This window comes from Eleutherodactylus coqui, chromosome 5 (assembly GCF_035609145.1).
Source record: "Eleutherodactylus coqui strain aEleCoq1 chromosome 5, aEleCoq1.hap1, whole genome shotgun sequence".
Lineage (NCBI taxonomy): Eukaryota > Metazoa > Chordata > Amphibia > Anura > Eleutherodactylidae > Eleutherodactylus > Eleutherodactylus coqui.
Genome location: NC_089841.1, coordinates 97469474 through 97613652, shown reverse-complemented (window position 1 = coordinate 97613652; position 144179 = coordinate 97469474). Strand labels below are relative to the sequence as shown.

At 42.9% G+C, this 144179-nt stretch overlaps 1 protein-coding gene across 2 annotated transcripts; it reads left to right on the top strand.

Annotated features, from left to right (window-relative positions):
* Positions 1 to 51175: 51175 nt before the first annotated feature.
* ANKRD34B (ankyrin repeat domain 34B) lies at positions 51176 to 115387 on the top strand. Of its 2 annotated transcripts, none has more exons than XR_010792716.1 (2): positions 51176 to 51314; positions 72409 to 72689. XR_010792716.1 is itself a non-coding variant. In XM_066601892.1 (2 exons), the coding sequence occupies exon 2, from the start codon at positions 113828 to 113830 to the stop codon at positions 115385 to 115387; it is 1560 nt and encodes a 519-aa protein (XP_066457989.1). In that variant the 5' UTR covers positions 51176 to 51314; positions 113797 to 113827. The 2 variants fall into 2 exon arrangements, 1 of the variants encoding a protein (XP_066457989.1); XM_066601892.1 differs by lacking the exon at positions 72409 to 72689 and adding an exon at positions 113797 to 115387.
* Positions 115388 to 144179: the final 28792 nt, after the last annotated feature.

Genomic DNA, 144179 nt, shown 5'->3' with positions numbered 1-144179 from the left:
GCCAGACCGAATAATCCACCAAGTGTTTCCCAAAGCACACACTCGCGCCATGCCACCCTGCAGAGGCCGAGGTGCTCTAAGGTCTGGCAGTTTTTCACAGAGACGCCTGACGCCGACGAACAGTGGTGTGCAACCTTTGTCGCGCCAAGATCAGCCGGGGAGCCACCACCAACAGCCTCACCACCACCAGCATGCGCAGACATATGATGGCCAAGCACCCCACAAGGTGGGACGAAGGCTGTTCACCGCCTCCGGTTTGCACCGCTGCCTCTCCCCCTGTGCCCCAACCTGCCACTGAGATCCAACCTCCCTCTCAGGACACAGGCACAACCGTCTCATGGCCTGCACCCACACCCTCACCTCCGCTGTCCTCGGCCCCATCCAGCAATGTCTCGCACCGCACAGTCCAGCCGTCGCTAGCGCAAGTGTTGGAGCGCAAGCGCAAGTACGCCGCCACGCACCCGCACGCTCAATCGTTAACCGTCCACATAGCCAAATTTATCAGCCTTGAGATGCTGCCGTATAGGGTTGTGGAAACGGAGTCCTTCAAAGCTATGATGGCGGCGGCGGCCCCGCGCTACTCAGTTCCCATTCGCCACTACTTTTCCCGATGTGCCGTCCCAGCCCTGCACGACCACGTCTCCCGCAACATTGTACGCGCCCTCACCAATGCGGTTAGTGGCAAGGTCCACTTAACTACGGACACGTGGACAAGCACAGGCGGGCAGGGCCACTACATCTCCCTGACGGCACATTGGGTGAATTTAATGGAGGCTGGGACAGAGTCAGAGCCTGGGACCGCTCACGTCCTACCCACCCCCAGAATTGCGGGCCCCAGCTCGGTGGTGGTATCTGCGGCGGTGTATGCCTCGTCCACTAAACCACCCTCCTCCTCCTCCTCCTCCTCCTCAACCTCTGTCTCGCAATCTAGATGTGTCAGCAGCAGCAGGACGTCGCCAGCAGTCGGTGTCGCGCGGCGTGGCAGCACAGCGGTGGGCAAGCGTCAGCAGGCCGTGCTGAAACTACTCAGCTTAGGAGATAGGAGGCACACGGCCCACGAACTGCTGCAGGGTCTGACAGAGCAGACCGACCGTTGGCTTGCGCCGCTGAGCCTCCAACCGGGCATGGTCGTGTGTGACAACGGCCGTAACCTGGTGGCGGCTCTGCAGCTCGGCAGCCTCACGCACGTGCCATGCCTGGCCCACGTCTTTAATTTGGTGGTTCAGCGCTTTCTGAAAAGCTACCCACGCTTGTCAGACCTGCTCGTAAAGGTGCGCCGGCTCTGCGCACATTTCCGCAAGTCCCACACGGACGCTGCCACCCTGCGCACCCTGCAACATCGCTTTAATCTGCCAGTGCACCGACTGCTGTGCGACGTGCCCACACGGTGGAATTCTACGCTCCACATGTTGGCTAGGCTCTATGAGCAGCGTAGAGCTATAGTGGAATACCAACTCCAACATGGGCGGCGCAGTGGGAGTCAGCCTCCTCAATTCTTTTCAGAAGAGTGGGCCTGGTTGGCAGACATCTGCCAGGTCCTTCGAAACTTTGATCAGTCTACCCAGGTGGTGAGCGGCGATGCTGCAATCATTAGCGTCACCATTCCTCTGCTATGCATCTTGAGAAGTTCCCTGCAAACCATAAAGGCAGCCGCTTTGCGCTCGGAAACAGAGCCGGGGGAAGACAGTATGTCGCTGGATAGTCAGAGCACCCTCCTGTCTATATCTCAGCGCGTTCAGGAGGAGGAGGAGGATGAGGAGGAGGGGGAAGAGACAGCTTGGCCCACTGCTGACGGTACCCATGCTGCTTGCCTGTCATCATTTCAGCGTGTATGGCCTGAGGAGGAGGAGGAGGGGGAGGAGGAGGAGGATCCTGAAAGTGATCTTCCTAGTGCGGACAGCCATGTGTTGCGTACAGGTACCCTGGCACACATGGCTGACTTCATGTTAGGATGCCTTTCTCGTGACCCTCGCATTCAACGCATTCTGGCTACTACGGATTACTGGGTGTACACACTGCTCGACCCACGCTATAAGGAGAACCTTCCCAGTCTCATTCCCGAAGAGGAAAGGGGTTCGAGAGTGTTGCTATACCACAGGACCCTGGCGGACAAGCTGATGGTAAAATTCCCATCCGACAGCGCTAGTGGCAGAAGGCGCAGTTCCGAGGGCCAGGTAGCAGGGGAGGTGCGTAGATCGAGCAGCATGTACAGCCCAGACAGTGCAACAGTCTTTAAGGGCCTGGCCAGCTTTATGGCTCCCCAGCAAGACTGTGTCACCGCTCCCCAGTCAAGGCTGAGTCGGCGGGAGCACTGTAAAAGGATGGTGAGGGAGTACGTAGCCGATCGCACGACCATCCTCGGTGACGCCTCTGCCCCCTACAACTACTGGGTGTCGAAGCTGGACACGTGGCCTGAACTAGCGCTGTATGCCCTGGAGGTGCTTGCTTGTCCTGCGGCTAGCGTCTTGTCGGAGAGGGTGTTTAGTGCGGCTGGGGGAATCATCACAGATAAGCGTACCCGCCTGTCAACCGACAGTGCCGACAGGCTAACACTCATCAAGATGAACAAAGCTTGGATTTCCCCAGACTTCTCTTCTCCACCAGCGGACAGCAGCGATACGTAAGCAATACGTAGGCTGCACCCGCGGATGGAAGCTACGTTCTCTCTCACCATCCAAAACGGGGACATTTCTGCTTCATCAATCTGTGTCTAATATTCCTCCTCCTCCTCCTGCTCCTCCTCCTGAAACCTCACGTAATCACGCTGAACGGGCAATTTTTCTTAGGGCCACAAGGCTCACTCATATAATTTTTCGAAACAATTTTTATATGTTTCAATGCTCTTAAAAGCGTTGAAACTTTAACTTGAACCAATTTTTCGTTAAACTGGGCTGCCTCCAGGCCTCGTTACCACTTAAGCCACATTAACCAAAGCGATTAATGGGTTTCACCTGCCATCTTGGTTGGGCATGGCCAATTTTTACTGAGGTACATTAGTACTGTTGGTACACCAATTTTTTGGGGCCCTCACCTACAGTGTAATCATAGCAATTTGTATGTTCTTCGCCTGCACTCATGGTACAGAAGTGTGTGTGGGGTTGGCCTACACTTTAGCTACATAAATGTAACTTGGGCCTTGGCTATACTAAGGCTACTGAAATGGAACTAAGACTGCGCTCCCACTATACTGCTGCTTCAGAATTGTTACTGGGGCCTGTCTTGAGTGCTACTATTGCTGACATGGAACGAAGACTGCGCTCCCGCTATACTGCTGCTTCGGAATTGTTACTGGGGCCTGTCTTGAGTGCTACTATTGCTGACATGGAACGAAGACTGCGCTCCCGCTATACTGCTGCTTCGGAATTGTTACTGGGGCCTGTCTTGAGTGCTACTATTGCTGACATGGAACGAAGACTGCGCTCCCGCTATACTGCTGCTTCGGAATTGTTACTGGGGCCTGTCTTGAGTGCTACTATTGCTGACATGGAACGAAGACTGCGCTCCTCCTATAATGCTGCTAGTGATATGTTAGTGGGGCCTGTCCCTAATACTACCGCTGAAATGTTAATAATTCTGGGCTCTGCCTATACCGCTGCTAATGGTATGTCTCTGGGGTGTGGAAACAGAGGCTTCCCAAAGACATGATGGCGGCGAGGCCATTTCCCACCAACGCGGTTACTGTTAAGGTGCATATAACCACGGACACGTGGAGAGGACACGTAGTGCCTCAAAAACATCCCCCTCCTCCTCCAACAGGGAAAACATTCTTGGCAAATGCCTTTGCATTGGTTCGTCTGGTGGCAGTCCAAGAATTTCACCTTTACTGACACTACAAGAGAGCCCCCCCACCATCCCCCCGCCACGGCCCACTTAATCCTGGCCACATTCCGAAAACCAACAAAATAAAACCGCGCTACTAGGTCCGCAGTCACCACCAGATTACCACCAACGCGGTTACTGTTAAGGTACATATTACCAGTCTGACTGGGGCATGCAGAGACACCTTGACAGAATGAATAGTGTGTGGCACATAGGTTCCCCATTGCTATGCCCACGTGTGCAGCTCCTGATGGCGGTGGCACAGGATTCTATTTCTCATTGCTTCTGTACAGCATTGTGGGCTATCGCCCCACCACTTTTAAAGAGGGTCGCTGCCTAGCCGTGCCAACCCCTCTGCAGTGTGTGCCTGCGGTTCCTCCTCATGGCAGACGCACTTCTAAATAGACATGAGGGTGGTGTGGCATGAGGGCAGATGAAGACTGCGCAGGGACACTTTGGTGTGCGCTGTGGGGGGGAGGGGGGGCGGTTGGTCAGCATGTAACCCAGGAGAAGTGGCAGTGGAGTGTCATGCAGGCAGTGATTGTGCTTTGTTGGAGGTAGTGTGGTGCTTAGCTAAGGTATGCATTGCTAATGAGGGCTTTTCAGAAGTAAAAGTTTTTGGGAGGGGGGGGGGCCCACTCTTGCCGCTATTGTGGCTTAATAGTGGGACCTGTGAACTTGAGATGCAGCCCAACACGTAGCCCCTCGCCTGCCCTATCCGTTGCTGTGTCGTTCCCATCACTTTCTTGAATTGCCCAGATTTTCACACATGAAAACCTTAGCGAGCATCGGCGAAATACAAAAATGCTCGGGTCGCCCATTGACTTCAATGGGGTTCGTTATTCGAAACGAACCCTCGAGCATCGCGAAAAGTTCGTTCCGAGTAATGAGCACCCGAGCATTTTGGTGCTCGCTCATCTCTATTTACAATCCTAAGAATAACATGAGGAAGCAAGCAGCCACATATCGACCCTGTGCTCGGGTCTTTATCAAGCTTGATAAAGACCCGAGCACAGGGTCGATACGTGGCTGCTTGCTTCCTCATGTTATTCCAATAAAGAAGAGGATTTTTAATAAATGCTGCCTGGTTCTTCCCCTTTTTCTGTATTGATGATCAACGGTGGACCCGGGGAGTCAGGACCCTAACTGGGCTATTGCATAGTGCCTTGCACCAGCGGTGTGACTGAACGTTTGGAGTGCTGCTGTAAATTCTTTTTCTTCTTGTGGTTTACAATCACAGGCATATAAATAAAATCCACACGTGGACATTGGCCCTCAGACATAGATACGGGGCGAGGGGGAAATAGGACCTGGGGGGGGGGGGGGGGGGGGGGCAGCTGAACTTTTGCACCCGGGCCCCTGAGCCTTTAGGTATGCCCCTGTTTACAATTATGCCTTGTCAAGAGTTAATTTGTGGAATTTCTTGCTTTCTTAATGTGTTTGAGATCATCAGTTGTGTTGTGCAAAGGTATGGTTGGTACACACTTCCATTCAGTGTTTAACGCTATTCAGCTAATGTTGTAATCCACATTGTGAAAAGAACCACTCAGCTAAGTAAAGAAAAACGACAGTCCATCATCACTTTAAGACATGAAGGTTCAGTCAGTCCAGAAAATTTCATGAACTTTGAGGGTACCATAAGTGCAGTCATGAAAACAATCCTTCGCTATGATGAAACTAGCTCTTATGAGGATCGCCCCAAAAAAGGAAGGTCAAGAGTTACTACTGTTTCAGAGGATAAATTAATCAGAGTTGCCAAACTCAGAAACAGCAAATTTATAGCTCTTCAGCTTAGAGCCCACATAATGGTTGAGGAAGCAAGGATGGCTCCAACCTTGGAAGTGATCATTCTATTGTAGAATTTTGGATAACAAGGGGACAAAGGTCTGAGAAGACTCAAACTTCAAGGTTGGATTTAAGAAAGGCATATATATTTTTTAAATTAAGGTAAGGGGGGGGGGGTTCAATAAAGGTAGAGGTAAAAATCAATGAATAATCACATTGTAAATCATTCAATCCTGTAAACAACAAGGAACAATGACAGCTCTGTTGGGGATACAATAAAAGTATCAGGAAGAAAAAATAGATTCAGAAAGAGGGTAGGAAGGATCCAATGGATGGATGCTTTCAAGAACAGAAATGTCCAAGAAGGATGGGAAATTTTGCGAACTCAGGATCTCGAAGCACAATCTTTAACAATCCCTAAAAAAGAAAGAATGGGAAACATTCGAAGAGACCATAATGGATGAACACAGAACTTGCACACATGTTAAAAAGGAGGAAAGAAATTTTTATCAAATGGGAAGGAAGGGAGGGGGGGGGGTACCTAAAAAAGAATATAATGTAGTCTGCAGAAACTGGATTTGTATGTACCTTGCAATAATACGTAAATGTTTTTCAAAACACGATTAATGTTTATTATATGTAAACTGAAATTCAGAAATAAAGAATTTTAAAAAATGGTGAATTGGTTAAAAATGCTGTTGAGAAGGACAAACTTTTAAATTCCTATTTTGTATCTGTTTTCTCTCAGAAAGTAGATATAACATCAAATAATCTTCCCTCTGATATTGGGGGCATAAAATTACATCCTAGGGTTCTGAAGGAAGCAGAAGAGCTAATTGCTGAACCACTTGAAATAATATTTGAAAATTCCTTGGGAACAGGAGATGTCCCAGAGGATTGGAGAAGGGCAAATGTTATCCCTATCTTCAAAAAAGGGAAGAAGGTGGATCCAGGAAAATACAGGTCTGTGAGCCTGACTTCTACACCTGGAAAGATCTTTGAACAAATTAATAACCACTTATTGACAGCCCATACGTCTTTGACAGCAGCCGTTAGGGGCTTTACTCTGCAGCGCCATCAAAAAATGGCACTGCATTAGAAGCCAGGCGTAGATCTTTCGTGCCGGGGAAGTGGATGCTCGGCCATCAGATGACAGCTGGCAGTTGCTCTAATATTGGGCAGCAAAGAGACCTCCGATTTTCGCTATTTAACCTTTTACGCGCTGTGGTCAGGGGGGAAAAAAATTATGCTATTTGTTTAGTCCTTTACGGGTGCAGCCCTTTTTTTCCCCATTTTCGTTTTTCCTTCCCCCTTTTAAAAAATCCTAACTCTTTTATTTATACATCGATGTAGATGTCTGAGGGCTTCTTTTTTTGGTGGGACAAGCTGTATTTTTAAATGGTACTATTTAATGTACCATATATTGTACTGAAAAACTTTAAAAAAATTCTAAGTGGAGTGAAATGGAAAAAAACTAAAATTCCGCCATCTTTGAATGCGTCTTGTTTCTCTGGCGTACACACTGCAACAAAAATGACATGATAACTTTATTCTATGCGTCAGTATGATTACTACGATACTAGAGATGAGCGAACGTACTCGTCCGAGCTTGATATTCGTGCGAATATTAGGGTGTTCGGGATGCTCGTTACTCGTAACGAGCACCACGCGGTGTTCCGGTTACTTTCAGTTTCCTCTCTGAGACGTTAGCGCGCTTTTCTGGCCAATTGAAAGACAGGGAAGGCATTACAACTAGAGATGAGCGAACACGTTCGGCCCCGCCCCTTTTTCGCCCGGACACCGAACTTTGCGAACACTTCAGTGTTCGGGCGAAAAAGTTCGGGGGCCGCCGTGGCAGCGCGGGGGGGTGCGGCGGGGAGTGGGGGGGAGAGGGAGAGAGAGAGGGCTCCCCCCTGTTCCCCGCTACTGCCGCCCGCGCCGCCGCGCATCTCCCCGCCCCCCGGCGGCACCCGGACCTTTACGCGCGAACACTGCAGTGTTCGGCAAAGCCGGTGTCCGGGTGCGGATGTGTCCGTAACGGACATGTTCGCTCATCTCTAATTACAACTTCCCCCTGTGACGTTCAAGCCCTATACCACCCCCCTGCTGTGAGTGGCTGGGGCGATCAGATGTCACCCGAGTATAAAAATCGGCCCCTCCCGCGGCTCGCCACACATGCCTTGTGACTTAGCTGAGGGAAAGTGCTGCTGCTGGTGCTGCTGTAGGGAGAGCGTTAGGAGTCAGTGTAGGCTTCAAGAACCCCAACGGCCCTTCTCAGGGCCACATCTACTAGTGTGCAGTACTGTGTTAGCACAGTATTTTTTTTTTTTTTTGTCCAAAATTGGATCTGCAGAGCATTGCGCCCAGCAATAGGGACAGAAGTGGGGGTTAGGCAGGGAGAGTGTTAGGAGTTAGTGTAGGCTTCAAGAACCCCAACGGTCCTTTCTAGGGCCACTTCTATCCGTGTGCAGTACTGTCCAGGCTGCTGTTAGCAGTGTTGCATTTTTTTTTTTTTTAAACCGGCTGTGCAGAGCATTGCACCCGGCATTAATACTACAGGGATAGAATTGTGTAGGCAGGGCCAAAAGACATTTATTATTCATTGAATACACGCAGTGGGGTCTTCCCTTTGCTAAAAAGGAAAAAAATTATATTTGGCCTGCCTGTGTCAGTCCTAAGGTCTGCGTGTACGTGTGTGCTGCGTGTACAACGTACAAAAATCTGACGCAACCAGCTACGCTTTACTGCAGCCTAGCGCCATTGTGTATCCTGACTGGCAAATACCTGCTCTGCTAGAGTTAATAACTCTGCTACACTATACTTGCGTGACACTTTTTGAGGGCCACACCACAGATATTAAACTTCTTGTTCATTGAATATACGCAGTGGGGTCTTCCCTAAGCTAAAAAGGAAAAGAAATTATATTTGGCCTGCCTGTGTCAGTCCTAAGGTCTGCGTGTACGTGTGTGCTGCGTGTACAACGTACAAAAATCTGACGCAACCAGCTACGCTTTACTGCAGCCTAGCGCCATTGTGTATCCTGACTGGCAAATACCTGCTCTGCTAGAGTTAATAACTCTGCTACACTATACTTGTGTGACACTTTTTGAGGGCCACACCACAGATATTAAACTTCTTGTTCATTGAATATACGCAGTGGGGTCTTCCCTAAGCTAAAAAGGAAAAGAAATTATATTTGGCCTGCCTGTGTCAGTCCTAAGGTCTGTGTGTACGTGTGTGCTGCGTGTACAACGTACAAAAATCTGACGCAACCAGCTACGCTTTACTGCAGCCTAGCGCCATTGTGTATCCTGACTGGCAAATACCTGCTCTGCTAGAGTTAATAACTCTGCTACACTATACTTGTGTGACACTTTTTGAGGGCCACACCACAGATATTAAACTTCTTGTTCATTGAATACACGCAGTGGGGTCTTCCGTTTGCAAAAAAGCGAAAACATTATATTTGGCCTGCAGGCTTGCGCCAATTTATTTCCTGCCTGGGAAATCAAATCACTGGTAATACAGCATGCTGAGGGGTAGGGGTAAGCCTAGAGGACGTGGACGTGGACGTGGCCGAGGACGCGGAGGGCCAAGTGAGGGTGTGGGCACAGGCCGAGCTCCTGATCCAGGTGTGTCGCAGCCGACTGCTGCGCAATTAGGAGAGAGGCACGTTTCTGGCGTCCCCACATTCATCGCCCAATTAATGGGTCCACGCGGGAGACCTTTATTAAAAAATGAGCAGTGTGAGCAGGTCCTGTCCTGGATGGCAGAAAGTGCTTCGAGCAAGCTATCATCCACCCACAGTTCTGCGCCGTCCAGTGCTGCAAATCCGAATCCTCTGTCTGCTGCTCCTCCTTCCTCCCAGCCTCCTCACTCCACTACAATGACACCTGCTCAGGAGCGGGAACACTCCCAGGAACTGTTCTCGGGCCCCTGCTTAGATTGGGCAGCAGCGGTTCCTCTCCCACCAGAGGAGTTTATCGTCACTGATGCCCAACCATTCGAAAGTTCCCGGGGTCCGGGGGAAGAGGCTGGGGACTTACGCCAACTGTCTCAAGAAGTTTCTGTGGGTGAGGAGGACGATGACGATGAGACACAGTTGTCTTGCAGTGAGGTTGTAGTAAGGGCAGTAAGTCCAGGGGAGCAGCGCACAGAGGATTCGGAGGAAGAGCAGCAGGACGATGAGGTGACTGACCCCACCTGGTGTGCAACGCCTACTCAGGACAGGTCTTCAGAGGGGGAGGCAAGGGCATCAGCAGGGCAGGTTGCAAGAGGCAGTGCGGTGGCCAGGGGTAGAGGCAGGGCCAGACCGAATAATCCACCAAGTGTTTCCCAAAGCACACCCTCGCGCCATGCCACCCTGCAGAGGCCGAGCTGCTCTAAGGTCTGGCAGTTTTTCACAGAGACGCCTGACGCCGACGAACAGTGGTGTGCAACCTTTGTCGCGCCAAGATCAGCCGGGGAGCCACCACCAACAGCCTCACCACCACCAGCATGCGCAGACATATGATGGCCAAGCACCCCACAAGGTGGGACGAAGGCTGTTCACCGCCTCCGGTTTGCACCGCTGCCTCTCCCCCTGTGCCCCAACCTGCCACTGAGATCCAACCTCCCTCTCAGGACACAGGCACAACCGTCTCATGGCCTGCACCCACACCCTCACCTCCGCTGTCCTCGGCCCCATCCAGCAATGTCTCGCACCGCACAGTCCAGCCGTCGCTAGCGCAAGTGTTGGAGCGCAAGCGCAAGTACGCCGCCACGCACCCGCACGCTCAATCGTTAACCGTCCACATAGCCAAATTTATCAGCCTTGAGATGCTGCCGTATAGGGTTGTGGAAACGGAGTCCTTCAAAGCTATGATGGCGGCGGCGGCCCCGCGCTACTCAGTTCCCATTCGCCACTACTTTTCCCGATGTGCCATCCCAGCCCTGCACGACCACGTCTCCCGCAACATTGTACGCGCCCTCACCAATGCGGTTAGTGGCAAGGTCCACTTAACTACGGACACGTGGACAAGCACAGGCGGGCAGGGCCACTACATCTCCCTGACGGCACATTGGGTGAATTTAATGGAGGCTGGGACAGAGTCAGAGCCTGGGACCGCTCACGTCCTACCCACCCCCAGAATTGCGGGCCCCAGCTCGGTGGTGGTATCTGCGGCGGTGTATGCCTCGTCCACTAAACCACCCTCCTCCTCCTCCTCCTCCTCCTCAACCTCTGTCTCGCAATCTAGATGTGTCAGCAGCAGCAGGACGTCGCCAGCAGTCGGTGTCGCGCGGCGTGGCAGCACAGCGGTGGGCAAGCGTCAGCAGGCCGTGCTGAAACTACTCAGCTTAGGAGATAGGAGGCACACGGCCCACGAACTGCTGCAGGGTCTGACAGAGCAGACCGACCGTTGGCTTGCGCCGCTGAGCCTCCAACCGGGCATGGTCGTGTGTGACAACGGCCGTAACCTGGTGGCGGCTCTGCAGCTCGGCAGCCTCACGCACGTGCCATGCCTGGCCCACGTCTTTAATTTGGTGGTTCAGCGCTTTCTGAAAAGCTACCCACGCTTGTCAGACCTGCTCGTAAAGGTGCGCCGGCTCTGCGCACATTTCCGCAAGTCCCACACGGACGCTGCCACCCTGCGCACCCTGCAACATCGCTTTAATCTGCCAGTGCACCGACTGCTGTGCGACGTGCCCACACGGTGGAATTCTACGCTCCACATGTTGGCTAGGCTCTATGAGCAGCGTAGAGCTATAGTGGAATACCAACTCCAACATGGGCGGCGCAGTGGGAGTCAGCCTCCTCAATTCTTTTCAGAAGAGTGGGCCTGGTTGGCAGACATCTGCCAGGTCCTTCGAAACTTTGATCAGTCTACCCAGGTGGTGAGCGGCGATGCTGCAATCATTAGCGTCACCATTCCTCTGCTATGCATCTTGAGAAGTTCCCTGCAAACCATAAAGGCAGCCGCTTTGCGCTCGGAAACAGAGCCGGGGGAAGACAGTATGTCGCTGGATAGTCAGAGCACCCTCCTGTCTATATCTCAGCGCGTTCAGGAGGAGGAGGAGGAGGATGAGGAGGAGGGGGAAGAGACAGCTTGGCCCACTGCTGACGGTACCCATGCTGCTTGCCTGTCATCATTTCAGCGTGTATGGCCTGAGGAGGAGGAGGAGGAGGAGGAGGATCCTGAAAGTGATCTTCCTAGTGCGGACAGCCATGTGTTGCATACAGGTACCCTGGCACACATGGCTGACTTCATGTTAGGATGCCTTTCTCGTGACCCTCGCATTCAACGCATTCTGGCTACTACGGATTACTGGGTGTACACACTGCTCGACCCACGCTATAAGGAGAACCTTCCCAGTCTCATTCCCGAAGAGGAAAGGGGTTCGAGAGTGTTGCTATACCACAGGACCCTGGCGGACAAGCTGATGGTAAAATTCCCATCCGACAGCGCTAGTGGCAGAAGGCGCAGTTCCGAGGGCCATGTAGCAGGGGAGGTGCGTAGATCGAGCAGCATGTACAGCCCAGACAGTGCAACAGTCTTTAAGGGCCTGGCCAGCTTTATGGCTCCCCAGCAAGACTGTGTCACTGCTCCCCAGTCAAGGCTGAGTCGGCGGGAGCACTGTAAAAGGATGGTGAGGGAGTACGTAGCCGATCACACGACCATCCTCGGTGACGCCTCTGCCCCCTACAACTACTGGGTGTCGAAGATGGACACGTGGCCTGAACTAGCGCTGTATGCCCTGGAGGTGCTTGCTTGTCCTGCGGCTAGCGTCTTGTCGGAGAGGGTGTTTAGTGCGGCTGGGGGAATCATCACAGATAAGCGTACCCGCCTGTCAACCGACAGTGCCGACAGGCTTACACTCATCAAGATGAACAAAGCCTGGATTTCCCCAGACTTCTCTTCTCCACCAGCGGACAGCAGCGATACGTAAGCAATACGTAGGCTGCACCCGCGGATGGAAGCTACGTTCTCTTTCACCATCCAAAACGGGGACATTTCTGCTTCATCAATCTGTGTCTAATATTCCTCCTCCTCCTCCTCCTGCTCCTCCTCCTGAAACCTCACGTAATCACGCTGAACGGGCAATTTTTCTTAGGGCCACAAGGCTCACTCATAATTTTTCTAAACAATTTTTAGATGTTTCAATGCTCTGAAAAGCGTTGGAACTTTAACTTGAACCAATTTTTCGTTAAACTGGGCTGCCTCCAGGCCTAGTTACCACTTAAGCCACATTAACCAAAGCGATTAATGGGTTTCACCTGCCATCTTGGTTGGGCATGGCCAATTTTTTGGATGTACATTAGTACTGTTGATACAGCAATTTTTGTGGGCCCTCGCCTACAGTGTAATCAAATGAATTTTTAGCCCACCTGCATTACAGCTGACGTTACATCCGCTGTGTTGGGCACTGCAATGGGACATTTTTATGTACCGCCGGTGGGTTCCAGGGAGCCACTCATGCTGTGGGTCCACAGGGACTTCACAATAGGGAGTTGTACCTGTCTGTGTCTATGAATTAAAAACCGCGGTCTGACTGGGGCATGCAGACACCTTGACAGAATGAATAGTGTGTGGCACATAGGTTCCCCATTGCTATGCCCACGTGTGCAGCTCCTGATGGCGGTGGCACAGGATTCTATTTCTCATTGCTTCTGTACAGCATTGTGGGCTATCGCCCCACCCCTTTTAAAGAGGGTCGCTGCCTAGCCGTGCCAACCTCTGCAGTGTGTGCCTGCGGTTCCTCCTCATGGCAGACGCACTTCTAAATAGACATGAGGGTGGTGAGGCATTAGGGCAGCTGAAGGCTGCGCAGGGAGACTTAGGTGTGCGCTGTGGGGGGGAGGGGGGGCGGTTGGGCAGCATGTAACACAGGAGAAGTGGCAGTGGAGTGTCATGCAGGCAGTGATTGTGCTTTGTTGGAGGTAGTGTGGTGCTTAGCTAAGGTATGCCATGCTAATGAGGGCTTTTCAGAAGTAAAAGTTTTTTTTGGGGGGGGGGGCCCACTCTTGCCGCTATTGTGGCTTAATAGTGGGACCTGTGAACTTGAGATGCAGCCCAACATGTAGCCCCTCGCCTGCCCTATCCGTTGCTGTGTCGTTCCCATCACTTTCTTGAATTGCCCAGATTTTCACACAAGGAAACCTTAGCGAGCATCAGCGAAATACAAAAATGCTCGGGTCGCCCATTGACTTCAATGGGGTTCGTTACTCGAAACGAACCCTCGAGCATCGCGAAAAGTTCGTCCCGAATAACGAGCACCCGAGCATTTTGGTGCTCGCTCATCTCTATACGATACCAAATTTATATATTTTTTAGCTGTACTACTTTTATTTTTTTTCAAAGATATTTATTTAGCTTTTAAAAATTATTTTCTGTCGCCATATTCTGACAGCTATAACATTTTTATTTTTCCGTCAGCATAGTTGTGCGAGAGCTCATTTTGGCGGGACGTCCTGTAGTTTCCAATGGAATACATATGACTTTTTGATCACTTTTTATTACTTTTTTTTCTTGGAGATGAGGTGACCAAAAGAAAGCGCAATTCTGGTGTTCTTTTTTTTTTTTCCTGACAACGTTCACCATACGGGGTAAATAATGTATTATTTTGATAGATCCAACTTACGGACGCAGTGATACCAAATATGTATTTTTGTTTTATTTAGATTATTTTATTATAAATATGGCAAAAGTCTTTTTTTTTACTTTTATTTATTTTTTAATAAATACTAAAGCTTTTTCAAACTTATTTTAACTTTATTCATTAGTCCCTAGAGAAGATAAGAACTTGCAATGGTTTGATCGCTCCTACAGTATGATGTAATGTGATCTGACAGGCAATCTATCAAGCCATGCCACAGACCCGCACCGATGTTATGTGGATCAAGATTGCCTCTTGATCTCCCTTCATACATACCCTGAAGCTGAGGGCTTATTCCGACGTGCGTATATCGGCCGCGTTTTCACACCCGCTGTCCCTCTCTGCAGCGGGAGGAGGCGGGCCAGACCAGGAGCAGTGCACTGAGCTCTCACCCCTCTCCACTGTTTGCAATTGGAGGGGTGGAGTGAGGGCGGAGCTAAGTTCAGACCCACCCGCCCCCTACCATTGCAAATAGTCGTGAGGGGCGGAGAGGGGGCGGGAGCTCAGTGCACTTCTCCTGGCCCGGCCCGCCTCCTCCTCCTGAAGAGAGAGACAGCGTATATCGGCCGTGCATGAAAAGCAGCCAATATACGCACATTGGAATAAGCCCTGAAGGACATAACTTTATGTCCAGTAACATTAAGGGGTAATGTTTTTTTTAATCTTTTACTATTTTTGTACAATAGAAAAAACTTTTATTTTTTAAGATTTGATTTTGTGTTGCTGAATTCCAAGAGCCATAGCATTTTTATTTTTCTATCGACAGAGGTCTATGATTTTTTTTGTGGCATGAACTTTAGTCTTCATTTATCCAATTTTTGGTAGCATATAACATTTTGATTGCATTTTATTCCATGTTTTTCTTGAGGCAAGATTAACAATTTCTGCAATTCTGCCATGTTTTTTATTTTTAACAGCATTCACTGTGCAGTATAAATATTTTTTTTAAATTAATTCTGCATGTCTGTACAATTATGTCGACTCGATACCAAAGTTATAGGATTTTTTTGAAACTTTTTCACACTTTATTTTTATTTTTTTATCGTTACATTCAAAGAACCCTAACATTTTTTGTTTTTTATCAATAGTACTGTGTGAGGGTTTTTCTTTTGCCGGTCAAGTTTTGCTTTTTAATGGTATCATTTGCTCATCCATATGATGTTTTGATTGCTTTCTATTCCATTAGCTATTTTCACCATGTTTTTGTACTTTTTTTAATAGCGTGCACCGTGCAAGTTAAATAATGTACTAACTTTTTTTCTATGTGTCATTACGAACGTGACAATACCAAATTTTCAGATTTTTTTTCTTACATAATAAACGGAGAAAGGTGGGGTTTTGATGTTTTTAATTTAATTTTACCTTTTTTTATACTTTTTTAAAAATGTTTTACTTTCGGCCCACTAAGGGACATGAATATCTTGTAACATGGTTATAAAACACTGCTTTATTTCAACATAGCAGCGTATTATAAACCCTATGAAAGCTCAGCTAGAGGGACCCCCTGAATCACATCATGGGGATCCAATGGGTGACAGAGGGAGCCCCCTCCCTCTGTCAGCCCTTTTACATGCTGCAGGTACGTGGAAAAGGCTAAACAGCTGGGATTAGCGATTTCTCTGGTCCCTGCTCTTTGACCAAGGTTGTTATCCCACAGCCAAGCACCCACTCCCCATGACATGAGAGACCATGCCAGGCTTCTGAAGCAGTGTTATAATAAGTCACATATGCTGGTGCGCCGCTTGCACCAGTGGTAAAAATGGCTAAAATAAACAGTAAATAATATAGGTAGTTGTTGTAGCCTGCTACCCGCATAGTCAGACAGAGTAAGATGTTAATTTGTTGTGATGCCAGCCTGGATACAGGTTGGGACCTGTTCCAGGCAAAAACTAACAATACAAAAAGTGGAGAGCTAAACAAAAATGGGGGTAGGGGTCCTTACTCTTCTGTAGTACCGTGTAGTCTCAGTGCAGGTTGTCGTAGGTGTGAGAAGCACTCCAGGAAGCATACTTTAGATGAAAACAATTTGAACACTTTATTGCAGAGAAAGAGGGTACTTGTTTTTTCAGTAGTTACAACACTTGCATTATATTCACTTTAGGTAAATCATAGACTTTCATAGACTTTTTCTTGCTGAGTCTCCAAAATGAATTTGATTTCTTTTCCTTTCTCCTATATTCTCTCAACAATCTTTGAGCGCTAATACTGTCACAAGATGTTTTTCTTCCCACCACAGCAGCTAGACTAGATGGTCTTCTGGTTCCTCCCCAGTTTCTATCTCTGGTTCCTCTGGACTAGACTCTCTCCAGGCCTGGACTAGACTATCCTTGGAAGACTTTTTTAAAAAATGATGTTCTCCTTGTAATTCCCCGGTCTCTATCTTTCCTCTCTATATACTCCAGGACTAGACTGGCTAACCTTGCCCACTCTTTACCTTTTATACTTCCCTTGTCTACCAATCCTGAGCTAGGGAAAAACTAACTACCCAATCCCCAAACTAGCTGTCAGGTGTGAGAGCAGGTTAGGGTGCTCTATGCACAGTCCTGCAGTGCTAGGTAGTAAGAACACCCGACATTAACACTTTCAAGTCCAGTTAAAGGCATATACACATAATTACAAACATATATAAACATACACATTTACATTAGCTGGTAGCAGTGATGTTGTGGGACCCCAACTCTGGGGTACTACACATGCATCACAATAAGGCACCTTTAGGTGTTCAAGGCATTTCATGGCTGAGCTGAGAAACCTGCAGATGTTTCCTGACCAACTCACTGCGTTGTACTGAAATAGCGCAGGCAACAGCCCTATACTGTTTCCGTAACTCCCATTGAAGCAAATGGAAACAACATAGCACAACTGTTTCCCCTGTTTCCCTAACACCTGCCGAGATGGTCAGGACACAGCCATGGGTTCCTCATCTTAGCAATCAAACACCAAATTAGTAATACCCGTTTTGGTCCTTCCTTCATATTTTCTATTTCCTTCAAATCCCCTTCTGACTTTTGCTAGGAACAGGGTAACTCTTCTGCAGAGGATGTGTCTGGTGTCTAGCTATGCCCCATTCAGCTGCTATACCGGGCATAGTCCAGAGTCCTAAATGTGACACAGGTACCGCCCTTTAGAAAACCATACCAAAATAGGACCAATCTGACCTGACATTGGATGGACTGCTTTTTTCTGATATACGAGGAACCATATAAATTTAGAGTTCCATCACATCACTAAACTGAAATCACACAAAATATGGATAAGTACCAGACAGATGCTTGTAGATTTGGCTCACAGGCTTGCGACATTTTTTCCATCCAGAGTCTAGTAAAACGTATAAATGTTCCCCTCTTATGCTCTTCTATTGTATATTGCTATGATCTATTTTCTAAAAGAGGTCTGGCAGACTTGAAGAGCAGCTAGTGAGGAGGCATTTTAAGCAGATTAAAGTGTAAAGGAGAAATCAATACCTAGCACAACCTATCATATAAGCAGTAATATTATGACATATTATCCCAGTAAATTGTCATCATGGCAGTTAGTGCTACTATTGAAATTGATAGCGATAATCGACATCGGGTTAGACAGGCTGCAGTTGCGATTACTGACAGGCACTTGTGCTTTATACATTATAGAAAATTGCTCCAGATCATCTCGCATGGCATCAAAACAATTTGCACTGCAAACAAAGTCATTTACACAGCATTAAAAGTCGTTTAGCTTCAAGCCAGACCATTTAACACAGGAGCAAAGTGCTCAGAGAAGCAAGTCATCTCACCAGCCTGCAGTGCATACGAAGACGTTCTGTAAAAGGACGATAATGTAAATCTCTTTAGAATGGAGGGACGGAGGTAGGCAGGGTCATATATAAATATTAACACATTTCTGTATTATACATGTGAACTACATAAGTACATACTACGGCTGAAAACAAATGGGAGGGGAAAGGATAAGGGCAAACTTCAGAACTCAGTTTCTTTCCTATGGATCCAGAGGTAAAAACAATACAAATCATGAGCTAATTTGCCTTCAGGGCTTATTTACATGGATGATATTCCTGTTTGTGATAAGGACAGAACTCACATGGGAAAAGAACCCATTTGTGCGCGCAATCGGTTTTTCACTTGGAGCGATGGTATGTATATACCGTATATTCTGGCGTATAAGGCGACTGGGCGCATAAGACGACCCCCCAACTGTCGCCTTATACGCCGGGAATACGGTGTCAAAAAAAAAAAGCAGTACTCACCTCCCCCGGCTTTCTGCGGCGCTGCTGCAGACTGACGCCGCCTGAGTTAGCCAATCACAGCCATTCAATGATGTCATTAAATGGCTGTGATTGGCTGATGCTGCGTGAGTTAGCCAATCACAGCATTAGCTTTCTGGAGGCGGGGATTTCAAGCCCCGCATCCAGAAAGCAATGCTCTGTCGGGAACGCCGGGGAAGGTGAGTACTGCTTTTTTTTTTTTTTGGACACCTTTTTTTTTGTATACCCGTCGTATAAGATGACCCCCGACTGCAGAGGAGATTTTTCTGGGTTAAAAGCTCGTCTTATATGCCGGAATATACGGTAGACCATATATGTACCATGGACAGCCAGGTCAGCAAACAGAGAAGTGTTGGATTGCATTAAACCAGGGACATCACAAGAAGCCAGTCACTAGACTGTTACTCACTTACTTTGGCCACATGATGCGTGCAAACTTGTTAGAGAAGTCAATAATGTTGGGAATGACCAGTGGAACCAGAAGAAAGAGCTGGCAAAGAACACACTGGCTCAGCATCATCAAAATGGATACCAATATGTTTATCACTAAAAGAAGCAATGCTTCATAGGGAAGCATGAAGAATGTTCGCCTCCAAAGCAACCGAGATTCGGACATGACTAAATGAATCGATCTATCTCATATCTATCTATCTCATATCTATCTATCTAATATCTCTTTATCTAATTAATCTATCTATCTCATATCTATCTATCTATCTATCACACATCTATCTATCTCATATCTATTTATCTAATTGATCTATCTATCTCATATCTATTTATCTAATTGATCTATCTATCTCATATCTATTTATCTAATTGATCTATCTATCTCATATCTATATATCTATCTATCTCATGTCTTTCTATCTAATTAATCTATCTCATATCTATCTATCTTTCTCATATCTATCTCATATCTATCTAATTAATCTATCTCATATCTATTTATCTAGTTACTCTATCTAATATTTGTCTATCTATCTCATATCTATCTATCTAATATCTCTTTATCTAATTCATCTATCTATCTCATATCTATTTATCTAATTGATCTATATATCTCATATCTATTTATCTAATTGATCTATCTCATATCTATCTATCTAATTGATCTATCTCATATCTATCTATCTATCTATCTATCTATCTATCTCATATCTATCTTTCTTTCTCATATCTATTTATCTATCTATCTAAAATCTATCAATCTATCTATCTCATATCTATCAATTTATCTATCTATCTATCTAATTTATCTATCTCATATCTCTTTATCTAATTATTCTATCTGTCGCATATCTATCTATCTATCTATCTGTCTCATATCTATTTATCTAATTGATCTATCTATCTATCACATATTGTGCTCACTGTGAGATGTAAAGTGATGATAATTACAGCGATAATAAGCAGTATAAGCTCCTCCAGCTTCATAAAAATCATCAAAGCGTGATTTTTTTATTTCACAGATTTACAGAAAATAGTACAGACTGTCTAGAAATTTATGGATTCTTGCATTCCCAGTCTGCAAAAAAAGCAAGACATCATTCAGTTTTGTCAAAGGAAAATTTAAAAAGTGACATCTCTTGGAATGCATCAATGGGCTGGTCTTTAAAGGAGTTATTCTTAGCATATCAGTAAAACATGCAATCATTTCGTGATCAGCGGAGGTCCCACCTCTGGGTTCCCTAGAGATCCCAAAAATTAAGAGTCTTCAGCATTGAAGGAGTGCTCCGCTCCCTTTTCTGCTTTTCTGTTTTTTCCCTGCACAGAAAATGGCAGCATGGCCTCATTCATGTTAATGGGGCTTGTTGCAGTTCTCTACACAGTTGGGTGGCTGGGTGGCGCCACTGTGCAAGGGAAAAACAGATGGAGCCACAAGGCTAACTCAGTGCACTGGCCGTTTAATTTTTAGGAACAGTGGGGGTCCCAGAGATTGGAACCCTACCAATTATAAAGTGATTACATATCCTAGTGAAATAGGGTAGGGGATAAATGCGCGCATGATGCTGAGATCCTTGGAGAGCCCCAGAGAATTCAGATATGGATTTCTAATAAGGGCTTGACATACTAGAGCAAAAGTTTCACACTATTCTGAATCTATTAGTTGTACTCAAATTCTCCTGTCCTGGACAAATATGGACGAACTGTTTCTCTGACTAGCTGACACACACTGTGCATTATAGTAGTCTAAGATACAACATGCTGCTTTAACTGGCCTCACGTGGGCAGCATTGGCAAATCAAAGTAGGCGTAGTGTCTTAGAATAATGGAAATAAGGAAGATGGAAAATTATTTGATGGCCAAATCGAGGGGCGACTACTCCCTACTGACCTCTCTGCAGCATTCAACACTGTTGACCACAAACTCCTCCTCAGTATGGTTTGCTTCATTGGACTAAAGGACACTGCCCTCTCTTGGTTCTCTTTCTACCTATCCGACCGCTTCTTCAGTGTCTGCTTTGCTGGCTCTACCTCCCCTCCTCTTCCCCTTGCTGTTGGGGTCCCCTAGGGCTCGGTTCTCAGCCCCCTCCTCTTCTCCATCTACACAGCCCCTATTGGACAGACCATCAGAAGATTTGGTTTTCAATACCATCTCTATGCTGACGACACCCAGCTATACACCTCCTTCCGTGACATCACAGCACTGGTCCTCCAGAACGCCACCAACTGTCTGTCCTCTCTCTACCTAAAACTGAACCTTTTAAAACCTGACCTCCTGTTTCCATGCTCTACTAACCGACCTCACCCTGACATCTCCATCTCAGTGTGTGGCGACAAAGAAACTAAACTTTAGTAAAGCAAAATTTGATCAGCTTAGAACTACTATCGGTAACATTAATTGGGACAACATCCTCAAAAATAACGGTACAGAGGACAAATGGGAAAAGTTCAAAAGGATCCTAATCACCTCATGTGAGCAGTTCATTCCCTTTAAAAATAAAAGAAACTCAACTAAAAGGAAACCAATGTGGCTCGACAAGACGGTAAGAGGGGCAATAAATGAAAAAAAAAAGCGTTCAAACTACTAAAGCAACAAGGCAGCGAAGAAGCGCTAAAATCATACAGGGAAAAAAACAAAATATGCAAAGATCAGATCAAAACTGCCAAGGAGGAAGCAGAAAGACTGATCGCCAAAGAGAGCAAAAACAACCCGAAGCTATTTTTCAACTATATTAACAGCAAAAGGATTTGCAGGGAGAGCACTGTCCCTTTAAAAAATAATGCAGGAGAGATCATTGATGATGATGGAGGGAAAGCAAATCTACTAAACAGTTTCTTATCAAGTGTATTCACAAACGAAAAGGAAATGCCACACGAGATGCAGGGGAATAAAATGAACCCATCACAAAAAAATGGATTATACCTACCTGATAATCAGGTTTCCAGTAGTCTCCACGACAGCACCAATTGAGATTGCCTCCTCCTGATAGGACAGGAACATACTGAGAGGTTAAAAGCTCCCCCCCTTCCCCACTTTCCTCAGTGGATTCTAACGAATTGCCGGGGTAGGAGCTCAACTTAAATTTTTTCCCTTAACCGGGATTTTTTTGCTTTTTTGTTTTTTAAAATAAAGTTATATTATATATTTTTTTTTTATATTATATTACATAGTTTCTTTTCTATCAATTTAGGGGGGGGGAGGTACGGGTGCTGTCGTGGAGACTACTGGAAACCTGATTATCAGGTAGGTATAATCCATTTTTTCCCCCAGTCGTCTCCACTACAGCACCAATTGAGACGTACCAACTAAAGTTTCCCTAGGGTGGGATTGCTGCCGAGAGGACTTCGCGGCCGAAGGCCATGTCCTCGTCCTGCTGCACTTTTACCCTATAGTGTTTAACAAACGTGTGGGGTTTCTTCCAGACTGCGGCTTTGCATATCTGCTCGACCGAAGCTGAGCTATGTTCGGCCCATGAGGATGCTACTGCCCTTGTAGAATGGGCATTAAGAGCTAAGGGGATTTCCTTCCCAAGGGCTTTATAAGACTCTATGATTGCCAGGCGGATCCACCTGGCTATGGAGCTTTTTGCTGCTTTGCTCCCTTTATTTGGGCCACTGAACTGGATGAACAAGTTGTTGTCCCGCCTCCAGTGGCTTGTCGCATCTATGTAGCCTAGGACTGCTCTCCTAACGTCCAGGCAGCTTAGGGTTTTTTTCTTCCTCGTTTTTAGGTTTACTAAAAAAAACAAGAGGATTATTATGTCTTGGGACCTATGACAATGTGATACTACTTTTGGCATGAAGGCAGGGTCCGTTTTAAATACTAATTTGGTGTCCGAGGTTTTCAGGAACGGGTGGCGAATGGACAAGGCCTGCAGCTCGCTAACCCGTCTTGCGGAGGTGATGGCTACTAAGAAAATGGTCTTGATAGTAAGCATTTTTATGGGTAGTGCTTCGATCGGCTCGAATGGTACCGCTATCATGGCCCTTAGGGCCCAATTAAGGTTCCAGTCTGGAAAAAGATTTATGGGTCTAGGCCGTAATCTAATTGCTGCTGCTAGGAACCTGTTCACCCATCTGTTGTCTGCGAACTTTGTGTCACATATGGCGCTAAGGGCTGCGACCTGGACCTTCAGGGTGCTTTGAGAGAGGCCCATCTCTAGGCCCTCCTGCAAGAACTCTAAGATTAGAGGGATGTCTGGGATAGAATCCCCGCGATCCCTTCCCTGTCTCCATGAGGAAAACCTTTCTTGAAACTTTCTGGTAGATAAGGTGGGTAGTCTTTTTTCTGCTGGACATTAACGTTTCTACTACTCTCTCTGAGAATCCCTTCTCTTTTAGTGAGGATTCCTCAAGAGCCATGCTGTTAAGTGGAGCTTGTCTAGGCTCGGATGGCTCAGTGGCCACTGCGATAGAAGATCTGTCCAGGTAGGGAAGATGACTGGGTCCTGGACGCTCAATGTTGCTACGAGACCGAACCAGCTTCTTTTGGGCCAGAAGGGGGTCACCAGGATTAGTGTGCATACCTGGGTTCTGAAATGTTATAAGACTCTGGGGATCAATGGTATAGGAGGAAAGGCGTACACCAGCCCCTCTCCCCAGTCTTGGCCTAGGGCGTCTACTGCTGTCGGACGATCTCCTGGCCGGAGGGAGAAGAAATTGCTTACTTTGGCATTTTCCCTGGTTGCGAACAGGTGCAATTGTGGGGTCCCCCACTGGTTGATCAGGATTCTGAATGCTTTCAGGGAGAGAGACCGTTCTCCTGGGTCTATTTGCCTCCTGCTGAGAAAGCCCGCTTTTTGGTTTAGCGTCCCCTTCAAATGGGTTGCCGTGATCAAGAGGATCCGGCCCTCTGCCCAGTGGAAAATTTTCTGTGCGATGTTTTGCAGAGCGGGAGATCTTGTGCCCCCTTGGTGTCGTATATGGGCGACCGTGGTGATATTGTCTGACAATATCTTTATATGCTGGTCCCGTAGCGAGTTCCCTAACTGCTGTAGGACCTGCCATACGGCCTGTAGTTCCCTGTAATTTGAGGACTGTTCTTTTGTCCTTTGAGGCCATGGGCCCTGAAAGAACTGGTTCCCCACATGCGCTCCCCATCCCCAGGCGCTTGCATCCGTTGTGATGTGAGTGGCTGGGTTTTGTAGCCAATGAACCCCTCTCCGCAGATTCTCTGGGGATGTCCACCAACGCGGGGATGTTTTCACCATGCTTGGGATGTACATTCTTGTCCCTAGGGAGGACTGCCTTTTGTCCCACGTGGATAGGACTGAGGCTTGCAGGGCTCTGGTGTGAGCCTGGGCCCATGCCACTCCTGGAATGCACGACATCAAGTTTCTCAGGAGAGACATGGCTTCCCAACTGTGCATAATCGTCTCCGTAAAAAGGTTTTGACTAGCTGTCGGATTTTTTGTATTTTCTCCTCGGGTAGGCAGGAGCATTGCGATTCTGAGTCGAGCGTTATACCCAGAAACGTTTTCTGTTTGTCGGGATCTAGGCTGGATTTTTCCCAGTTTATGATCCATCCTAAGGATTGGAGAAGTTCTAGCACTATCCTCAGGTGTTCCGTTAGGACTTCTCTGGACTCTGCTATTATTAAAATATCGTCCAGATAGGGTATTATTAGGACCGACTCTTCCTCAGGTAGGCGGCTACCTCTGCCATAATTTTGGTGAAGATTCTGGGTGCTGAGGAAATCCCGAAGGGCAGGCATCTGAATTGGTGGTGCTCTATTCCTTTGCCCATATCCACTGCGAACCTTAGGTATTTCCGGGACCCCTCTTGGATCGGTACGTGGAAATAAGCATCCTTTAAATCGATGGATGCCATGTAGGCTCCTTTGGGAATCAACTTTATCGTTGAGGAGATGGACTCCATCTTGAATTTTCTGTATCTGATGCGGGTGTTCAGAGGTTTCAGGTTCACTATCATCCGCTGTTTCCCGCAGGGTTTCCTTACTAGGAAGAGCCTGGAATAATGGCCCTGGGTTTCCTCGTTTTGCGGTACGGGGGATATTGCATTTAGTTGTTGCAGGTCCCCAACGCTTTGCCTTAGTAGGTGTAACTGTTGTTTGGAACCTCCCATGATAATGAATTTTCTTCTGGGGAGGGACACCAGCTCTATCCGGTATCCCTGCTGTAAGATCTTTGGGATTCATGGGCCTTCAGAAATCGCGGCCCCTTGATCCACAAAGCCCCCCAGCCTTGCCCCTACGGGGATGGCGTCAGGGTCTCTGCTTTGGCTCCCCCTGGTGGGGGTTAAAGAGGATGTTCCTTCCTCTGCCCCCCTTGGGGCAACTCCAGCGGCCTGTCTTGCCCTTGCCTCGGTAGGCCTCTGGCTGTTGCCTTGGGGCCCGGAAGAAGGTCTTCCCTCTCTGTGGCTTTTCTTCCGGGAATCCCTTCTTTTTGTCGGCCGCCTTCTCTAGAATCTTGTCAAGGTCCGGTCCGAACAAAACTGGCCGTAGAACGGGAGGGCGCATAGCTTATTTTTTGAGGCTAGGTCGCCTTTTTTTTTTTAATTTTCGAGCTCCTGCGCTAAGCCCCGCCCCCTCGGCTCCTGATGCAGACGCGATGACGTGCAGGGAGGATGAGGGGGACTGAGGCTCCCGCTTTGTACCCCCCATGGGCCGCCGCGGGAGAAACCTGGCCCGGGGGCTACCACCCCATGTGGCGTCCCGGGAGTCGTCTGGCTGGGAAGGGAGGACAGGCTGACCCACTGCCCTCCGATCTGCCCGTGAGTAGGCTTCCGGCTGGCTTCTCCACCAGCTCCTCTCAGAGATCCTGCCTCCTGGCAGGACAGGAAGACACTGAGGAAAGTGGGGAAGGGGGGGAGCTTTTAACCTCTCAGTATGTTCCTGTCCTATCAGGAGGAGGCAATCTCAATTGGTGCTGTCGTGGAGACGACTGGGGGAAATATCTCATACCTAACGCAGGAGGAGGTGCGGAAGCGACTAAAGAAGACTAAAATTGATAAATCGCTGGGCCCAGATGGATTACACCCAAGGATACTAAGGGAGCTAAGTGACGAGATAGCTAGACCGCTATATCTAATATTTCTAGACACTATCAAGACCAGTGTAGTACCATTGGATTGGCGCATTGCCAACATGGTTCCAATTTACAAAAAAGGGAGCAAAAGTGAGCCTGGTAACTACAGGCCAGTAAGTCTCACTTCACTAACGGGAAAAATTTTCGAGGGGATTCTGAAAGACGCCATCGATGAGTACTTCACGGAGAACAAGGGAATAACTCCTCACCAGCATGGATTCATGAAGGGTAGCTCATGTCAGACAAATCTGATCAGTTTCTACGATGAAGTAAGCTCTAAGCTGGACCAGGGAGAATCTATTGATCTCGTATATCTGGACTTCTCTAAAGCCTTTGACACCGTGCCACATAATAGGCTAATATACAAAATGAGGCAGCTCAGATTGGGCGAAAACGTATGTAAGTGGGTAAAAAATTGGCTCAATGATAGAAAGCAGAGGGTGGTAATAAATGGTTCGTACTCTGATTGGAACACAGTCGCTAGCGGGGTGCCACAGGGTTCAGTATTAGGCCCCACTCTGTTCAACATATTTATCAATGACCTGATAGAGGGGCTGCACAGCAAAATATCAATATTTGCAGATGACACAAAATTATACAATATAATTAATGCAACGGAGGACAATGTGCGGCTACAAACGGACCTGGATAAGCTAGGGGCTTGGGCAGAAAAATGGCAAATGAAGTTCAATGTTGAAAAATGTAAGACTATGCACATGGGCAGGAGAAACGGATGTCACCAATATTCAATTAATGGAGTACCGCTAGGAAGAAGTGATATGGAAAAGGATCTGGGGGTATTAGTGGATAGTAGACTAAACTGGAGTAACCAATGCCAGTCAGCTGCTGCAAAGGTAAATAAAGTCTTGGGGTGCATTAAAAGAGGTATAGGGGCGAAGGAGGAGAACATTATCCTTCCATTATATAAGGCACTAGTCAGGCCTCACATGGAATACTGCGTACAATTCTGGTCACCGGTGCTCAGGAAAGATGTTACAGTGCTTGAGGGGATTCAAAGAAGGGCAACTAAACTAATACATGGAATGACGGGACTGGAATACCCAGAGAGGCTATCAAAATTGTGATTATTTACTCTAGAAAAAAGACGGCTAAGGGGTGATCAAATAACTATGTATAAATACATGAGGGGACAATACAAGGATCTCTCCCATGATCTGCTTACACCCAGGACCGCGACGGTAACAAGAGGACATCCGCTACGATTAGAGGAAAGTAGGTTTCATCACCAACATAGAAGGGGATTCTTTACTGTAAGAGCAGTTAGACAGTGGAACTCTCTGCCGGAGGAAGTGGTGATGGCAAAATCCACAGAGGAGTTTAAAAGGGGAGTTGATGTCTTTCTGGAGAGGAAGGACATTATAGGATATAAATCTTAGGTTAATTGTCAATCCGGGTATACAGGCACGTAGGAACTATTAGGGGTTGATCCAGGGATTAGTCTGATTGCCATTAGGGAGTCGGGAAGGAATTTTTTCCCCAAAAGGGCTAATTGGCTTCTGCCCTTGGGGTTTTTTGCCTTCCTCTGGATCAACACAGGAGGATACACAGGCTGGACTAGATGGACATTGTCTTCATTCAGCCTTACATACTATGTTACTATAACTCCCAGACAACATGCCTGCTGCCTTGGGGTCATATTTGACTCTGATCTCTCCTTCACCCCCTACATCCAATCTCTCGCCCAGACATGTTAGCTGCACCTCAAGAACATTGCTAGTATACGCCCTTTTCTCACCATGGACATGCTAAAAATGCTCACTGTTGCCCTCAGCCACTCTCGACTCGATTTTTGCAACTCGCTACTGATAGGCCTGTCCTACTCCAAATTCTACCCCCTCCAATCCATCCTGAATGCAGCAGCTAGGCTGATCTTCCTGTCCAGCCTCTACTCAGATGCCTCTGCCCTGTGTTAGTCACTGAACTGGCTGCCAGTCAAATACAGAATTCAATTTAAATTCACTACCCTCATCCACAAAGTGCTCCACAGCACTGTCCCGCCCTACATTGCTTCCCTCATCTCAATCCATCACCCAGCCCCTCTAATTCGAACCTCTCATTTCCGCCTCCAAGACTTCTCCACAGCAGCATCTGTCCTCTGGAACGCGCTACCAAAAGATATCTGGGCAATCACTGACACACTAAACTTCAGGTGTGCTCTAAAAACGCACCTCTTCAGGGAGGCATACCATATCCCCTAAACCAAACCCCTCTGAACTCCGCCTGATAACATGCTCCCTGTCCTACAGACTGCAGCTCCTGCTAGCCATAATCAAGCGGCATCTGCATTCATACCAACTCCGCCACTATACAGCCTGACTATTGTCTGTGTGTATAGCATCCCTCACTCTCCACCTCGCCATACTGTGCACATCTCCAGCCCCTTTACCTTCTGTATCACCCCCAATTGATTACTTCATGTAACCGTGGTCTTGTTTTATTTCCCCGTATTGTAAGCGGTGCGGAATATGTTGGCGCTATATAAATAAAGATTATTATTATTATGTTTCCAGGGTAAATTGCATCCTCTTTGGATTAAAGCCCTGTTGGCTGAGGATGTGACAGCTCCATGCTGGCGGTGCCAGAGGTAGCCAACAGCCTTGAGCTCTCTTTCCAGGCTGCAGGGAGCCCCCAATCCCTAGGCAATGCAATCGGCACTATCCTATGCGCAAAAAAAGTGAATAAACAGTTAAGAAAAAGTTAAATATTCAGCTGCCCTGATGGATCGGATCCATCAGAGCGGCTGAGATTACTCACTCGCCTTCTCTGTGATGTCCCGCAGTGAACTAGTCCTCCTGGACCCGTCGCCGCTCATCTGCTCATGCGCACCAGACGTATGACATCACACGCATGCGCAGATGGCCAAGAGCCCCGAGAATTTAAAATCTCTTGGCTCCCGGCTCCTGAAGGTAACCGTGATCATTTAAAGTAAAAAAAAAAATGTGAAAGAAAAAGTCTGAAAAAGTTTTTAAAAAGTTTAAAAAGCTTACGTTTCATCTCCCCTCATGGATCATATCCATGAGGGAGAATGAAATTACGTACCTAAGGCCCCTCGATTTATCCGTCGACCTTACCCCAGCTTCTGCGCACATGCCCAAAGAAAAAAATGACAGACGCATGCGCAAAAGCCGTGGATTGCCAGGGTAATTTAAAATCTCCCAGCTCCTGGCTACAAAACTTAGATGAGTCTGGAGATTTCACAGGGGGCTGCGGTGAGTGGTTCTTGATCACGTGATCGCCGTTATCCAATGGATAATGGTGATCACGTAAAAGTGAAAAAAAGGTGAAGTTTCATCTCCCCTCACCGATGTGATCGGTGAGAGGAGATGAAACTTTTTTAACGGAGGCCTCCATATTTGAACCCCGACGCGATCCTCCTCCGCGAACCTTTCCGGATTCTGCACATACGACCACCGGCAAAATGCCGGACACATGTGCAGGAGCCGGGAAGCCCAGGAAATCTAAAATCCCCTTAGGCAAGTCTCACATGACCGGATAGAAATTATGGATTCTGCATGCGTCTGATCCGCGGTAATACGCAGATCAATTGCATTGGATTACACAATTCCGCTCACATTAGTGAGTCGGAATTACGTAATCCATTCACAGAAAACAGAACGCAGCATGTTCTATTTTAACATGGATATTGTGCTCCATGATGGCAGATATACCCGTAGCCCATACGTAACTATATTGTGTACAGGCTGCGGGCCTCCACAAGCTGATCCCACATACGGCTGCATGAGCCCGGCATTATTCAGACCGCTACTTGTAATACGTAATTTACAAGAAGCCCCAGGAACGCTCGCCTTACTACAGTTTCAGGAGCAGCTTGCTGGTCGCCTTCTGTGTGAGACCGCCGCACAACTTTTTACACCCCATCCCTGCCAGTCAGGTCAAAAAAATACTCCCCAAAAAGAGGAGGGAGGATACCCGATTTTATTGCTCCATATACCCATCCCAACCAGGCCCCTGTAATTACCCCTGTCTTCAGAAATACCACAGTTAACATTATTACTTTTATCTAAGATTGGGGGAACGCTAAAAAGGGCGTGGAGAGGGGTGTGGGGGGGTTTATTTTTAGGGAGTCATTTTTTTTCTGCACAAGTCAGCAATGGGGCCTGGAATTTATTCAGCTGTGCCTTGCAATCCAATAGGTGTTCCCTCCATTATAGGCCTAGCCTATGTTTCTGAATACGGGACAAACGGGGGTATCCATTTTGGGGTGACCGTCTTCATTCCTATGTACGCTGTACAAAGAAAACTGTTTTTAAATTGACGCAATTGCCAAAAAAAATGAAAATCGTCATTTTTTTTCCTTCGGCTTTGCTTAGATTCATTCAAATACTGTGGGGTCACAATACGCACAATTCGTTAATGGGTCTAGCTTTCAAAATGGGGTCATTTGTCGGGGTTCTTTATCGTTTTGGAAGCTCAATGGCTCTACAAGTGTGCAATTGGACCTGGAATTTATTCAGTTATACCCTGAAATCCAACGAGTGTTCCTTCCATTATAGGACCAGCCATGTGTCCTGTAAGTAGATTAGGGCCACAATGGGTATGTTTCTAAAAAGCAGTTTTTAAATTGACACAATTGCAAAAAAAATGCCAAGAAAATGAAAATCGTAATTTATTCCTACTGCTTTGCTTAGATTTATTCAAAAATTGTAGGGTAAAAATACACAGTACACCCCTAGATGAATTCGTTAAGGGGTGTAGTTTTCAAAATGGGACCATTTGTTTTTGTTCTCCGTCGTTTTGTCCGCTAAAAGGCTCTGCAAGTGGGAAATGGGGCCTAAATCACCTTCATGCAAAATTTCTGTTCTGAAAGCCACCGACTACTCCTTACATTTTGGACCCCGTTGTGCCTCCAGACATAAGATTAAGGCCACAATGGGTATGTTTTTTAACACAGAAGACACAGGGGGATCCATTTTGGGGTGCAAGTCTTCATTCATATGTGTGCTGTACAAAAAAGGCTGTTTTTAAAATGACAGAATTGCCAAAAAAACGAAAATCACAATTTTTCCCTTTTGCTTTGCTTGAATTCATTCAAAACTGTGGGGTCAAAATACGCAGTACACCCCTAGATGAATTTATTAAGTTTAGTTTTAAAAATGGGGCCATTTGTGGGGGTTCTCTTTGGTTTTGGCCGCTCAAGAGCTCTACAAGAGTGCTATGGGGCCTAAAATTGCAAAATTTCTGTTCTGAAAGACACTGACTACTCCTTTCATTTTGGGTCCTGTTGTGCATTCAGACATAAGATTAGGGACATTTTCATGTGCACTATAGAAAAAAATATGTCTTTAAAATGACATACTTGAAAAAATATGAAATTTTATTTTTTCTCCTCTAAATCGCATTAATTCCTGAAAAAAAACTGGGGGGTCAAAATACTCATGACACCCCTCAGTGAATACACTAAGGGGTGTAGTTTTTAAAATAGGGACATTTGTGTGGGTATCTATCATTCTGACACCTATGAGCCTCTGCAATCCTGGCTTGGTCTAGGAAAACAAAGTGTTCCTCACAATGTTGAAAAGTAGTGTTAAATTTGTACGTCTGCTAAATGGTTAAAAAAAACACAAAAGTTTTTCAAATGTATGTCCAGAATAAAGTAAACAGATGGAAATATATATCCTATCAAAACTCTGTACAGTATGTTTGCACATATTTGAGATACTACAGTTGAAAATGTGAAAAAATGACAATCGGTCTATTTTTACTACCTAAATGAAGTACAATATGTGGTGAAAAAACAATGTTTGAAGCACTTGGATATGCAAAGCCTTTACGGAGTTATGTTATGTTAAGTGACACATGTCAGATTTCCAAAATTTGGCTCCATCATTAAGGCGCAAACAGGCTTGGTCACTAAAGGGTTAACACTAAATACAATTCTGTGTTTAAGTACTACCATACCCCATAACAGTGCTCTACAATGCTATGAGTTCCCGTATATATAGATAAAGTCCTGCCATCTCCCACAGTACAAGGTCCTCTGCCTCTCCAGCAGAATATGTACTACATGAGGTATCTCCTGTACAACCACAAGTACATCCACCCCCTGCAGGTCAGTAGCCGCAGCACTGACCAACTTCACCTTCTCTCAGTTTCTATCTGTCTATAGGAAAATATTGCCCTATTAGCATTTAACATGGACAAATAAGTAACTTAGAGTTGGTTGGACCTGATAGTTAAGGTCATAGAAACAAGACAGCCTGCCAAAGTCTCATATGAATGTACTATTGATCTGTAGAGTTGTCATGCAGCAATACATAAAGATGGGCCCAAAAAGATTAATTTTTAGAAATTTCTCCTATCCAATAAAATTTTCAGACTTGCCCATTCAAATCCTAAGATTTTTGTGAAAAATGGTAAAATGCATGTTTTCAATATAAAGGACAAATATGATAAGAAAAGTTGCATATTTCATGGTGTAATGAAAAATTTAGAAAGAAAAACAGAATTCACGAATTTCCAGCAATAGGTGTTCAATTTTTTTAATAGGCAGGTACCAGGGGACATAGGATTGTTAAAAGTTAAGACTCCTACCTATCCGTGGGGCACCCCATGCATCAAGTCTTTATGGTTCAATCGTACACTAGTATGAGACTTCGGCAGGCAGTTTTTTTTCTCTGACCTCGGCTATGAGGTCCAACAAACTAAGTTATTTATCAATGTTAATTTTTGGTCCCCTGGTTGCACACTCAGTAGCTACACTATTTATCTATATGTATGCACCGTATATAATTGAGTATAAGCAGAGTTTTTGAGCACATTTTTTGTGCTGAAAAAGCCCCCCTCGGCTTATACTCAAGTGAGGTAAAAAAAAAACCAATACTCACCTCCCAGCCGGCATCTGTGCCCCCGGTGCGATGCTCTCCCGGCGGTGCAGCAAGCTGCTTCAGAGTTCTCCCCGCTGTCATCTCCCTGGCTCGGTTTGGAATTCCACCGCCGTCAGCCCTGAGTGAGGAAGCGCTGTGATTGGATCGAGCGCCAGCCAATCACAGCCGGTGCTCGATCATTCACAGCCATTCAGTGACTGACATCACTGAATGGCTGTGATTGATTTATCGGGCACATATACGGTATGTATCTATCCATTTATGTTATTTATTGCGGGTAATTTTTAAATGGTTGTAATGGTGGGGAACTGGGGGGAGCTCTCCCCCCCCCCCCCCCCCCACTCCCCTCTGCAACCCCCCGCTCACCCCCGGCGCTCCCCGAATCTTTTCGCCCGAGTAGTCAGTTACTCGAAAAAAGCGGTGCTCAATTGCAAAATCGCCCTAAACGAGTATGTTCGCTCATCTCTAGTGGGGTCAACAATAGTAACTTTTATTATGCTTAGAGCCAGAAAATGGCCAAAAAAGTGGGACAAATCATAGCAGGTAGAGATTTCATTTTAAAACAGGCAAAATATGTCAAATGTATTTAAAGGTGTGTGCTTTTTAACAAATGTCGTGCCCTTTACTCCAAAAAACCTCAGTTAAAGACTGGTGCGGGAAACACCAGTTTTAAAAGTCCGCTGGTTGTTGTGAAAAGTGAGGCCACAGGAACTCAGGTGACCACTGCAGCCAATAAGAGGCTGCAACATCACTGCTCGTTCTTTTGGCATTGGCACTCACATCTTGAGTGCCATGATGTGAAAAGTTAAAGAACGTGACACCCCTTTAATAAATATTCAACCTGTAATTCCTTAAGGCAGTACATTATCCCTTGTTCTTCAGGACTGTTGGCAGCAGCAAATCCTCCTTTTCTCCTTCTTCCCTATCCCACTAGCACATCATCCCTTCCATCACGACTGATGGTGACCTTGAACTGACTCTTAGTAAACCAAAGTGTTTGCAAAGTTTTGAAACATTATATATAGATTTAGTAGAAAGATGTTTAAATGTGCCGTTTATACCTGGATATTATGTTCGTTTTTTGCTATCTACAATGTCCCCGTCTGTCTCTTGTGTTCTTACTTTGACTTTTGTAGCATTATAAAAGAAAAGCAGAGGCTGGAAAAATAACGGAGAAGAGTGAGTCAGTAATATCTCATCAACATTCTTATTCCATTATTACTATATTGTATCTGTTAAAGTACATTCATTGTATCACTCTTTAAAATGTGTGTTATGAAAAGATTGTGAACAATGTTTTCCAGAAATGATGATGATTGTCTGCCAGGCAGTACTAGGAGTTATTTAAAAGTCCTACAGTATTAGATCAAATTCGATTTTATTAAAGTTTTGGAGTGCATCAAAAGAGATATAGGGACTAGAGTTGAACGAACATACTCTGCCGAGCTTGATGCTCGTTCGAGTACTAGCGTACTCGATGGTGCTCGTTACTCGAACGAGCATCAAGCCATATTCGTACGCGCCCCAGTTTTTGGCTCCTCCCCGCTGTGACGTGCCTGTTTTGGCCTCTTCCCGCCGTGACGCAGCACACGTCATTGGCAAATTTTTTGTTTTGTAGGGGAGAGAGAAAGAGAGAGAGAGAGAGAGAGAGAGAGATGAACCTAGGGGGAAAAAAAAAGCTCGGCACCTGGCTTCCCACATACAAAAATGCTCGAGTCTCCCATTGTAGTCAATGAAGTTCGTTACTCGAGTAGAGCTCTCGAATTTTACGAAAAGCTGATCTCGAATAACGCGGACTCGAGCATTTGGGTGCTCGCTCATCTCTAATAGGGACGCATAATGAGAACATTGTTCTTCCTCTGGTGTGGCCCTGGGTAAAATTAAAAGTTGGGCCCCCAGATGTGGAAATATTGTGCCAACACAGTCATGTTCAGTCAACTTGAATCCTAAGTTACAGCAGCCAATCAGAATTAGAAGGCAGCTGTGATGTAATAAACTGTAGGCCAGACTTGACGTTTGCCAAGCCCAGGGCACTAAAGACAAGCGTTCACCTTGGATCATTACTACAGGGAGGATAAGGTGGGTTTCTCTATTTACAATAGGACTGTTGTGGGATGCATTTCGTTAATAATACGGTCAAAATGATGGTGTTGATGAATCTTTTTTTTAAATAAAGACTTATTTTTTTTACCTCTGTATTAGTGTTAGCAATGGAGGTATCTTATAATAGACACTTCTCCATTACTATCATTTGGGCAGCCGGCAGTGTGTTTTGTCATCCCAAGACTGACACTAACTCTACCCTCTCACTTTCACCCTGGTACCCAACACATCAGCAGGACAGGGAAGATCTAAGTACCATCAGAAGCAGACTATCTAATGTGATGGTATGACTCTGGGGCAGTTATGGGCTGTTATTTTCAAGGTGGAAAGGGACCAATATCCTCGGACCTTTTAATCCCGATAATACCAACCCCCAGCTGTCTGTTTCACCTTGGCTTTCTTTAAAAAAGGCTCCACAACACCATTCATTTGACCGTTTTACCAGATTAGACTTTTATCACCTATCCACCTCTAATCCATTCAATCTCCATGTCACAGTGGGGGGTGCAGTGAGACACCAGTGATAAAGAGGAGTAACACCTGACCTCCATTCTCAGGTTAGGTGGGGTTCTCAGCGATAAGACCCCCTCTGATCAGATTTTTATCATCTATCCTATAGGTAGGTGATAAAAGTCTTTTCTGGTACAACACCTTTAAGAATTTTTTTCCCACAACATAATCCACTAAAACTGATACAGTCCAAGTAGATACCCATATTAAAAAAAAAAACTACAAAAAAAATTAATAAAAAACATTGCATTTTCAATTGAGGGCCCATTCAGATGGCAAACCACTACAATTAAAAAGATTACCTCAGACCAACTAGCCTGTTGCAATGCCAGCACATACCTGTGAATGCTGATGAACTGGCTACAGCCTGTATACAGCTTCTTTTCAGTACCCTCGGCTGGCCTGCTGCTTGGCACCGCTGAGTAGGGTTCTCTATGACCCTGAGTCTCCTCCTGGCTTGGGCTTCTGAGTTTTGACGTCACCTGGTACCCTACCTCTGTGTTTTGACATCTAACATGATGCTGTGTGCTACACTTATGGAACTTGGGAGGCATAGCCAAGTAAGGCCTCCCTCACACAGATGTTTTTTTTACAGTATTTAGCACTGCCTTTTTAGCGCAGCACTAAACGCTGTGAAAAGCTCCCATTCATTTCAATGGGGCTGTTCACACAAGTGTCTTCAATGCTGCACTTTGATAGTGATGCATGTCCTATCTTTGGCCGCTTTCAGCCCTTCGTCGCCCATTGAAATGAATGGACAGAATTAACAGCGCTGCTGAAAGCACAGCACAACTTAGTACCGCATTTTGAGCAGCACTAAATGCAGTGCTAGCTGCACTACCAAAAAAATTAAAAGTTATATTTACCGATGCTGGCGCTGTCCGGGTCCCTGGCGCTGCTTTTTCGGGGCTCGGGCACTTGTCAGAGGGTCTTTTGCTAGAAGACCCCACCTCCAGCAGGAGATTGCTCTGATGGCTAATCCAGCACCAATCATAGCCAGTGCTGGATACACCAATCACAGCCATTCAATAAATGAATGGCTCGTGGCTCAGCCAATCAGAACAATCTCTTGCTGGAGGTGTGGTCTTGAAACCCCGTTACCAGCAAGAGATGCTCTGCAGGCACAGACAAGTGCCTGAAAGCCTGCAGGGACGATGGACGGCGCCTACTAGGTGAGTATTTCATTTTTTTTCAGCTTCCTTGGCTGCGTTATCAGTTGTGCTGAAAGCGCAGCCAAAACGTTGGCATAACGCTGCGTTTACTGCAAACACCTTTGTGAGGGAGGCCTAAGGAAGTTTCTACACCAACATAGAAGGGGTTCTATACTGTAAGAGAAGCTATGGAACTCTCTGTCGGAGGATGTGGTGATGGCGAACTCATTGAAAGATTTCAAGACGGGCCTGGACACCTTTCTTGAGTGCAACTATATTGCATTATAGTCACTACTTTACTTCAGAAGAGTTAGTGATCCAGGAATTACTCCTGCCAGTTTTGGAGTCGGGAAGAAAATTTTTCCCCAATATTTAGAAAAAGTTACTTCTACCTCATTGGGGTTTTTTGCCTCCTTGTGGATCAACATTGCAGAATAATAGGCTGAACTTGATGGACACGTCTTTCTTCAGCCTACATACTATGTTACTATGTAGCAGAAAATAATAGCAATCTGTTTAAGACAAAGAAGAGACATGAGAAATAAGTACACTCTAAAATGTTAGATAGTTAAATAGAGACCAAATATGGTATTTTCCTAGTCTTCTTATATACTATAACATACAATAAGGAAACACATCATATGATATCATGATATCATTAATCAGTTGTCTCAAAGAGGGGAGTGTGTGAGAGGCACCTAAAATCAAGATAAGCAACAGAAAAACAAAACCCTGCAGCATCTAGGGTGAGCCAAGACAAAGAAAGAATGGCTTGAAGTTTCAGGTGGTACATGTTATCTGTGTCCAGAACTGCCAACAGAACTGAGGAGAGCATTCTGGACAGTGTGTATATGGAGGACTAGAAGATGCTAAACGCAGGACTGGGCAGATAAACAGTAGTAATAACTAAGACTGAACAGAATTGAATCCCCTGAAGCTCCCCGACTGGACATACCATGAAGTGGAGTACCTATTCTGAGAAGGGCAACCCCACTGCATGTCCAAGTGATTTATTAGAAGTTTTATTTCTGGGTAAGCCTTGATAAAGTGGACATTTATATTTGATCTCTAAGTTATGCACCAATTCATTTCTTTATATATTGTCTTAGTTACTAGAGCTCTATTGTTTCTGATACATCCTCTGAACCATCTACATAGACAAAAAAGGAATATTTACTTAGGGCTGCATTTTATATGCTGGTCTAAGTAAGGAGTGCCTTAGAGTGAAGTGTGTGAAATGTATTAGGAGGTGCATGCCTTTTAGTACTTTTTGGAGCATGTCTGGCCAGTCCATGCACCAGACAATAAAACCTATGAGCTAGCGTAGATTTCCACCATTATGTACGCCTAAATTATAGTAAATTATAGTAAATCTGCCAAGCTATGGGAGGCCATGCTACCTTTTACTAAGCTCTAAACACTTTTACAAAACTAATGTGAGGGATGCAAAAAAAAGTCACAATTTTTTGCACAGGTATGACTTTCCCAAAATCTACGACTGTTTTATGCCAGAAATCTGTCTGCCTGTAGTCACCACTAGTGGGAGCTCAAGAGCTTACTGAATTCTGTTTATTAACTGAACTGAATAATACAGTATAACAATATACAGTAAGCTCTAAAGTTTCCTCTAGTCGTAACTGCAAGCAGCAAGAATTTTATCATTGATATTTTATCCAAGTCTTCACAGGGGACTTGGAGCTCCAATCCCTTGAAAGTTGTGTTATGAAATTAATTGGCACTAAAAGAATGAATTTAAAAATTGCGTGGCACTAAAATGTGGACATTACAGTATCCTCAGTTTGGAGGCATTTTATTATAGAATTTTCCATATCTTTACTACAAATAAGCAAATTATATTTTGGTCACTTCACACATTGCTAATATTTGGCAGCTAAAGCATTATGGGTTTTGTCTTACCTTATAGGATGTTTAACCCTTCCAGCACTTCAAATGTGTATTTTTGCTGAAGCAAGCATAATCATATCTTAATTTCCAGCCCAGCTTGAGATCATGATGAGGGAGGACATTGATTACTGAAAACTAATTGCTCAGATCTATCTCACTCTCCAACACTGTTCAGTTTAGCTAAGTAGCATTTTTCAGGATGTAATTAGATGGCTGGTTAGCTGGCCAAGGATGGATCTAATTTTTTGCAATACAGCCAATTATGATCGCTCATAAGGATAATAGTTATGTGCTTGGTAACCAGAGATTTGGATGCAAAAGTTTTATTACGACACATTTGTTGATTTGATGATTTGTGATACTGAACATATCATGATACATTATAGGCTGAATTTTAGAGATTTTCTCACCTTGAAACATTACTTCTGGGTAGACGATCTCCATAATACCACACTATACTTAAAACCATGCAGAGGCACAGAGAGTGGCCACAGCTGGGTAGTATGGTGCTACATACACTCCATCTGACAGTCTCCTGCATATGGCGCCATGTATGAGGTGCATATTTAAGGTATGTTTCACACAAATGTATTTGTATACGTCTATAATAGACACTAGTGTTGAGCAAACCAAACAAGTAGAACCCTGTTTTAGGTTAAACTTTTCTAAAAGTTCATTTCACTGTGAATTGGGGGTGGTTCCTCTTCTGTGGATCGGCAGTTAGCACTGTTGCCTTACAGAACTGGGGTCCAAGGTTCAAATCTGATCAAAGACAACATCTGCCTGGAGTTTTATGTTCTCTATGTGTTTGTATTGGTTTCCTCTGCGTAATAATCACCATTGTTTATAAAGCACATACACTTATTGAGAAGAAAAAAAAACATGGTGGCTCAGTGGTTAGCAATTTTGCCCTGCAGCACCAAGGTCCTAGATTTAAATCTAACCAAGGGCAACATCTGTCAGTGTGGTGTATGCATAAATGTGATTATTGCGAAACACAGCGAAAACATGCAAACTCTGTGCAAATGTTAGATTCCTACCTAGGACCCCAGCAGTTCTCCTCCTGCAATAGCCCTTCAAAAGTTCATTCATCTCCAATAAAGATATATTGCAGAAGTAATTGCATCAGAATTTGCTTTCATTGGTTTTATTTTCTACTGGTCACTGCTACAGCAGGGAGATTTCTGCTCCAGTAAGAAGGGAAATAGGGATGCAGGGTAGGCTGGACAGGTCCTAGTAGTGGGAAACCCAATTATTTGGGGAACAGATAGGTCAATCCGCCACAAAGACCAGAATTGTCAGACAGTGTGTTGTCTTCCTGGCACTAGAGTTCGACACATTGCAGATCCGGTTGACAGATTACTGGGAGGGGCTGGTGAGGATCCAGCGGTTAAGGTACACATTAGCACTAATGACAAAGTTAGAGGTAGGTGGAAGGTCCTTAAAAACGATTTCAGGGAACTAGGATGTAAGCTTAGGGCAAGGACCTCCAAGGTAGTATTTTCTTAAATACTATCTGTACCACATGCCACACCTGAAAAGGCAGCAGAAGATTACTGAGGTTAAAAAGTCGCTTAAAAGTTGATGTAAGAAGGAGGGGTTTGGGTTCCTGGAGAACTGGATTGAATTTTGATGTTGGCTACAGGTTGTACAGTAGGGACGGGCTGCTTCTCAATGGGGAGGGTGCAGCTGTGCTGCGGAAGAAGATGGCTAGAAGGTTGGAGGAGAAGTTGAACTTCGGGGAGGGAAACCAGAGAGATAGAGGGGAAAACAGTACAGACACTGACCTGGGATTAAAAAATGAAAAAGGGTGTGGGAGGGGTTAGTACAGTTAGAACTGGCAGAAGAGTTATTAGAGATTTAGGAATGCAAAGTTCAATCAGCTTAGTTATGCACTTAACCCTATTGACTGGGACAATGTCCTCCACAATAAGGATACAGACAATAAATGGTAAATCTAATAGAAAAAAAACCTACAGGCTTTTTCTTGCACCACTTTTTGAGCACTTTGCCTTACCTTGGGAGGATGATTTTGGTGTTCTCCATTTTGTTGGATCCTCACCACCACCGTAAAATCCTGAAATATGAGCTAGATACACTGAGTGACCCATCGGGCCTCGTCAAAGTTCCCCCATGTTAAAGTATAGCGGCGCTTCTGGATTCAAGCATTGCTAACCAACGTTCATAGTCTCACATCATACAGTGGCAGTTCAGGCAAACAACGCTCACAGGAGGGATATACAGGTGACGTCTATAGGAGGAGATTCAAGTGACAGCCACAAGTGGCTTATTCAAGGAACAGGCACAGGAGGTTGATTCTGGCAACGCCCATAGAAAGAGATTCAAGCAATGGCCACAGGAAGGAGATTCAAGTGAAGCCCGCAGGAGGGAGAGTCAGGTGACGCCCACAGGAAGGAGATTCAAGAGATGGCCACAGGAGGGAGGTTCAAGCGACACCCACAGGAGAGAGATTCAAGTGATGCACACAGAAGGGAGTTTTAATCATTGCCCACATACATATAAACATACACATATGCATACACTCACATACAGACACACACACACACACACACACACATACACTTACACACACATACATACATACACTTCATAAGCACGCATACATAAACACACATGCATACATACATGCACATACATATACACACATACATACATAAATACATACACACATACATACAGAGTCACACAAATACACACATGCATACATACATACATTTCATAAGCACACATTCATATACACACATATGCACATATATACACACATACATGCATACATACATACATACATACACATATGCATACACACACATACATATATTTCATAGGCACACATACATACACATATGCATACATACATGCACATACATATAATCCTACACACACATGCAGATATACACACACAGACACATAACCACACATGCACATACATACATACACACACACATATACATACATACACTAATGCACATATACGTGCAAATACTTACATATACACACACTCATACATACACACAGAAACAAACATATACACACTTAAACCTACACATAATAATACATTTCATAAGCACACATACATGTATACATACATACACAAACATACACATAATCATACACATACAGAAACATAGCCACACATGCACATACACACACATACACCTACTCACACATATACACACACATACATAGACACACACACATTTAAGCACATACACATATATATACACACACATACCCACAGACATACATACACAAACACATATACACATAACCACACACATAAATACACACATGCAAACAAACACATACACACATAACCACACACATACATAGACATACACACACATGCACGCACATATACACATACATACACAAAAATACACACACATAAACATACATACACACGCACAGACACACGCACAGACACACGCACAGACACACGCACAGACACATACACACACAGATACACCAACACACATAAACATATACATACACACACAGACATATACGCACACATATAGACCACACACCCACATATACATACACACAAGCATACACACTCACACACATATACACAAACATGCACGCACACACATATACGCACATACACACACACATATACGCACATACACACACACATATACGCACATACACACACACATATACGCACATACACACACATCTATACATATACACATGCACACACATATATTCACACATACATGCATTCACTCACATATATACACACGCATATACACACAAGCTTACACATATACACACACATTCTCTCACACACACGCACATATATATAGACATATACACACAAACATACACATATACACACACAAACAAACACATGAACATACATACACACACATATAGACATTCCCAGATTTAGAAATACACACACTTCAAGGGGTATGCTCAGATAGAAGTTGGTACACTGAAAATGTAGATCCTGAAGTACTTGCAATTAAAATCAGTTCTTAAAACATTTACAACCAATTTTTTCAAACATTTTATGTTCATGCAGTGTTTAAAAACATCTTTAATACTTACTGTGAGAGGTTCATACCTTACAGGAATAAAAGGGTTAGGAATAGGATAAAACCAATGTGGCTCAATAAAGATGTAAAGGGGGGCAATAAACAACAAGAAAAAGGTGTTTAAACTACTAAAACAAGAAGGCAGTGAAGAAACACCAGTGTATTCACAGAGTAAAATGATAAGTCAGGTGAAATGCAGAGTGATAAAATAAACTCCACTAAATGCTACCAATTTAACCCAGGAAGAAGTGCAGAGCCACCTTAAAAAGATTAAAATAGACAAACTGTGGAGTTCTGATGGTATACACCCCAGGGTTCTAAGGGAATTAGGTAATGTGATAGACAGACTGTTCCACCATATTTGGCGCATAGCAAATGTGATCACAATATTCAAAAAGGGGTCAAAAAGTGAACCTGGAAACTACAGGCTGGTAAGTCTTAAGGCCCATTTAGACACAATGATTATTGCTCAAAATTCGCTTAAAAGCCGTCTTTTGAGCAATAATCGTTGTGTGTAACTGCACTTACATCGTTCAGTTTTCATTATGCCGTCGCTCACCGTTGTCTTTCAGCATGCTGAAAGACAATGATGAGCCTTATCAGGGATTCACAACAGGATACAGCTGATATTATTGTTTCAACTGTATCCCGCGTCCTGATCAAAGGCTGAATATGAAGAACAGAGGGGTCCAGCTCTGTTCTCCATACCCGGAACGGAGCGCTTGGCTGTATAACAGCCAGGCGCTCTGTGCAGAAAACATCTGGATACAGAAGACAAGCGGGGACACCCAGCTTGTCTTCTGCATCCTCTGCTCTGAGCGCTCAGCTGTATAACAACGAGGTGCTCTGTGCAGAAAACATCTGGATGCAGAAGACAAGCGGGGACACCCTGCTTGTCTTCTGCATCCTCCACTCCGAGCGCTCGGCTGTATAACAGCGGGGTGCTCCGTGCAAAAAACATCTGGATGCAGAAGACAAGCAGGGACACCCAGCTTGTCTTCTGCATCCTCTGCTCTGAGCCCCCAGCTGTATGACAGCGGGGTGCTCCGTGCAGAAAACATCTGGATGCAGAAGACAAGCGGGGACACCCCGCTTGTGTTCTGCATCCTCCGCTCTGAGCGTTTGACTGAATAACAAACGGGCGCTCAAAGCGGTGAACAATTGGATGCAGAAGACAAGCAGGGACACCTCGCTTGTCTTCTGCATCCTCCGGTCCGAGCGCCCAGCTGTATAACAGAGCGGGGGAACAGCTGGATGCAGAAGACAAGCGGAGACACCCCGCTTTTCTTCTGCATCCTCCGCTGGCAGCGCAAGGTGATCGCTCATCTTGCGCTGTAAATGACACAACGATTATCGCTCAAAAGTCGCTTGAGCGGCATCTTTTGAGCGATAATCATTGTGTCTAAATGGGCCTTTACTTCTATTGTCGGTAAAACGTTTGAGGGGTTTCTAAGATATGCTATCCTGGAGTACCTCAAGAAAAATAGCTGTATAACTCCATATCAGCATGGGTTTATGAGAGATCAGTCCTGTCAAACTTATCTGATCAGCTTCTACGAGGAGGTAAGTTCTAGACTGGACCAGGTAGGGTCATTGGATCTTGTATATCTGGACGTTTTCAAAACATTTGATACTGTACTGCCTAAAAGGTGGGTATATAAAATGAGAATGCTTGATCTGTGTGAGAATGTGTGTAAGTGGGTAAGTAACTGTCTCAGTGATAGAAAGCAGAGGGTGGTTGCTAATGGTACACACTCTGATTGGGTCACCTTTACTAGTGGGGTTCCACAGGGAGCAGTACTAGGCCCTATTCTTTTTAATATATTTATTAATGACCTGGTAGAAGGATTGCACAGTAAAATATCAATATTTGCAGATGATGCAAAACTATGTAAAGTAATTAACACAAGAGAGGATAGAATGTGGTTGCAAATGGTTTTGGATAAGCTGGAGGCTTGGGTAGAAAAGTGGCAAATGAGGTTTAACATTGATAAATGTAAGGTTATGCACATGGGCAGAAAAACACGTGTCACCATTACATACTAAATGGGAAACCACTGGGGAACACTGACATGAAAAAGGACTTTCGGATTTTAGTTAGCTGTAAACTTAACTGTAGCGATCAGTGTCAGGGCTCCAACCTATGACCTCCTGTACTCCAGCCGGCAGCTCCTTCGAGCAAATACTCAAGAAGGATATATCAGACCTTGAGTGGGCTCAAAAGCGGGCAACTAAAGTAGTAAATGGAATTAGTGGACTACAATACCCAGAGAGTTATCAAAATTGGGGTTATTTAGTTTAGAAAGAAGATGGCTGAGGGGCGACCTAATAACTATGTATAAATACATCAGGGGACAATACAGAGATCTCTCCCATCATCTGTTTATATCAAGAACTGTGACAGTAACAAGGGGGCGCCCTCTATGTCTAGAGGAAAGAAGGATTCTACACCAACATAGTAGGGGGTTCTTTGCTGTAAGAGCAGTGAGACTATGGAACTCTCTGCCTGAGGACGTGGTGATGGAAAAATTGATAAAAGAGTTCAAGAGGGGCCTGGATGCCTTTTTTGAGCATTACAGTATTACATGTTATAGTTACTAATTACTTCAGAGGGGTTGGTGATCCAGGGGTTATTCCAATTAATAGACTTGGAGTCTGGAGGGGGGTTTTTTTGCCTTAAAGGAGAATTGGCTTCTACCTTATTTGTTGTCTTTTTTTCTCCTTCCTCTGGATCAACACTGTGGCTGAACTAGATGAGCATATGCCTTTTGTTTAGCCTAACAAAGTATGTTACTATATTACTAAAAAAAAATCCCTGACTTTTTTTGCCCGATAGAAAATAACACCAGTGAATGCAAATGCAGATGAAATGCTAATGAAATAAGGATGCATCCTTATCTTAATCACTGTAGGTGTACACAGACTGTAGGTGTAGCAGACAAAAGTAGTGCATATGAATAACCTTACAGGTTTTTATGAGCTTCATATTATGATCTGCAAAACACAGACTAAATCCAGATTTGACATATGCTCATCTGAAAGTGGACTATAGTGGACAGTGGGATCAGATGTTAATCTGTTATACAAGGAAAGCCTATCCCAAAGTATGTTTGGGTAAAGGTTGTCCTGGTGTGATTGGATGTGATCCAGTCCGGTCCTTGGCTCTAAATATGTGCCTCACACAAGCTTCTTCATTCTGTTGTTAAAGGGATCCTGTCACCAGGTTCGGAGGTGGGCCAGGCTAGACTCTTCCTGCCAGCAGCATACAGAGTGACAGCTCTCTCCGTATACCCAAAAAGAGAGAGAGAGAGCTGTCAGTCTGTATGATGTAGGCAGGGAGAAACCAGCACAGCCCACCTCCGTGATTTAGGACTTAAACACATGGACATGTTTTTGTCTCGTGTCAAAACAAAACCATTGATTTCAATTGTTTCATTTCCACTATCGGGATTCTCACACATTAATACTACGCACAGGAAAAGATAGGACTTGCTCTATCTTTCTAGCACGTAGTTTTTCTATGTGAGACAAAGTTAGGGCAGGACTTATCTTCCAGAATGCACCCATCTGTTTAAGCCCTGAGAGCTCAACTCTAAGTTAAACTTCATGAACCTGATTACCTGTGCTGACCTAATACGTGTCACAGCTGAGCATTTGCTACCATTGTATTCTGTGTAGAAGGCAATTGTTATGTCTGAGCCGGACACTAAACACCTCATCCTGATTTTTTGTCCAAAAATTACGAACATACACACAATTTGTAAACACAAAGAGAACAAAACTATCTTTAACAGAACTAAAACGTGGGGAAAAGGGAATCTCACCCTGTCATACTTATATGTGGAAACCCTACCTGAAAGCGGGCTGATTGCCATTACAAGGACATTCCCATGTCTGGAAGTTGAGGGCAACCTAGACTGTCCCTAGATGATGACAAGGGAGGTGATAATTGACAGATGTAAATACAGTTGGTAGAGCAGTACTGCGGTGTTTCCCCAAAAATAAGACCTACCCTGATTTTTCAGGATTTTCGGGGAGGTTTAAATTATAACCCCTACCTCGAAAAATAAGCTCTAGCTGCATTACATTAAAAAACAGGAATGCATTACCTAGCAGGCTCAGTTAAGGTCCCTCCCGCTGCTCTCTAGAGCTTCGGCGTGGTTCACGCAGTCCTTAGCCGCTCATAGAAATTCACTTCCTGGTTACGGGCTTCATAAATCCCGCCTCCTGGAAGCGATGGCCGTGATTGTTTCTTCGAGCGCTGCTCAGCCAATCAATGCAGTGAACCACATGAGAGCTATCGCTTCGTGGAGGTGAAATTTATGAATCCCGCAACCAGGAATTGATCTTCTGTGGCCAGCCAAGGACTGCAGGAATTACGTGCCAGAGCTCTGGAGAGCAGTGGGAGGGACCTTGTTATGGCACTCTGACCCCCTGAGCGCCAGGTGGGGTGCCCTGAACCAGAAGTTTAGGAGGTACCTGTAGTCCTAGGCGATCCTCCCTGCAATCGCCTAGGACTTGGAGTTCTTTCGCCGGTTCAGACTGTGGGCGCTGAGGCTTCAGGGGGCAGGTTATCACCCGATGTCCAGCCTTTCCGCAGTAGAGGCAGAGATGATGCAATAGACGAATCCGGCGTCGCTCTTTGGGGTCCAGCGGGTCCACCTCCATTGGCTCGGAACCAGAAATTGGTACGGAAGAGGAGGGAACAGGACAAACGACCTCCCTGACTCTACGGGCCTGTCTATCTTGCTTCCCAGCCCTGAGCCTCCTATCTGCCTTCACCGCTAGCTCCATAGCCTCCTTTAAGGACCCGGGAACGGGATGGGAAATCAACAGTTCTTTAACCGCGTCCGAGAGGCCCTGCAGAAAAATGTCTTTCAGAGCGCTATCATTCCATGCAGTATCACCCGCATAGTGTCTGAAATTGGAGCAATAATCCTCCACACAAAGTTACCCCTGATGCAGCGCCAACAGCCGCGAAACCGCCAACCCCACTCGGTTCGGTTCATCGAAGATACCCCCGAGTTCCTGAAAAAAGGAGTCCACCGACTGCAGGCAGGGGGAACCCTCGGGAATGGAAAAAGCCCAGGTCTGGGCAGAGCCCCGCAGTAGGGACATTATAAGCCCGACCCTCTGGGCCTCCGACCCGGAAGAACGGGGACGCATCCGAAAAAACAGGCGACACGCCTGTTGGAAAACAAAAAACTTGTTCCTCTCCCCGGAGAACACCTCGGGAAGAGGGCACTTGGGTTCGGGACTGGTTGAGGCGTCCGGCCCCTGCGACAACGCCCACTGCTCCTGGGCCACCATGCGAGCTGATAAATCCTGGACCACCGGCACCAGGGCTTGCAGCTGGTTCAGCAGGGAGCTGATCGCCTCCATTGAAAAAACAGTTTAAAGGTCCAGTTATTATGTTACAGCACTCTGACCCCCTGAGCGCCAGGTGGGGTGCCCTGAACTCCCTGCACCCCACTGTCCCTGCCTACTTGCCTCGGCCATGGCTAACCCCAGGCGGACAACTGGACGGCGGTCCCTACTCTGGCTAGGGACCTGGCAACTACCTAGATGGAACTAACTACTGGGGGACAGAGTGCCGACAAGGAAGGCAGATGGAATGACCAAACAGAAACAGACTGAACTGCAGACAAGCTGGAGGAAGCTGACAGGCAAACTAGGAGCTGGCGGAGACTAGCTGCAGACAGACTAACTAGACGCTGACAGAACCAATAACTGGCAGTGAGCTCAGATCACTGCCAGTCTTTTAACTACAAGGCTCCGCCCAGGGGCGGAGAGTGGGAGGAGGCAACTCCTCCCACTGCTGCATAAGAAGGATGGAGGCGTGCGGGCGGCACCCTACGGGTGGACACGCCCACGCCGCCGCCCACCGGCCACCCCAAACTGCCAGGAGAGCCCCGACACCAGAGCTCCAGGCCGCCGACGCCGGAGCGGCGTGCGCCGACCGCGGGACCCCGCGCCGCCCTGCATGGTTACAGACCTGGACCTAGCCTGCTATGTAAGTATAATAATACATCTCTGAAAATAAGACTTAGTGCCTCTTTTGGTGTGAAAATTAATATAAGACACAGTCTTGTTTTTAGGGAAACATGTTAGGAAGCAAATGTTATAAATCAATAAGTAAATACACCTGGAACTTATCTGGGAGTATGATGACATCATGAGGACACAGACCAGACTAGAACAGCACCATGCAGAGTAATAACCATATTCCTCTGAGAAGAGAGGCCAGAATAACTACACTACAATAACGGTTGGTTGGCCGGCTGGGGGAATCATCTCCCTGTCGACTAATTAAATTCCACAATAGCCAATAATGACGTCATGTCAGCGCCCATGACAGCATGCACCAATGCCGCAGTCGCATAGGCCGGGGCTGATGCAGTGACGTCACCTCAAACCCATTTCCTGGTTGCAGCCAGTACACCGCAGCAGGAATTCTCTGTAAGAGAAATACATTAGCGGCACAACGTAATTTTGTTCTGTGTAGTTGGTGACAATGTATAAATAAAGCCAAAATGCATCAGCTTGGAGTACAGGTATGTTAAGACCAGAAAAATTATAGCCAATGGCTATGTAAGGTATTTACTCAACATTGGTTTGAGGAACTGGACGCATTCACTATTTCCATTCACTGACATCAAAGATCTTGAAAATAGTAAATCACAAGTATATTACAAAGTTGCTGATCTTTTGATTATACAGAAATTAAAGGGGGTTTTCTGGAACTTTACTATTAATGACCTATAGGTCATTATTAATAGTTGTCAATAGTATAGGTCATTATTAATAGTTGATTGGAAGGTCTGCCACTCGGGACCCCTGGAATTAGCTGTTTTTGGCTCTACTGGCAGTGGGGACGGAGCCAGAAGCTGACAGCTTTATTCCCATTTCCTGGTTGCAGTGAACTAGGTTGGTAATTGTAGGCACAGTGTGAGAGCTGCCAGCTTCCAACTCTGTCCCCACTGACAGTTCAGCGAAGAAAGAGATATGGAAATGCCGTCAGTGCTTCTGTATTGAGGAAATGCAGGCAGGAGCAGAGATAAAACTTTATTCGGGCTACGCTTTAGCCTGGGTTCTCACATGCCAGATTCCCGGCGGAAATCTTGCGGTTTGGCCGCGCCGAAAAACCACAACATTTCCACTGGGAGAAGCGCTGCTTCAAAACCCGCAGCACTTAGCCGCGGGTTTTGAAGCAGCCTGGCCACTCGCCCTTCCGCTGCGGCTGGCGCTTCCATAGAGGAGAGCGTGGCCTCAGCGGAAGAAGAAAATAAAAGGAACATGCTGCGGCCGGCGAATTCGCGCCGCAGCGCTGGCTTCTGCCAGCTTTGCCGCTGCGAATTCGCCGTCCCGTGTGGTTTAGATTTCTGAGAAATCTCGTTCACATGGCTGGCTAATCCCGGGATTAGCGGCTGCAGGTGGATTTGCCGCGGCGAAATTCCAGACGGAACTTCTGCGGCAAATCCGCCCCGTGTGAACCCAGCCTTACAGAGCCGCACTGGCTCTATCATAAGGCCAGGTCATCAATAGCTAATCAGCAGTTGTCTGCCGCTTGGGATCCCCGCTAAACAGCTGATCTTCTGACCCAATGGCAGTGCAGCAGGGCCGGAAGTTGCATCAATGGTTAGTGACGGAAGTATAATAGAAGGCATTGCTTCCAGTGATTAAAATGGGAGTGAAGCCTTCTATTACACTTCCAGGTCTGACCACTCATGCGGACATTCCAACCCTTTGCACTGACAGCAGGCTGGAGAATCAGCTGATCAACAGGGATCCCTAGTGTCAGATTTTTGCAGATCATCTACTGATGACCTATCCTGAGGATAGTTTATCAATAGTAAATGCCTGGAATACCCCTTTAACTAAACAATTGTTCTGCATCTATGTGTAATATAATACCAGTACAAGCTTAATGCCACAACTCTATAACATGCTGCCTGCAGATAGAGCATCATATACCAGGCATGTACAATATCATTGACAACAACCCATCAAGTTTATTAAGACTTTGCAGTAACATGATATCAATCCATTAAATTGTAAGACATTACTGATACATTTTCCTAATAAATGAATACATTTAAACTGATTGCATCTTATTGCTTTGGCAAGAGGTAATGATTAGCAATACCAGCCTTCCTATAGGGTGGTAATGTGTGGAAGCCCACATCCCACTCCCTGGCATGCACACTGGCATTCATTTCAAGGGCAACATCAGCAGTCCAGGGTGGTGAAAAGACATATTTCTACACTTCTTGCTCCATGCCAGTATCATCCCCCTCTATTAACACTTGCAGCTGCAACTTGTGCCTGCCTGAAGAATGGGGGCGAGAGTCTCCCTCGTCTGCTTGTGCCGCCCCCAGATCCCTGTTGCATCCCCAGGAGGAGGAGGAGGAGGAAGGGGAGATTTCCCTGGCATTCTGCTTTGCCACTTGTGAGTTGCTGCTGCAGCAGGTTCCTATGCTCAGACTTGCAGAGGCGGAGGTGGAAGCGGAGGCGGCGCTGGGCTGCAGAGAGAAAAGCTCAGGCTCTGAGCCACTCACCACTGCAATGTAAAGGGAGAGGGTAACCCTGTGCCAGTGACCCCCGCTGCCACTCTCCTACTAACTCCTGGCACTGCGCTACTTCCTGCAGCCCGGGGACTGCCACTACTTTTGGTTCCTGTGCTGCACCGATCCTACTACTTCTGTGATTGGCATCTGACAGCAGGTAAGGGCAGCTCTTCCTTCTATCTACAGTGGGCACACTCATGGGCACTGAGCACTTTTTCCATGCAACACTCAGTGTGGGACAATTGTGCTATTTGATCACTGTAACTTTTTCTCTGTCCTTATCTGAAAGAAATGTTACATTTATTGCCATTCTGTAGGCTCGACTATATGACAAGTAGGTAGAACATTACACCATGTGTTAACTCTAAAACGTCCAGGGACTTCTGCAGTCATGAAGCTACTGTACAAATCTAATGACATCCTACTGTATCCAGAGTTGCAAGGGAAATTGAGTTTTAGTGGAGAATTAGAGAACAGTGCAGAATATTCATTTTATCATAGATCTGAAGTTATACCATACATGCAGTCCACAGAGATCTACATGCAGTCATATATAGATATGTAGCATAATCTATAGAATAAATATAGATAATAGATGGCTCAATAACATATCTGTATGTACATAGATAGATATAGACATTGGTCTACTGTTCCAATTATCAATATAAAACTTACTATTATAGAGCTATATCATCCTATTATTACTATAGTGATGTATACTATACAGTATATGACTATTATGAAGCTAATACTATATGGTTACTTTAACTGTACTGCATGTACCTACTATGGAGTTATGCTATTATCTGTGGTCAGGTATATTAAAGAATATATGGTCACTTTGAAGTCACATAATCTATCTATCTATATCTATAATAGTATATAATAGTATACCTGTTTATACAAAGAATATAACATACCAGATTATATACTTGTATAATCGGGTATGTTATATTCTTTATTCTATATAATCAGGTATGCTATACTGTATATTACCGCCATGCACTGTAACGCTGTATTCAGACTGGTGATTTTCATGCGCAAGTTCTGTCCAAGTCTGGGATGGACAAAACCTACCTGGAAAAAGAACACATTCATTTGAGTGGGTTAATTCATACGTGCGATTTTTCACTCTGACTTGAAAAATCGTTGCATGCCGTATTTTTATGTAATTCTTGTTCAATAGCTGCCCGTTATTTTATGTAGGGCATTAAAAAAATGGATCACATTCACATACTATGAAAGTGCACACGAGTGCAGTCCTTTTTTAATGCATGTTCACATGAAAAAAAGGACCAATTTTTTTCTTAATGTACATGAAAAATGAATGCTAATTGTGTGTAAAAATTGCAAAAACACATGAAAATCACATTAAAATTGGACGAAAAACAGTCAGTTTTTCAGTGAATAACATTGCACTTGCCCATGTGAGTACACACCTAGGCTAGGTACCCACTAAGAAAAAAAAATGTCTTTGTTAGGGTTTAAACACATGGACGTGATTTTGTCCCATTGCCGCACAATGAGACTAAATGAAACCAAAAATTTCAATGGTTTCATTTTCACTATCGGGATTCTTGCGCGTTAATACTAAGCACGAGAAAAGATAGAACTTGCCCTATCTTTCTCGCACATAGTTTTTCCATGTGTGAGAAAGATAAGGCAGGACCTATCTTCCCGCCTTTTTTTTCCAAACTCGCACGCAATAGCAAAGAATTTGAATAATCAAGAAAAAATCCTGGCTCATGCGCTAATACACTCCTTAGCAACAAGCGTATTAGCATGCGCCCATCTGTTTAAACCGTTTTGTCTACAAAAATTGGAAGTTTTTTCATATGTGTGCAGTGCCATGTGGCCTCCAACTTTGGTCCATATTCAGTCTGTGTGCCCTAGTTTTCCTTCTATGAGCCTTGTGTGGCGCAGAGTTCTAAGGCAGCAGAAATGCAGTCCTAAGCTCTTGCTCACGACCGGAAGGTTGTGAGCTCAATCTCAACTTGGTTTAGGCAGCCGGCTCAAGGTTGACTCAGCCTGCCATCCCTCTGAGGTTGGTAAAATGAGTACCCAGCTTGGTAGAGGGTAATAAATTACTTGAAAGCACTGCGGAATAAGTTGGCGCAATAGAAATAACAAGATTTATTTATTCTATGTGCTATCTGATTTTCATGTCCTGAAATAAACTTAATTCTTTTTTTCTGCATCTTTTAAAAAAAAATAGAACAGCACACGAATGGCATCTGAGAGCTACCCAATTTTTTTCTACCCCTGTTGACTTGAATGGATGAGTATCATACATAAAACGCATTAGAATTAGAGATGAGCGAACGTACTCATTAAGGGCGATTTCACAATCGAGCATCGCTATTTTCGAGTACCTGGCTACTCGGGTGAAAAGATTCGGGGAGGCGCCGGGGGGCGGGGTGCGGCGTGGTGGAGCGGGGGGTAGCAGTGGGGAACAGGGGAGAGCTCTCTCTCTCTCCCCCCCCCCACTCCCTTCTGCAACCCCCCGCTCACCCCCGGCGCCCCCCGAATCTTTTCAACCGAGTAGTCAGGTACTCGATAAGAGCTATACTCGATTGCAAAATCGCCCTTAACGAGTACGTTCGCTCATCTCTAATTAGAATAGTTCATGTATCTGCATGAAAAGAATTGCTAGTATGTGTTGCCGCATTGAGTAATCTGCTGTCTGTATGTAGTCCATTTTTTAACGAACTACACATGGATTAAATAAAACACTGGTGTGTTGGAAACCTTATATACAGTGTAGTGCCATGTAAGTTTTCTGAATTGAGCGCGACGGTGCTAATTGCTAGCAGTATTGTGTTGTACTTGGACAATGTGCTTCTGTCTTAGCACAAGTCATTAGATCTCCTCTGCCAGGCAGAAGTCCTTTACAGTGCTGCTTCACTCCAGCAAAATGTTTTATGTGAGCATCCTGTTAAATACTCACATTTACTGTAAGGTCCGTCCAGCGAAGGAGCAACAGATTAGCACACATGAGCTAAGTATATTATACTGTGGTTGGGTGATGTGTGCATTTCAGTTACCTGTGTTAATAAATCAATTTGCTAGCTGTACTATGGGGTATCACTGGCTAGTATTCTTATGGAGGCACTGTGTCCACAATTCAGTGAGATAGTCTTGCAGTTCTCCAAAGCAAATAAAGCCGCAGTACCCATACCATCATCAATGTTTGTTTTTTACGTCATTACAACTGTCCATTGGGATTCTCCATGTTGCAGCGTTATATTTCTCGTTCTTGTTCCTGCTGTCTTTATATTTTATGTACAGTCCTGGATTTCTGTCTTACAACCTGACTCATCTCTGCTTCATTCCTCTGCCCTGTCTGCTCCAAAGTTCTTCTCAGACTGTACGGATTGGCAAAAGAAAAGACATGCAAACATGTACACTGCTGCTTATTGGCTGCTCCCATATAATTTCCTGTTACTGGAGCATAGAGCAAGGCAGGATCATGAAGAAGATGAGTGTGTTGTATTAAGTAAGCACTTCTTACTTGTATGCCTTTTCAACTGGCTGGCCCATTTGTATGGGCGCTGTTGAGTAGAAAACTAGCAGAGCTATGTAACTGGAGTTGATTGACTAGCTTTAGCACATAATGTATGTGCTGGACAAATTTGTGCTACTGTTACTAGCACTACTATTTGGCCTAAACTTCTTCGTGGGCACAACAGTAGGATATACTGTAGATACAAGATGGGGCCATTGTGTAGTTATCAGGTGTCCTAACTGTGGGGACAATCAGCACTAGCTTTTGGAAAATTTTGCAAGTTGGGCCAGAGCAGTATGGGGCGGTGTTATGGTGGGGCATAAATCTTACATTTTTTTAGGCATATGCTTCTATGATTGTGATCTACAAACAGCAGAAGGCAGACCACCCTTGTTGTATATAAACTATGCTATACTACTATGCAGCTGTAGTTTTGATTATTAAAAGGATTTGCAAGAATTACAAGTTATCCCCTATCCACAGGATAGGGAATAACTTGTTGATCGGTGAGGGTCTCATCACTGAGACTCCCAACCGATCCAGAGAATATGGGGGCCCATATTCCCTTCTTCTTGTCAGTGGGGATGGAGTGCTGGCTGAGCATGAGCAGTCGAGGGGTTGACTATTTTGGCAGTCCTAGTGAAAATGAATGGAGCGGCAGTGCACTTGCGCAATCATCGCTCCACTCAATCTTCTCCTCACTGCAGAGGTGCAGTAAGTTAGTATTAGTTAGTCTGCATTCGTAAGAACAGGGAACGCAGGACCCGCATTCTCAGGATTAGTGGCGGTCCAGCTACTGCCCATATTGCTTCTCCCTTTTGCATTAAAGCTCCTGGAAAAACACATCCACCTTTAACTGTCATTCTACCTCTCGTCGAACTCACCGTTCAACCAACTACAATCCAGTTTCTGACCTCATCACTTTACTAAAATAGCCCTAACAAAAGTAGCTAACGATTTGCTTATCGTAAAAGCCTCAAAACGTTACTCCATGTTCCTCCTGTTAGACTTGTCCTTTGCCTTTGACATGGTCAACCACTCCCACCTGTTGCAAACTTTCCCCTCCCTTGGCATCACAAATTTGTCCTTTTCCTGGATCTCCTCATACTTCACTGACAGAACTTTTAGTTTCTCTCACTCGCACACCACAGCTTCTCCTTATCCTCTCTCTGTTGACGTTCACCAAAGCTCCATACTAGGTCTCCTACTCTTCTCCATCTACACCCATGGTCTAGAACAGGCTATACAATCCCACGGCTTTCAGTATCTATTTTACGCTGATGACACTCAAATCTACCTCTGGCCCAGATGTTACCTCTCTGATATTCAGAATCCCAGAGTGTCTATCAGCTGCATCCTACTTCTCTTCCCGCTTCCTAAAACCCAATATGCAAAAACTAAACTCATCATCTTTCCTCTATCTCACTCTATACTCCCACCAGACCTATCCATCACTGTCGAAGGCTCCATGCTCACACCAGTTCCACAAGTCAACTGTCTCTGTTAAATTTGACTCTGCCCTCCCCCTTAAACTTTACATACAAGCTTCGCCACCACCTGCCACTTCTAGCTCAAAAACATCTCTCGGATACAATCTTTTCTCAACCATGCAACAACAAAAATGCTAGTTGCATACCCTAGTCATCTTCCATCTAGACTACTGCAACATCCTCCCCTGTGGCTTCCCATCCAATCCACTTGCATCCCTCCAATCCATCCTCAACTCTGCTGCCTGTTACTCTCCTGCCTCTCCCTTCTGCCAATCCCTTCTCAGGCTGCCTATAACCCAGAGACTTAACTTCAAATTATTATCAATGACATACAACATGTCACCTCCATACATCACTGACCTAATCTCCTAATGCCTTCCTACACGCCACCTCCGGTTCTTGCAAGACCTCCTCTACTCACCCCTAGTGTGCTCCTCACATAATCATCTGCAGGATTTCTCCTGTGCGTCACCTCTACTTCGGAACTTACTACCTCAACCCCTTGGACTTCCCACCACCTATGAAAGCTTTGAAAGGAACCTGAAAACTCATCTCTTAAGACAATCCTACAACCTACATTAAAGGGGTTGTCCCGCGCCGAAACGGGTTTTTTGTTTTTTTTAACACCCCCCCCCCCCCCCCCCCCCGTTCGGCGCGAGACAACCCCGATGCAGGGGTTAAAAAAACAACCCGCACAGCGCTTACCTGCATCCCGGCGGTCCGGCGTCTTCATACTCACCTGCTGAAGATGGCCGCCGGGATCCTCTGTCTCCGTGGACCGCAGGGCTTCTGTGCGGTCCATTGCCGATTCCAGCCTCCTGATTGGCTGGAATCGGCACGTGACTGGGCGGAGCTACACGGAGCCGGCATTCTGCACGAGCGGCCCCATAGAAGACTGCAGAAGACCCGGACTGCGCAAGCGCGGCTAATTTGGCCATCGGAGGCCGAAAATTAGTCGGCTCCATGGGAACGAGGACGCTAGCAACGGAGCAGGTAAGTAAAAAACTTTTTATAACTTCTGTATGGCTCATAATTAATGCACAATGTACATTACAAAGTGCATTATTATGGCCATACAGAAGTGTATAGACCCACTTGCTGCCGCGGGACAACCCCTTTAATGCTGCTACGACCATAAGATGAACACCTCCTACTCTCACCTACTATCTCCTACCCCGTACACTGTAAGCCTTTGCACGCAGGGTCCTTTCTCCCTCTATATCAATTTGTTAGTCATTCAGTGGATGTTTACCATCCCTGTTGCTTTCTATATGTAATGTAGTTATATATGTAGTAGTATTTACAGCTTATATGTAGTGCAATGTATTTTAACCCCTCTTCATTTGTACAGTGGCTTGGAATTAATGGCACTTTAAAAATAAATACTAATACGGTAGTAATAATAATATCCCAAAGCTCAGTTTCTCTTCTTCTATGACATGCTGTTCTCAGATAGGGCCAGGGGCGTAACTATAGAGGGTGCAGGGGATGCGGTTGCACCCGGGCCCAGGAGCCTTAGGGGGCCCATAAGGCCTCTCTTCTCCATATAGGGAGCATAGAACTATGAATAAAGCATTATAGTTGGGGGCCCTGTTACAGGTTTTGCATTGGGGCCCAGAAGCCTCAAGTTATGTCTCTGTGCAGCATGGTTTAGGTATGGGTACGGGTACAGATACAGATAGAGGGGGGCTCCAGCTCACGTTTTGCATCAGGGCCCCTGAGCCTTTAGTTACGCCCCTGGATAGGGCGGTTTAAATCACCGGAAAGGTTTGCTGTAAATTCTGTATGTAGAGAGTAAAATTATCAGTTACCTGTTATATGGCTATTATAATTGCCTTTCAAGGAAAGGCTTCTCAATCACACCGGCTGCCTGCATTCTCATTCCACCAAATAGGTGCCAACTAACGTTGTTTCCTATGTTTGTATCATGTACTATATATGAGCTATTGCCTCTGTGATTTTGTAGTGATAATCATGCCCTCTTCTACAGCAGCTGGAAAACACTAGCAATAACGGTATACAAGGAGATTAAAACTGGCTGGAGGAAAGTGATTTATTTTCTTTTATTAAAAATATGCCAATTCCAGTACTGCCAGAGGGACCCATATTAAAAAAGAACATTACAGAGAGGTATCTTCAGCCTGACACTATGTACAATGTGGTTGGTGACTGCAATGATTCTTAGCAGCTTGTACAGGACATACCTGTATATTTTCATTAAAACGTTAATTGCTGAGACACTGCATAAAATTCAGTATTTTTGCAATTACCCAAGGTAAGGATAGGCCTTTATTATGTTTTCCCAGAAAACCCTTTTAAAGGAGATGTCCCGCGCCGAAACGGGTTTTTTTTTTTTTTAAACCCCCCCCCCGTTCGGCGCGAGACAACCCCGATGCAGGGGTTAAAAAAACCACCCGCACAGCGCTTACCTGAATCCCGGCGCTCCGGTGACTTCTCTACTCACCGCTGAAGATGGCCTCTTCCTCCGTGGACCGCAGCTCTTCTGTGCGGTCCACTGCCGATTCCAGCCTCCTGATTGGCTGGAATCGGCACGTGACGGGGCGGAGCTACACGGAGCTACACGGAGCCCCATAGAGAACAGCAGAAGACCCGGACTGCGCAAGCGCGGCTAATTTGGCCATCGGAGGCCAAAAATTAGTCGGCACCATGGAGACCAGGACGCTAGCAACGGAGCAGGTAAGTAAAAAACTTTTTATAACTTCTGTATGGCTCATAATTAATGCACAATGTATATTACAAAGTGCATTATTATGGCCATACAGAAGTGTATAACCCCACTTGCTGCCTCGGGACATCTCCTTTAAGGACGCCTTCACACTGGCAATAAAATCGTGCGATTTTCGCGTGATGCGAGAGTGAGTGAAAATGCAGAATTATGAATCCCAGGCTTTTTAATGGTTTCCTTCACATTTTCAATGTTTTCATTTATGCGATGTTGTGCTAGAAAAAAATCATGGCATGCCCTATCTTTTACAATTTTTTTTTATCTCCCATGTTTCCCTATGGAGCCTCTATTTTATCACATCGCAAAGCAAGAACTTGTGATTTTCGTGCAATGCTTTTTCTGACGTCTAAAGACATTATGATTTAAGGCTGTACAGCTCCGATGTTGGAAGACGTCCGTTGGGGTTCTCTTACTGTATATTGCCAGCCTTTCTGCTGTCGAAGCCTATCCAACGTGTCACCCAATGCAACATATAGCACTGTTGTATGATGGCAGAAAAAGAGTAAGCCCCCTGGGAAAACCAGGATACAAATTGGATTGGAAAGGGTTAACATTAGAAAGTCCTATTGACTTTCACGTTAACAAGTCGCGGCAAAATTGTGTGAAAAAAACGTCTGCGAAAATCACAGGTGGCAGTGATGTTTTTGCGAGAAAAAGCAGCGCTAATGCTCAAAAATCGCAGGAAGAAGTTGCAATTTAGCCGTGGTTTTCTTGCGCCAATATCGCGATCGCCAATGTGAAGGAGTCCTACGAGTGAACAAGAATGATTTAAAACCAAATATTCCTTTAAATTGCAAACATTGTAGCAGATGTACTACAGCCAGAAATGTTATGTCTATTCTGCATATCTTCATTTTTTTCCCTTTCCTGCGCCAGTTTTGGTAAATGCACATTTTTCCTATCTATGTTCCTGAACGGGTGGGCTCTTCCTGGCGTGAAATCAGAACTGCGCAATGTATTCTACAGTATCCCTGAGATGTCTCCCACTGCTGCTCCGCTTCCCTCTCTCCTTCATGCTGTTACACTGAAACACTGAATGAAAAGCTGCAGCTGCATTTCCCTCCTCCCCCTCCTGCCTGTCTTCTATTTAGCGTGGAACTGAAGAGCTTTCTGAACATTTTCAAACACCCTGCAGACAGTAAAATGAGTTAGCAATTTACCCAAATGCGATATTTTATATAGTTAGGTGTACTGCTGATTTACACATAGAAAATTATAATAGTAGGCCTGGTTAAAATACATTTGAGTTTCAACTATATTGTTTGCAATGTGTCATGTAACAGTTCTCTGGCAATTTTATTTTAAGAATATTGCACAACATTTTCTCAATTTAGTGTAACTTTCATCAAGATCAGGTGTAACTATCATGGCGTCGATTGCTCCGTGACTTCCAGGTTCATGATGCACCTATCAGTACATGCATGTTTCACTCAGCCTTGGCAGTCAAGGGTTAATCATTCCTTCTGCTATTTAGCTGAGATTAATAGATTAGCCAACCAGTTTGTAACTTTATTAGTCTGGTTTTGCTATTGGGCTGGCTGGGATGATTGTCAGCTCAGCCAGTCAATCAGGTTCTTTCTGGTGTTATTTAGTCCAGCTCCTCTGAACACAGGTTGCTGGTTACACTGATTGTGTATTGGCCATATGCTGTGCCAGACAATCCTGTGTTGAGGTATGTTCACGTACAGCGGAAATCCATGCTAAAATCAACATCACTATCATGCCAAATACAGCATCAAAATCTACATCATTGATGCAGATTTTAACACGCCTTTTGCAGCAGATCCTCAGCAGATTTGCAACAAATTCCTCAGCAAAATCTGCACTAGTAAGGCCAAATGCACACGGCCGGGTCGGATTCCGCATGCGGTATCCGGCAGCAGAATCTGACCCTGTGCTCAGCCAGTGACCCCCACGTACCTGTCCGGAATTGTATTATGGATGTGCGGCTGGCGCACAGGCGCAGTACAGGTTTTGCCGCATCCAATGATGATTGCAGAAGGGCCACGGATTGGACAACTTCCATTGACTTCATTGGAAGCCATCCACGTGGAATCCGCGCTGGAACACAACATGCTGTGATTTTCCCTCTGCGAGCAGAAAATCGCAATTGGTTTCCGCTTGTGGACATTGAAAATCGCTTTTCTATAACATATTTACGGGCAGTATTTGCTGCAGAATCTGGAGGTGGACACCAGCACCGGATTTCGCAATGCAAATACGCCTCGTGCTTTGAGCCTAATGCATTTTTTGACACAGTTTATGCAAAGGAATTTGTTGTGGATTTCGGTGCTGATTTCCGCTATGTGTCAACATACCCTTGTAATTCTCACTGTATCAGTGTTAGGAGTTCTGTTTCAGTTTGCTTTTGTACTTTAGGTTTATTAGTTGCATGGATTTAGTGCTAGAGCAGTATTTGCCAGATAGGCTCAGCCTGGTTTCCCTTCCATAGTGGGGTTGTCCTTTTCTGGACAGGTGCTTCACTTGAGGGACCACTTTGGTTGTGGTGACTCTGGCATTCTTGTCCTTGTTGTCCTCTGTACCTAGTTCTATTTGGTTACCTATTATCAGTTAGTTTGTAAAGATTTGTATTTTCTCTACCATGCTGTGTTTTTTTTTTTCGTATCCGAAAACGTAAACGTGTCATACCAGACTTAACAGTAAGCTTGTATTATACTTGTAGCATGTTGTAGGTGTATCCTAAGAAAGTGACATGGGATGTTGGTGAATACTTCATGAGTCGTCCCATAAAGCATAATACATATAGTGTCCATTTCAGGACCCATTAAAATAACAAAAGTTATCCTAAAGCCCCAAAGTAGTGTTATATATTATATACGAAAATAGACAAGTTGCTATAGAAACAGCTTTCCATTTACAGTGTTCATCTTTATATCTTAAATACTAGTGTAAAATCAGAAGTAAAACTGTAATAACTGTTCCACATTACAGTAATATCATTCATGTTCTTCTGTGCTTAGGTAAATGCCTATGTTTTCCCAGGACAGATGATTAGTGGGGCCACAGAGATGTGTTAATATTCGGCAGATACTATGTACATTACACCTCAGAAGACCAATTTCATTTCTTTGTATAACGATGCTGTCTAATTTACTTGATCTTTGGCTTTGTAAGTAAATTAATAGCATGTAGGGTCAGTTGTATTGCAGCCAATATGATAATTCCTGCCAAAACTATACTTACATTTATAGTAAACTAGCTGATATACCCGGCTTCGCCCGAGTTAATTTGGTACTGGTGTTTATCTGGTGTTCACACGGAAAATCTTATGAAGTCGTGGTTACTTTAGAGATACCGGAAAAACATATGTTCACCATTTTGCATAATTCTCTGCGTTACCCAGGAAACACCACATGGAGGTAACCATGTGACGTTTACTTTATATAAAATGACATCAGGAAGTGAGAGAATTAGATTACGTACATAAAATTTGGACACTAATTCTTTTGCGCATAGAATTGAATAATCAAGTTGAGACCCATTAACTTTTCCTATTTATGACATAATCAATGCCCGTGCCAAATTTCCCGTTTCTATGACACCGGAAAGTGAAAAAATTACATTCCGCACGTAAAATTTGGACGCTAATTCTTTTGCGCTAGAATTGAATAATCGAGTTGGGACATATGAACTTTTCCTATTTATGACATAATCAATGCTCATGCCAAATTTCACGTTTCTATGACACCGGAAAGTGAGAAAATTAGATTCCGTACATAAAATTTTGGACGCTAATTCTTTTGCGCATAGAATTGAATAATCGAGTTGGGACACATTAACTTTTCCTATTTATGACATAATCAATGCCCGGGCCAAATTTCATGTTTCTATTACATTGGGAAGTGAGAGATTTAGATTATGTATGTAAAATTTGGACGCTAATTCTTTTGCGCATAGAATTGAATAATGGAGTTGGGACCCATTAGCGTTTCCTATTTATGACATAATCAATGCTCCTGCCAATATTTCCTGTTTCTATGACATAGGGAAGTGAGAAAATTAGATTCCGTATGTAAAATTTGGACGCTAATTCTTTTGCGCATAGAATTGAATAATGGAGTTGGGACCCATTAGCGTTTCCTATTTATGACATAATCAATGCTCGTGCCAAATTTCCTGTTTCTATGACACCGGAAAGTGTAAAAATTACATTCCGCACGTAAAATTTGGACGCTAATTCTTTTGCACATAGAATTAAATAATCGAGTTGGGACCCATTGGCTTTTCCTATTTATGACATAATCAATGCTCGTGCCAAATTTCACGTTTCTATGACATCGGGAAGTGAGAAAATTAGATTCCGTACGTAAAATTTGGACGCTAATTCTTTTGCGCATAGAATTGAATAATGGAGTTGGGACCCATTAGCATTTCCTATTTATGACATAATCAATGCTCGTGCCAAATTTCACGTTTCTATGACACTGGAAAGTGAGATAATTAGATTCCGTACGTAAAATTTGGACGCTAATTCTTTTGCGCATAGAATTGAATAATCAAGTTGGGACCCATTAACTTTTCCTATTTATGACATAATCAATGCTCCTGCCAAATTTCGAGTTTCTATAACACCGGGAAGTGAGAGAATTAGATTCCGTACGTAAAATTTGGACGCTAATTCTTTTGCACATAGAATTGAACAATCGAGTTGGGACCCATTAGCTTTTTCTATTTATGTCATAATCAATGCTCGGGCCAAATTTTAAGTTTCTATGACATTGGAAAGTGACAGATTTAGATTACGTACGTAAAATTTCGACGCCAATTCTTTTGCGCTAGAATTGAATAATCGAGTTGGGACCCAATTACTTTTCCTATTTTGGAGATAATCTATGCGTGTGCCAAATTTCATGTTTCTACGACATCGGCGGGTCAGTCAGTCAGTCAGTGAGTGAGTGAGTGAGTCAGTGAGGGCTTTCGTCTTTACATATATAGATTTACTTTAAAAAGTTGAGTAACTTTGTAATTCCGTCAAATTGCCTCTTGTTGTGATTCCATATTATAGTCTAAATTTTCATTTTAAATTATGTAGCCTTCACAGCTGAAATCTCCCGGCAACTTTTCAGCATTTAACTCTGGTGATTTGTATCCTGAGAAGTGTAGTTTTTACTCCAGGTAATGTATAGTAATCTGATATAGTAAAATTTCTGGAAACCGCATTATAGGAGCTCAGTTCAGCTATTAGGAATCTGTAGGGCACGTTTGTGACTGTTTTCCATGACGACCATTAAAAGTGTGAATTCATTTTGGGGCTATAAAGCAAGCTATAACTCAGGCTCAGCATATCTTGTTATTTGTACAGCGCCAACTTATTTCACAGCGCTTTCAGGTAATTTATTTATTACCCCCTACCAGCAACCTGGGTACTCATTTTACCGATCTCAGAAGGATGGAAGGCCAAGTCAACCATGAGCCGGCTACCTGAAACACGCGGGGTTAGAACTCCCAACCTTCAGGTCATGAGTGAGAGCTTAGGGCTGCATTTCTCCTACATTAACACTGTGTGATGTTTAAGTAGCCTTTCTGCTTTTTTGAAACCCCTTCATCTCCCTAGACCATTTATTATGGCCTTTCACATTAATATTTACTATATGCTGTTCTGCATTGCAGGCTTTGGCCATGTTCACATCACATCAGATTCTTCCATCAGCAGTATGTTGGTATTTCCTGATGCACAGTTCTGACATCAAGCTCCAGTGTAGGCCACTGTGTCGATAGGGTTGCATTATTAAAAAAAAAACATACCTTTTGTTAATTGCTGCTGCCATATAGAATAGCACAGTCAACTTCACTATTCTATGCAGTAAAAAAGGTATACAGATATATATCTCACTGGCATATGCCAAAAGAAAACTCTCTTACTATACGTTGAGTCAGTAAGGGTCTTATAGATATATTCAGCACATGTGCCGGGGACTTTACCTGTGCATACCTGTGGTAAAAGGGTCCAGATCCTTAACTGTCCTGCTCATTGGCTACAAAGTTTTATAGGGAGCATTGATGCAGACTAGTTGCGATGATGTTTCCCATACACAGCACACATAGACAAGAGAAGATCCTGCTCCCCATTGCTCTGTAGCACACCCTCAAAAGCAGCTGCATTGAGGACATTATACATTAGCACTGAGCAGTGCAGCTGTGCCTGAGATTAAAAAAAAATATTAGAAACCACAGACATTTATTTGTATGCCTGTGTCTCCATCTTCTTCCAGCAGCTCCTTCTTACTTCCTTTTCCCACTCCATAGAAGTCTATGGTCTGCAGTAATCGAATCTCTCTGTGTACAGGTTGATAAGTAGAGAAAGAAACATTTCTCTTTAATAAGATATGTTACAAAGTTTCTTACATTTACTTGCATTATTTATTTAGGAGAAAAAAAGATTAAAAGTTTAGTTACTCTTTAATTCAAGTTTATTGCTGCATATTTACCTCTTCATGGTGCCATCTTTGGGTGGGCTCTCCATATAAGTGCCAAGGACAGTATGCTGACCTCACCCTCTGTACTATGCATACTCTTTAGCCTAAAGTTGATTCCTCCAGTTATCAAATATGCAGCAATCACTATCAGTTTAGTTTTCCTAAAAGTTAAATACTGCAAATATCTTCATAAGGTACTAACTATATCATAGTTACTTGTAGTCAATCTATCGACTTACTGTAAGTCAAGGCTTCAAGCAACTTTGCTTTGTTAATCATCTTTTGCTCTCAGTTTATCAGCATTGGACTGCATCAAAAACAAGACATATTACAATATAAAACCTTTCACTTTCTGAGAGACTAATCTTATTATTTTGCTCTTTTCTCATTTTTTGTTGTCCACATATATACACACGTATATACAGTATATTACAAGAAATCATCCCGAAACCATGCTAACAGGAATTCACTAGAGTAAAAAGTTTGGATTCTCATGAAACATTCTTCTTAAGGGGTTATCCAACCTTGTAAAATTGATAGCCTGTCTTCAGGATAGGCCATCAATTTCTGATTGGTGGGGGTCTGTGCCGCTCAGGATTCCCTACAATCAGCTACTTGAAGGGGTCACGGCACTCTTATAAAAGCTGCAGCCTTTCGATGTTTGCATCTGAGCATGATTGTGCTCATACTGAACGTCTTATTATAGATCGCGGCCAATCTGACTATTATAGGGCATGTCTTATTCACTTCAATACTCAGAACAGTTGCTATCAATAATATGGCGTTCTTCAGTATGATTGTGCTCAGATGTAAACATTGAAGAGGCTGTAGTGCTCATGGTCCCCTTCAATTAGCTAATTAGTGAGGTTCCCGAGTGGCAGACCTCAACCGATCAAAAATTCATGGATTATCCTGAGGATAGGCCATGAGCTTTCAAAGATTGGATAAACCCTTTAATCCCCTTATTTCCAATTTATTGCATTTAGGCCATGTCACTGATATTGTAAAACTGGACTAGAAGTAATAATAATCACCTTTATTTATATAGCACATGCATATTACGCAGTACTTTACATCACTTGATATTTGGTTGTGTCCCCATTGGGATTCACAATCTATATTCACTGATCTGTATGTCCTTGGAATATGGGAGGAAGCCTATGCAAACACATGAAGAACATACAAATGCCATGCAGATGTTGTCCTTAGTTGGATTTGAAAGCAGGACTGAGCATTGCAAGGCAACAGTGCTAACCACTGAGCCACCATGCTGCCCCTGGTCTTCCAGCTTTACAGGCTCTATGTCATACTGAAATCAATCCTTCGGTCCTGGAGAAACAAAGATGGCCACACCACTTCTCTGACTACCTGATACATACTGTGTATTAGTATGCATCATTAGTCTAAGAAACCACAGACTGAAAAGGTCCAAACTTTTGACTGGTATTGTATGTATGGGCAGTTTTATGTTTGAGGTGAACATCTTCTTTAACTCTCTTTAGTGCTGTAGCATACAAAAAGGTATTTTATGGTATCTGTAGTAGTAAAACCAGTGGTGCCTATATAAGCATCAATGCTTTGATTAACCAGTGGTGCCCACATGAGCAGTGCTAGCCAGTCGGATCAGCATGGAGTGGCTTAGACTACCAATGCAGGTTTGCTGAAGTCTTTGTTTCTAGTCAAGGTGTGCAGGAGACGTGACCTGGAGATTCCTTAAATGAACCATTTTTTACATTCATTGACAATATGGCCTATTTCTATATACTGCATTAATGCTCAGAAATGTCCCAGATTCCTTAATAATGACCTGATGCATGCTACATTTCATCCTTTTGCCATCAATGTATGTTCCCCGGGTTGTTTTAAGTTCCAATTTTTATCAGGACTATTAAGAAATGCAAAATAGAATCTACAGACGCTTTAGTAACCATCCCTTGATGGGGAAATAGGGCCATGGGTTTCTTTGATACGCTACTGCAGATTTTTGCCTTAGGTATGCTGGCTCAGCAGCTTACTGTCCCTTGAAATTATTTTACACTACTGACAACTATATAATTGCTTTAATCATAGAATAGTTATGAATCCTGGAACCACATCCACTCCAAAACATTGACTGATACAATGTATTCTCCAGCTACACCAGAGGCATTTACAGTATGTAATGCTGTTGCTACACAAGTTCGCCTGCCTTGTAGATTATGATATTCTATGGTGTCATTGCAGGGTCCTGCTGCTGGACAATTAGACAGCCATTGTCACACAGTTATGAGACCGGCTTATTTCACACTTCCATTGTGGCATTCCGTATTCCTGTTCTGTTATGGGAACGCCAATCGGGGACAGATCCAACCTGTGACAGAAATGAACAGAGTTTGATGGACCTCGGTGACTGTAATGAGGTCCGTTAGGCTTCCGCCTTGTTGCCCAGAATTTTTCTGGACAAAATAGGGATTTTGTGCTGAATCAACACAGAGGCTCCCTACAGAGCCTCCAACACAATTGTGAGCATAACCTTATAGGCTCCTCAAGGTTGTCTTCAGGGCAATAGATAGCTGTGTCAGGAATTAAGTATACACATGAGTGATGGAATATTGCCTCCACAGCAACACCTATTGGAAGGGAGGTGCTACCCTATGAATCACTATGCGACCTTTTAACTAGCCTTGCAACATGACTAGGGATGTAAGCCAAACCAGAATACTCATGTACAGACAGCAGTTTCAGGGTTCTTGACACTCATCAATACACAGTAAGGTACTGCTTGGTTTGAGGGTATCAATAAGAGTCCAAGAGAGTAATATGTTTCCTTGTGCAAGGCATCACAGGACAGAGCACACCAAAGGTGTCACATCTGTCTGAGACTGCACACAAAACATGGACAAGCAGGATACCTAGAACTTTCTGGATGATGTGTATGTAGGGAACTGAGGGTTGCTAGACACAGGAACAGACAGGTGATGGGCGAGAACAGACAAAATACAGGACTCAATGGAACCCCCTGAACCTCCTTGACTGTACCTGCCATAAAGTGGAGCACCTGTCCTGAAAAGTACTACCCCGCTGATTGCATGTGGCAAGGTCCAAAGTTAGAGAAGAGCAAGGGGAGCCAGAACAGAGGACCGGACCAGGGGCAACAAAAGGGCTGGATGCAGGGAACAAAAAAAACATAGACAACTCACAAACAGGTAACAGACAAGTATACAGAGGTATATACACAGGAATATTGAGAGTCCTTACAAGGCCAGAATACTAGCAGTATAAGTCACACTTTCAGCCAGGAAGGGCCAGATTATATATCATAAGAAAGTAGCTTATTGGATGACTGGGCTATCAATACTCACAGCCAGCTCAGTTGCTAACAGCTTTAATATAGTTGCGGATTAGCTGGCTGAGCTGTCAATCATTACACAGTCAATCAGTAAGACGCTTTCTATTTAGTCTGTGTGTGCACACTCCTATAGAGAACAGGGAAGTGTGCATTCATGGACTGAATGAAAAGAGTCATACTTACTGACTTAATGCCAACTTCCCGGCCTGACGGTTCCAGAATGAGGAGCCCAGTAAGTATAAAAATTACTCTCCCAGACTCAGTGGAACCTATCCTAAAAACCCATTACTTAGTTTATGGTGCTTTTAGGAAGTGATAGGTTCCCTTTGAGTCTGTAAAGGACTGAAAGTTGTCTTGGCCCCAAAGCATTAAACATCATGGACACCTTATCAACCATCATAGTTATATTCCACTTGAGGCAGATTTACCAATCATGTCTAATAGACAGACAGTGTAAACTTTGCCCAGACAGTCTACAAAATGTGCCAAACTTATCAATGTCTAATGCTAGATGACAATTTTGATGCATCTTTAGATGCTTTTGACTAACTTTGTACTACTTATTGGTTGCCCAAAGTATTGGTGCGCATTGTTGCATTTACTTCACACTACTTTGCTGTCAAGCCATGCCTCTTTACACTAAACTACTGGTCAAGTGAGTTGCAGTGGATTATTCTTTTTGGTCTATTGCTTCATGAATAGGTCTAAAACTAGATGCAAAAAATATTGGTGTATCTTGTGACCAGGTTTAGACATAATCAAATTAGTAAATCTAAACTAATCAGAAAAGGTCTGGTTATATTAATAGAGTTATGTTCATTAAGTCACACAGCTATGATCAAATTTTATAACCTATGAGTAGTTGGAATTTATCTACTATAATTAATTAGAACCTTGTACAGTAGTTCTAACCATGATAATCCTGTTAGGTAGAAAGAATTGGTATTAAACTTAGATGAGCTTTCAGGGGAATTAGAAATTGAAATCTTTCCTATAAAAATCCTGTCTTTCTCTTTAATCTGGTATTATTTTGGCCATCATCTGACTTGAAATTACTTTATATTTCAATGAAAATGGAAAAGTAGTATATTTTTAATTATTATATTTAAAGCAACCTTCCTGGCTCCCCTTACTAAAGCCCATGATGGTATGGTGAAACACATGGGCTGGACACTAAGGGACACAGTGCAAAGGGGGCAGATAAGTGAGGTGCTTCATACCATTGCAGAGGTGATCCAGCAGCAGTTCTATAGCACACCTTACAGAACCTGGAGAAAGAAGGAAAAGCTGTGCTGTATTATTAGAAAGGGCAGTGTGAGGTACTTTGAAAGTAGAGTAATAAGATTGGTAGAAGTCCAGAGCGGGCTCCCGAGGGGGCTGAAAGATACGCTTGCCTATGAGGGTAAGCAATTTGTACAGCTTTTTCTGGCATGCCTCTTGAAAGTGCGTTTACACTCCTGAAGTTTCAGTTTGAAAAGGCAGTGAAGAAATGCCAAGGAGATACACCAATGATAAAAAAAGAATTAAAAAGGCAACAAGAAATATATTAAACATTTCAAAATGCTTTATTTTTCATGCTTGTAAAGTGAACCATGTTGTCTTTTGCAGAAAAAATATGTTACATTAAAACTTTTTTAATAGTGAAACACTTTTTCCTGTTACGGATACTATACTATACGTGTATAACACCTTTTTGTATGCTACAGCTATGAAAGGAGTTAAAGAAGTTGTTCACCTGAAACATAAAATTGCCCATACATACAATATCAGTCAAAAGTTTGGATCTTTTCATTCTGTGGTTTTCTTTTTTTTTTATATATTCTAAATTGTAGATTCATATTTAAGACATGAAAACTATTTTACTTAAGTAGTAAAAAAAAATATGTCAAACAAGCTGGAATATATTTTATATTGTTCAGAGTAGTCCACTTTTGCTTTGATAACAGCTTTGCATACTCTGGGCATTCTCTCAGTCATCTTTACGAGAAAGTCACCTGAAATGGTTTTCCATCACGAGCATGCCTTGTCAAGAATTCATTTGTGGAATTTCTTGCCTTCTTTATTTGCTTGAGACTATCATTTGTGTTGTCCAGAGGCATGGTTGGTACACACTACTGTTCTTATCCACACTATGCCAAAAACCACTCAACTAAGTAAAGAGAAACGACCGTCCATCATCACTTTAAAACATGAAGGTCAGTAAATCAGAAAGATTTCAAGACCTTTGAAGGTATCCTCAAGTGCAGTCATGAAAATTATCAAGCGCTATGATGAAACTGGCTCTCATGAGGATCGCCCCAGGAGGGAAGACCAAGAGTTAACTTTGTTGCAGAGAAGAAGTTCATTGGAGTTACCAACCTCAGAAACTGCAAATTAACAGCACCTCAGCTTAGAGCCCACGCAAATGCTTAACAGAGATCCAACATTAGACACATCTGAACATCAACTTTTCAGTGAAGACTGCAAGAATCAGACCTTTAGGGTTTCAATTGCTGCAAAGAAACCACTATTGAGGAACATCAACAAGAAGAAGACAATTGCTTGGGCCAAGAAACACAAGGAAAGAACATTAGAATAGTGTAAATCTGTACTTTGGTCTGATGAGTCAAACTTTGAGATTTTTGGTTCTAACTACCATGTCTTTGTGAGAGGGTGAGCCTTGTAGGCCACTGTAGCTGAGGGAGCAGGAGGCCATATATTTAAACATCCCTGTGCCATAACAATCCATTGGGACTAGAGATGAGCGAGCATTCTCGCTAAGGACAATTGCATCGGGAGCAAAGGTTCGGCTGCTGGCACGGGTGACAGGTTAGTTGCGGCCATGAGCAGGGGGGAGTGGGGGGGGGGGGGGGGGAGAGAGGGAGAGAGAGATCTCCCCTCCGTTCCTCCCCGCTCTCCCCCGCCGCTCCCTGCCCACCGCCGGCAGCCGTATCTTTGCTCCCAAGCGGGCAGGTACTCGCTAAGGGCAATGCTTGATCGAGCAATTGCCCTTAGCGAGTATACTCGTTCATCTCTAATTGGGACCCTGCAAACACATGTCTTTGTAAGACGCAGAAAAGGTGAGCAGATGGTTATTATGTGTGTGGTTCTCACTGTGAAGCATGGAGAAGGAGGTGTGGTGGTGTTTTGCTGGTGATACTTTTGGGGATGTATTCAAAATTCTAGGCACATTTAAAAGGATATTGCGGTGATTGAAAGTGAAAGTAATATGCTTTAAAAGACAATAACTTGTAATGTTGCAATATAATGTTATAACTTGTTTTACAAAGCTGCAGAGATATTGCTTTACCTGTTGTCTCCCCCATGCTTAGCACTCCATTGGTATCCAGTGTTTCTGACCTGTCTGCTCCTCTGTTTTAGTGGTCAGGCATATACGCTGCCTTCCAATTCTGTAATGAAGACATAGTTTGTATAGTTGTGAATGCGCACTTGTCAGTAACTGGCAATGGGGCATTGTGGGAGATATAATTTTTGCACTCACTGGTGGCCATTTTCAATAATAATGTGAAGCTGGCTGGATTACAGTGATGGCACAGGTCAGCAAAAAAAGGTACTGGAGTTGAGTCTGATGATTTGGATGGATGTTTGGAATAATGGTAATAAGTGGAAACACTAGGGAAATTTTGAAAACTTTACCCAGTGTCCGGAATACCCCTTTAACTAGCATGGCTACCAAAACATTCTGCAGCGAAATGCCATCCCATGTGGTTTGCACTTAGTGGGACCATCATTTGTTTTTTAACAGGAAAATTACCCAAGACACACCTCCAGGCTACGCAAGGCTATTTGACCAAGAGGGAGAGTGATGGAGTACTGTATCAAATGACATGGCTTCCACAATCACCTGACCTAAACTCAAAGGAGATGTTTTGGGATGAGTTGGAATGCAGAATGAAGAAAAAGCAGCCAATAAGTGCTCAGCACCTGTGAAAACTCCTTCAAGACTCTTAGAAAACAATTCAAGGTCACTACATCATGAAGCTGATTGAGAGAATTCCAAGAGTGTGCAAAGTTATCATCAAAGTAGACGGAAGACTTTGAAGAATCTAAAATATAAAACAGATTCTGGTTTAAGACTTGTTTGTTTACTTCTCTATTCCATATATGTTCCTTCATAGTTTTCCTGTCTTCAATACGAATTTACAATGTAGGAAAATTAAAAAAAACACGGAATTAAAAGTTGTGTCCAAACTTTTGATTGGTACTGTTAGTAGCTCAAAAATGAAGAGAAATTGTAAAAGTTTGGTCATTATTAATTAAAATTTCCTGTCACTTTCCAAAAAGTATATCCACAGATTCATCAATAGAGCTCGTGTTTTGTTGATGAAACTAGTGCATGTTGCACTGCGGAGCGATTGGTGCATTGTTGAAATATTCTACCATTATCAACATATAGTGGTTGGCAAACTGAGGTTTTTGCTCTAACAGATTTGAGTCGCTCTTGTATTTCATGGACAGTGATTCATCTGAATGGCCATCATGTAATACAACATTTTTTGTGCAGAAGACATAATGCATTGTTGGCAGAATCTTTTTCCAGGAACCACCACCCGCTGTGTGTTTTATGTGTACTCAGGTTGTCTTTGCCTTCAAATTGTAGTTGAAAATGTGAGCAACACTATGTCCATCTACAATATTGTTTTAAGTCTTAACAACATTTTATTTCTCTCTGTTGTGTTTGAAGGATATTAACATCAAGAACAAATTATAAAACACATTGCACTTTGATTTGTGGCCTTATTTTCTGTTACCTAATTTGCAGCTCCACTTGGGAGTCTAAGCGGGGAATTGATTTGCACCTGTGGAATATAAATGAGAAGGTAGGTAGTACTTAGGGAAAGCATATCTATAAGAATGCTGCTGGATCTTTCCTAATAAAGAATAATGGATCCTGAATTTATTTACTTCATTATCCTTTATCCGACTTGATTTCTAGCTTCATCCAAAATATATTTTCCCATCACAACAGGGAATTTATTTTTGCTTCTTTCAAATGCTGTTCAGAGGGTTTTAATGAGTTCAGAGAATTGCAAGAAGACTTCTGTGATCACTGGCTAGATAGTAGAAAGTACAGAGGATAACAAAAACAATATTTGCGATCATTAAATGTTTCTAATCTATTCTTTCAAAAAAAATGTATTCCAGTAAGTTTTTGCAGTAAATATGCAACTACATCATTTTATATTATGTCTCTACAAACGGTAATGAATTTTCACTTATTACAGTGTATATTTTATAAGGAGAACTTTCCTATATTACTAAGAAGTTCGGCATTGTAATCGAACCCTATCCATCAAGACAAATCAGATAGATAAAGATTGGTCCTTGAGTCATTTGTTCTTACAGTGACCACATGGGTTCTTAAAGGGCTTGTCCAATTGAGGATTGTAATAGTAGGGGAGAGAGGAAACAAGGAGCAGCAGCTCAGGAGGAGTTAGACTGAGTTCACTTGGATGAGCAGCATCAGCTATGGGATGGTCAGACTGAGTTTACTTGGAGGAGCAGCAGCAGCTCAGGAGAGGTCAGACTGAGTTCACTTGGACAAGCAGCAGCTCAGGAGAGGTCAGACTGAGTTCACTTGGACAAGCAGCAGCAGCTCAGGGAAGGTCAGACTGAATCCACTTGGACAAGCAGCAGCAGCTAAGGAGAAGTCAGACTGAGTTCACTTGGACAAACAGCATCAGCTCAGGGAAGGTCAGACTGAGTTCAAGTAGACAAGCAGCAGCAGCTTGGGGAAGGTCAGAATGAGTTCACTTAGCCAAGCAGCAGCAGCTCAGGAGACGTAAGACTAAGTTCACATGGACAAGCAGGCGCTTCTCAGGGAAGGTCAGACTGAGTTCACTTGGACAAGCAGCAGCTCAGGGAAGGTCAGAGTGAGTTCACTTGGACAAGCAGCAGCAGCTCAGGAAAGGTGAGACTGAATCCACTTGGACAAGCAGCAGCAGCCAAGGAGAAGTCAGACTGAGTTCACTTGGACAAACAGCATCAGCTCAGGGAAGGTCAGACTGAGTTCAAGTAGACAAGCAGCAGCAGCTTAGGGAAGCTCAGAATGAGTTCACTTAGCCAAGCAGCAGCAGCTCAGGAGAGGTAAGACTAAGTTCACATGGACAAGCAGAAGCTTCTCAGGGAAGGTCAGACTGAGTTCACTTGGACAAGCAGCAGCTCAGGAGAAGTCTGACTGAGTTCACTTGGACAAGCAGCAGCAGCTCAGGAGAGGTCAGACTAAGTTCACATAGACAAGCAGCAGCAGCTCAGGAGAAGTCATACTGAGTTCACTTGGACAAGCAGAAGCAGCTCAAGGAAGGTCAGACTGAGTACACTTAGATGTGCAGCAGCTCAGGAGAGGTCAAACTGTGTTCACTTGGACAGGCAGCAGCAGCTCAGGAGAATCATAGAATGGTAGAGTTGCAAGGGATCTCCAGGGTCATTGGGTCCAACCCCCTGCTCAGTGCAGGATTTACTAAATCATCCCAGACAGGTATTTGTCCAGCCTTTGTTTGAACAGTTCCATTGAAAGAGAACTCCCCACCTCCCATGGTAACCTGTTCCACTCATTGATCACCCTCACTGTCAGAAACTTTTTTCTAATATCTAATTTGTGTCTCCTCCCTTTCAGTTTCATCCCATTGCTTCTAGTCTTTCCTTGTGCAAATGAGAATAGGGCTGATCCCTCTGCACTGTGACAACCCTTCAGATATTTGTAGATCACTATTAAGTCTCCTATCAGCCTTCTTTTTTGCAAGCTAAACATTTCCAGATCCTTTAACTGTTCTTCATAGGACATGATTTGCAGACCGCTCACCATCTTGGTAGCTCTTCTCTGAACTTGATCCAGTTTGTCTATGTCTTTTTTAAAGTGGGGTGCCCAGAATTGGACACAGTATTCCTGATGAGCTCTGACTAAGGAAGAGTAGAGGGGGATAATGACCTCACGTGATCTAGACTCTATGCTTCTCTTAATACATCCCAGAATTGTGTTTACCTTTTTGTTGGCTGCATCACATTGTTGACTCATGTTCAGACTATGATCTATTAGTAAACCCAAGTCTTTTTCACATGTGCTGCTGCTTAGCTCAATTCCTCCCATTCTGTATGTGCTTTCTTCATTTCTCTTGCCCAGATGTAGGACTTTGTATTTCTCTTTGTTAAATACCATTCTGTTAGTCGCTGCCCACTGAGCAAGCTTTTCTAGATCTTTTTGAATACTCTCTCTCTCTCTCTCTTCCCTAGTCTTAGCTATCCCTCCTAGCTCCCTCCTGTGTCATCAGCAAATTTGATCAGCTTCCCATCAATTCCCTCCTCCAGATCATTTATAAAAATGTTGAATAACACTGGGCCTAGGACAGAGCCTTGTGGTACCCCACTTGATATATTCTTGATACATACCTGGATATGCAGCCATTTATGACCACTCTTTGAGTATTATCACTCAGCCAGTTCTGAATCCACCTAACAGTTGCCTTGCCAATCCCATATTTGATCATTTTTTCAATAAGTATAGTATGAGATACTTTGTCAAATGCTTTCCTAAAGTCAAGATATACTATATCCACTGCACTTCCCTGATCAACCCAGTCGGTGGTACCATCATAGAAGGAAATTAGATTAGTCTGACATGACTTGTTTGTTACAAACCTATGCTGGCTCTGGTTAATTACTCCATTTTCATTCAAGTACTTGCATACATGCTGTTTAATAATTTATTCAAAGATCTTTCCCGGTATAGAAGTCAGGCTCACAGGCCTGTAGTTTCTGGATCCACCTTCTTCCCTTTTTTGAAGATAGGGACAACATTTGTCCTTTTCCAATCTTCTGGGACTTCTCCTGCTCTCCAGGAATTTTTAAAAATTATGGCGAGTGATTCAGTAATTACCTCCACTCCTTCCTTTAGTATCCTAGGATGTAATTCATCTGGACCTTGAGACTTGAATTTCTTTAGGTTAGCTGAGTGTTCCCTCACCATCTCGCTGCTTTCAAATAGCCTGCATTCTTTTATTCCCCGAATAGCACAGGAAAGATCAGTTGATGTTCCATCTACTTTCTGAGAAAAAACAGATACAAAATAGGAATTTAAAAGTTCGGCCCTCTCAACGAGGTCAAACTAAGTTCACATGGACACAAACAGCAGCAGCTCAGGGAAGGTTAGACCGAGTTCACTTGGACAAGCAGCAGCAGCTCATGGGAGGTCAGACGTAGTTCATATGGAGTAGGTGACTGCTGAAGGTAATGGGACAGATATGTAATGTGTGAGATAGTATAAATCAGTGATCCTTCACCTTATATACACCTATATGCCTTGCAGCATCCCTTCTCTCAGTGAGATCTTCTCTGCCCCTATATGTGATTTGCAGTGCTGCCTTCAGTGCTCAACCTTCCTAGCTCTGTACCTCAACTAATAACAGGCAGCAAAGCCTCAGAGCTCAGGAATGTCACGTAAGCTTTGCCTCTACAATACAGAATAGTACTAACTCATAAAGCTGCCTACTAGTGATGCTCGAGCGAGCATTGCCCTTAGCGAGTACCTGCCCGCTCGAGGGAAAAGGTTCGGTTGCCGACGGCGGGCAGGGAGCTGCGGGGGAGAGCGGGGAGGAACGTAGGGGAGATCTCTCTCTCCCTCTCTCCCCCCCACTCAACCCTGCTGACTGCCGCAACTCACCACTCCCCCGCGCTGGCACCTGAACCTTGTCTCTCGAGCGGGCACGTACTCGCTAAGGGCAATGCTTGCTCGAGCAATTGCCCTTAGTGAGTATGCTCGCTCATCTCTACTGTCTACCCAGCGTAACTTTTTTTAACCTTTCTCCAAAGTTGACATTTTTATACCATGAGTAAAAATGTTCCATTTCCATTCATATCACATTTTAGCCTCTTTCCCAGGGTTCCATGTGGATCGCCAAGAACTGCATCCAGATAAAACCCTGGACAGAATCATAGACTGGAATGCAATCATTAGAATAGCATAGTCGACTACATTATGCTTGCATTACTTCATTTCATTAATGATAGCCAATGGTTTTGTCTGGATACAATTCTCTTCCTATACAGATGAAACCCCAGGACAGAGGCCAAAACATGATCTGAGTGGCCTCTTAGGCTTTATTCACATCTGCATCAGAGGCTCTGTTCAGATTCAATCATTCCAGATCTGGCATAAAATGCTGGATGAAAAAGTCGTTGATGCAGGAAAAAAAATGCTGGACAGGTGCAGGAAACAAGTGAACCCTGTTATAGTCAATAGGGTCTGTTCGGCACAGTTTTGTTCCTTTATGAGAATGATTTGTTCAACCAGGGAATACCAATTTTTCTGCTCTCATAAAGGAGCAGGAAAACAGAATCTCTAGCACACATGTGATGTAAGGGCCCTTTTACATGGGCTGATAGGCCATCCAGTGGAAATATGAACAATTATCCCTCGGTGTAAATGCGTGTCCCTACTGAACAACCAATGAGAACTTGTTAATTTCTCATTCGGCGTTCAGTTTATGCATGCAAAAAACTGAATGATGTCTCAGCCCATGTAAACAGGCAGTCATTCATTTATGAACGACTGCCTGTTTACTGTGAATGGAGGCGGGAAGGCCGGAACAATCCTGGGCCCGCTCCACCTCCATTCACTGAGTGATTCTTGTCTCTGTGTAAAAGCACAAGAGTGATTATCATTGGAACGACATGTTGGGCTTCTGCGCTATTCAGTGTAAAAGGGCCCTTAGCTAAACTTAGTTTTAACACAATTCTGATTGCCAAAGGCAAAAAGTACCCATAGGTAATGACCCTAAAATATAATCAAAATACATTATTATTCAAAAACACAATGACAACATCGAATAATATTTAAAATAAAGAAGCAAATGGTGGTAGCAAATGAATAATGACCAGCAGCCATCAGTATTATGTGTGTAATTGTGCATATACGCACTAAAACATAGGCCTGGATGGCCAACTTCCAAAAGCCTATGTAGTGATTAGTAAGTCAGCACCACCAAAACCCTATTAAAATCTAACCTATAGCCACACCGACATGTTTCACATTGCGGCGTCCTTCGGAAAAACAACAACCAGGGCTATAACAACCAAAATTATTCATACCCATTACAAATAACGGTTATTATCCCAAATTTAAAGACTTTCAGCTGTTTGCAAAAGCAATCAAACAAACAATTCAATGTACTTGCGTGCCGCGTCATCCTGGGAGAACCGATGGATCAATGATGGGGTCACGTTGGATAGGCGTAACGCCTGTAATGTGAGTCACCTACACATGATCAGGTGACCGCGTCATCATATCATGTGACCACATCGCAAATCCATCGGCTTTTCCGGGATGACGCGGCACGCACTGACAGCGCGACCGCGTCATTAGGTCATGTGACCACATTATTACTCCGTCGGCTCTCCCGCGACGATGCGGCACGCACTAAAAGTGCGACCGCGTCATAGGGTCATGTGACCACATTATTAACCCATCGGCCTCCCCATGATGACGCGGCACGCACTGACAGCGCGACCGCGTCATCAGACAAAGTGACCAATCACCTTGTGTGATGACGTGGAACGCTATAGCAGCGTCACCACGCAACTGAAAGTGAAAATTAAACACATAGTGCCACGTAGCACATCCGGGGAACCCAGCCACGTCACCACATTAAACATGGGACACATATGGACCTATCAGCTAAGTCTCCTCCCTCTAGATCTACACAGATCCACCCAGAAAATGGAGTCACACACAAAACGAAAGCACTATCTAGAGACCTATAAATGTGAGTAAATGTGTGTTTTATACTGATGTATACATAGGCTTGAGAAAGGTGCATGCTGCACCGAAACGCGTTGCCTCTTTGTAAATTTGCTTTTATACAAATAAAACCGAAGAAACCATCTTGCTTCCTGCCAATTCCATCGGCGACTAAGAGGACCCAGAGGAGTCAGCACTTAGAGGAGGGGGCTTCTTGTTTTATACACCCCCCTCCTTTTGAGTAAGTGCCTTTCTATTCTATTTCATTTCCTTTTTTCCGTCCTCCACAGGACGGAGATTGTTTAAACTCCGCTTGACTTGTTGTAATCTTCACGAGCGCATAGCTTTTTTTACTGAAACCCTGCTGTTCGTTTACACACCATGGGCCCCAGCGCAGATACGCCGAGGTCACCATGCTATCCCCTTTTCCACTCCATCACCCTCGCACTTCTGCTCTCCCCCCAACTCGTTCTTTGCAATAGGAGGGGGCGGCTGAGGGCGGAGCTAGGCTCTGCCTCCTTCCTGCCCCTTGTCCACAGCCAGCAATGGGAGGAGGCAGGACGGAGCAGCACTTAGCTCCACCCCCGCCCCCTGCCATTGCAAAGAACAAGCAGACATGAGAGCAGAGGTGAGCCAGCTACGCTGCTAAACTCCCTCCCACCTCTGGCCACTATCATGGGCTCCCATAGGAGCCCATGCAGCCGACGTATTCCAGCCCAAAAGATAGTTCCAGGGCTATCTTTTGGGCCCGACGTAAAAACGCCCAACACTATATTGGCCCGGCCGGGTGCTATTACATCTCAGGAATACGGCCATGTGATCTGATGCATTGGAGTCCAATGCATCAAATCACAGTATATATCGGCCAGCCGTGAAAACGGGCGGCTGATACACGCTCATGGGAATAAAGCCTAAAGGTCGCTTAAAGGGAAACTGTAATTTACTTCATGCTGCTCTCTTTGAGAGAAGCATAAAGCACACTGAAACCCACAATTGCTGGGTCTTCCCTAGATCAAGAGCTCTGATGAGAAATGAACAGTGCAAATTTTTCATTGTTGAGGACATGACTTGTTTGTGTGGTCTCTGAAAGGGATGGGACATATGTCCATAAGAATTTGGAGCTGTAAATGATTTGTGGTTAAATTATCCAGAACAAATGGAGCAGAAGATTGGCAACCCTGGGGGCAACCACTTCAAGCAATGCATACAGGGCCTACCTAACCTCCTCTTCTTATTAGTGGAAATTAAGTGTACGATAGGCCCTGTGCTATTCACCAAACTTTGGCTGCACTATTCATCAATTTTTATGAAAAGAGGAGTCCAGCGGCCAATTCACGTGCCCATAATTTTGGGCTGTGTGCTGTCCATGTATTCCACAAACAGCACAGCACACGGCCTCATTGTGTTCTATGAGACTATACATATGAGATATATGTCATGGATAAGAACATGGAACGTGCAGTGTCTGTGCCTATCAGGCAGCACACGGACACCAAATTTCTCGTGCTCAACTCTCAATATGGCTGTGTGAATCCCGCCTAAGGGTATGGCCGTGAGTAGCATAGATGCTAGAGATTTTCTGCGGTAAAAATGTGTACAGAAAATCCACAGCGTTTACATTAGCAGCAAAGTGGATGAGAGTTTAACAAATGCCAAATGGAAAAAATCTGTGTGCTGCCTTGAACTAGACCTATGGTACAGAGTTTAAATAGGCAGAACGTCAAGTATTTGTTGTGATTTTTCAGCACAGAACTCATCCCTTTCAATAAGCAGGGTGAATTCAGCAGCAAATCCACAGCAATATCCACGACAAATTCACATGTAACACATATGGATACTGTCATGGATTCATAATAGATTTTGGAGCAGAATTACAGCCAATTCTGCAATGGAATTTATGTTCTGGTACATGTGGCTATACTATATATCCACTGCATATAGGAACTTTCTCATAATGTCATCACTTAACTGCTTTGCTCAGCGTGCCTAGCTGTCAGACAACTCAGTTAGGTGGTATTAATGTCTGCATTTGTGCTTGCATCACTCATATGCATCATTTCTGAGACTTACATGTATTAAACAGGGCTGCAGGCTAACAAAAAAAATCCACTTGAGTGAGTTTGGCTATAAAATCAAAAGACGTAGAAAATGTTGACATATAGTCGGCAATCAACTCCAGCTTGGAAGTTCATTGTTTTCTAATATTGATGTTAAGAAAGAAATATACACTAATGACTTATTCACAACCCTAACAAGTTTTAATCACATGTGAAGTATTCTAGAAACATTTCAGCAGATTAATTAATGCTAATGAATAAGCAGACACATATTTGCATTTAGGCAAATAACCCAAAAAGGCAGATGAAGATACTTTCTGTTGACTTGCAGTCCAGATGGAAGATTTGTCTACTGATGCTAAATGTACCAATTAGAGAATATTTAATTGAAAAATGGAATTGATATCATTTTAAATTAACTATTAGGATGAATTAATGGACAGACAGATGGACTACTATACAAACACCTTGAAAGTCTAAGGCATCATGTCCACGGGGAAAATCAGGCCATAGAGAATCCGTAGCGGGTCCCTCCTGCCCCGCGGACATGAGCTCTGAAAATAAGAATAAACTCACCTCTCGCACGCTCCGGATCTTCCCTTCTTCGGGGCTTCATCTTCTCTCCGTCGCGGCCGGATCTTCTTTCTTCGGCCCGGCGGATGTGCACGGCACGTCGGTTGCGTGCCGCGCGCATGCGCCGGCCCGAAGAAAAAAGATCCGACCATGACGGAGAGAAGATGAAGATCCGGCGCAGGTGAGTATATTTTGATTTTGGTCTCCTGCGGATCCAGACGGCTTCCATAGGCTTCAATAGAAGCCTGCGGGAGCCGTCCCCGCGGGAGACCCGCACGAAAATGGAGCATGGTCCGGATTTTTTCATGCTCCATTTTTAAAAAAATCACTTTTATTGACCATCCGCAGGTATTTATCTACCCGCGGGTGGTCAATGCATCCCTATGGGATGCAGATCCGCATGCGGGTGATCCTCTGCGGATTTAAAATAATCTTTTGCCCGTGGACATGAGGCCTTAGGGTGGCTTTACACGTACAACTATTGTTTGAATAATGGCTCAGTCAAGTAAATGTAAGCGATAGTTGTTCCATGTAAACATGTCCGCCAACTAGGTGAGAAGTGATCATTTGTTCACTAATGATTTTGTTTCAGCTCACCAAAAATAAAATAGTTGTAAGGGTTCAAAAAGGATCCCTAATAATCAGCGGAGATTTTAATCTGGTAGCTGATAGAGAAATTGACGCCAGTAGCCAGGGCAGGATGTCTGCGCCCTCACTATCTTTGTGGTTGACTAAAGAAGAACTGTAAGACTCATTTCGATGCTTAAATGCTCAATCCAAGGAACACTCATTTTACTCTTCCAGACATAGATCCATTACAAGAATCAACATGATTCTATTTGATTTTTTCCTGATGCAGAGGATGAGACAAGCCACTTGGAATGATCTCATGGTCAGACCACGCCTAGGCTCTTTTGACATAAACAGCCACAGCCACTCATACAGACAAGATTTGGCGTAACAACACATTCTTGTTGGGGCTTCATGTGCACCGGGAGAAAATAAAGAATTCCTTACAAGAGTATTTCCTACATAACGACTTACCAGATACAGACTCATTTGTATTATGGAACGCACATATATCAGAGGTGTTATGATCCAACAGGGATCTATATACAAAAAAGAAAAAAACAGGAAGATGTTATCCCTCACGACATAGATTAAGGAGATAGAGGGACAGATTAGGAAAAAACCTACCATCGCCCGCCACAATGATCTAATGAAAAAGCAACATGAACTCAGAGACCTTCTAATGGCAGAGCATGACAAACGGATAAAGGCTCTTAAAGTATCCCACTACTCATCTAACAATAAATACAGCAAACTAATGGCACAAAGAGTCAAACAAAAAATATTGAAAGCCAAGGTTCCTTTCCTAATAGAGCCCCACCTCAAGCTTAAGATTTGTAACCCAAAAGATATTGCAGAGAGAATATGCAGTTTTTACAAAAAGTTATATAACCTAAAAGAGGCTTTTGCATACCCCCAACCTTCTGAAGAGACAATAAAAGCATTCCTTGACCCCATACAGTTACCCATGCTTAATTCAGACCAAATCAATTATTAAAACGAGTCTATCCTCCCACAAGAAGTATTAGAAACTATTAACACATCCAAAAGGGATAAGGCCCTAGAACTTAATGGGTTTCTGAGCAAGTACTACAGATCTGACCCATAAAAGTTTATTGGTTCTACACATAGTAAAGTTCTTCAACAAAGCTAGAGTAAAAAGTCACCTGCTGGGAGAAATGCTCCAAACAACAATAACAGATTTCCCCAAGCCAGGTAAAATCCCAACCTCCCCGGCGAATTTCAGACCAATGTTGCCCCTCAATAGTAATACTAAGATTTACACAATAATACTAGCCAAAAGGCTTTCTGAAATAATTCCTTAATTGTACACAGCAACCAGGTGGGCTTCGTGAAAGGTAGACAAGCCCCAAATGGCACAAGATGTATCATTGATTTAATACTTCGAGCAGAGGAAATGGGAACGCCTTCTCTGTTCCTCACATTAAATGCAGATAAGGTGTTTAATAGAATTCAATAGGACTTTGCATTTGTAGTGCTAAGGAGATTTGGAATTGAAGGTCCAATCCTAAACACTAGTAAATGGAGTTTTGTCTAACTCCTTCACTATAACAAATGAAACTTGCCAGGTATGTCCATTTTCACCTATCCTATTTATATTAACATTGGAACCATTAGTGGAGGCTATCAGAACCCACAGCAACATTAAGGCTGGGTTCCCATGGGACGGAAATCCTGCGGAAATCTCGCTGCTTGGCCGCACCAAAAAGCTGCGAGATTTCCGTGTGAGAGTCGCAGCTTCAAAACCTGCGGTATTTTGGGGGGAATCAGGGATTCCTTACCTAGGAATAGAACTTGCCTACCCGTTGAACAAAATACCAGAACTGAACATGGACCCATTCATTAGTTCCCTTTAAGAAAAGCTGAAAACTTTTGACAAAACCCTTCTGGCTATGCAGAATAGTGTTGTACAAGATAATAATCTTACCCAAGATTCTTTACATCTTCCGCCATTGTTAGCCCCCATCCCATTAAAACTAATAAATGCACTTCAAAGACAGATGCTAAACTTTATATGGAATGATAAACAACCAAGGGTGGCTGCGTCAATAATGTGTGCTCCAAGAAGGAGAGGAGGAATGGGGGTACCAAAGATCTTGCCTTACTATAATGCCATACTTATCAAACAGGTTAAATATTGGATTACACATCCAAAACATTTTAGCTGGTTGAATCTAGAGCAACAAGTGATGAAAGGAATTCCCCTACATGCGGTACTCCTGATGCATGCCTGGACACCAAACCTCCCGCTCCCAAAAATTCCTACAATAAAAGCCTTAGTTATGGCATGGCTACAAATTTTGCAACTTGCTGAAGACTCTTTCCTTAAGAAAAAGGTTTCCATACCAATTGAGAGCCTAGAAATTGTCATTAATGACCTGAAAACAAGTTCCTGGAGGGAAAGAGGGATCAGACACATTGAGGACATGATAACAGCTAAAAAGACTAAGAGCTTTAATGACCTGCGAGAAGAATAAAATATCCTGAGTTCTGACATATTCCAATATTTGAGAATAAAACGTTGTATTGACAGTTAAAACTCTCTTGAAGCCTCCTTGCCAATCGTATTACACAATTATGCATTCAGACCTTTACCCACCTTAACACCACTAAAGGTTCCGTGTGAAATGTGTTTAGAGGGACATAAGGAAGAAAATATAAAAAAGCACACATCAAACTAGGAAAGAGATCTTAAACGTAAATTCACCCCTGCCTCATGGACAATAGCATTCAGGAAGCCCCAAAAAGGCTCATCCTGCGCTAATTTACTGGAAGTCCACTTCAAAGTAGTCATGAGATGGTATTACTCTCCTAGCAGATTTACCAGACTCTATCCGGGAACTAAAGGGTCATGTTGGCGGGGTTTCGAACAAACCAGGATCCTTCATATACGAGTATTTTGGGAATATGTGATTGTTCTCAGCAAGAGAAACCATGTAGTCTTGTAGATATAATACCTTTTAGTGGTTAACAAAAATACATGATGTAATAGCGAGCTCGCGCAGCTCTCGGGTTCTTCATCAGGCTAAAATGGTATAGATCCGAAGAGGCATGAATATTTATACACACTTATGACACACATACTTATGACAAGTCACAGACAAGGATGTGATTGGTTTGCACTTAAAAGGAATACTGCAACAGAAACAAATTTTTTTGACTAGGCACTGATAACACGGTACCAAACCTTTGTTTTCATTATACCTTTGGGAATGTGAAACGATCACACTGTTATGGGAAGCAACCTTTACTTTACTAAAAAATTTATGGGAATAAATATTCCCCCTAATCCCCACTAAGCAGTATAGGCATAGAACAAATTCCAGGTGAGACAAGGATCCTTGCAACCCACATCCTCCTTGTGGTGAAATTACTAATTGCTAGAGGATGGAGATCCCCCACTTCCCCTTTTTTCCTGATAACTGAGCTAATTAACAAACACTGCTCATATGAAAAAATCTTGGCATTAAGAAATAATAGGTTATCAGCATTTCAATACAGAAAAGATGGATTAAGTATGCAAAAATTTAGGAAAAGAGGGCTAAATTCCTGGTTAAAGGTACAAAGGATAAATTCTTCAAAAAAACTAATTCCCTAATAACATCATTCATATGGGGGAACGCTAGAGCCAAACTTCGTATGGACACTTTACAATGACCCAAGGAAATGGCAGGAATAGCGCTACCGGACTTCAAACTCTACTATCTAGCAGGACAAGTCAGATATATCCATCATTGGTTGTCGGACTCCCCTCTCCCAAACTCCGAGCACCACTTGATGTTCTTTCTCTCAGAGGTATCACTTTGGGTCCTCCTGGAAAAACCAGGATTATTGACTAAACAGATGCTACCCATCCATAGACTGGCAGCTAATGTATGGCAAGCATGTAAGCTACTGACCAAGCGTGATGACACCCCCCTGGAGACCCCCTTGTGGAACAATAGAGCATTACCACACCTAATGAATTTACCGGACAAACAGTTCTGGATAAATTTGGGAATCACTACTCTAGAACATTTATACATAGACCAAGTACTGATTTCTTTCGAGCAATTACAGCAATTATATCAAATCCCAAGATGCGGCTTCTTTAGGTACCTACAACTAAGGCACGCCTTAACAACATAATTTCCAGAGCCCAGACAACCCTTCTCCCAGTACCCATTAATAGGTATACTGCACACCCAAGGACCGAAAGGCCTGATATCGGTGTTGTACACCCACCTACTGCAATCCAAGATCCCCGACACGCCAATGACAGTGGTAGAGAGATGGAAAGAGCTCATTCCCACTCTCACTAACTAGGACTGGGAGACTGCGATGTATACATACACTGCAGTATCGCCAGCCACAAACAACAAATTAACCCAACTATACATATTACACCAGTGCTATTTGACACCGACCAGACTCCATAAAATGAAGAGAACACCCACAAACCAGTGTCATCGTTGTAGAGCTCCCAATGCAAACTTTAATCATCTAATATGGAGCTGTCCAAATATCTCCATGTATTGGGGAGACGTTACGGAGTTTCTAACCCAATTGATGGGTGTACCGGTACCACACGACCCAACGGTGTGCCTGTTGGGTGTTCTGGATGAAGAACAGTGGCAATACCATGACAAGATATTTCTTACTAAGGTACTATTCTATGCCCGCAAGGCAATAGCTTTGCGATGGATGGATAGACGCCCCCCGACACTCTCAAAATGGCAGAATATAGTCAACGCCATTTTACCATACGAAAAAATAGTTTGCAAAAATAGAAAATGCCCCGAAAAATTCAGCAAAGTATGGGAAAGATGGTGCGGATCAACAAGTACCATATTTACGCAAGATCGATTTCAAAGCTTGCTGAGAGCAGCTGTACCCAGAACGACTCGGTAAAACACGAGAACGCTGCGGCCCTCCACTGATACCATGAGCAAATGTATTGACACATTGTATTCAATATCTGCATATGTTAATGTAACGTAGTTAAGTGAATTACATGATCACAAAGAGCCTATGATGTAACCAAGGTTGTTTATTCATACATTGTACGAAATACATACTATTCAATAAAATGAGTTAAAAAAAAAAAAAAGGTACAAAGGATAGGCAACATTGGAAAAGCATCTTGATGAGACAGACCAAAGACTGAAACAGAGATATGCTTTCTCTACCAAAATTCTACCAACCTAGACTTTCCTTACCCTTACAAAACCAAACCAATACGAGCCGTTTAAGACAAGATAGGGTAAGATAGGGTAAGGATTAGGTATGGTTGAGAAAAGAAAGTTTAATAGTTGAAAAAAATTTAAAAAACATAAAGAGAAATATAAAAGGATTTGTACTGCCTATTGATGTGTATTGCATGAATATAAATGTAATTTAGGGAAGTTATATCTCCTGTAATGTTCAAATAAGCAGGCAATGTATGTTCAAGATTCTTTAACAAAAAACTAATGAAAGAAAAAGAAAAATGGTTGTAAGGGGGATACAAGTTCTTATTGTTTTTATGTTAAATGTGATATTGGATAGTTTTCTGATACTGCAACTTTAAGGGGCAGATTGCAGGAACCAGCATGAGCAGGAAATACAGGAAGTGGAGAGCTGTAGACGGGTTTGATATGGGGAGTCTCTCCTGCTGTGTGGTCTGTGGAAAACACAGTGGTCCTCAGGACTGTAACCTGCCCTGATAGTTAAGAACACTTGGACCATTTATACAACATTGTGCTTTTTCTGATAAAATCGTGGAATGGTGGCCTTAACACCGGTAAAGACCTGTTGCCATGTTAAGCAGGTCAAGGGTTAATGCACCATGTGCAGAGTCTGCTGGTGATGTCTGCATTTGCTGCATGGAAGCATGCCTTGGAGTAGGGTGGACGTGTGGTTTTCTATTCACTCTGCCAGGTGGACAGTGGCTATATATTCTCACCCCTCTTCGTGATCAGTGCTGCTTATTCCGTTCCATAGTGGAGAACTTGTAGTTTGGATCTCTGCTGTGCTCAGGGTTTTTCTACTTTGCAGATAAGTTGCTGCGGGTTCCTTTTCAGTTGTATTGTTGCTTTTCATTTCTGTTTTGCTTAGCAGTTTGAATTATCTCTTTGGGGGTCCCTTCAGGGACAGTCAGGGCCCAGGATGAAGACTGCGAGGCCGTCTCTATCGAGACAAATACTCCGCTTCTAAGCAAGGACCCTTCACCTCCCTTGCTAGGTTAGGGCCAAATTTCCTTCTCCCTGGAGTGGTGCTACCATTCATCATAGCTTAGTGTGCGGCTATTTTCTATCGTGTGTACGTTCCCTGTCACCGTGCTGAGTGTTGGACTGGTGTCACATGGGCCTTGCATCTGGGTTACGTACTTCAGTTGTGGGGCGCACTGTTCTTCAGTGCAATAGTCTTTCAGCTTCTGTTGTTGTTATCATCACCCTGCGTCCATGCTGAGCGTAGTGCTCGTGTGCTGCACAGACGTGACAATGCACCTTAGTACAGAACCTTCGTAGCCTAGAACCGGTTTCTCCATTTCTCATTCTCCCTCCAGCGGTCCTTTGGCAAGGGGCAAATAAATTCCATTTGAGGTCGGTTGCTTATGGTTAGAAATAAAACTGCCTCCTGGGTTCTTTACTTCCATGAACTCCGATGCTCCACAAGTATCCCGACTCAATTCAAACTGCATACTTCTCCTGCACCAGTCTGGCCGGAACCCAGATATGAATCCTTGCTGACACCGTTGCCCATGAAAACAGATAAGAGGATAATGGCCCAATTAGCAGACCCCTGCCCTGAGGCTCATGTCACCCACAGCCCTCTATGTAGCTGGTGTTTGATTAATAATTGTCTGATGTAAACAGGCAGTCATTTGTCTTTCAACAACTAGACAATAAACTTTGCAGGGAGGTGTGCGCCGCAGCATGTATACACTAAACTTTTTTTTGTTTTCTGATTGCATATTTTTATTCTATTTTCTTTACATAATTATGGTGGCAGCCATATTGCCTGTGCTGCTATGTCAGACATTACAGAGATTTGCTTTTATAGTAAATACCTGGACATAAAAAAGGCAGAAAACAACTCATTGATGTCTATGAAAGAATGCTGTGGGCATGCTCTGTGACAAGTGCCGAGGTCATTGTGTAGAGATAATTGATGAAGAACTGAAATACTATCATTGTCTATTGTAAATGGAGCAACCTATTTGTTTTCATCTTTATACAGTATTAGAGGTTTTAACTTTCATTGTAATCCTGCAAACAAATTCAGAGACCTGATGCCCCTGGTGTGTGCACAGCACAGAAAAGTCGTCTCTACAGAACAGGAAGTACCAGTCTAGTGTTAGCCTACTTTAATATACTGTAGATTGTTCATCTGTTATGGGTAAGGACTGTCGTCTGAAATGTGTCAGACCTCCCTCCATAATGTGGATTTGATACATTTTTTGTACATTTTTTTAATGGATTACTAAAACGTCTGTTTTAACTTTTTCATATCTTCTGTTGCTGGGTTCATTGCTATTTTTGGTTGTGTCATCATATTATAATTGCACTGCCTCATTAAACCCCCTTCCACTAGCGCCTCCGCATTCCTCCCTCTTCCCTTTCATTGTTTACATATAAAAAATGACTGAATTATCCAGTGAAAACATCTCTCACGCACAAATATTCATTTTCTGTAAGAGTGGAGGTTCATGGAATCAACTTTTTAAAATAAGTGATTATGTGTTGTAGGGCCTCATGGAGAATTACTGTAGTGCTACAAATTACAGGCTTCTGTCACTATTCTGCACACTGCGCATCGGTGGTCAGACAGTGCATGCTGCTTTCTGATTGGTCCTCCACACTGCTGACGCCAGACTTCAGTTTACATTTGGTAGTCTAAGAACAACCACGGCCAAGTCGGAAAAAAGGCCGTGACATAACATCCATATCAGCATGCTACACACATAGAGTACTGTTATATCATACACACATTACAAATACATACTGCATGTACATATTCTCGAAGAACATGGTCAGTCCATGTTTAATATATGTATATAACACAGTGATTTACAACTGGGGTACTTTAGCACCCCGGGGCACCCTGAGAACCCACCAGGGGTACCTCAACAGTTCCGGCTAGGTCTGCCTTGATCGCTGCTAGAGCAGAGAAGAGCGCTCGCAATCCACAGACTCAGGGCTTATTCACACAAATGCATTTACCCTGTGTATTAAAAGTGTAAAATTTGCACATGCAATACGCAGTGAATAAAACCCATTGATTTCAATGAGTTTGCTAAGAAGAGCGTATTTTACACAAACATTTCATTCACGCAAGCATGCTCTATTTTCGTGCATATTGCGCACAAAAATAGCACATATTAAACTAATTAAACATAATTACCCATTGAAATCAATGGGAGCATCTTGGCTGTACATTCTGGTAAATCACAATGCAGGTTTGCTCTGCACCAATGTCAATGGTCCCAGCAGTGCCGAAAAGTACAGTAAAAAGCGCCAATGCCAGCGCAATAGCCCGCCATAGCGCTTTCTTTACAATGCATATATGTCACATTATTGCAAGCGTATCTACGCCTACACTTGTTTGCAGGAGCCATTAGGCTACTTTTACACAGGCTGACAGTCACCAGAATGATCACTCAAATAAACAATTACGCGTGACTGTCGTTGCGTGTAAACACAGGGCCCGACGGAGCAAGTGAGCAGGAACCGCTTACTTGTTGAACTCACTTGGTTTATAGCTCACCAAAAACCCAGCCCGTTTAAATGGGGAGTGGTTTATCTATGCACAACTGACTGCTTACTCTGATTGGAGGTGGGCGGCCGGAAGAAATCTCTGGCAGGCCCCGCCTCCATTTAGGGAGCAATTATCTTTCCTGTGTGAAAGCACAGCAGCAATGTTTGTTGGGATGGCGGTCTCTGCTACAAATATCCTTACACAAGAGTAGATGTAAGGGCTTCTTTAGATGACTGTATTTTAGCAGGGTTTTGCACACAGAAGCCCATGCGCAAAATGACTTCAATGGGTTCATTCTCATTTCTATTTTTTTGCGTGCATGGTTCTCACGGATCTCTATTTTGTGCGCATTAGCGCACGCTTATAGAGATCTATGGAAGGTGCGCAAATGCACACATACTGTGTAATGAAAATAAGGCCTGTCTTACATAAATTTTTGCGCCAATAAAGGCATACGGTCTTATTTTCGGGGAATGTCTTATACTTACCTAGCAGGTGCTCAATGAACCAATCACAGCCATTCAATGTGATGCTGTGATTGGTCCATCAAGCACCGCAGTAATTGGCTGAGCCGCAGTGGTCAAGATCCAATCAGAGCAATCACTTGCTGGAGGCGGGATTTCAAAACCCCCTTACCAGCAAGCGGTGTTATGTTGGCACTGAGAAATGCACGGAAGCGTGCCGGAACTGCCGGGACCAGTGGGAGGGGCCCAGACTACGCCTGCTAGGTAAATATTGCTTTCTTTTTTTCATGTAGTGTAGTTAGGCCTTATTTTTTACTTTAATTTCAAGCACCCACCCCTAAAAATTCAGGGTAGGGCTAATTTTAGGGTTGATCTTATTTATGAGGACACATGGTGTGTACACACGGGTATATACAAAATGCTGCGCAAATCCGTGCAATCTGGCACCTCGTTTGGCTTCATAGTCATTTAAATCAAGGTGGGTTGATTCCCTCGCCTATGTGACCTAGCAGTGCCTGCCCAAATATGCACAGTACACACTTGTTCACAGCATAAAAACGTTGCGCAGGAGTGACCGTATTTTGCAGTACCCCTTTTTGGAGCTGCACTAAGAGTAAGCTGAAACCTCTTTCTGGGGCAGGAGGCAGATTTGACCACATACATTCTGCTAGGGAGGGGAGAAAGAGAAGTTGGATAGTTGTTGAAGTGCTTAAAAATAGACCATTTGCATACATCCATTTAAGTGAATTTTGCTATTTCTGTCCAATTTTCGGACTGATGTTTCGATCCAAAATTCGGGTAGAAATATCATAAGTAGCCTTAAAAAAAAGGAAAAGAAAAAAAAAACATCTGAACTTTACGTTACCTGTAAAACCAGCTTTCACAGTAGTTAATGGATGACCATGCAACCTCTGAAGAAGGCCAAAGGGAGCTGAGAGGAGCAGTATGCTCTCCTCGTCACACTTCATTCTTGCGCTGACGAAGAGTCAAACCACCACTGATCAGACACTGATGACATATCCTACCAAGTGCGATTTAGTGTACTCTTACATATTATCCCCAGTTTTCGCTGCTCTTACTCTGCTGCTCATTAGGCAATGCCTGTCAGCGGCAAGCATGTAATGATGGTAGGAACTATTATCTGGTGATAAAACCACCCAGTTGAAGCAATCATTTTTTGTTTCATCTTCCTATACCTTTCTAGATAAAAGTCTTGCATCTCTAGTTCGTTCTGTGTAAATGAACTGATTGGAGTTGTAAATTTTATGATATATATGAAATCAATCATTTCATGAATGACAGACGCTATAAATGTTCCACGCTCCATGAAATAGCTATTAATATCTACGTTCTTCTCCCGGATTCACGTGATCCTGTACAAGAAAGTGGAATCTTTACTTTTGCAGAAATGTGGAACATTTCCAGAGCAGGTTAAACGTTAATGAATCCTCTTACTAAAAGTCAGTTTTGCCAGGGCAGCAACAGAAAATTTGCAATGGAACCTAAGAGAAGAGGACATTTACTTGGCTCTGTGCTTATAATAGTATCTCCTGCTGCTTAAACATCTTTGATGTGAGATAGAAATAGCATTGGCAACCTGTGTGGTCTGTGCGCTCTTTAATGTCCTTGACATCTGTAGCTGAATCTTATAAGGGACATACTTTTTAAAAGGGAACTGCCCTGTGTGAATCTAATGTAAAAAGGTACAGTATGGGATAACCAGTAATAAAAATAGATTCTGTATATGATAATGGATCATATATAGAGATGAGCGAACATACTCGCTAAGGGCAATTACTCGAGCGAGCATTGCCCATAGCGAGTACCTGCCCACTCGAGAGTAAAGGTTCGGCTGCCCGCGGCGGGGGAGAGCGGGGAGAAACGGAGGGGAGATCTCTCTCTCCCTCTCTCCCCACTGCTCCCTCCTGCTGACAACCGCTACTCACTGCTCCCCCGCGCCGGCAGCCGAATCTTTTCTTCCCAGCAGGCAGGTACTCGCTAAGGGCAATGCTAGCTCGAGTAATTGCCCTTAGCGAGTATGCTCGCTCATCTCTAATCATATACAGTATCTAGACGTAAAGCAAAATGTAAAACAAATATATATACTACTTTCTGTTCTCTGTAAATGGCATTATTACTGCTTCTTACAAATGATAGAGAATACATTTTTTATGCGACATATGGCTCTTTCACATTTGTTATATGGATGGGTCCTCTGGAAGCAGACTATCCTACAAAAAGTAATTGGATACTTAGGCAAGAATCAAAAGAACTATTTATTTCCATATGTTAAAACTTAGTGGAGCCCTAATGTCATTTCCATACTCTCCATGGCATACTTTATACTAATGTCTGATACATTTCAGCTGGTATTTCCCAACACTAATTATACAAAAGTCTGGTGAGTTCTCTCAAAGAAGATGTCCCAAAGATGTTCAGTAGGGTTCAGGCTGGGACTCTGTGCAGCCAGTCCAATCATGGAACACCCATATCCTTAAACTAACAAAAAACAGTGTTGGATTTGTCACAATGCATGTTGCCTTGTTGGAAGTATTGCTGACCATTCCCAGATCATTGACAAATTGTCGTCAGCACATTATTCTCTAGAATGCCAAGGTACACCTCAGTATTCATGGTTCTTGTACTACAACCAATGAATTGACACCATGCCCTGTAAAACATCCCCAGACCACAACAGAACCTCCGCTGTACTTAACTGTTGGCGCAACACACTCAGACAAAAGGTCTTCCCCTGGCCTCCTCCACACCCTTGTACCTTGTTGCTGCCAGGAGGAACTATAGAGGAACAGAACGAGATGTACTGTCATTTTAAGAGTACTATCGTGTTAGGAGAGAGAGTTAGAGAGTTCATGTTATCAGTTTATTACGTAACGTTAAAAGTACACCAGTCCTCCTATGGAGCATGACCTGTTTATGATGCAGCTGTTCAGTAAAGTTATTTCTATAAAAAAAAATATATAATGTGCCACCTCTGCTTCTGTTTGTCATTGCTGCGCCATCTTGAACCTGTGTCGCACGACCACTCGCAGCCGTTTACACTAATAACACATGATCCTATTCTACTGATAGGGATGTCTAATACGCCTCTAGCTTGGATACAAGATTTGATACAGGCGGGCATGGATTCATACAGGTTCGGTATGGTATCCTGCAGCATATCAGTCTACGTTTGCTTTAACTGAGCCTCCAGATAGTACAAACTCGTAGGCTGTCAAAGTTGGCATCCCAGATGGTCCAATACACGTTCTATTGGCGATAAATCTGGTGACCGGGCAGCCACAGAAGTGTGACAATGTTGTGGAGGCTCCTGTGACCCCCTTGTGTGCGCGCCCGAGCATTATCCTGCTGGGAAATGCCTCTTAGAAGCCGCCATGAGAGGAACACATGTGGCTGCAGGATGTCCTGAGCATATCACTGAGCTGCCATTGTTCCTCGTACCACTACTAGGGGTGACCAACTGTCATATGCGATGGCCCCCCCAGACCACCACACCAGCAGTGGAGGCAGCGTGTTGCACCACAGGGAAGGCAGGATTACTGTGGTTACCCCTAGGTCTCCAGACACTAACAAGGCTATCAGAAATAAACTAAATAAAGTGCAGCAACTTGATGTACAGTAACCAGGAACCAGAATCCCAATCCTTAGAGCAAAATAGAGAGAAGACGTGACAGCATATTGGTGCAAAAGTAGAAAAAGTCTTTATTCCTCCATAAGCCAAAAGACAGCAACGTTCGACCAAAAGGTCTTTATCAAACAATGGTTGGTGGAAACATTGCTGTCTTTTGGCTTATGGAGGAATACATACTTTTTCAACTAACAGGGCTGTCTTCACTCCCCAAACTAAAACTATATTTGCTGCTGAAGATAACCCGGTTCCACTCCGTAGCAGTCCAGTTTAATCGTTCACGACACCACTGCAAATGAAGGCGACGGTGGGTGGGTGTCAAAGGTCGTACACGTAATGGCTGGAAATGACAGCAATAGGTTTGTGCACAGCGCTCCAATCAATGGGTTTTGTATCAATTAGACAATTGAAAAGGGAACTCACCTGGTGTGGAACGTCCATCGGATGACAGGCGTCCACACCAGTACTTGTTCAAGGCCTACTTTGTCCAAGTAGGCCTTGATCAAAGTTGTGTATCCAATACACCAATCACTGGAGGCATCTTCAGAATATGCAGGGACAGCGTCAAGGGGGAACCCCCAGGGTAGAGAATAACCTTGGTTGCATAAACAGAGAACGAAATGCAGTAAAATCCCTGCACTCCTGGTGGGTGGATGATAGTATAAAAATATCTAATGCACTTACTTCATAGAGGAGTCCGTTTCTGGATGTGACTTCTCTAAAATCCAAGTGCGTTCTTAATAATCCAAAGGAATGTTGTGGAAAATCAGTCTTTATTTATAATTATTAATATTATAATTATTAATTAACAAAAATACATAACCTAAACATACATGACGCAGTAGCAGTTCATGTGTGTATAAGATGTAATGCCTTTCGGAGGTACACAGATTGCATTCTTTATCAAGCATAATATGAAGGTGCAATATGTAAATTTTATACCTTTTGATAAAAGGAAAGTGGCAATGGGAAGGGGCGGGAGAGAGTGGGGAGGGAAAGGTGTATGTGTGTATATTGGGTGGGAGTACACTCCTTTCCTCTGCCTCTTCCCTACCTCCCCCTTGCCCTTCGCTCTCTCTGCCGACCCCTGCCAATGCAAGGTATTATGGATAAGATATACAAAGACTGGTGAGCAAACAGGCCAAATGGAGGCTATTAAATCATATCCATCCGACAGCTATCATTCTGAACTTAAAGGGGTATTCTGGTTATGCAAAGTAGCTTTCAAATGAATGCTAATCAAATGTTATTAAAGTTTCTAATATAGTGCTGCTTTGAATTTTGCATCCGTAGTTCTAAAAAACATCACTTTCTCCTGGCACTTCAGATGTGTTTATTCCTAGGTTGCCTCTGGATGCGACATGTAGGCATCCCAGCTCTACAGGTTGGGCTTGCTCAGTAGATATGACCAGGGATGGCTTTTTTTCTCCTCTGCTCTCAGGATGGGATTGCTAACCAATATCAGGGCAGCAAAATGTAGTTTCAAGCTGCACATTGGCAGGGATGCGACAGCTATCCTGGAAAGTAGCAATATATGGAACTATTAGAAATAGAGGACAGGATAAGAAAAAATGGCTGCGCGTTTTGTACCCATAAGTAGTTGTGCATAAACCAGTGCAACATGCTAGACTTGCAATCAGCTTGGGTTCACAGTGGCCATGTATATGGACTCCCATCCAGCTACGTTACAAGTAAAAGTAATGGTGGTTGTAGTTCATTACATCAATTTGTAGTATGCCGGAGTGAAAGGCAGTAATGAACTCCGACTCCCACCTGGTCATGCTACAAGTTAGGGCTCATGCCCATAGCCATGTGCGTGCAACACATGTGTAATACGTGGTGGGAAAACGCACGTGGACATCAGCCCTAAGAATGATGGTGGGGGAGCTTGGTGTTGGGTGCTGGTCTCTGCTTCTGGAGGGTGGTATAGCAGTGTTGCGTGGTGCTGGCTTTTCCTAGTGGAAAGGTGCTCCAGGAGTCAAGGAAAGGGTTAAACAGCAAAAACTCACTTTTATTGCAGTTCCAGGCAACCAAAGAGGTGTCCCATACAGTCCATGTCCATACATCTGGATTTCAGATTTTGGTGACTGGAGATACCGCTTTTTTACCAATAACTCTCGTAATGCTTCCCCGGGTGTCTTACAGGGGCCCTGAAAATGCCCTGGGAAACAATAAACGTTGTATCTGGCACCTTTCTTCTTCTTCCTTAAGCCTTATTCACACAACCATGTTGGTATTTAGCTGCGTTAAAAAATCACCCAAAAATAGCGACCATCTGAAGCATTGGACTCCAATGTATTCATGCAGATGAACGATCTTTGGGCGCATATAAAGATTGTGCCGGAAAATAGCACATTGGTGACATTGGTGACTGTTTTCAGTTGCTGATTTCATACGCCGCGTCAAAAGATTTGTCTTGCCCTGTCTTTTGCTGACATACACAGGCAGCTCTCATAGATTTCAATAGAAGCGGCAAAAAAGGGAAGGTGAGGGAGTTACCCTGTGTACAACAAGGAAAAAGAACACAGCTGGCCCGCTTTAAGCATTATTAGTCATTCCGAGCATTTTACAGCAATCAATGGTTTTCCATCTTCCGTTTTTGATGATGCGCAGGAACGGCCCGTGTGAATGGCAGAAAATAAGTTCAAGATTCGATCGAGGCAATTATTTATTCATGCGATTTTATGGTGCATATTGGCGAATGTAAAAACGCATATGGTTGTGTGAAAGAGGCCTTAGACTCAGGGATGAAGGTATAGGTAGCTGTCCCTTAGGGTGGCTTCAGACGAGCGTGTATTTTATGCGTGAATACGCACGCAGAAAAACATGTGTCTATTAGCCCCAATGTATTCCTTATGGTGTGTGCACATGTCCGTGCTTTACAGGCATGTGCCTGCAAAGATAGGACATGTGTGCACCATAGTGAATGCACACATTGTTTTCAATGGAGCTGTGGCTGCTGCCGGCTGCTCCACTGAAAACAATGCTCTGCCGGCACCCCTGCATTATTTCAGGGAAGGGCTTTACATATAAGCCCTTCCCTGAAAAAGAAACATTTTAGTGTAAAAAAAATAAAAAATAAACTTACCTGTCCGCCACTGCCGAAACCCCCGCGGGCATGAAGAACACATCTGCCGCATGTGGCAGATGTTTCCTTCATTCCCACTAGTAACAAGAATTCCCTGCTGCTATATCTGCCATATCTGTGACAGATGCAGCAGAGGAATTCTTCAATTCTCATGCGGCAGATGTGTTCTTCATCCCCGCGGGGGACACGGCAGGGGATGTAAAGCCCTTCCCTGAAACAGAATGCAGGGGTGCCCGCAGACCATTGTTTTCAATGGAGCCGTCGGCAGCAGCCGCGGGTCCATTGAAAGCAATGCATGGACCTGTTTTCACGCGTGTTTTTGCGCGTACAGGGGTGAGCACTTATGTACGTACCTATGTACACACAAAAACACGCTCGTGTGAAGCCACCCTTAACCAGCTATCTCTTCTTTTGGCTACACTTTATTAGCTTCCTTCACCAATTACTTCTCTACAACTACTCTGCACATTGATTCTCATTGCTCCAATGATCACACTTGTATATATTCATTGCGTATAAACGTGCGTAAAAAAGAATGTTCTATTTTACTGCATACTATGTGTGATAGATTCCTATTGTTCTCTATGGGTGTGTACGAAAACGCTGTACATACGCAGCTGTGATGTGCTGTATAACTACGTGACCGCTGCAGCATGATATTGGCCTCGGCAGTCCGCAGCGTAAAACAATATATACATAGTAGACTGTATATAGTCTACAATATATACATAGTAAACAATATATACATAGTAGACTATATATATTAGGTAGTTTCTTATCCTTATCATTGTTTTTTTTTTTTCGCTGCATTTATCTGAGCCCAGACAAACTAAGGCCACTGTCACACAGGCCATTTTTTACAGCTGCATTCAAGTGCAGTGTTTCTAACACTGTGATTTTCTAACACTGTCTGCTGTATTTTAGTGCTTTTCAGCGATTTTTTAATGCATCTCATCACCCATTGCAATGATGGTGCACAATAAAAAAGGCTGTCAAACACATTTGAAAACGCTGAAAAATTCAGCTTTTAAACCACAGCGTTTTTGCAGATGCCTGTGTGATAGCAGCCTTAGTCAGGGGTGCCCAGCATAACCACAATACCATTCTATGCGGCCCCATTCATCTGGTGATATCTATGCGTGGCTGCTAACATGTAGTTTCCATCTGTAGTGGTCCGGGGATGGGACCCCTACAACACTCAATCTGTTTGTCCTTATGTTTATTTCATGTCACTGTTGAGAGTGGTGTATGGTGCAGTGTTAGCTGTAATAATGCAAACAGGGCTTGAAAGAATTAATGTCTGGGAATTGTATCAGTCTAGTTATGTGTATTGTCTGTCCTAACTCCTGTGTGCATGTGCGGTGGAGTACATCAAGTGTTAGGGGGAGGAGTTAGAGAGAGAAGAGTTGGGAGCTATATGGGAGAGTGAGAGATCGAGATGGAGATGGAGGAGAGATGGGCTGCTCTTGCCGGGGTCGAGCCAGGACGATGTCTCTCCTTGTAAGAGGTTTGTGCGAGAAATGCAGGGAAGGAGTTGGTGCGAGAGTGCAAGTACCACCCGATCCCCCGCTGAACTGCAACTCAAAGAAACTAGTAAGAAACTAATTGCAGTTAGCAACAGATGTGAACGTGTTTGAAAGGCCGTGAAGCTTGCCCCAAGAGAAGCGTCCAACAGATAACAACGACTGAGGATATGTGTGCCTTGAGAAAAAAACTGCTCGTTAATTGAATGCGTCAAGAGATGTAAATCTAAAAGTTATTCTGAAGCATTGAATGCCCTATTTTGCAAAACGCAAGTAATTGTCTATAAATGAAAAATAACCAAGTTAATCGTGAGCAAAAGGAAACCGCGTGTCCCCGTTTTTGAAAAGCATTTTGCTTGTGAACTGACCTTTATTCAGGGCGGGCAATTCGTCACTTGTCTAGGGACACTGGCATCACAATGACACCCAGGAACTACTCTATGGCAACCAAGTTACGCACCCTTATCTCCGCTACTGGTTGCTGGGCTAGCTTACTCTTCGGCCATTTGGGAAAGAGATGGTAGAGTCACCGTGAACTATTGCCATATTGTACTTCATCGTTCACTCAGCTGAAGGCCTGGTTCCCGTTCGCTGCACATGTCAGGGTGAAAAGGAGTGGTGCATAGCAGAGCAACAGGAATGGACAAGTACTAAGGGTGTACTGTGTAGCCATGTCTGCGTTCCCTATATATTAGATCAAACACTAAGGGTGCACTGTGTAGCCATGTCTGCGTTCCCTATATATTAGATCAAACACTAAGGGTGCACTGTGTAGCCATGTCTGGCTCCCCTATATATTAGGAGAATAAATTTAGTCTCTTGCCCCTTTTGGCACTCAAGAAATGAGTATATGAGTTAGAGGCATCATATATGCAGGCTGCTCTCTCCAATGTAGTTTATAGGACTCATGAAACATCAGACTGTTACCTCAACATCCATCATCTACAATGGAAAGATCCACGTGCATTGTCTCCTCCTCTCTGGAGTGCTGATTGGGTGAAGGTGACCCCCATTCTCGCAATAGATGGGAGTCCTGGAAGTGGAACTTCGATTTTTTATGGCATATACTTAGAATGTACATCTCAGATGAGAATACACTTGTGGCCCTTGGAAGCGATTCAGTATGGCAATGTGGCCCTCAAACCAGGAAATGTTGTGCACCCATGACCTTAAAAAATGACAAATTTGATATCACCACATTCGTAATAACCCATGAAAAATAATATAAAAAACATGGCAAAAATAGCAACTTTTGCCTATCTCGCTTTACAAAAAGCGGTATAAAAAGCGATCGAGAGGTCATATGAATCAAAAAATGGTATCATTAAAAAGTACAGCTCATCCCACAAAAAAAACCTCACCCAGCACCATTGACAAAAAAATGAAAATGTTAGGAGTCTTTAAATAGGCCGATAGAATTTGTATATATTTATTTAAAGCGCCAAAATTGGGTAAAAAAATTTAAAATTGTCATTTTTTCCCATTTTCAACTGCAATATCTCAAAAATGTGCAAACACTGTACACATTTTTGATAAAATATATATTTCCATCTGTTTACTTTATTCTGGACACACATTTGAAAAACTTTCATTTTTTTTAACCATTTAGGAAACGTATCAATTTATCATTAATTATTAATAGAGATGAGCGAACGTACTCGTCCGAGCTTGATGCTCGGGCGAATATTAGGGTGTTCGGGATGTTCGTTATTCGTAACGAACACCACACGATGTTCGGATGTTCGGGTTACTTTAACTTTCTTCCCTGAGAAATCTTTTCTATATGCGCTCAATGGGGCCGGCGGCAGCAGCGCCAACCCCATTGAGAACATATAGAAGACAAATCCTTCTTCTCTGCCACAGCTGTAACAGCTGTGACAGAGAAGAACGATGTTTGCCCATTGAATTCAATGGAACCGGCAATACAGCCGACTCCACTGAATGCAATGGGCTGCCGGCGATCGCGGGATGAATTGTCGGAAAGGGCTTAAATATATAAGCCCTTCCCTGCAACTCATCCAGAAATGTGTAAAAATAAAAAATATATATATACTCACCTGGTGCCGGCAGACAGAGTTCAGCACGGCAGGCTGCAGTTCTCCTGAACTGCTCTGAACAGCTGTGAGTAGTATTCAGCAGCCGGGGATTTAAAATCCCCGCCTGCTGAATAACATGCCTCTGATTGGTCACAGCCTGACCAATCAGAGGCCAGCCCTCACTCACACCCATTCATGAATTCATGAATGGGTGAGTGAGGGCTGCCTCTGATTGGCTCAGGGGCAGCTCTCCTGCCCCTGAGCCAATCAGAGGCAGCCCTCACTATTGTGGCTTAATAGTGGGACCTGTGAACTTGAGATGCAGCCCAACATGTAGCCCCTCGCCTGCCCTATCCGTTGCTGTGTCATTCCCATCATTTTCTTGAATTGCCAAGATTTTCACACATGAAAACCTTAGCGAGCATCGGCGAAATACAAAAATGTTCCGGTCGCCCATTGACTTCAATGGGGTTCGTTATTCGAAACGAACACCCGAACATCGCGGGAAGTTCGTTTCGAATAACGCGAACCCGAACATTTTGGTGTTCGCTCATCTTTAATTATTAACATTTTGAGGAACATTTTGTTTTCCTGCACCAAGCCAAGATTGCAAATGCTCATAGGTGTCAGAACGATAGATACCCCATTTTAAAAAATACACCCCTAATGTATTCACTGAGGGGAGTCGTGAGTATTTTGACCCCACAGTTTCTTTTCAGGAGTTAATGCAATTAAAATAGCATTTCATATTTTTGCAAATATGTAATTTTAAAGACAGTTTTTTTTCTATAGTGCACACCAATATGGATCCCCCTGTTTGTCCTGTTTTCAGAAACATACCCATTGTGGCCCTAATCTCATGTACATATGCACAACGGGGCCCAAACCAAAAGGAGCAGCTGGTGGCTTTCAGAACAGAAATTTTGCTTGAAGGTGATTTAGGTCCCATTGCCACTTGTAGAGCCCTTTGTGGCCAAAACAACAGAGAAGCCCCACAAATGACCCCATTTTGAAAACTTGACCCCTTAACAAAATTTATTTAGGGGTGTACTGTGTATTTTGATCACACAGTTTTTGAATGAATCTAAGCATAGCAGAAGGTAAAAATTACGATTTTCATTTGTTTGGCATTTGTTTCATTTTGAAAACAGTTTTTTTTGTGCAGCACATATATGAATGACGACTTTCACCCTAAAATGGATCCCCCTGTTTCTAATGTGTTCAGAAATATACCCATTGTGGCCCTAATCTTATGTCTGGCTGCACAACGGGGCCCAAACCAAAAGAAGCATCAAACTTTATTTGTCTTTTAACTTTTACATGATCGCCATTATCTGTTGTATAACGGTGATCATGTGACCGGAGATCTCTTACTGTGGCCCTCAGTCAGCGCTCCAGGCTCTCGACTATTTTTAAGTAGCCAGAAGCTTAGCTATTGACTGAGTGCTCAGCCAATTACAGATAGTGCTTAGCTATTCTTTATGAATAGGTAAGATAGTGCTATTCATTCATGAATAGCTAAGCACTATCGGTAATTGGCTGAGTGCTCAGCCAATAGCTAAGCACTAGCTGTTATTGGCTGAGCACTCAGCCAATCAGCACAGCCCTTTCAGGAGGCGGGGATTTTTAAATCCCCGCCTGCTGAAAGTGCTGGATAGCAGTGTCGGGGAGCCACCCGGAGGATGCGGGTGAGCGGCGGAGAGGTGAGTACTTTTCTTTTAACTTTTTTAACCACTTATTGATGATTTTCAGGGAAGGGCTTGAAAAATCATACTGCAGCGTTTGCCAAAAACCACTGCTTTCAATGGGACTGGCAGCAGCGCCGATCCCATTGAAAGCCATGGGATAGCATGCTGCACTTCTGCCACAGCTGTGACAGCTGTGGCAGAAGTCCGCTGTATTCTCCATATCTTTTCAATGGGGCTAGCGCTGCTGCCGCTGGCCCCATTGAAAAGACTGGCGATATCCCGGTCTCATTCCGGCGCCTTTCTTGCGCTGCGAGGCGAGTTTTTTCACTTGCTCTCGCAGCACAAGATAGACAATATCGTCAGTGGGTGTCCGCCCTTAGATGGATAAAATAATTTTTCACCCTTGCCCATATTGCTACAGCACGCGCAATTAAGGCATGGAAAATTACCATTTCTAGTAGGGGCAAAAGCCCTCTGTTTGTCAATTCAAGTGTTGCGGATATATGAGTATACAAGGCAGTACCGAAGATTCGGGGGGCCGTCTGTATGCCATAATTGGTGTTTGTTGAAATTCCTTGACATGTGGACAATTCTTCATAAAAATAGGCCAATATTTCCTTAATATATTTAAGATACTCCCACTATTTTGTCCGTATATTGATACAAATGGGATTCTTTGTTCCTCAGATTTCCGTCTACTCGCAATAAGTAGCTCTTCTTGTGTCCATTCCTTAACCCTCTGAGAAGCCTCAGAGAGAAGGGAAGATCGATAAACCCGGGCTACAAATTTTCTACACATTTCTTCAAGGCGGGCATCAACATTTTCATCATTTACAATTCTCTGAACTCTGTGTAATTGGCTCCAGGGAAGCGATTTAAGCATTCCCTGTGGATGATAACTGTTGTACACCAAGAGGTTGTTTCGATCAGTTGGTTTAATGAAGATGTCAGTGCCCAGCCAAGTGCCTCTCTTGTATATGCGGACATCAAGAAACTGTAGCTCCACGTTGCAATAGGTCATAGTAAACTTCATTTCTGGATAGATAGCATTCCATTCCTCCTGGAATTTAAGTAGTTTGGAACGTGGCCCTTCCCATACCATGAACACATTGTCAATATACCTCCACCATTCGTGTACACACTGCCAAAATGGGGAGGTATATACGTGTAATCGTTCAACACAATCCATATATATGTTGGCATAGGTAGGGGCGACGTTTGAGCCCATAGCGGTACCGCACCTTGGCAGAAAAATCTCTCACCAAAGATGAAGTCATTATTCTGCAAGATAAATTCAAGCAGTCATCACAAAATTTACTGTTTCATTATTCCAATCAGAAGCACATAGACAATCCCAAACAGCACTGATTCCCTTCTCATGAGTTATATTGGTGTATAACGAGACTACATCCATGGTGACAAGGATGGTCTCAGTATCGACATCGATTTCCTTAATCTTCCATAAGAAATCACTTGTGTCTCTGATATAGGATGCTGCATTAACAGCAAACGTACGCAAAATGCAGTCTAGGATACGAGATACATTGCAAAATAGTGAGCCTCTACTCAAAATAATAGGCTTACCTGGAGGTTTCCCTAAAATTTTTATGTATCTTTGGGAGTATGTAAATACTAGGAACAATTGGATATTGTACAAATAAGAAATCGGCCAGGGCACGATCGACGGTGGCCATTGTCACTGCCTTGTCTATGATCATTTTTAATTGCATTTGAAATTGTGGGGTTGAGTTGCTTCTCGAATCCCCATAGATTTGGGGGTCCTTCATTTGTCTATTAATCTCATCAAAATATTTATGCGAGTCCATTATTACCACAGCCCCGCCTTTGTCGGCCGGCTTGATCACAATGGACTCATCATTGCTCAGGTTAGTAATCGCCTTTCTCTCATCTTTTCTCAAATTAGTATGATATCGATGTTTGAAACTGTGTGACCTAAGTCTCTCTGTCACTTTTGATTAACTTGCCAAAGGTCTCAGTGGTATGGTCAGTTACCTCCAGTAACTGTCAGCATAGAGCTGTCACGTCCACAGCCTGCAGGGCTTTAATCCCCAGAGGAAGCGTGTTTTTACGGCCCAGGGGATTAAAGCCCTGCAAAGCAGGACGTAAAAAGTCTATCGGGTGGTTACTAAGCGGTTAATAAAGACTAGAGTTCATCCTGCAAAAACAAGGCCTCATAGAGCTGTGTCAATGGAAAAATAAAAATGCTATCGCTCTTGGAATGTGACACAAAAGCAAATCTTTTTTAAAAAAAAGGTTTTTGGTGTACAAAAATAGTAAAACAAAAAAAACTGTATATCCTCGATACAGCCGGAATCGTGCTGACCCAGAGAATAATGTTATCACAGTATTTATTTTGCATGATGAACACCATAAAAATTTAATCCAAAAAAGAAATGGCAGAAGTTATTTTTTTCCCAATCCCCTTAAATAAAATATTAATAAAACTTATACAGTAGATTATATGTACCCAAAAATAATGTAATTAAAAAATACAACTTGTCCCATCAAATAAAAGCTGTCATATGGGTACATCGATATAAAAAATTTATGCCTCTAGGAATGTGATGATGAAAAAAAATGAAAAATTAGTTGGTGACTAAGGCACAAACAGGCTTAAAGGGGTTGTCTCGTACCGAAACGGTTTTTTTTTTTTTTGCATAGGCGCCCCGTTCGGCGCAGGACAAACCCAAGGGATGTGTTAAAATAAAAAAAAAAATTACTTACCCGAATCCCCGCTCTGCGACTTCTTCCTTCTCCAAGATGGCCACCGGGATCTTCACCCACGATGCACCGCGGGTCTTCTCCCATGGTGCACCGTAGGCTCTGTGCGGTCCATTGCCGATTCCAGCCTCCTGATTGGCTGGAATCGGCACACATGATGGGGCGGAGCTACGAAATGACGCGTAGAAGGGGGCGGAGCCAGAACGCCACTCGTGCCCGGACCGACCAGAAGGAGAAGACCCTTCTGCGCCAGCGCGTCTAAAAAAGCAAGAAGACCCCGAAATTAGACGGAGCCATGGAGACGGGGACGCCAGCAACTGAGCAGGTAAGTGAATAACTTCTGTATGGCTCATATTTAATGCACAATGTATATTACAAAGTGCATTAATATGGCCATACAGAAGTGCTGAACCCCACTTGCTTTCGTGAGACAACCCCTTTAATCATTAAGAGGTTAATCATTTAATCACCAGGTTGATTACTTCAGTGTTTCACAACTCCAGTCCTCAAGTACCCCAATATGTAATGTTTTCATGATTTTCTTAGTATTGCACAGAAGCCTCAGAAATTGCCACAGGTATAGTTTCTCTAAGATATCATCAAATTATAAAGTGTTAAGGTTACTTGAGTTGAGAGGGGTAACATGACTCCTTAAAGAGAGCACCCAGAAGGTGAGTCAGAAGACTTATTTGATGATTCATGGTCCTCTGGGAAATATATGCAAATAAGGAAGACACCTCTGCAGCGCCACCTATTGGATGGCAGCATTCCTGCAAATCAATGTGTTCGCCTTAAGTGTGATGTTATCCATCCCGACACATGTCATAGGCCTCTCACTAGCCATGCCAGAATCCTACTGCACACTGATGAGGGGCAAAAACCCCAAAACAGCTGCCTGTGTATGGTATTCTGGCTTGGCTTTCAATTCCCAATTATTCTTATAAAGGCCTGTATAAAGGGACGGACAGTGATTTGCAGGAATGCTGCCAAACAATAGGTGGCGCTGCAGAGGTATTGTCTCATCTTCTTTCTTAACAGGGTTATTTAAGTACTGGAGTTGAGAAGCACTAACTTAGACCCCCTTAACACGGGCATATTTGCACGGACAATACGCAGAGAATACAATCCATTGATCCTGTTGCGCAAAAATAAACACGGAATGCTCTGTTTTCCTGCATACTTGCGCAACCAAAGTCTCTATAGAAGTCAATGGAGATGCGCAAATGCGCACAAAATGCTGTAGATGATGTGTGAAACGTTGCAGAATTGCCCTTAGTTGATGTCACGCTAACTGCAAAATGTAGTGATTAAACTACTAATGACCACTTGTCTGTGATTATGTATATATGCGTGTGTGTGATTCTTATGTTCCACCCCTGATGATGTCATCGCTCCACCCCCTGGTGACATCATTGAAGGTCCTACAACATATATAAAACACAGAGTCTGACTGACAAAAATAGCAACATGAGAATACAACTAAACCGCTATTATGTCAGACACAACTCTTCAGTCCTGACAGAACACACTGACCTACCTCCACCACAGAGATCCGGTGGGCTGAAGGACCTGTGGTGATGTCACTGCTGTGGGAGGAGCCAAGCTGTGTTTGTCTTGTGTGGTAATTAAGCTGCTGTGAGTGTGATGTGCCACCAGAAACACTGCTACTATAATTACTAGTAGTTCAGAAGTAGAGCAATCTTTTACAAGTTAGCATAAACTGAGATCTGATTAATGAGATTGTTCATCACACCCTGAGGCCTTATTAAGCAGCGATAAAACGTTGTACGAAAATCGCGACCATGTGAAGCTTTGGATTGCAATGCATTCGTTCACTTGAGCAATTTTCAGTCGCATCTTAACCTAACTTTTGACGGAAAATGCTGGAAGCTCCCATAGACTCCTATGGGAGCTGAAAAAAAAGAGGAGGGGGAGGACGTTTAACTGCATCTGAGGCACGGAAAAAAAGATAGCTGCTGCTATTTAAGCTATTAGAAGTCATTCCGACAGAATTCCACGCTGCAGCGTATGTTTCCTGTGATACCCATGTGTGAATGAATGGACGAGAAAATGCTAATTAAGCTTGGGACTTGATCGCAGCTATTCTTCATTAATGTGATTTTATGGCGCATGCGGGTGGCTTTAAAAACACATACGCTCAGGTGAATGAGGCCTCAATAAATCCCTGTTCCTTGTCGTGTTTATTGCTTGATTTGACTTTATATGTTCTGTCTGTTGATAAACTCATTACAGAAGAACATACTTACTTAAGATATCTCCCTGAACCTGTTGGTCTTAACTAATTAGAATAAATGTTATAATTACCACCTATCAATGTACCTAATGATATGTACAATGAAACTTAATATACAGCTAATTGCAAAATTGATCTATGTGTTTTAACCTGTACATCACTTATTTCATCTGCATTATTGCATTAATTTAATTTCACTATAGCCCAGGAGGCAATAGCTGTCATGTAATAAGATATTAATTACAATCCCCATGCATGTGTGCATAATTCAATAGAGTTCATTGTTCTGATGGCAATGGCTTCTCATTTAATTGCCTATACCACCTATCTGGGACACTCCAGCTGTTACAAAACTACAATCTGCAGCATCTATTGTCAACTATGGGCTTTGCCTGGCATAGCCTGAAATTGATGGAATACTAGACACAGTCCATGGACATAGTGACACTATTATCTTATTTTTTCTAATATAATGTATTCCTTTAATGGGGTATTCCAGTTACAGGATGAATTTTCAAGTTCATCCCAATAGATGAACCCCCACCGAACATGAGCACTTTGTAGTCAGGTATATCCGTCAGCTCCATTGAAAATGAATAGAACAGCAATTTGCAAGCATGACCTGCCCTCCATACCATACCTAAAAATTCGGCCCATAACCCGAATAACCCTTTAAACATTATCACAGGACAACTCAGCATTAATTACAAAAGACAAAACTGATGTGTGTGCAAAGATCTATGAAGGCTTTAGTTCCAAAAAGTCATTTAATGATACTTTGATATCCTAAAATACACACTAGTTTAAAATGTAGTTGTAGAAGTCTCCATCAGAATCAGAGACATTTCTGAATATCAGTGAGCATAGGGAAGCTGAAATTTGGTGCGTGACCAGTGGGTTCAGGGCTATCCAACTCTTCTGTTGGATTGCGAGGCCTCTGAACATTGCCATGGTGTCCCAGAATTTATTCTAATAATTTCTTTTGGGCAAGAAACATAAAGAAAGTATACTTTGGTATACTAATAGACTAAACACGAGTCAACAATGTGATGCAGCAGCCAAAAAGTCAAACACAATTCTGGGATGTATTAAGAGAAGCATAGAGTCTAGATCACGTGAGGTAATTATTATACTTCTCTACTCTTCCTTAGTCAGACCTCATCTGGAATACTGTGTCCAGTTATGGGCACCCCACTTTAAAAAATCCATAGACAAACTGGAGCAAGTTCAGAGAAGAGTTACCAAGATGGTGAGCGGTCTGCAAATCATGTCCTATGAGGAACGGTTAAAGGATCTGGGAATGTTTAGCTTGCAAAAAAGAAGGCTGAGAGGAGACTTAATAGCTGTCTACAAATATCTGAAGGGCTGTCACAGTGCAGAGGGACCAGCCCTATTCTCATTCGCATAAGGAAGGACTAGAAGCAATGGGATGAAACTGAAAGCAAAGAGACACAGATTAGATATTAAAAAAACTTTCTGACAGTGAGGGTGATCAATGAGTGGAACAGGTTACCACAGGAGGTGGTGAGATCTCCTTCAATGGAAGTGTTCAAACAAAGGCTGGAAAAATATCTGTCTGGGATGATTTAGTGAATCCTGCACTGAGCAGGGGGTTGGACTAGATGACCCTGGAGGTCCCTTCCAACTCTACCATTCTATGATTCTAGGTATCAGAATGGTAGATATCCCCACAAATGACCCCATTTCTATGATTCTATGAAAGCACATACAGGATGCGAAGAATTGGGCTAAGCAACAGCACATGTAAAAAAAAGACTTGGGTATAATAGATCACAAACTGAACATGAGTCAACAATGTGATGCAACTCACAGAAAAATAAGCCAAAAATGCACCATCTGATAGACTGCAGGGCAGGCTCAATCACCATTAAACCCTGGTAGAATGCAGAGGGCCAGATTGCAATATGAGCAAGCTAAATGTTCAAATGTCGACTAGTATACAGCCACCCAGCTCAACCCAGCCCAGATTGGGGTTGTAATCCTGTATGATGTGTCGCACTTATCTATGGCTGACATCCTTGGTATCAGTTCACACGTGCAGACTATGTTTGTTAGCATTCACCGCACTCCCCAATCTAGGCTGGGTTGAGCTGGGTGGCTGTATACTTACTCAGACCTCCAGATCCTCATCTGGAATACTGTGCCCAGTTCTGGGCACCCCAATTAAAAAAATACATTTACAGACTGGAGCAAGTTCATAGAAGGATGGTGAGCGGTCTACAAATCATGTCCTATGAGGAACGGTTAAAGAATCTGGAAATGTTTAGCTTGCAAAAAAAGAAGGCTGAGAGGAGACTTAATAGCGGTCTACAAGTATCTGAAAGGCTGTCACAGTGCAGAGGGATATATATATATATATATATATGTATATATATATGTATGTGTGTGTGTGTATATACTTCTGTCAGTTTAATTATTGTCTTATGAGTTAGTTAAGAAAAATTAATTATTTCATGACTTTAACAACTGTTATTTTACTGCAAATTTCTCAGTATTTGCGAGACTGTGTCTTATTAAACCATTCTGGCGGCCAGATTTCATAGAGTTGTGTGGAAAGCAATATTTATATTTATTTTGGTAGCAGATTCAGATGGTGCACTTTCAAAGTAGTAAGTAGGATGCTTGGGCAGAAATCCAGCTTCCTTTACCAGAGAATGTATACGCTAATATACAGTATTCTATTTGTCATGGAAAATCGGATGGAAATACGAGCTATTCATTTGAATGAGTGCATGCACACTGGCTTTTTTAATACTCAGACGGACAATCCAAGTAAAGATAATCGTCGGCTTGTTGTATTCTTGTCTGACTTTTGGACGAGAATAGCACATTTTAATGTGCCGTGTTCAGCACATTGGACAGCACACAGGCGGGATGTCCGAGCGCTATCTGATGAAAGTTGCACCCAAAAATCTCGGACACAACTTTTAAATTGCCCAAATGCAAGTAGCCTAAGTATGATTGCATATGATTTTCCTTTTATACTTCAATAATGTAAATCCATCAGACAGAAGATAAGGAATGTAGTAGTAATATAGCAGAAACTTTTTTACATTCAGTATTATATAGAGTATGTGTGACAGTTTCAGGCAAAGAGGAAGGCAGATATTTCTTCACATTCTGTCATAGGTCTGTGCGATGTAATACAAACCAGTTAATAAAATTAACAAGAGACTGGGGCTCCCCTTCAACAAACAAAAAGATCCTGGTGAACGTGCTGGAGATAAATTCATAAAGTGAAAAAATGTGTGACACAAGTACTATTGAACTCCTAAAGCTCTATTCACCTAAAACAATAACTTTTATTGATGCATTAAAAAGTCAATGTTTATTACCAACTACTTGTGATTCTTTTCACAGTCTCACAATGAATAATAAACCCTTGGTATGGATGTATTCATTCCGCACAGTCACAAATTATATCGGAAAAAGATCACAATTAAACTGTGCTGTATCATATGATTAAAACATAATTTAATCCCCTGTGGTGTTACCCTATTCAGGGTGGTTACCCCGCATTCTAAATATTACAATAGTATTTGGGACACAGTAGGTCTTCTTTTATGTAGTAAAAGAGTATGAAAGGCCGAAAAAGGAAACATGTCCTTCCAGTTCAGCCTATAAACCTCCAATGTTGATCTGGAGGAAGGCAAAAAAAGCTAATAAGGTAGAAGCCAATTTTGTCCATTTAAGGGGAAAAATATCCTTTCTTACTCCAATCTGGCAATTGGAATAATCCCTGGCTCAACAACCCTTTTGAAGTTATTAATGATTATAACATATTAACGTATGAAATAAAAGTCATGTTTTAATTGTATGACACAGCACATTTTTTCTGTGACCTTCAACCAGTTGTGTTGAAAACACATAGTGGCAACAAGGCAAAAAATATGAGGAGAGATAGAACCTTCTCCCCGCCAGTAATTATAAATAGGTAGTGATCCAGTTGAGTAAAACTTGAACATGTACTGCTATCCAAGTGGAACATCCAGAGACATTGCTACGCTGATTTTCAGCAATTAAAAATGAAAAGATCCCCTCCCAACATACCTCACTAGTGACCTAGCGTCATCAGGAGTTAGGGGAAAAACTATTTATGTCTGTAGGATTTTGAAAACAGCTAGGCATGCCAGCTTTCCATTCGTCATCTACCTGGATGCGGCAGCTATCTTGCCTGCTAAAAGGGCAATCACGGGCCCACCGTTCACTTAATAAATAAAAGTCCCATAGGTAGATATGATCTAAATCTTTAAGTGCAAATTCAACTTTAAAGCAAATTCATCCTTTTTAGGAACATGCTAGTGGCTATTGCAGTCTAGCGGTACTCATGGGGACGGATGCCGTGTGACTGTTCAACTTACGCTTCTCTCCAGTGTCTAAGCAGTAGTCTAAAGGTGCAGTTAGATGTAATGATTTTTTAAATTGTTAAAACGATCGAAAGTGAACGATGATTGTTCTGTTTAAATGCAGCCAATGACGAAGGAGAATCGTTTGCTTTTTGCTCAGCATTCAGTTTTAGCAAGACTAAAATTATCATTGGCTTGTTAACGTTTCGTTGTGTTTAACGAGAAGTGAACGATTATCAACGATGATCTGCTTAAACAGGCAGCATGAGCGCAAACGAGTTAGCGGTAACGTCACTCGCTCATTAAAATAAGAACTGGCTCATCTAAAAGGGGTATTAGACTATGTTGATGTTTACAATAGACATCAGCATAGTGTAAGTAAACAAGCAGACAAGTAAAACTGGTGACCCCACTCTATTCTTATGCGCTAGATGAACAGAGGAGCCATAGAGGAACAGATGATAGGTGAGTATTAGTTTTTTGTAAGTTAAAGTAAACATTTTGGAGAGCCTATTAAAGTAATATTCCAGGGGAATTAATGAAGTAAATATTATGAGATGTAACAAGTCTTATATTTTATACAATAAGTTGTCTTCAATGCAATAATTAATATCTAATGTAGTAATATCATATTTATGATCTTTCTTCCTACAGTGGTCGGAACGCTGAAGAGATACTATTAATAATGGATGAAGGAGTTGATGTTACAACCGAAGGTAACTCTCTTATTAAAGCAGTATACCAAAGTAGGCTACGTCTCACGCGACTTCTTTTGGAAGGTGGAGCATATATCAACGAAAGCAATGATCGTGGAGAAACACCACTTATGATTGCTTGCAAAACAAAACACGTTGACCATCAAAGCGTCAGCAAAGTTAAAATGATTAAATATCTTCTGGAAAACAATGCAGATCCTAATATTCAAGATAAATTTGGGAAAACAGCTTTAATGCATGCTTGCTTGGAGAATGCCGGATCAGAGGTGGTATCTATGCTTTTAGAGAGTGGTGCTGATCCTAGTCTACAAGACCACACTGGTTTTTCTGCTCTTGTTTATGCAGTCAACTCAGAGGACAAGGAAACTCTCAGGATTCTACTAAATGCTTGCAAGGCCAAGGGAAAAGAGGTTATAATCATTACAACTGATAAGTCTCCATCAGGCAGACAGACTACAAGGCAGTATCTAAATGTCCCACCTTCTCCAGGCATTGATCATAATTCTCCATGTACGTCACCTTCTGAAATTGAGCTAAAGACTTCCCCAACACCAATATCAAATGCTTTTGAAGCAGAAAATGAACTGTTTAACTTTAAAGAGGCTGATACAGCTATTGATTTAAAAGGCTCCTCCGAGCCAGGCTCTCCAACAAAAAAGCCTCATATGATGCATATTGCAGCAAAGTTGCCACTCCTTCAGAGACTGCACTCCGAACCTTGGTTGAAGATCCCTCCATCCCTGCTCCACCAACACAAAGTGTCTTCTCTTCAAGAGGAGCTACAAGATATAACTCCTGAAGAAGAGCTTTCCCTTAAAATGAATGGTTTAGTGTATTCAAAACGTTATTTCACTAGACATCAGAGCATCGATGTGAAAGATACCGCTCATCTTCTAAAAACGCTTGACTCTGGTCCAAGAAAGCTCTCATATGATGAAATACATTCACCAACACTTTATCCTGAAGGAACACCAAACAAGTCCGAAATTCCTGTAGACCAAGACCCTGATTCAGTGCACACAATGTCTGTTTCAAGCCTAAGGAGCATAGTTCAAAGACGAAATTTAGGTGCAAACCATTATAGCTCTGACTCCCAACTCACAAGAAATCATGGACTGGCGACAACAGAGGACAGTAAATCCCTTTTGGAAAAAAAGAAGATGTTTTCTCCTCCATCCTTGCTGTCAGGTTCCAGAGAGTCTCTAGAAAATGTGTCGCTCACAGCATTAGGTAGAAGGAACCATGCCCTTCTGGAGAGGCGTGGATCTGGTGCTTTACTTTTAGATCACATAAGCCAAACTAGACCAGGCTTCCTTCCACCGTTGAATGTGAACCCCCATCCACCTATTCCTGATATCAGTTGCCATAATAAAGTACCTAATGTTATTTTCCCAAGTGCAAAGCCCCTTGTCCCCTCTGCTCCACTCTTTCCAAAAGAGTCAATAAGCAAGAAAATGCTTCTCCGAAGACATTCAATGCACACTGAGCAGATTAAACAACTTGTAAACTTTGAAGAGATTCTTGGCTAAAGAAAGCCTTGAAAGCGCAAGTATTGGGACTATTACCAGTGCTCTCTCTCCAGACAGCACCTGCTTCACAAAACGCTTCAGACCTTTTCTGCAAAGAAAACAGATCAGTTCAGCTTATGCTGGATAAATTATTCAAGCAGTAAAATGTTTGGTAGTTAGCAGTAATCACAGTTTTCTCTACAATATAAATGAATTGCTGCCCTAGATTTGCAGCTTTTTTTCAGCATAGCAGGCTGCAAGGAAGGCAGTATGTATGAAGGGATGATATATTCGGGTTACTGAGACAGAACATGAGAAACCAGAGGATGGATCTTCGGAAACTCAAAGGTTCGGGTTTATGATCGAGGAGTCCGTTTGTGATTATCTGCTTATGAATCACATTACTGCACACAATGTGCTAAGTGATCTAGAGGTTCATTGAGTATTTCTACCAGTGGTATCCATAGAGCATCTCTACCTCTACGGTGAATGCACACATGGGTTTATTGATATAAATATATATATATTTATTCCATGATTGAACTTAATAAGGGACCTACCAAGATGTCTTGTGTTTATTGATGTGGCTTTTAGCAGCCTCAAGAACCTTGGTGACTATTTAAAGGAGAAGTAGAAGTACTTTAAAACTAAGGTGGAGAATGCACAACATATGTTTCATTACAATCTGTTCCGCGGTATTATTAAATAACGTGCCGTATTATATTCTTCAAATGTGGATAGGCTGTAATAGTTCTTACATTCTTGCAAAATACATTTTGAAAGGGTTGTGCATTACTTGATTTACTTACATGGTACAGTTGTGCCTTGGCTTTATTACCAGTGGAATGTATTGGATTGTAGAACAAACTACTTTCCTGGAAAGGCAGATATTTGTTTTCTTTACTTTTGCATGTGGATACATTGATAAAATAAAATGTCCTCTGTTGGCAAGGCAAGGGCTATTTGTAGTGGTCAAGGTAAGGTCAACAGTGTGTATGTTGACAATCATGTTTGTCATCAACCTGTAATACTACAAAATGCTATAACAGCACTGTGAACTTTAAAAAAAGACCAGTCCTTAAAAGCTGCATGTATACTTGGTGCTTCTGTGTGCTACCAAATTACATTTGCAGCAGTTTATTTAAACCAAAGAGAGTAACAAAGGTCAAAGACAAAAAAAAGGTTATGGATACCAAATACATCATCGATATATCTGTACTAGTTTGTTGAAAAGATCATTTATTTATCATTTTACAGCAAAGGTTCGCTTAAATTAGTTTACACGAAAAGTTGAGGCACGTTGCCAATACATTGTATTATTTATCTTGGACCGATCTTGAGTTACAGCCTTGTCTCATACTGAATTCAAAATGTTACCTACTTCAGAGCTGAAATCTTTTAGCTGTTGCTACTTACTTGGAAGACAGCTTGCTGTAATATTTTTCATGCAGGCACTGCTATACAATTATCATATGTTGAAAAACATACGTGTCCAAATTCATTATAGGAAGCTGTTAGAAATGTATCTCTACCTGCCGTTATGGGTGACTGTAACCCATGCATTGGGCAAATCAGTATATTTACAAAATGAATCAAGTTTTTGTGTAAATTATGTTATATAAACTGTAATATATTCAAATATGAATGAATGCTTTAATAAGAGACTCCAACTATAAGTTGTATGGAGTTGAAGTTCTTGTTAAGAGTCAAAACAAAGTTGCAATGGTCTTTGCATTTTTTTGTCAAAGCAAGTAGATCACAGTTAATATATAAGTGAACTGCTAACATAGCGTTACAGAGAATTAGGTTAGAGTTTGTATATAATAATTGACCTTTCTGATCGCATATGTAGAATATTATCTGTAACTGATTTCTCTATTTGTTTTGTATAAATAACAAAGTAACAAGCACTGTGCAAAAAAGGAAAACTAGATTGAGGGAACTCTCCAGGCAAAACAGATCCAGTATGCTCTGCCTAGTGCAAGGTCTGACCGGGTGAGGTATCCCTGTGTCATGCCTCCTCATTTCCTAAAGTAGGTAGTAGTTCCCCTTAATGGGGTAGTGCAGTTGTAAACTACTGATAGCCTATCCCCAGGATTGGCCATCATTAGCAGATCAGTTCAGGTTGGCACCCAGGGACCCCACCATTTAGCTGTTTGCCTGTCCAGTGCACTCATGCATTGAGCTGATTTCTGCAGGAAGCAGACAGCTCCATTCCCACTGCCATGACCCCACTTGGTATTGCATTATGCATATGCATTAAAATGAATGAGAACTTGGTCTGCAATTCCAACTCAGGCCACTGCAGTGGGAACAGAGCTACAGAAATCTGCTCAGTTTACAAGTGCATCATCCTAAGGATCAGCTGCTTGATGGGGTCCCTAGTGATTGTCTTATGCCGATCTGCTATTGATGGCCTATCCTGAGGATAGGCCATCAATACTTTACAACTAGACTATCCCTTTAAGCTAGAGTTTTCCTTGAAATATTTAATGTTAATTTTTCTGAGGCAAATGTATTTATGTTACTTTTAGTCCTATAAGTTATGGGCTTAAAGTAGGTGTCCTGCTGAGTCTGGGGATGTAAGTTTTATACTAGCCTACCCCATTGATTTCCCCAGTGTGAGTGCTGGAAGTGCATTGAGCAACGCTGCTAAGTAGTCCGTCCGTTCTAATTTTATAATGGGCGGACTACTTAACAGAGCTGCAAAACTCCATTGAGCAGCAGCTACCAGCACTAACACTGGGGGAATGACGGGGGAGGTAAGTATAACACTTATATCCCCAGACTAAGCGGTTCTCCTACTTTTATCCCATAAACTTAGTTTATAGGATTAAAAGTAGATGGCAGAGTCTCTAAGAAATGATGTAATCTTATTGATTCTGTTGATACAGGAAAACTTAAAAAAGGTCTAATAGGCTGCAAAGAGTGGCTTTTTTGTATATATTATAGGAATAAAATGAATATTTATTTATTTATTGCTTTACAGTACCTACAATATGTATAGTATTTATGGCTCTATTTTTCTGTAATATTATATTTATTGATCTACGATATTTACGTATTTGTCTACATATTTGTATTATTATCCTGATCATAATTAAGATCTGACCTATTAGTTTGCATTTCATTAGTATTACAAATGGTCATTAGGCTTACCAATTTAGAGCTTAGCCATGCACAGTCTCTCTGTATAGTTCTCTATGTAAAGCATATTAGTGCTTAGACTTAGTGCAATTCCTTAGCTGTGTAGGCTTTATGGAGTATGTGTTTTATGAGCACAATTAATAAAAAAGAAACCTGATTGCTGCTGTTTATAGTTATTGTTAGAACGCGCCTTTTTTCTGCTTGGTCATCTGATAATCAGCATATATGGCCAAACAAAACAGGTCACACCTACTAATGTGATTTTGTTCTTTTACAACGTGCTCCACACTGGATGCTGTCAGACATAAGTGGTTCAGATTTTTATTGAACCAAATAGCACAAATTCCAAAGTGATTTGTCTATAAGTGGCTAAAAACCTATAGATGGACATCACAGTATTATACTAGTACAAGTATTTCTATATATATGTAGCAAACAAACAGAATGCACTTAAAAGCTTTAGAAATGACAGCACTACATTGAATTGAACTTGTTCTGTATTGGAAGGTAAAGATACAAGATATTTTGTTAAAAGAAAGATTATATATTTTAAAGTATGAATGCTTTATTAATAAGGAAATTGAGAATTTTCAAAGCTGTAAAGATTATCAGCCCGCTCTGACAAATGGAACGGGCTGATCATCTTTACAGCTGTATCTCTGCTGACTCCATCGACTTTTCCCTTTTTCTTCTAGACTCCCATGATCACCCACTCCACCTCTCATTACATATGGAGCCTGATATTAGTCTTATGTCAAGTAGGCGGTTTCTACCATTCTGTGTCAATGGCTAATATCATGTTGAATTGACAGTAGCTGGTATAGACCATCCACTTGAATAGTGTATGTAATGGTAGCCAGTGCAGACGAATGGCTTATCTAGTAGAAAAAGGAAGATGATGGAGGGGATGCAGCTGTTAAGGTATGTAGATGATCCATTTGTCAGGGGACGTGACAGATCTTCTTTAAAGGCTAAGGAAACCTTTGTGCATGAAAAATAAATACACACATAACTTACTAAGTCACTGCAGAAAAAAAATGATGTTTTTGCATTGAGTTTTTCTTCTCATTCATTTAAAAAGCATCATACTTGGTTCACAGGCTGTCCTACATTTTAGTTCCTGGCTGGGGTAAAGATTGGCTCTCTCTTTCTCACGAATGCACATAAGCTCAGCTTCCCCTCCCCTAATCTCTTTCAGAGGCTGTGTAGCATAAGCACACTCACTCAATACTACACAGCTGTCTCTCATTCTTTGAGTATCTGCTGTCCAGTTCCAGATCACAGCTGATAATAGCAGGAAATTCACCTGCCCTGAATTATAGCCCTCTGTAATAGTAGCTTTCTCTACTCTCTGTCCTCCTGATCTCCTCTACCATCCCCTTGCACTGTCATACAGCCCTATTGTAAGAGCTCAGTTGGAAGGCATTGAATTCAAAATCACAGTAGACTGACAGAATTTGCTAAAATTTCGCTCTTCCAGTCTGCAGTGCCTTGGAAAACTATACAAACATGGAAATTAAACAATCAGAAATTTTTAATGAAAACCAATTACAGAAAGCCTTCATGTCCAAAAACATATTGACTAAAAAAATAAAAGAGCACAAAGGTGCATATAGCCTTTAAAGGAGAAAAAAAATCACTAACTGCTTGCTGATAAGGAATGTTAAGTTAAAAGAACACTCCACCATAATTTACGCATTATATTATGTCTAGTGCACATCCTAAGGGGGTTCTGCAAGACCCAAGGATCATGTCTTTGGTGTTCTTTAAATCCCAGTGTGAGGCCTTGCACTTGGAATAAAACAGTTTATGTGTTTTGCTCGGAGGGTTCTTTTAATTTTAGTCAGGTTTACTTGTTTTGCTTAGTGGACTGTCTATATACGCCACTGTTACCTGTAATAGAATTTGAGTAGAAGAAAATTGCTCTCTCATTAATGGGCAGTGTTCTACATGAACACTTTTTCTTTAGTTTTTGGACCATGTACTTTGTAGTAAAGCTATGTACAGGGTAAGCAAAAAAAAACAAGAACACGAACCCCTTTGTACTTTAATTTGTATTTATAATGGCAGCTTTCTAAATGATAGAAGGGTAGAGTAGTGTACATTAGGACATATTCATTGATCTAACATATAGCTTCTTTGATTAGATCCGTGTTTATAATCACTCTATATATAGACCTGGTGAACAAACTGTATTATACCCTGATATGGCATGGGTCTGAAAATACATAACAATGCGTTCATGTCTATAATGACAGTTCCTTTATATGTATATAGTAAATGACATGTAACATGTTTTGAATATTGTTGCGTTTATTGCTTTGCTCTAGTAATCGGAGAAGCAAACACCTGCTTTACGCCCTCACTGTGTGAGTGACCGACCTACTGTTGTCTAGTAAAATCTTTAAAAGGAACTTATGTTTAAAAATCTATTATATATAAGTATGGTCATGTGATCTGCTATTATTATTACAATTACATTTTCCTGAGTTCTTTTGTGCTTTTATTGATAGATACAATTTATAATAAATCTGAGGCAGTTGTGCATCACTTTACACACATACACAAAATTACATAAATTACAAATTTCTACACAGCACATTACACACACATCTCTGCTATATGGTACATCCATTATGATCCCCACTCATCACACACACAGCTCTACTACATCCATCTTGATTCCCACAGAAGACAAACATAGCTTGGCTCCTCCCACAGCAGTGATGTCACCGCAGGTCCTTTAGCTCACCGGATTTCTCTGGTGGTGGTGGTAGTTCGGTGCCTTCTGTCAGGACCACAGAGTTGTGTCTTCTGAGATAATACTGGCTTACTTGTATTCTCAATTTGTTATTTTTGTCCTCCTCTTCCAAGAGCTCTAACTGTGCTGTTCTTCTGTCTGTCAGGCTTGGTGCTTTATATATGTTGTAGGACCTGTGATGATGTCACCATAGGCGGAGCATCAGTAGAACCCACATACAGTCTACCAATCTGCAGAATGGCTCCTCCCACAGCAGTGTCGTCACCATAGGTCCTTTAGCTCACCAGATCTCTGTGGTGGTAGTACATAAATGTGTTCTGTCAGAACCGCTGAGTTGTGTCTTCTGAGATAATAACGAGTTGTATTCTCATTTTTGTTATTTTTGTCCTGCCTTCCAAGAGCCGCAACTGTGTCATTTTCCTGTCTTTCAGGCTCTGTGTTTTATATATCCTATAGGACCTGCGATTATGTCAACAAGGAGTGGAGCATGAGAATAACCCACATACAGTACTTTCTACCAAACTGCAGCAGGGGGCGGAGTGATTATGTTACCAGGGGCGGAGCATGAAAAGCACTCACATACATACTCACTGACAAGTGGTCGTTAGTAGTTTGATTAGCGAACTTGCTGTGGTTGAACATGCATGCTGTTGCTCCATTGATCTCTATGGAACTGCTGGAGAAAGCCAAGTGCTGTACTCATGTTCTCTTCAGATTGAGGATAAGTTTAAAACTTTGCACAACCCCTTTGTCAACATTTTTCCTCACAGGTGCTCTCCTACCATGAGGCAACCTGAGCCTGACACCTCAGGCAGCAGTCTGAAACAACTCTGACGGGTGGTGCTAAGTAGGTCACTGGCCCAGCAGGTAATTAAGTCCAGTATTTATTTTTTAACAGCCATATTAATGGCTGGTACAAAATAACTGTCAGTTGCCAGCCAGCTGAGCAGCAACCTGATAGCATCAAACATTTAACTCATGTCTTTAGCTCCGGTCCAGAGACCACTGCTGCTGTAATCAAACTGTAACCCCTGACCTCTCCCCTGACCATCTGTGTTCCTGCATTCAGACTCCATCCTATATGCAGTTCAGCTGCCGGGTGGCCTTAATACAGGCGCCAATATGAGGGTCACTATAACTACTGGAGACACTAACAGGAACACTATTACTACTGGGAGGACTATAGTGTCACTATTACTACTGGGCCAACTATGGGGGCTACCATAACTACTGGGACCACTACGGGTGTCACTATAACTACTGTGGCCACTAACGGGGTTACTATTAGCACTGAGACCACTAATTGGGTCACTATTAGTACTGGGGACACTACGGTGTCAGCATTACTACTGTGGATACTAAAGGGGTCAATATTACTACTGGGACAACTTTTAGGGTCACTATTAGAGATGAGCGAACACGTTCGGCTCCGCCCCTTTTTCGCCCGAACACCGAACTTTGCGAACACTTCAGTGTTCGGGCGAAAAAGTTCGGGGGCCGCCGTGGCAGCGCGGGGGGGTGCGGCGGGGAGTGGGGGGGAGAGGGAGAGAGAGAGGGCTCCCCCCTGTTCCCCGCTACTGCCGCCCGCGCCGCCGCGCATCTCCCCGCCCCCCGGCGGCACCCGGACACTTACGCGCGAACACTGCAGTGTTCGGCAAAGCCGGTGTCCGGGTGCGGATGTGTCCGTAACGGACACGTTCGCTCATCCCTAGTCACTATTACTACTGGGGCCATTAAGTGGGCTACTTTTCGTATTGAGGCACTCATGGGAGATACTTATTATTGAGGCAACCATTACTCTGTTACTTTAGACAAGACTCAATGGTTCAATTATGTGTTGAGCATCTTGTGTATTGGTGCTTTCAATGCCTATAAAATGAGTGTTTTTTTTTGCAAGGGTGGGTGGGACCGTTTCAAACTTCACAGAAAGGCTTGGGGCACCCCTGTTGCCTCCTGTAACATGTTATGTATATTTTTGCATGTCCTCACTGTATCTTGGAACCAAAAACACTTTGGATGGGGCTTATTTACTATTCAAAGTACAACAGTTTTCAAATTATGCCAGAAAACTGTCCTACATATATGCGCCACGTTTATAATCTGTTTTTAGGCACTTTTGGACAGTTTTTCTGCCTTGTCCAAAAAAGGGACATTGCTAAAATTTAGACGCAATATTAGGCGTAAAGTAAGTCAACTAATAAGTGTTCTATACTTAGACTAGACAGTCTTAAAGGGGTTGTCCCGCGAAAGCAACCGGTGTTAAGCACTTCTGTATGGCCATATTAATGCACTTTGTAATATACATCGTGCATTAAATATTGGCCATACGGAAGTTATACACTTACCCCATCTCCATGGCGCCGACCGAAGCCTTCTTCTCCCTCGATTAGACGCGCTTGCGCAGTCTCCTCTTCTGTTCTGTGGAATGGGGCCGCTCCGGCGTGCTCGCGCCGCACAGGTCTTCTGCGCAGAAGACCTGTGCGGTGCGAGCACGCCGGAGCGGCCCCATTCCACAGAACAGAAGAGGAGACTGCGCAAGCGCGTCTAATCGAGGGAGAAGAAGGCTTCGGTCGGCGCCATGGAGACGGGGATGCCAACATCGGAGGGGGTAAGTGTATAACTTCTGTATGGCCAATATTTAATGCACGATGTATATTACAAAGTGCATTAATATGGCAATACAGAAGTACTTAATCCCACTTGCTTTCGCGGGACAACCCCTTTAAGATTTATCATTCATTGATAAATCTGGCACATTTTATGACTGTCAAGTCTAAATTTACACTAACTTTTAGACAGTATAGGTAAACAAACCCCTTTGTGTTATAACAAAACTGTTGCTTGTGAACAGGTCTGAATGTATTACATAATCCTACCGGTGAGACAAATACTGCAATATTGATCTGATATTATTCCCTGCAGATTGCTGTATTGTGGAAACAGAGAAAGTTATATGTAGCTTCATTGTGAACCCGAACAGAAGTCTTTTTGTGTTTGTGATATTAATCCTTAATCTTTGTAACACAGTATATTGCATTCTGAAAGTAGCAGAACAACAGCCCTTGGTATTTTCTGTATATAAATCAGGATTATCTAAATACAAGCTGATATATCACTGCTATTTTCCATATGCAGATGTTATATTTCACATGGTGTTATATCATTTGCACATGTGGATACTTTGAATTAATTTAATATTTCTAGAAGAGCACAATAATATAAGATCAAGGCCTCCTACCTGACAAAACCATGTGCATGAAGCATGCATTGTATGCTATAATGTGAAACCTATACAATTCAAAGCAGCTAATTTTTCTGCCTTGACTTGCACTATAATAGAATGGCATGGGAATATTGTTGTACCTCTAAGTCACATATAACGAAGTACTGTCATTTCATTTTTACCAATTTACATTAGCGTTTCGAACTTTAGTACAACCTGGAGTTTTAGTCACATTGAGTTGTACAAATTGTGAGCAACAGTCACTTATCCAAAGACAGCCTCTAGCCCTGGCCGTATACCGAAACACTGTGTAATGAAATCTATTCCACTCTATTGCGGATAGATTCTAATATTGTTCCACGTCAATCACATCTGTGCAGGAGTTATTAGCTTGCCATACAACTATATTTCTGGGCACAGAGGTGACATGTCATAAAATGGTTATAGTCTTGGCTACATTTGATACACTGGATACATCTACTGCATTATTTTTGGAGCAATGATGAAACAGAAGCATAGATATCTATATTTTGAACTACTACGGTGTTTCTTTTTATAGCCAGCATTATATTAGGGTCTGATGTACAGATCATATTCACTGAATCCTGATACAGTTTTGCTTTTAAGAAACAAGGTGTCAGAATATTCTTAAAGAATGAATTGAAGTTTGAAGACAATTTGAGAAAACTAATGTTTGTGAAATGCTTTACAAAGAATGAACACTGTTTAACCCAATTATATAAAGATATCTAGTCAATGTACAAATAAAGATGCATTTTGTGGTATTTTATGTTGTGTTTTTCTTATGACTGGAAAATCTAAACTAACAAAATAATGCAATTGACTGATAACTGATTGGCTAATGAGGGACCTTTCATACAGGACACAGTGCAGGTGCTGATTTTGTCAATGAGTGTGTATTTTTTTGCGTTTTTAACTGCTGAATGCGTTCTGCAGAACATTTTCTTGAGTTTTTTGCACAGACTTTAATTGCAGAATTATGTCTCCTGTATGTTTGAAATCTGCAACAACAATTCTGCAAGATGTCCTTAATTCTACAGCAGAAAGGTTTTCCACAGAATTTAATCTTGCGGTTTACAAGTAAAGATGTGCAGATTTTAACAGATGCAGAACTCAAGGCCCATAGGGATTACATTGTGATGCACAAATTTACGCACAGACAAATTCAGTCTCATTTGAAAGGTCCCTGATGGTGACATTATATCCAGATAATGCAAAAAAAAATCAAAGAAAGATAGCACATGCAAACAAAGTGAAATGAATGAATACTTGTACACTGCTGTGGCAGCAGTGCAAAAGCCAATAGTCAGAAAAGATGCAACATGAAAGTGCTAAAAAAATATGCAAACATTGAATATATGAATTTTGAATTGCATTATTGCTATATTTGCTTTGTATATAAATTTGAAGCTCTTAGTATACATTCCGATTAACTTGTATGAGCCCATCTTTACTGACATCTAGACCTATCCAAATGGAACCCTATACTAAATACAATTACCGCATTTGGGTTTAGGCCTCCAAAATTAACTCAAGGTAGGTAGGATCCAGCCATTGTCTGCTGTGTTTAAAAACAGACCAATACCCAAGCGAGGTATGTCTATTCATTGCAGCTACCATAAAGCTTGTACACACATGTGTGCCTTTGATAAGGCCATGCCCACAAATGTCTATTTAGCAATAAGTACTGTATTTTTTGCTCTAGAAGACACACTTTTTTCCCCCCAAAGTGAGGAGGGGGAGTCAGTGCGTCTTATAGAGTAAATGTGCCAAAATTCAGATCTTGTCGGCAACTGTGTAAAAAGGATCGCACGTCCTTATCACACAGCTACCGGCCAGATCCACTCCATAACAGGGTGGGGAGGAAAGCTGTCTATACGTACAGCTGATTTGTTGAGGTGGGGGAGCAGCAGCAGTTCCTGATGGCGCTCACCAATCAGCAGTATGTATGGGCGGCTATCCTCCTCTGCTACAGAACAGACCCGGCTGACAGCTGTGTGGTGAGAAGAACCAGTGAGCTTCATTGATTGGTGGCACAGTGCTTCAATTGGTGGCACAGGGCTTCAGGATGCTTCAATCAGACCAACAGAATTGTAAGTCATGTGTATAGTTGTAAGTGATTGTGACTTAAAAGTGTAGTGTATAAAATGAATGCACATGTAAACCTCCTCAATTTTTGTATGTTTGTTCATTTGCATTGGTAAAATGAACATAACTTTAGTGTCCGTTTCACAAGAGTCCCATTGTAAGAAGAACACCAAAGTGGTGCTCATTTCACTAATGACCGTGAACAGTTCTAATTGGAATTACTGATCTGCCCATATAATGCATGGACATACTGGGTCCTTATTATATGAGATCTTCATTCTGAGGTGGTACTATTGCTATTTACTCCTCCTTTAATACCTCCCTCACTGCCTGGTCTGGGGGAGTTCAAAATATATTGTTTTTCCTATTTTCCTCCTCTAGAACCTAGGTAGGAGACAAAAAGAACATACAAACCATGTCTTGGTCAAATTTGAGCCTAGAATCCTTGTGCTGCAGGGCACCAGTGCTAACCACTGAGCCACTAAACTTCTTCTTCTTTCTTCCTCCTCCTGCTTCTTCCTCCAGAGGAGGAGAAGAAGAGGAATAAGGAGAAGGTATTCTCCTCCTACTCTTCTCCCACCTACTACTTCTCATCCTTCTCCTATTCTTTCTCCTTATCATTATCTTTCTCCTTCTTCTTCACTCTCTACTTCTTCTCCTCCTCCTTGGAGGAGGAAGAACCAAGAGGAAGATGTAGGAGGCAGCAGCACAGAGGAAGCAGTGAATGCTCCCAATGCCACCATGACTATGCTACCCTCTCTCATCTGCACAAATGTTCAAATCTGACTGAGGGCAATAGCTATATGGAGTTTGTATTTCTTATTATTATTTATCTCCTTCTTCTCCTCATCTGGGGGAGGTAAAAAGAAGGGGGTGACTTAGTGATTAACACTGTTGCCTTGTAGTGCTGGAGTCCAAGGAAGTTGACCTTGGTCAGATTTGAACCTAGGACCTCATCACTTAACCTGAGCCACATCCATTGCCTATTTTAGAGCTTTTAAAAGGTGCTGAATACCAGTCTTTGGGGGGTTTTTTATGAACTTCTAGTTTGGCAGACCAATTTTTGGCAATGTTCTACCCAAAATAGGGTTCTATTGATTCAATTTGCTGAACACCACTCCTTCTCACAGACAGCTGCCTATATTCCCTCTCACAGTGACTGCTCCCAATGACACCATGACTATGCTACCCTCTCTCATATAGACTACTCTGCTACACAGACCTGCTTCCCATGCCCTCCTTTCTCACATAGCTTTTCCAGATAAGGCATTTTGTGTCTGTAGTGCCTGTGGAGGAATTCAATCTAATAGCAAATACATCCCGGCACTACAGACACTACAGACACTGAGATAACTTGCAGTAAAGTTAGTTTCTTTCATACGGACATGAAGGATGCAAATGTACAGCATGTCCAATAGCGGATGCATTTTTGCCGGACCACAGCCTTTTTCAACTGCAAACAGCTGCCATATCATATAGACTGCTCCCCATGCCCCTTCTCTTACACAAACTGCTCCCCATGCCACAATCTCTAACAAAGTTATCCCTGTCGATATATCTGTTTGTTATTTTGTTGTATGGGGAATCCATTTTTGAAAAAAAACCCACTTGGACAACCCCTTTAAGCTTGGTGGTCCTCAGCATCTACTGGTGGACAGCCTCAAGGGGCACGTGTTCCCCTTGGCCCAGTCGACCTCTACTTAATGAAATAGCTGTGGGCCAGAGGTTCAGGCTAATATGCTTGTAATCCAAGGTACAGGCCCTGGATCTAAATGCTTATCAACGCCTTGGAAACACTGTTTAAACCATTTTATGATACCATGTGACATTTTTACCAAGGGCAACATTTCACAAAAAGCCTCTTTACAGTATGACAGGTGAGTGATGTGTAATTGCCCTTTCACCAATTTTTGCTCATCATTTAGCAATTTTATTTCTGGGCCATTAACAGTTAAGAAATTATGCATATTATACATCTGCTACCAATGGAAATGTAGCCTGAATTCTTGTGTTTCTAAGTGCTGCCCAAGCAGTCGCTTCATTTTCCGCTATGTTTTGCAGGTGTTGAGATAACGTCAAGTAGGTTCTATTGAACATTAAGTACAGAGACTTATCTATCCCAATGGCACAAAGAATTTGGGATTGAGACAGCTGGTTGGTGATTTTTTAATAGTCTGAGGATAATTGCCTCTAAAGATTAGTTTCTCTGCAACAATACTGTATTTTTCTTATGACAGAAATCTGCATTTTAATGAAAACAGCAGGAAAGGCAGGAACATTTATTTTGTATTATATAATTACAGTTGCAGTATAGTTTTTTTTTACTACAGTCCTCAACATTTCTGACACATCCAAAAGTAGAAAAATGAGAACGTCGGACATTGGCATGAACTTGACCAAAGTCACTGAAGAACTTGAAAGCATCGCTTGAAAATCTCCACTCATGGCTTCTTCACACGGGTGTATTTGTGTGTATTTTTGCACACGCCAGAGTTGCGTGTACGAAATGCAAAGAACAGAACCTATTAATTTCAATGGGTTAATCCATTGATTAATTCGCTTTTTTTGCATGCACATTTCTTGCATGTGCAAAAAAAAAAGACCATGCTCTGTGTTGTGCAAAATTGCACACCAAAGGGCTCTATAGAAGTCTATGGGTGGGGGTGGGGGGTGCAAATGGACATACAATATGCAACGGTAGGCGTGAAATACTGTGCAAAACCGCAGGGAAAGGAACACATCTGGACCTCATTAGGCTAAATAGCCTTTTAAATCGGTACAGGTGTGTCCCGCGCCCAAGTGAACAGACCCTTTATGCGCAAAAAAGAACAATGCGCAAACATGCGCTAAAGCCCGGTTCGTAGCGTAAATATGTTGTGCTGAAGCATGCGCGATTGCACATACATCTGTGTGAAGGAGCCCTGGCATTTTTGCAGAATGAACATTGTTTTTGCTCGTGCATCAGCGTATTTTACTGTACTTTTTCTTCGCAACGCATGTGCATTTGTGTGCGGCAAAAAAATATACACCAATTGAAATGGCTAATTGGCCTTATGAGTTCCAGGTGTGTTCTTTTTCCTGTGCAATTAAGCAGTTTTTCACACATCTCCTAGCGTATTTTGCCCATACCCCCCCCCCCCCCATTGACTTCTACAGGACCTTTTGGTGTGTAAATACGCAGAAAAATAGAGCATGCTGGGTTATTTTAATTTTTTTGCTCAACTGAAATGTGCAGGAGAAATTTGTGCACGTGAACAAAACCATTGACATTAATAGGTTCTATTGTTCGCATATTGCATGTGCATGAATTCGCTCATGTCAACCTGGCTTAAGAGATGAAGGTGAAGAGTGTTCAGAATGGGTCACTTCATTCTAATGATCATGGAGGATTGGACGATCAACAATGCTGTCTTTTACATGGACAAATAAAGAAGGCTGTCAGTTCTGGAGAACCTCACATATAAAAGTGTAATATTATTCCACACCCAGTCAAATGAATGGGCAACCAAGTAATACTGTACATTGTCATGCCAAGGAGCTACTTTATTTTTTGGCTCTCCACTCTGTAGACTTTTTTTAGATAGCAATTTGCAAGACATGGTAAAGGAAGTCTGTCATTGGCTATAAAGCCTGATTTTCTCAGCTGGCGAAACTAATAACATTCTTTCAGCTGGTATCCTGCTGAGGCTTTCCAGCGGGAAACCAGCTGAAAGCCCCGAGAAGAAAGAAGCTGTATGCAGAAGACAGCGCTCCAGCTGTCTTCTGCATACCCCACTCGAAGCGCTCAGCTGTATAACAGCTGAGTGCTCCGAGAACACAGCAGTTCTATACAGAAGACAGCACTCCCGCTGACTTCTGTATACAGCGACTTAAGAGCTTATGCAAAGTGAGTGCTCAGAACTGTCACTCAAACTGCCCTTTGAGTGAATTCTGAGTGATCATCTTGCCGTATAAAAGCACACAACTATTATCGCTCAAAATTCAGCCTTCACTGAGAAATCACTTTTTTGCCACATTGTGTGCTAATAAGCTGTAGACTGTGCGATGGGAAAACTGGTAGCTCATACAGGCCCTGGCTTTTCTCTGAGTCCTCTACAGCCTCTTACCTTGCCTAAAGGGGTACTTCCATGTTGGCGCTTGATGGCTGGAGCCTATGGAAAGAGCCATGTGCTTAGTGCAGTGCTGTTTCCATAGGTTTCATTGAAGTGAATGGGAGTTACATTGTCTCCATAGCTCCTATATACTTCAATGAGAGCTATGGAAACAGCGCTAAGTGCTCGTTTCTTTCCGACAGGTGGTCAAAAACAAAGCTTCCATGTTTTCCCAACTCAACTATGAAAAGCCTAGATGGGAATATCCTTTTAATTATTGACATTTACACGCTGGAGAAGACTGAGAAGAAAGCCAAAACCAGTACGAGCTGCAAGACTGCCCATTAAATGGTATGCAGCACATAAGTATACACCATGCGGTGTAGCAAGGTAGTGATTTCTCTGTGAAGGCTGCATTACCAAGTATACACTATCCTACCAAACGTATTGGGACCCCCTTATCAGTAGAATGGATTGTGTTTTATTAGCATGTCACGTATCTTAAACCATGCTACGTAAGATGCAGACCCTTGGAGGTGTAAGCTATAGTTTGTGAGAGGAACTGCACACTTTTGGATATATGGCTTTGGCCACTGCATATAAGCTGTCCATCACAAACTGATATGGATTGGCCCATCTACAATAATGCAAGGAACGTCATTATTGGGTAGTTGAGCAATGGAAGAAAGTTCTATAAAACGACGCTACTCTATCTTCAAATCTGATGGATCCATCTGGGTGTGGAGGAAGCCTAGTGTACTATGCCAACTGTTAAGTATGGCGGAAATTCTGTTATAGTCTGGAGATATTTTACATGGCATGGTCTCAGTATGTTGGTTGTAGTGGCAAGAACCATGAACATGGAGGTGTAGCTTAGCTTTTTTGACAATATTGTGCTGCCAACAATGTGGCAATACTCTGGGAATGGTCAGCAATACTGCCAGCAAGACTATGCACTTTGTCATAAATCCAACAGTTTTATGTTCGTTTGAGGTTATGGATGTTCCATGATTGGACTCGACTGCACAGAGTCCCGACCCTACTGAACATCTTTGGGACAAACTAGAACACTGGTTCAGAAAATATGAACAGTGTCTATCTTCTTTGAGAGAAGTTTCTAGATATTTTCAGGATGAATTGGGGGAAATAATAACTGAAGTGTGTTAGATGTTAGTAGAAAGTATGCCACGGAGAGTATCCAATGTCATTAGGTCCAAAGTAGAATCCACACAGTATTAACATATGGAAATAAATACTACTTTTGATTCTTGTTCAGTTGTCCAGTGACTTCTGGTAGGATAGTGTATATAAGATATGATCACACTTCTCTTCTTGAATATGTAATGAAAGACTTCCTCCAAGCTCCATCCTTGGTCTGAGCAGCAACATCCACAAGACATTTTGGAAACTCCCATTTTGAGAAACATTTACATACTTCCTGTACTCCACTGAGATCTGTTTCACAAAATATCAGGAGAAAAAATGGAGTAGTGGTGAGATGTGCTCTAGAACATCTCCATGCTCTAGTGCATTACTGGGAGAGCCCCTTTGTTGTGTCTGGATGAGATGGACCCTGGGCTGTTTAGAAAATGTGAGCTCAAATAGGTAAAAAAAAAGTTCACTAACGAAAAGGTACATATAAATACTTTTATAACATTAGCTGTAGTACATAGTAACTGCCACATCTGCTACAGTATATCAATATAGAAATATATTAAAAGTTCCATCCATACTGCTTAGATATGGAAGTATCAGCCAAGATGGTCAGATGAGTGTTTTAGCTCAGCGTTTATAACATGAGCTAAAATGAACACTGTATGCTCTACTTTTGGCGCTGCAGCGCATTTTTAATGCCATGCATTGCCCATTGAAATGAATGGGGTTTGTTAAAAACTGGTGTTAAAAACAGCGTAAAACACTGTGTATACCGTTTTTAGCACAACTTACTATGCCACTGGGAAAGGGGGGGAAATAGTGATTTCATCATCTTGCTTTACCTGCGTTGTTATTGCACAAAATTTTGATGATGTCATGTTGAGTGTTAATAAAGTTATTATGTTGAATTATGCTTGGATGACCAGTTCCTCGTTTGTCCTGGACGCTACCAGTTTCCCTGAATTTCTGAATCAGTTTCATGCACTCACTGGCTGTCTTGAAAGCCTAGGCTATCTCATGTGAACTTCTGTTACTACTATCAGAATGATTTCATTTCAACTCTGTCCTGAATAGTTAATAGTATCATCTGGTACCTGAAAATTCATGCGATTAGTGTTTTCCATAACACATAATTCAAGTTATCAACTCTATTAATCAACATTCCATCATTTAACACTCAAATATAATTGCACGTATTGAAAAAATGACTACACCTACCAATTTCTGATGAAATTCTACCCTTAAATTTTGTATCAAATGACCCCTTTCCATTGAAGTTCCTTGGCTGTCACCAAGATGGACAACAGGCACCACTATAGTCCCAAAAAGTTTTCTCCTACCCATCTAAGTGTTGTACAAAGTATCCTACTTGTAATTTCTTTGGTAAGCGTGGGAAGTGGACTTTTTGTAGCACCAGCCAGTTGGTTACTAAGCTAGTCCAGAAGTTATAGAGGACAGGTTGGATGAAAATAACCCAACAGCAGTACCAGGTTTTAGATTTCTTAGTAGTCAGCAACCCTTAGATTCAAGTATGGATCTGAGAGTCACATGATATCTACACTATGTTGACAAACGTATTGGAACATACAGTACAGTGTTGGGTCACTTTTGGCCTCCATGACTGCAATGGTGTGCTTTTCAGCAATTCCAATAGATGTGTGGAGGGAATTGCCTCCATTCCTCTAGGAGAACTTCAGACAGTGATGCGGGGAATGATAGTAATGTATACATGGATACATCATTCTAGTTTGTTCCAAAGAAGTTCAATAGGATTGAGATCCAGACTTTGGGTTGTCTAATGAAGTTTGCAGACATTCTGTTCCTCAAACCAAACATCAATACTGCCCGCTGTATGACATGGTTCTCAGTCCTGTTGGTAGAGACACAGAGTTGTACCAAAGTATTGCACAGAACAGGTAATGACGCATTGCCCAGAATGTCTCTGTACCTATTGGCATTGAGGGTGGACTTCTCTATAATCAATGGCCCAAGTCCTTCCCAGCAGATATACCCTCCATCATAACAGAACTTTCTCCAAAATTCACTGTTAGGATGATGCAGTTGTGCAGAAACTTCTCTTCAGGCGACCGCTATACCATAAGCCATGCGATCAGGAGATGGTATACTGTGATTCAGCTGTCCACAGCACCTGCTTCTGCTCACAGTCCAAGATCGATGCTGCAAGCATCATCGCAGAAGACTCTGTGAATTCATTGCTGTGATGTTGGGCATGTGTACAGCCACTCGTCCATGGTGACCCTTCGCATGTAGTTCCCTACAAATGGTTCTGGTGCTAATGGATGTTTCAATAGCCCACAAGACTTTCCTAGTAAGTGTTTCGGCAAACAATCTACATTATGCTTTCACAGCTCGTACGAGGCTTCATTGTCCATGTTCTGTCAGTTTACAAGATTGTTTACCAGATGTTTTTAATTTCCGAATAACATTGCCAACAGCACTGTGATGTCCTGATTGGCTGCACAGGTGACATCCCACCACCGTACCCCATTGGAAGTCTGTCAACTCTACACCTCGTGATGGTTTCTGTACTGGGATATGCCTGTGTGATACTCTCTTTTATACCTAATGTTCACCTATCCGATTTGTATATACCCCTTCACCTGACAGCACAGGATTGGTGTGGGTTGAAATGCTTTTGTCAACTTAGTTAATAAAACAAGCCTATTTAATAAGAATTTAATAAACTGGATGTAGCTTTTACAGCTCCCTGTAGCTATATTGATAAATCTGCCCCTATGAATCGCATCTAAAACCTGGTTTTCATTTGATACCCCCTAGTTCCCTTTCCCAATCTTGATAATAATCACAACCAACGCCATTTTCAGTGCATAGTGACAGCTACAACCCAGTTCCTGTAAATTCTCTCGCAGTTGGTGGTTAACCTGGCATTTTATTTAGGAAGCCTGTGTGATGTTCATGTTGATTTCTTCAGGGATTTAGTCATAAGGCACAGCGTATTCTCATCAATTACATGTTTAATGCATCAGATAGCAACGTGGAAAGCAATGTGAGTGATTATTTCTTGCGGGGGCTGACAAGGTCAGTTTTAGAAATCCACATAACCTTGATGGGGGAGAAAGGAAAGAAGAGAAGTAATACGACAGGAAATTGCTACCAACAGGAATGTGTTCAGTGACGATAAAACAAATATTCTGTTATTTCTCTCAGTTTCTTTATTTATGCCTCATACGGGTTTCAGTGCCTCGTCTAACAAATTCTGCCTATAAAACATTGCAATCTGTATTCCTCTGCCACCCTCTCCTCATCACATCTGGGTATACCTTTATCTGTCATACATGATGTTGAACAGAACTTTATTCCATTTTCTAGGAACAGTGTACTTTTTTTCACTATGTTAGATTTACATTGATATATAGAATAGTATCTTAGTACATACCACACCCAAGAGAGTCTATACAGCGGCACACAGAGGCTCTTTGGCTGTGTACTAGGCAGCTGTATAGGCTCCGTGCAAAAAGCTGATTGGTTGCTAGAACTCCTACAGATCCCAAAGAAGGGTGATACCAAAGGTCCAGCATTGAAATAGAGTGGCAGCACACATGTGCAACCTCAGATCCATTCATGTGGGAACCTTAGCAATCCCCATTTTCATCATGAGTGGAAGTCCTAGTGGTCAGACTCCTATCCTGTGAATAAGGGATAACTTTCTATCACGGCACAACCCCTTTAGCTCCTTCCCAACATGTGCCGTATTTGTGTGATGCAGTGAGACGTCATTGTCTGCATCTCACTGTAAATGTATGAAGCTGGTTTGAGGGGGCTCAGAAGTTGAGCCCCCAGTAACTGGAGCATAGCTCCTAACTTTTTGAATGGTCAAAGAGGGACACTTATGGTTCATTGTATGATGGATTCATTTTTCCATCCATAGCCATACACTGGAATGTTTTTAATTCCAAATTGCACCATAGGATGGAATAATATGCAAATTGGGGCCACAGTTTCAGCTAGAAACTATACAAATAGTTCATGCAGCAATTACACAAGTTTATTAATGCAAAGCTATTTCGAAAACTCACAGAAAAAGAAGCCAAATATGCATCACCTGATACTGCAGGGCAGGACCAACTACCACATGCCCTGGTAGCATGCAGACAGCCAGATTGCAATATGACAGAGCTAAATGTTCAGCAGATTTGCCACGGCCCATCAGTCTACGTATTTTGGCCAAAATGCAAACTAACACCCGCATTTATCAGTGTTTTAGGGTTTTTTTGCATGCAGTGTGCTATAGATGCTGTGGGAGCCCTGATGCCTTGCCAGAGTGGCGCACTGTGGTTACACAGGGCAACCCACTGCTTTGCTAGGCTCAATCACCATTAGACCCTGGTAGAATGCAGAGGGCCAGATTACAATATGAGCAAGCTAAATGTTCAAATGCCGACTAGTATACAGACACCCAGCTCAACCCAGCCCAGATTGAGATTGTATTCCTGTATGGTGTGCCACACTTATCTATGGCTGGCATTTTTTGTATCATTTCACATGTGCAGACATGAGTGGCTGCACATGAGTCTGCACTGAATATCTAACTCCCTGATATTGCAATCTGGCTGTCTGCATGCTACTGGGGAATGTGGTGATTGGCCCTGCCTTACAGTATCAGGTGATGCATATTTGGCTTTTTTTCTGTGAGTCATGTCTTTGTACATTTTTTCTCTCACCTCTGTGATTTTATAAAGCTATTTCCACGGTCAAAAAGAGGGACATTTAAGGGCCAAACAGGGACAGAAGGACTTGGGTCAAAAATTGGGACTATCCCTTCAATAGATGGATACTTGAGAGATATGTTGGAATAGGATTGCACTACCGGGTCACAGGTCTAATTTCCACACAGGCAAACTCCAATCATGAAAGGGCAGGTATTTCTAGTAAAGTGTTCATTTAGTATATACATGACAAGTGTACTAATAAATAATAGTAAAATGTAATTGTTCTCAGCAAGAGAAACAAAATAACCTTGTAGATATGATACCTATAAACAGCTAACAAAAAGACGTAATGTTATAGCAAGCTTTCAAAACTACTCAGGTTTTTACAAGAGGCTTATACCAGAAGGATGGATAGATAGATAGATAGATAGATAGATAGATAGATAGATAGATAGATAGATAGATAGATAGATAGATAGATGGATAGATGGATAGATGGATAGATGGATAGATGGATAGATAGATAGATGGATAGATGGATGGATATGAGATAGATAGATATGAGATAGATAGATTAGCATTAGAAACAATATCAGAACAGAATGAGAGTTTTAATTAGTCCACAGATAAGGATGTAGGAGTTTTATGGTCTCTGAGTTGATGTTAGTTTATAGACCTGATGCCCTCACTCTCCCTGAGCTACGTCTCTAGGTTAAGATCAGAAAGCAAAGTCAGTAATTGTCATGTTCTGTTTTTCATATGAAGTTTCCTCTTAAAGTTCTAAATAAAAGACTAAATGATAAATAAGTCAATAGTATTCAGAAGCAAAGTCTTTACATGTAGATTTGCAAACTAAAATCAGATCAATATGATAAATAAATGACAAAATAATCACAGAATAGAAATTAGAATCTGCTTTAGCGCAGTTTGTCCTGCAGTACTACGGCTGCGATGAAACAATGGCCTTAGATGAGTAACATTGCAGTGAGTCATATGTAAGTGTTAATGCAGAATTACTATCAATTCACAAATATTAAAAACACTTGATAAAAAAGTAACTATGGCAACCGGCCTCGAACATTCATGTACAATTAAAATGTAGCTCTTTAGAAAGAGCGGCATAATTGTACACAACACTACTGTACATGAACAGACTGCACCAAGTATCACTGGATAATGTCAAAAGTCACTGAATTGGAAATAAGAAAACTATAGCTGCAAAAAAAGTAAGTGAGCCCTTTGTTATTACCTAGATATCTGCATTGGATTACTAATGAAACGTCGTATTGTTGTCTAAGGGCCCATTTTCACGAGACGACCTTTTAGGTGCCCAACAGGCCATACCAGCCATAATCATTGCTGTGCTTTTACACAGGAATGATCATTGCTCAGTGAATGGAGGCGGAGCGGGCCGAGATCATTCAGGCTGCCCCCCACCTCCATTCACAGTAAACAGGTAGTACATAGATGAGAGACGGCCTGTTTACTAGGGCCGATTGAACAACGAATGATAAGAAAACAAATTATTATTCGTCGTTCAGTCGCTGTATGCATTTATATTGAATGATGATCGTTCAGATTCTTGCTGGATCGTGGGAATCTGAATAATTTATCTGCTTGTGTAAAAGGGCAACTTAGTCACAATTATAGGCAAATACAATGTAACTAATAACCCACAAACAATTGTATTATGTATGTCTTTTATTGAGCGCATTGTGCAAAACATCCACAGTGCATGAAGAAAAAGTAAGTGAACCCTTGAATTTAATAATAACTTCCACCAAACGTTTTCTGTAGTTGCAAATAATTGATTTAGACATTGCTGCAGAATATGTGGACGCTCTATAAATAAAGATTATTATTATATAAGGTTTACACATTGTTGGGGAGAAATTTGGACCATCTTTCCTGCAAATGTGTTCTGTTCACCAATATTTCTGAGATGCCTTGCATACACAGCCATCTTCTAAACATGCCATAGCATCTCAATGGGATTAAAGTTAGGACTCTGACTTGGTCATTCCAAAATACAAATCACCCTGGCTGTGACTGGCTTCTATAGGCGACAGAGGTTTTAGACAGCTTCATTAAATCTGTCCCAATTTCTTCCTCCCATGTCTACACTGCAGTTTTTCTGTACTATCCTTCCACCCCACTCCTAAGTACTGTATATAATCATATTGTGCTTTCAGACTTATCCCTCTTCTTACTTTTCCATACTAAAACTATGTAGTTTCCCAATACTTATCTTCTTCACAGTCATGCCTTGTCCTCACTGCCAGTGCTTCCATCTTTAAAGTGGGGTTGTCTGTTTAATCCCTTTTCGCTCTACACTGTGCACATATTGGGCAGCCAGTGGTTGTTCCCACAAACTGCTGTAGAGATACAGTGCTGGGATGGCAAGGGCTCAGAAGCTCAGCTGACATCCTTCTATGATGAAAGGGATCAGAGATAACATCAATTAGGATCATTTAATGCCATAGTCAATAGCAACCACAGAATCTAAGTGGTTAGATAGAGGGACTGTCCCACCCATCGGCAACTCTGCAACATGATCACAGAAGGTTGATAGTTCTTTGTAAGAGGATAGCAGTGCCCCACTCCCTCTTACTAGCAGCTATGATATGTGCTGTCAGAAGCATCAAGTTGTCAGTTATTATTAGCCCCGCTTCCTCTGATCCAGGATCCACTTTGGGAAAGGAGCGAGGAGTGAACACAAGGACTATCCAAGCGCTGATGTTTGGAGGTGAGCTGATGCGCCGAAAGTGTCAGAGCTGCTTTCCTGAGGTCCCCTCCGTTGGCCAGGGCCATAGCTGGGGAAGGGAAAAAAGAGCTGTGATAGGGCAGTGGGACCATTTTGTTGTAGCCTCATTGAAGCTGTGTGTGAAAGAGGTTCCGTTCCTACATTTATGGTACTTTGAATCTATATGCCGTGGAGCTCTGAGAATGGACATATACTTTATGTGTGACTGCTGGTTAAATGGTAAATTACAAATGCTTAAAGTACTAAATCCCCCCTATGGAGTGTAGCTAGCTAACTAGTTTAGTAAAGTTTATTTTTTTATTTTAAAAAAGTGCTGCATCTGTCTCAGTCTGTCAGCTGCTCTGCCATCCTTAACTTGAGTCGCACCACCACCTGCAACATCTTTATGGCAGTCACTGGCTAGTCTACCATGTTTTAACACAGGATTAGAGATGAGCGAGTATACTTGCTAAGGCACATTACTCGAGCAAGTAGTGCCTTAGCTGAGTATCTCCCCGCTCGTCTCTAAAGATTCTGGGGCCGGCGAGGGGCGGCGGGGGAGAGCGGGGAGGAACGGAGGGGAGATCTCTCTCTCCCTCTCTCTCCCCCCTGCTCCCCGCCGAAACTCACCTGTCACCGGCGCCGCCCCCCGAATTTTTAGAGACGAGCGGGGAGATACTCGGCTAAGGCACTACTCGCTCGAGTAATGTGCCTTAGCGAGTATACTTGCTCATCTCTACACAGGATCTAAAAGGATACCTGTCAGTGTAACTCTGAGAAGCATAATACACTGCACGACAGAAGAATTGCAATATATTATATCAGCATTGAACGATTGTAAGCTCCACTCTCCTGGTGTGATCTAAAAAAAAATTAAATGAAATGTTTAAAAATATTATTAAAAAGAAATAACACAAAAACTCTTTTTCCCAAAATGAAAACCTCCACTATTAGCCAGAGTGAAAAGCTACTGGAGCAAATCTTATGCGTGCATTGAAATACGTAAATTTGTGATATTCCTGGCTGCGGGAAAAAATTATAGGTGCTGACAGTTTTTTCTGATGGTCGTAATACCTGAGGGTTTCATGAACTGCCATCATAGACTGTCCTATTGTGACAACCCTCCGTATAGCTACAATGAGCACATTTTATTTGTGTATATTGTAATGTGAATTAGAGGTGCAATGGAGTGACAACAACATTGCGGAACAATGTACAATTGGTGTTCTACTATAGGGACGCCACAGCAGCAGGGGTCAGGGTAAGGGAACTAGAGACATCAAATCATGTTGTCCAAATGTCCAATGGTTGATATGTACCAGTCCTGTCTTGATGGAGGGGGTTAGTTAGTAGGAGCAGCAGATAGAGTTGCAGAGAACAAGTGTCCAGGTTCCATCCATCCAGAAAGAGAAAGAGAATACCCGGAGAACCAGAGTGCCACAAAGCACCAGATCAGTAAACTGCAGATCAAGCTGAGAGAAAAGGACCAAGTGAACCCAGTTGTCAAAGTGCAACCACCACGGCTAGTGTCAGTCACCCACGTAACCATAAATTAAGGGACCATCTGTTTAGTTTTGGTGCAGTTGCCTGACATAAAAGTACATTTCAGCATGGAGCCTAAGCTGTTCTACTTTCCATATGGGACTACCAGTTCTGCAACCGGAGAAGCACCCGATGTGATTACAGATGCATATTTTGTCAAATCCTTCATATACCTCATAGCACAAGATTAGAACAGCATGTCCCTTTCTCCATTTTGCTAATACTCAGAAATGTGCATTAATGATGCCGGCATGTGAACTTAGACTAATATAGCCTCGAGTGATGTTTTTGTGCACAAAGTGTGACATGGTTTGATCATTTACATTATCTTGTCAATGAAGCGACATTTCAAAGGGTGACAGCCACCTGCGCCCAGTGTGTATTTTTTCCTCCCCATTCATTTTTAGGATCACTGTCCCATAGAATACAAATACGACGCAGCATCAGACGTTTATATGTATATTGCTATTGCAAAAAGTGAAGAAGCAAATTGATTAGCAGCTGTATAATTTTGCTCCATGGAGCCCCAGGAAATGTGTTTCTCATAAAAGCTTGGAATGTTCATGTAAATAAGTACAGGAACATGAAGGACAAAATGTCCCTTAGTAATGTGAGTAGCCATGGAGAAGCATAAAGTTCAGTGTACAATGATTAATAATTTTGCTGTAAAAAGGTTTCACATCACATTCCTGCACTGTCAAGTAACGGAAAGGTTAATATGGTTATAAACTGTGTCACACATCTGATTTGTTTTCTCTTGGGTCATTAAATATAGAGAATGGTTTATTATATAGGCTGCATAGACTTGTCATGCTACAACCTTTTTCATACAGGTTTTGAGAGCCCCCAGCAAACATCTGTTCTACGGGAGAAGATTCTTCTACACATTTTCCGTACTGGCTGATTCAAAAGTCAAGGCTACCCAAAATATCTTTCTGAACAAAAAAAGATACAAGTAGGAAAGTTAAATGGGTGGAGAGAAACTTTTTGGCACTATGGTGGTAACGGTCGGCCATCTTTGTGGCAGCCATCTAGGACTGAGCCTAAGAAACTTCAAAGGAATGGGTAAAGGTAGAATCATTCAAAATTGACAAGTGCAGTCAATTTTTTCAATACTTGCAACCATTTTCCAGTTATGGATAATGTCATGTTGAGTGCTAATAGAGTTATGTTGATTTATGTGGCATGGAAAACACTAATCACGTCTTTTCAGGTACCAGGAGATGCCCTTAACAATCCAGGACAGAACTGATATCATCCTGATAGTCGGCAACAAAAGGTCATTTGGGATGGCCAAGGCTTTCAAACAAGAACATCCAGGATGACAGCCAGTGAGTGCACAAACTGTAAGGAAACTAATTCAGAAGTTCAGGGAAACTGCTAGTGTCCAGGACAAACTGAGAACTGGTGGTCCAAGCAGTATTTCCCATCCTCAAGTGTCGACAAATGTATTCCAGGTGGCCCTGACGTTTGAATCACCCTGTATTACTTGGCAGCTATGCAGATAAATAGCATCCGTGTAATACATGAAAAGTTCAAGTCTACAAAAACGAGAGCTGCTGCGTGTTACCAGGTATGGTTTCTAAAAGTAGGATCTCCAGCAAGGGATCCCCCTTCTATGATGTCCATATACCCTTAACAGAGCATATGAACAAGGATTATTTCACGGAACAATCCTTTTAAAAAAAAAAGTTATTCATCATATGCTAAAAGAAAACAGTGGTGTGTATGTATTTTCCCTTTTTCAAGATCTCCAATTTCTATCTATAACATTTATTTATCTTCTAAAGTTGAAAATCCCTATTGCTCTTGTCCTGCTCACACAGCTAATGAGGATATCATTATCTATCCTTGTCGACAAAACGTTGTCAGCTTAACACACTGGCCTAATTCGGTCCGTAAATATGCAGCGTAAAAACACATGAAATGATATCAAAGAGTCCAAAGTCACAGCACACACCTATTTTGTGGTTATTCTTCTTCAAGGAATGTGTGCTCTGTGGTTTTGGGGCCCCTCCATAACTGTATGCATGCATTTGTCTTGTCAGTTTCTTCGGTGTTGGAATAATGATGTGTATTGCCTAACTGCAGCACTGAAAGAGTTAACTGGTATGTGAGCTGACTGGTAGGAAAATGTATCCGTTTGTTTGTCATGTGACCTGGTTAGATATATGTGCTTGCAAGGCGTGTGCAAGGGGCTGTTGTTCTGTTCTGAGTTCTGAGAGAGGTCTTCAGGAGTTCCACACAGGTACTTTCAACCTGTGTGGTTCAGAATGGAAGAGGCAGAAAGAATGGCCTACTGGCTGTCGGGGACTACTACCCCCAGCAGTTCGGCAGTGCGAACCTGACCATAAGTGTGGACTGGTAGAGATTAGAAGAGAGAAGAAAGTGTGGTACCAGGCCAGGACCTACAGATAACTGTGGCTGCGGTTTCTCCTGACATCTCGAGAGTTCTCCCTGTCATACTGCCTGTCTAGGAAACTGCTGAACTGTATTTGCTGCTAAAGTTGAGTAAAACGACCGGTCACCCATCTGTTTTTGGAGGCCGTGTCTTAAAAAGTACCCGGGTGTGTGTGGATTTACTCCAACAACCGGGAATTCCCCCCACGAAAGCTGCATGAGAGGATTTACTCCAGCATCTAGGAATTCCTTGCTGCAGAAGAAACGGTGGCGTCACGAGTGACTAAAAGGACTCAGGTAATCCCTAAGTGAGTTTCCCATTTATTAACCAGCCCTCGGCCCTGTCACCGGTTACCCTCCAGGTGGGAGTCAGTAGAGCCACCATGACAGGGCCCAAACTCTACCCCGCTGTCTCCGCTTCTTGGACACTGCACATGTCTTCAGATGAAGAGTGTGTTCTCATGGTCTGGCTTATCTCTCACAGCTTTGGGGAGCATACGGAGAGGTATGTGAATGGCTGTACAAGAAAAAGGAGTAGATTTTGGGTGCATCCTTTGCTGTCTCAATGGGAGCATAAGGGCAATTTTAACTTACTTTATGATGACTTGCGGCGTTACTCTGAAAAACTTCCGGCCTTTTGTTGGATGTCAGTCACCATGTTTGACAACCTACTAGAGTTGGTGCGACATGGCCTAATATATGTGGATACAACTATGCGTCATTGCATATCTCCAGAGGAGCATTTGCTGGTCACCTTGCGGTAGGTATGTGTTACAATTTTGTTACTGTTTCTGCTTGTTTTTTTTAAGAAACTTAATTTTTTTCTTTCCAGGTCTTTCTGTTTTTAAATAATGTATTTTACATTTTCTTTTTCTTGTTCTTTGTTTTTGCAGGTTTATTGCCACTGGGAATTCATTTGCATCTTTTCAGTCTAAATTTTTCCAATCACCG

Excerpts from the sequence above, each read along its gene's own strand:
- ANKRD34B (XM_066601892.1), top strand. The coding sequence starts at position 113,828 with ATGGATGAAGGAGTTGATGTTACAACCGAAGGTAACTCTCTTATTAAA.